This window comes from Adiantum capillus-veneris, chromosome 15, assembly GCF_014529385.1.
Source record: "Adiantum capillus-veneris isolate H3 chromosome 15, ASM1452938v2, whole genome shotgun sequence".
NCBI classification, from domain to species: Eukaryota; Viridiplantae; Streptophyta; class Polypodiopsida; order Polypodiales; family Pteridaceae; genus Adiantum; species Adiantum capillus-veneris.
Window position 1 is genome coordinate 67,409,723 of NC_140945.1, and position 144,179 is coordinate 67,553,901.

A 144,179-nucleotide genomic window follows, 5' to 3' on the forward strand; every position below is an offset into this window, starting at 1 on the left:
ATAGTATGTTGAACTAGCCCCTTATTCACTTGGCTCTTCGTAATACACAGGCACCAGCACTAAGGCTTGTTCCTCTAGTTCCTCTATAGTGGGTGCATATCTATTGTCCAGTGGTCTCATTCCTGGTAGAGGTGGTTTTTGCCCCAAAAGCCCTGACATGGCTTGGTTTCTACCCCCTTTTATGGTCATGTCTGGTGTTGCAAACTGTTCAAGTCACGCTTGAAATGATAGTGGCAATGCTTGTGAGTTTTGAGGGTTAGTCAATGGTTGTTTATTTGATTTCATTGTGGTGTCGTAATCATCTAAGAAGGAATTTGTAGACTTGCTTGGGGTTTCTATGGGATTTTGCTTCCCTACCAAATCTTGTGCCATCAGTTCTAGCATAATCACTCTCCCTACATTGGCTTGTATTCTTGTTCATACTTATCGACAAAAATAAGATGGTTTCCCATTATCAACTCATATGAAAACAAGTACAGGACTTTGTCCATGCTTAAATCGTTCACATGGGGCTCCATGCACTAGTAGTAAGAGGTGACTCTTTCTTCCTCATGCTTGTAAATCCAAATATTTTATTGAATCGTTGCCATTCTCTCCACTCTCTTGTCATGAATGTAGCAGGCTCCAAAAAGAGCAAGTTTAGGAGGTATTTCTTGAGTCTCTGTAACCATCTTCCCTTTTGCTACAATGTCTCCATATTGATTGTAATTTTTGGGTCTTTGACAATGACGTAGTGGTTTCCTTCTTCATCGCAAAGCCTATCACCATTGTTGGTTACCATAAACACTGCTAATTCTCTCGCTGGCTGTTCTACAATACAAATGCATTGACGTCCTCAAACATCAGTATACATCAAGGCACCATGGTCATTGGTTCCTTTAAGAAAAGTTGCAGTGTATTTTGGCATGTTTAAGGGTTTTTGAGAGGTTCTACCCCCCATGGTCCCTTGCTATTGGAAACCTCCCAGTTGTTGGTTAGCCATCCACTGATATGATCCTTCAAAAGAAGTGTCAGTATGATTGCCCTCTTCTATGATTGGTTCTAGTGGATCTATCCTTGCTTGGTTTACACTCTCTTTTGGCGACACTAATCTAACTAGATCTCTGGTGTCATGCCAAGGGTAGGACCAGGCATGACCAAGGGCCAGGATGGACATGCAATCTAAGTGGTCCCTATGTTTAGCAAGCTAAGGGCCTATATAGGGCATCGTTGGGTGGTGATGAGCATGCTCCATTCCCCTCACTCTTATACTAGTATCAGATCTCAGGGGGAAGAACTATGGAGGAAGGGGGAAGATGGCCTTGCATGGCTTGTTGCATCTCTCTCTCTCTCTCTCTCTCTCTCTCTCTCTCTCTCTCTCTCTCTCTCTCTCTCTCTCTCTCTCTCTCTCTCTCTCTCTCTCTCTCTCTCTCTCTCTCTCTCTCTCTCTCTCTCTCTCTCTCTCTCTCTCTCTCTCTCTCTCTCTCTCTCTTATGGAGGGCATGGTCCTCAAGATTGGGGGGCTTTTGCATGCTTTGCATGGGAGGGAAGAAGAAGCCACAGCTCGACTGCATGTGCAAGGTCCCTAAGCAAAGGTCAGGGTCGAGGATCTCACGTGTGCAGAGGCTCTTCGAGCGAACAGGGGGTCGATATCAACCTGCATCAAACCACAGGGAAAGCATCTTAGCGGGATTGCGCTGAGGAGGGGACCCTTTTTTGTCGCGGGCCTGCAAGCCGAGAAGCATCACAATGTGCTACTCCTTATTCTCGCTCTCTGTAGAGCAGGCAGTTGCGTTGATATGGCCTTGGTCTTCTTTTCTGATTTGAACACCCAAGGCCAAGGGCTTTAGGGAAACAATTTTAAAAGGCAAGGGAGGGAGACCACGGGCCAACCCCCCCCCCCCCCCCCCCCCCCCCTCATTCAATCGCCCTTACCTTTGGTAACTCGGCAAGTTGTCATGTTGGAGGAAGCAACCGATAATGCAGTAGCATAATTTTAGTGATCTTGAGCCAATTGTAGCATGCACAAGATTTCAAGGCATGGTCACCTCGGCATGGATTCAAGCATGCAAGTGAGTGATGCTGCAAAGAGAAATTCTTCATGCATGCCAAGCAAGTGATGATGTCAATCAACTCTTTGTTGCCTTTAAAGGAGGCACAAGGTGCAAGGCACATCATGATTGACTAAGCTCTTGGCATTTCCACCTCCAAGAAGAATCACAATATTTAGCAAGTTTTTCAATGGATACCAATTTGGAATTGACATAGCAAGCAAAGGGCAAGGCCTAACAAGAATACCATGCACGACAAGGTCATAGTTTCCAAGATTTTCGACGAAATTCAATACATGTTAAAGGTTGTTTGGCATATTGGAGAGGATTCATTGTGCATCTGATAGCATTTCAAGAGATCGAGCAACGTTAAGAATCCATGCAAAGTGTTGTTAGTAAGCGCATTGCATGTTCTAGTCTCCATTGTCTCGATTGAATTTGAATCATCCTCGAGGTCATTCATATACACGGGGTCATCTCCTATTCCTATGTTTGTTTTGGAACTTGGCTTTGAATTTCCCGTATTCTGCGACCTCTTCCTTCGTGTCTTCTTTCTCTTTGCTTGGATAACTGACGCGGTATCTCTCTCTTCCAGGATATGGCCTGGCCCTTGAAGCATGGACCGTGTAATCGCATAAGCGGGTGCGACGGGTGGTATTGGCGACGTCACACTAGCAATTTCGACCAAATTTAGGGGTGTGATTTTAGGCGCATTTGGGTTATAGGGGCATTGGGCAATCAAGTGATCTATGCCACAACGATTACATGTGAGTATTGGCATTGCAGACGTGCTCCCTTGATTCATTTGCATCTGTGCAGCATTCTTTTGCAGCCTAATAGGGCACTCCGCTGCCCGATGTGGTCCACCACACTCGTAGCATTGAAGAGGTGGCCTCCTAGCCTGGGTGTTGATATTTTGACCTCTGGATGCGAGAGCATCAGCTTGATAAACCGGCTTGACTTGCCCCCAACAATCTTCCATGTAGTATATAGGACACTCTTCCAATGTATCAAGTCCGTAGGCAATACTAGTGTCTATTTCCTCCTCACAGCCATCTGCATAAGCATTAGATGGCTCGCAACCCACTTGGTTCATAGGGGCGACTCTTGGATGCGGGGGCTGCGGTCCTAGCATAGGAGGTGGTAGCGGTGTAGCTTGTACAACATTTTGAGATCTAGGGACCATGTGTTGCGGTAGTTGCTCAACAGGTGGAGCAGGCATCAATACAGGAGCTCGAGGTGCATCCGTCCAGGCTACAGGTGGTCTATTTGCCATCATACGTTTGATCATTAAACAATCCTTAGCTTGGTGACCATACCTACCACATGCGTTGCAAGTTCCATTAAATTTTACTCTAAACGTAGGGCACTCACTAGTGCTATGTCGACCTAAGAAAATGGAACACCATTGTTGCTCCCTTCTTGGATAGATGTGACTATTTTGAGGGGGTCGATTATCCTTAAGAGACTCTTGGATTGCCTTGGTGAGGTCTGTCAAGAATGTCTCAAATACCTTTGGCTCATTGGCAATGGGCTTTGCAGTCATGGGTTCATACTCAATGGCTTGTGAGCTAGTGGATCTCGTGTCAGTGGACACCCTCATGCCTGGTATCATCAAGTTGTCCTCTAATTGGATTGCATTGGCAGTGACATCTTCCTAGGTTGTGATACCTCTAATCACTAGTCCATTATAGATTCCTTCATTCCTCAACCCTCGAATGAATCGATCAAGCAGTTGGTTATTGTTGAAGTGCTCATTTACAGGGCAGCGAGAATTTAAGTGCTTTAGACGACTAATGAAGTCCCTTACTAACTCTCCTTCCTTAAGTTCAGCTTTCTGGAGCTGAGAGGCTACACCCCAAAGCACACCTTCTCGTATGTACTCCTTTAGAAACAACCTTCGAAGGGTAGGGTAGATTGTTTTCTCGTCCACCCTTAGGGTTCTATACCAATCTCCAGCCTTCCCACTTAATGTCAAGCTTAAGGCATTGCACTTATGTAGTTCGTTGCGTTCCCCTAAGGAATCACATACTTGTTCAAACACTTCAATGTGTTTTCTAGCATCTTCGTCCCAATTGAATTTTTGCGTGAGTTTGCAATTTGTACTTCCTTACTTCTAGGCTATCTATCAGATGCATGACGCATATTCTCCGCGATAGATCAACCTATGGTTTGAGCAAACGCTGCCAAGTCACCTATGTGAGGAGGCAGGGCCGGTGGAGGTACTCTTGGAATCATATGTGGGAGAGGGACGGGTACCGGTCTTGGCATATGTGTGGATGATGCAGGATATGGAACATAACCGGGCATAGGTCCACTCGGATAAGGGCTAGGGAGCGGCACTCGAGGAGCATAAGAAAGTGGTACAATTGGAGGTGTGGGGACCATGTGTGCATAAGGGGCTAGAGGCACATACGGTCGAGGCCCCATATTAGGTACTACAACACTAGGTAGTGGCACTGCGCTAACCGTAGATGTCATCGGTACATTCTCTGTCAGGCCTATCCCTGGAGTGAGCACTGTGTTTTCCTTAATAGAGGGTTGAGCCAAGTTAGGGAAGCTAAAGTTTTCGCTCGGAGGCTCAGATTGCATAGAGACCCCAGGTGAAATGACGTAAGATGGGTCCATGGGACTCATTAGAGGAGTCTCCATTTGTGATAGAGTAGGCTGTTGAGCCTTGCTCGTATCCAAAAATCTCATGGGGCCAGTTGAGAGTATATTTACCCCTCGGTTTTGCCTTTCCGATTGAATAATGCCATGGATAACATTATGGATAATTTTCTGTTGATCTTCGATGCTCGTGGCACTAGAGGTGGATTGTACAATCTCTATCCATCCTACATGGTAGGCGTGGCTAGAGTGTAGATCCGTCAACACCTCAGTGTGGAGGTCGTATGTCCAATGATCATTAATGAACAATCCTTCTAGAGTCGACGTGTTAACGGTTTCTTGTGAGGTAGAAGCAATGTTGCTCCCCGTGGTTTTACTTGTCACCAACGGTACTCTAGAGGGAACTTCTGAAGGAGGCAGCTCAACAGGGCCTTCTTGGTAAGAAGTTGGCAGGATATCCACATGGACACTCTTTGGTGGTGTGGGGTCCACGTGCGATGTGAAAGGAGAGTCCACTTCCCCACCCCCTTCGTGTGCTTCATTTGCATCAGGTTCCAAGCGAGTAGCTCTACCTAATGTTTCCATGAAACGGCTAAACATACTAGTACTAGGCTGTGGAGCTTCAGGAGGTGCATGGCCTTCTCTCTCAGTGTTTTGGGTAGGATATGCTTCCATGATTTCTGGGTCGGAGGAGGAATCACTAGCGGCTATTTTAGGGTCTTGGGTGGTGCTACCTTGTGTCCCCGCTGAGGGTCTAGAGCCTATCGTGGATGGGTAATGGGTGTCCGTATGAACAGAGGCACCCTCAATATGCTCGTGTTCTAGCACCCGCCCAGAGCGTAAGTGCATGTGCTTTTGATACCCTAAGGTGTCAAAAAGCTGCTCTAGGAGGCCTTGTGACTAGTTTTTTGCGTGTTTTTTGTTTGTTTTTTTGCTAGATTTTTTAGAGCGTATCGTGGAATGGGCCGTGTGATATCTCGAAACGAGCGTATCGCTAGGAGGGATGCGCTGTGCTTTACAGCCCACCGTTTGGTTCTATTTTGCTCCAGAAAAGCCCAAAACAGTCTTTTCCTAGCTAGGGAACTAGGCTCCAAATAGCAAGTCTAAGGGTGCAAGTGGGAAGAGAAGGGAGGAGAGTGGAGGACTTGTCCCACATGCTCTCATTCCCTCTTGAGGGAGTAGGGTATATATATAAGAGTGAGTTTAGTATATATCAAAGGACTGAGGCCTGGGCCTGGGCTTGGGCTTGGGCTTGGGGAAATGATCCCGATCCCGATCTAACTTTTATACAAACCAACCCGTCCGTTTTTATAACTCACGTTTTTATTTTTCGAAAATTTAACCTCCCCCTCCCTCACGTTTTAATTTTTTGAAAAAAAAAATTCTTTTTGAAAAAAAAAAAATTCTTCTGCAAAACCAGGAAACACAGAAAATACAGAAAATTCAGAAGAAAAAAAAAACAACAAATAAAAAATGTAGAAAAACTAGAAAAACCAGGAAACACAGAAAATGCAAAAAAATGCAAAACCAGGAAACACACAAAATGCAGAAAATTCTGTTTTTTTAACCAGGAAACACAGAAAATGCAGAAAATTGAAAATTGCCAGAACTGTGCAGTGCAAACCAGAAAATGCAAAAAATGCAAAAACGCAAGAAATGCTAACTGTGTAAGCTGAAATCTGAACTTAATAGAACTAGCAAAACAAACCTTAACAGAACACAGAAAACAGAAATCTCCACACAACTACACACCCTCATTCCCTACCTTTCCTATGATAGAAATTGCACCACAAGAAAGCATAAAGTGCTTAACCGAGCTTAGTGTAGGGCATTTCCCCGGCAGCGGCGCCAAAAATGTGCGCTCCTTGCCGCACTGTCGAAGCAAAGGACTTGCCGATACACCGTGTGTGAGCCACAAATGGCTCCACGCACACAACAAGCCTAAACTAGCAAGCTCAAGAGAGCAAAGGGTGTGTCACTCAACGCTCTACGCTCACCTTCGTGGTGGATTCCTCGCCGCGATGAAGAAGAAGCTGCAGTCGTGCCGCACTCAACCGCTTCGCCGTCGTCGTGCCTTCGTAATGCTCGATCGCACACACACTCTCCCTCTCTCTCTCTCTCTCACATACACACACACACACAAGGAGGTGAAGAAGAAGAAGATGGAGATGGAGATGGAGCAAGAGCACTCTTCTATTGCACAAATGAGAGAATGAGTGAATTTTAGGTTTAGTTGGCTTTTATATGAGCTCACCCCATTCACACTTGGGCGCCCATGCTTAGCCAACTAACCCTAGCATGTTCGTGTTAGAGTGCGCCTCTCATCGCGATCACTCTACCTTTCCCTATTGGACCGACAAGCCCGGTGCCTGACTGTACTTAACTAAATAATACGGTTACGGTGTCCGTCGTAGGCGATAGGGTGTCCGTGAGCCACGAGGGTTAACACTTATATATCGGGTTTTCTTGGAAGATTATGAACTCGGCAGAACGACAAGTAGCCCTGCAGTGCTTAGAAATGGTACTATCGGATATGGGGCTTCATGGTGGCAATGTGAAAATACAGCGGGATGAAAAGAGATCAACTGCTGAGAAGGATGTCCCATGCAAACCATCCATCGGTGGGGTGAAGGCACGGAGGTTTTTATCTAAACCGCAAGGTACAAGAGATCTGAAGCTAACAAAACATGGAAAAATATATAACACATCTTATGTTAGCAACGTAGAGTATCAGAGCTGGAAAAAGCTACATATTGCAGTCAAAGACCAAGAACCAACTACTCGTAACGCGAAGGCTGAGGTTTGGCGATCAATAGACATCCTATTTTTGATGTGCGACAAAGATGACTAGTCACAAGGTGATATGAACAAGTTCAAGGAGAATCTCAACCTTCTGAAAAAATCATTCAAGATAGCATGGACAGACACCCAGATTACTCACTACATGGTATTATCGTGTATTTCATTCTCTCTTATGTGAAAATATGTGAGTGTAAAACATTCTAACTAATCTGTTTTCATATCCAGCACATCATCTTCAATCATTTACCATATTTTATACAAAAGTATGGGAACCCGGCAATATGGAATACCCAAGGGATGGAAAAGTCTCATTACATGGCGAGAAATGCTTATTTCAGGCACACACGACATGGTGGCTCTCGAATCAAGGCTAACAGTTTGAGAGAACTATTTGAATGGTTCTATCGTAGAATCATTCATCGAATGCAGGCAAAAGAAGTCTTGGAAAATTCAGAAATAGCACAAGCCATCAGACATTTACAACAACAAAAAGTTAAAAGATCAATGGCATACAAAAACTCGGGAGCTCGTGAAAGTCAACGAAGGTGGAGAGAGACAATGGTGTATGTGAATCACAAGTGGAGAAAGATACTCTGAGTGGATGACATTGTACAAAATTTATGTAATACATGATCTTATACAATTGCTACTTCAAGTGTATCAAGATTTTGAAGGTTCAATTTTGTTTTTTGGCACGTCACCCTTGTAACGAATCATGAGATGTTTGCCATACTCTAAAAGTTCATCTGGGTTTTGTCTACCAAGAGCTAGTGCCATTGCTGTGTAGGTGTAGTAATACGCTGCCCGACCACCTATATAGCCCGGGCAGTAACCAAAACAATCTCTAGCAAACACTTTGTCCACAAGAATGACTTTATCTGCACTTTTGGGCAGCACGGGTCCACCCAAGAAGCGTGATAGTGTCTTGAATGTGTAAGTTGCTATTGAACCCTCTTGTGACATGGAATTGTGAAAAACTACTATCGGCAACTCCCAAAGCTTTGAAAGGTACTGCGCTAGGGCCGCATCCCTTCCACGATACTCTCGAGTCCGCCGCCGAAGGAAGTCATCCTTGTCAGCAATCCAAGACTGCACATATCATGTCAGAAGTGACACAGAGAGAGAGAGAGAGAGAGAGAGAGAGAGAGAGAGACAGAGAGAGAGAGAGACAGAGAGAGAGAGAGAGAGAGAGAGAGTTACCATGAAGCTCTCATCCTGCAGAAAGAGGTTTTCCTGCCACAGGTCTACAAATGTAGTTGACCCCTGACCTGAATGGTTAAACCAATCCTCCACTTCTTTGTTACTTGTTGATGGTCTTAGGCTTTGTCTTATTGCCTGGAAGGTGGCTTCATCAGGTAGTGTCTCCTTGTATTTTTCAGCTTTCTCAAAGCATCTTCGGAGGCATTCCATTGGATTGCTGGATGTTTCCATTGCCTCATCATCACTACTATCCTCTGAAACAAATCCACTCCTCTCCTCTTGGACTCTGGAAATAATAGCCAGGGAGAAATCCTCCCTTAAATAAAAGATTCTTTGCACATCATGTAAGAAGATATAGGTCCTGTCTCCAATCCTGAAGTCAGGCATAGTAGGAAACATCATCTGAGCATGTTTCTCAGTGAAGTTACTCACATCCAATGGAAGTTTGATTTCTGTGGTTTTCACAGAGAGAATCTTACTTCTTTGTACTTCAATTGCCTCAACCTCAAGGTCGACTGTATCTTCAACCTCCTTGACTTCTTGTATATGAGTTGTCTCCTCGCATTCTTCATCTAGTGTTGCATCGTGCTCCTCTAACATCTCATCAGGATTCTGCATGAGGAATCCAAACAGGCTGTTCAGGTAAATCATAAAGCCAAAGGCTTCCTGAATGAGTTTGCATTCTTTTTGGTGCAAAGGGCAGGTTGAATGTCAGCAAGAAGGTGGTAATTCCCTATACTTCTTCAGTCCCTGTCCCTTTCCACCACAGTCATTTAAATGCACAAGAGTCATAGTGGGCAGAACAACCCTCCCTACCTGCACCATCACTTCAAACTTATCTCTGTAGGACTGCAAGAAATTATTGTGCTGAGCTAACAGGTCTTCAATGTCAAACTTTGGGTTAAACATAGAATGACCAAACTTGTCCCTAGCACCACAAGATGCTGCAAAATCAAACAGCCTCTCATCAGCTGCAGATGGGTCTTCCAGAGAAGACACATCCTCTTTGGCTTTACCTTTAGTTGCATAGGGACTACTTTCTGGCACATCTGCATCATCTGAGAAGTCTATATTCCTCTTTCTTGTATTTTTCTTGACAAGTACTGTACAGGGTGAGGGAGCCTTGTAGGGTGAGGGATCCTCTTGGCCTAGTGACCTCTCTGATTGATCTTCACCAATTGACTCTTCTTTAGATATGTCCTGACAAAAGTCAACAGTTCTTTTGGCAGAAACATTAAGCAACTGAGCCTGAAAAGGTTGAAATCCTGGCACAAGCTCTGGGTCTGGTTTCAGCCTCTTCTGCCTACTGGACCTTAATCCTATTCATCAGAAAACATGACAACTCTCTCTCTCTCTCTCTCTCTCTCTCTCTCTCTCTCTCTCTCTCTCTCTCTCCAAAGAACATTAAAAAAATACACATAGACTCTCTCTCTCTCTCTCTCTCTCTCTCTCTCTCTCTCTCTCTCTCTCTCTCTCTCTCTCTCTGTGTGTGTGTGTGTGTGTGTGTGTGTGTGTGTGTGTGTGTGTGTGTGTGTGTGTGTGTGTGTGTCTCTTTGTACTAAAGGCGCGCAAGGACGACAACATACTTTTTGCAACTCTCTACGCGCCCCTTAAGTACAATTGAGAGAGAGAGAGAGAGAGAGAGAGAGAGAGAGAGAGAGAGAGAGAGAGATAAAGAGAGAGAGAGAGAGAGAGAGTCATAACTATACTATAGGCGCGCGGAGAGAGCTGCAGCCAGTGTTTGGTTGGCTCTGCGCACTGTTAGTAACGGGGACAGAGAGGGGAGGGAGAGAGAGAGAGAGTGTGTGTATGTCTCTATGTGTGTGTCTGTGTGTGTGTGTGTGTGTGTGTGTGTGTGTGTGTGTGTGTGTGTGTGTGTGTGTGTGTGTGTGTGTGTGTGTGTGTGTGTCTGTGTGTGTGTGTGTGTGTGTGTGTGTCTCTGTCTATGGAAGTATGTGTTGAGGTGTGTGTGTGTTGAACAACAGTATGGGTTTTTCTTTGTTTACACACACACACACACAATTTGTACCAACTGTTGGAAATACAGAGAGAAAGAGTGAGGGATCCCCTTTCGTTGGTGGGGTTTGCAGAAACTCCAAGGGAGGTGTCTCATCCATTGCTTTTTGTCTGTCAAACTGACTCTGTCTCTCTCCCTCTCTCTCTCTGAGAGTAAGGAGTCCCTCTCTCTATCTCTCTCTCAATCTGTCTCTCTCTCTTTCTATGGTTCTCTCTCTCTCTCTGTCTCTCTATCACTCTCTGGCAGTAATGAGGCTCTCTCTCTCTCGCTCTCTCTCTCTCTCTCTCTCTCTCTCTCTCTCTCTCTCTCTCTTTCTATTGTTCTCTCTCTTTCTCTCTCTCAAAATCACACTTATAATGGATACACACGGCGGCGCCCCACGTGTTACTATAAAATAGAGTATAATTGCATGTTGTCGCACGTGCGGTCATTATTGAGACCGTATACTTTTGTACGTCATATATAGAGGTCATGAGAGAGAAAAACCACACCTCATGAAAGAGAGCGAGTGAAAGAGAGAGAGAGAGAGAGAGAGAGAGAGAGAGAGAGAGAGAGAGAGAGAGAGAGAGAGAGAGAGAGAAAGAGCCATCGTCTGTGTCTCCGATAGCAAGCCGACCCATCTTAGACATAACGAAGGTCTGCGTCCTCAGGAGGTTTGGCCCTCTCTCTCTCTCCCTCTGCTTCTGAAATTTCCCTCTGCCTTTGCCTCTATCTCTCTCTCTCTGTTTCTGTCACAGTATATTGCATATCTAGCTCTGTCTTAACAAACAACACACACATACAGTCACAAACACAACACACACACACACACAGAGAGACACACACTCACAAACACACAGACACACAAATAAAACATACACACACACACATACAGACACAAACACAGAAACAAACAACACACACATACAGTCACAAACACAACACACACACACACACACACACACACACACACACAGACACACACTCACAAACACACAGACACACAAATAAAACATACACACACACACATACAGACACACACACAGAAACATACAAATATAACATACACACAGAGACACAAATATAACATACACACCAAAACACACACACTCACAAACCCAGAGACACACAAATCTAACATACACACTCATACACACACAGATACGGACAAATATAACATACACACAAACACACAGAGACACAAATATAACATACACACACAGAGACACACACACACATACAGAGACACACACACACTCACAAACACACACACACACAAATATAACTTACACACACACACAAATACAGACACACACACACAAATACAGACACACACACACACACACACACACACACAGCCTCTCTCTCTCTCTCTCTCTCTCTCTCTCTCTCTCTCTCTCTCTCTCTCTCTCTCTCTCTCTCTCTCTCTCTCTCTCTCTCTCTCTCTCTCTCTCTCTCTCTACTAAAGGCACGCGTAGAGAGGCATAACCTGTGTGCATGTCTCTATGCGCGCCGTTAGTACTGTGCATCGACCAGTGTATGTGTGAGTGTTATAGAGAGAGGATGTAAGGCGGGGGAAAGAGAGAGAGAGAGAGAGAGAGAGAGTGTGTGAGTCTTTCTTTTACCTTATACTAACGGCGTGCGGAGGTGTTTTTTGAGGTCAAAACATGCTCCACGTGCGCCTTTAGTAATGGGAGTCTCTCACTCTCTCTCTATTTAAATATGCTAAGCTATAGAAAGAGAGAGAGAGAGAGAGAGAGAGAGAGAGAGAGAGAGAGAGAGAGAGAGAGAGAGAGAGAAGAGAGAGAGAGAGAGAAGAGAGAGAGAGAGAGAGAGAGAGAGAGAGAGAGAGAGAGAGAGAGAGAGAGACTCCTCTTTTTGTATACAGTGAAATGGCTAGAACAAAAGCCACTGCAAGGAAGGCAGGCAAGGGACAAGGATTAGCAGCTAAGGCAAGTAGCAGATCTGAAACCCCAAAGAAAAGACCTGGAAAACCCAATAAAATTCTGAAAGGTCCAATGGTGAAGAAGTTACAAACTTGCATGGGACTTTTCAGAGAAATCAGAAAGGCACAGAAATGTGTAGATTTATAGATACCAAAGCTGCCCTTTCGAGGGATGGTGAGGTCCATATGTGAAGAAGCTACCTGGGGCACCAAAAGGTGGAAGGTGGTGGCATTAATGGCTCTACAAGAAGCAGCAAAGGACTTCCTACTGGAGTACTTCAGTGACATCACCATTGTTGCAGCCCATGCCCACAGGGTTACTATAATGGACAAAGATAGTGAGACACTGAAAAGAATAAGGTGGAGGTATGACAAACTACTGGTTCCCAATGTCTGCAGGGATAAGAAAATGAGGGAAATTTTGTTATACCCCCCTGAGCTAGTGCCACAACTCACAGTTGTAGATGTCACACATGATGTGAATACAAGGGCAAGGGCAGAGACTATTGCTCGCCAAACAGAGGACATGAGGGAAGCAGAGCTTAAGGAGAAAGCAAAAGTAGCAGTGGAGTCCCAGAGGCAAACAGAATGCAATGTGACCCTGTCCATAGAGGCAAGCAATCAAGAAACTCTACTTTCAATGAAGGATGGTTTGCTTGCAGAGATACCATTTGTAGATGGAGCCAGAAAGCTAGCTCTGGAAAAAGTGGACATTAATTTATTGCAGAATGCAGATGCTCAGATTTCAGACACAATTATCTATGCTTGTCTTAAGTAAGTGTTACTATCTTGCTAGCTTTGAAAACTCAGATAATAGGTTTTCTAACTCAGGTAAACTCTCTGCAGCCTGATCAAAAGTCAACTCCCACTGCACACCCACACAGAGGTGTTTCTTCTTTATCCACAAATGTCAGTGATTATTAGACAAAAGAACAATCCATCTGGGACCTTTGAGAGTTGGTTTCTCCATTGTGCTATGCTAGAAGTTACTGTCATCATCTTTCCATATGAGAACAACCATCACTGGAGTCTCATATGCTTTGATGTTGACCAACCAGTAGTGTGGGTGTTCAATTCAATAAAAGGAACCCACCCTGAAATTAGGTTGTAAGTGTTTTGTATCAAAAAGTGTTTCTTATAGATATCCATGTAAATTTGAAGCCTCATGCTAACATCTTGACGCTACTTTGTGCAGTTGTATAAAGAGGTTGTTGCTTGCCTATGGCAAGCTATGTGGAAGGTATGAACTATACAAGGCCCCAATCAAAGATATACCTGTCCCAAATCAAACCGATGGAAATTCTTGCGGCTGGAGATGTCTTCTCCATGCAGAATATGTCCTTCAAAGCTACTTTGCATTAAAACCTTTCATGACTAAGGTAACCATTTGGCAATGCATTCAGTCAGTTTTGGTTTAGTTTATAAAAGAATTCTCACCATGTGGTCTTTCAATTTTGCAGAGTGCTTTAAAAAACTACACATATGATTATTTGCAAAGATACCGGGTAAGTTTAATACAACACCTGCTTACTATGTCTAGCCCCAGAGAGCTTGAAGATAGCGGCTTGGATTACCGCACTATTGATATGACAATACATGACGTGCCACCACGACAAACCCCTGCATCCGATACAGTGGAATCACAACGGGCCGAGGGGGTCATATCAGCAGAAGATGAAAGAGTCAAGGATGAGGAAAGGTCAAATGAGCATATGGAAGGTGCTAGTGTACAACCAGAGGAGACAATGAAAGAGCCAAGTCAGCCAGTGGAGGAGCCAAAAGAGCCTATGGATGAAACCCAAGATGAGGAAAGTAGGCCTATAGATGAGCAAAAGGATATGGATGAGGAAAGCAGGCCTAGGGATGAGCAAACTGATATGGATCAGGCAAGGATGTATGAGGCAAGCCGGTCAACCGAGGGAGAGGAAAAGACCTTGGAGGAAACCTTGAATGAGGCAGAAAGAGCCATGGGGGAGACCCCTGATGAAGATGTGAATGATGACTATGAAGATGTGAATGATGAAGCTAAAGCAGAGGAGAGCAACAACGACATCAACACTACAGAGACCCAGTATGGACCCTTGCTACCTGTAGATACGGTTGTTCCGGTAATGTCTATTCAAGTATGGCAAAATATGTTCAGCTTCTAACTACTTATATGTACTTGTCAACTTTTAGAGAGGTTGATTATCTTGGACGTCAATGGATTGCTGTTGATGCGCGTGCCTCTCGGTGACACAGAACCCTTTGAGGATTTGCAAACATTTCGGATGGGAACTTGTCAAGTCGTGGTTCGTCCAGGAACCAAGGAATTTATTCAGTTTCTTCTTCCGCGCTTCAGAGTTGCCATATGGTCTTCAATGCAAAGGCAAAACTTGTCGCCACTAGTTACAATAGTTTGCAGTGTATGCGGTGCTCACACGTCAGATTTTGCCTTTTTGTATGATCAAAGAAAATGCGTTACCGTTGAGGGCCACTACCACCCTAAAAAACCACGCTTACCTCTTTTGTACAAACCGTTTAGCCAAATCGGTGTACCCTTTGATGCAACTAATACACTACCGATTGATGATACTCCTGAAAAGGGAGAACTAAATCCGTCGGGAACAACTATCTCACCACCTTCTTTCGAGGGGCATTCCTTCGATTTTTACCTTGAAGACATTCTGATTCCATACTTACAGAAATTGTATCTCAGTCCATTGTTCACGGACGAGTTTGTACTTTCTAATGAATTAAGATTACTCTTCTATCATGTCTTTGTCTTGTCTAACATTGAGAGAGAGAGAGAGAGAGAGAGAGAGAGAGAGAGAGAGAGAGAGAGATTTGACATGGTAAAGAAATGTATTTCAAGCACACTTTTTCACAGGGCACAATTGACAAATGAGCTCAATAAACTTCATGTATTGAAAGTCATTTGTATACACTTGGGTTCACAAGAATATCTGCTACATTGACACTACTTCAACCCGACCATCCAACTCTTTGCACAAAATATCTTTTTCCCTTCGCCGCATCACCTTACGGCCAGCTAGGAAAAAGGAAAAATCTGATAGGTCCCTGTCCATTGACTCTTCAATTATGTCATGCCGCAAATGCTGAAGACTGCATAGCTCCCTTATTGTAACCACCAATAGTAGGCCATGCTCTTTATCAATCACTTCCACATCCACAGCAGGATTATCTTCCAAACCTGTAGAAACCTGGTCCATAGGAATGTACTTACCATTGAGCATTTGTGATCGCATATACCAAAACGAGAGTAACATTGATTGGCTTGCAATCATGTACTTGACAACTAGAGTATCAAGCGCGACCACGCACCGTAAACCAATCTCTTCCTTTACATACCATCCTCTGTCAAGAAGTTTGTCACAGGATGACTGCTGAAATGACTTGCACATGAACATAGTTTTCGTAACACGGATGTTGTAGCTATGAAACAACTCTATGAAGAGTGCAACAGGACAAAAGTTTGCAATTCTAACCATTTTGGTGGGAATAGATCTATGTAGAGACCTCTGTATATCCTTGTAGAGCTTACTTCATATTTCCTCCACCATTGTTTCCTCGGGAACTGGCCAGTCCACATTGTTCCAATCGGTTGCTAGAGGCACTTTCACCAACATGCCATTCTTATTCCCTGAGCTGAGTTGGTAGAAGTGGTCATAAAAAAATATTCCCTCATCAGCCAGGCTTTTGCTGCTCCTCCCTGAATACTGTAGAGAACCAATGTGGGCATGACCAACATGGAAGAGGCCTATTATGCACTCCACAGGCTCCCATTGCTCATAAGAAGAGGGATAAACATCTGCAATATATATAAGAAGAGTTAAACTAAGAGTATCAATAAGTAAAAATGACAAATCTAATGTAATTGAGCTGTGAAGAATGGATACATTGCTCATAAGAAGCGGGAGAAACGTTGCAAAATATATAAGAAAAGTTATAATGAGAGTATCAGTAAGTTCACATGTCAAGAGTACTTACAATTGCAACGTGGTTGATGTATATCTGATACATTTCCACCGTTTTCTATCACCTTTGGATGGGTAAACACATGCTGAACAAGAACTTCCTTTACAGATCTTTTGCCGATTTCAACTTTGAAATCCAACACTCTGGCCTTCCATGCTGAGCGGTAAACGTTGATACCGCTAGACCTCTTGGGTCTTCTTGGTTGCATGAGGACCCATGAACCTTTGTTTATCCTTTGTCCAACCCATTGGCTCTCTGCACTTATTGAAGTTGATATTGTAATTGAGGATATGCTACTACTTGGCCTTCTAGGCAAAGTACAGTTGTTGGTTGTTGGTGTGAGAGACAGTAAACACCTGGAGCTTCTTGGGCGAGAAGACGTGGAAGCCATAGCTCTCAGAGAAAAGCTTTAGTGGAGGGAGATTCACTTTGAAAGCATTCTAATGGAGGGAAAGTGTTTTAGAATTCCAATATCTTGTGCGGGCTTAATGGTCACCCTCCAGTACGTTAATGACCATAAGAGAATATCAAAAGTGGGACCACATGCAAGCACCTAAAAGCTCGGTCAAAGGAAGGAAATTACGATGCTACAATCCTAGATTCGTGAAAGTTTTATGCTATTTTCCTATTTTTTAAGTCTTTCCACATACTTTCCTACGTAACGTAGCCTTCGTGCTCATTGGACGCGCTCTATTTTTCTCTCTCTTCATATGGCCCTCCAAATGACCTTTGAAATTTCCTAATGAGCATGCTCCAGTCCGCTCAGTCTTATATCTGGCCACTCTCCGTTCTCTTTGAATACACCCTCCGATCTCAAATTCATCGAATTATTTACACAAACAGCTATCAACCCAAAGCTCTTACCTTAGTAGTCTGCTTGCAGTTTCTCCTTTGTCTTGATTTGCTTTCTAACACTTTTTCAACTTGGTAGAGTACTTTGCAATTTCAACGGATCACCAACTTGCAAGGTCCTTGGTTATGGCTATCTGTACAAAACTTTGACTCTGCAATTCTTTGTCAAATCAGTAATCCTCACTACTATTGTATATAAATACAAGACCCTTATATGAGTTCCAAGACCTGATCTGATAAGACATGTGGAATGCTAGGATCACATGAAAGACTTCTGGAGCAGCAAATCCTCAATCTGAGCCCTAAAACTGACCTATAGACATCATACGGATATGATGTCTAAATTCTCAAAATTGAATTAAACATGAACCATGCACTCTCCTTGATGTTCTTAGTACAAATCTAGTCTTACTTTGAAGTTTTAACCCTCTAGGTAGGTCAATCTCTCCTATGTAGTTCTTGGTCATTTCCAGCTTCTCCTAGAGGTTAACTAGGCCAAAAATGATCCAAATTGGGTGAAAATTGGTCCTTAAGCCTGCTTTGGGGCGTTAAGCACCTTGGTGATCTCCGATGTTATATCAAGTCACTAAATATGCCCTTGAGACAGCATACGCATATGATGTCTATCTGGCCAAAATGAGGTGAATTTCACTCCAGAGGTCCTACACCACACAAGCAACTCACTGCCACTTACAAAATGCAATTTCAACAACTATTGTGCTAGATATGGTCAAATTAAGCATTCACTTTGTCTAAATCCATCTCTTGGTCTCTACCAGCCTTAAGTTGCTTTGGCCTATTTACTCCTTAGATGCTCTTAAACACAATGGCTCACAAAAATGTGCCTTTTAACCCAAAATTTGGCCTCTTAGACACATACGCATATGATGTTTAGGTTATCAGTATGAATTTTTGTTTCTTTCCTAGGTGCCCCTTGATGTGTATAGCATGCACGTGTATCCAGTCAAAATTTAGATATCAAAATTGCACCTTATCACCACATTTACCAAGGAACTTCTCGAAAAGAGTAAAACTCTCTCAATACTCAGTTTATATGCTTAAATGAGATGAAACTTGGTGTATGTGCTATATACAATATGCTGTCTATGGGTATCAAGTCAAAAGTTTAGTTTGACTTTTATGGTCTTATAACTATAAATCAATCATTTTACACACTTTAGGGCCATAGGGTGTCAACAAAAAGCTTCTACAAGGGCACCTATTCCATGCTATGGCCCTAGGGTCATAGGATCTTTCCTTAGAGTAGAGGGCACCCCGTGGCCCTAGGGGCATAGGTTGCCAATTAATAAGCACAAGAGCCATAGGTTACCTTCTATTCTAATGAGAGATCATATGGCCCTAGGGACATAGTGTGCCAATGTATAATCTCAAGTTCTATAGGTTTCCCTCTATTCTAATGAGAGATCCTATGGCCCTAAGGGCATAGGGCTACCATGGTGCCCCTGTAGGTGCCCTTGAATGGTCTAAATACTCATGGAGAGATTTTTACATTGACACCCTATGACTCTAGGACCATAAATTCTCCTCTATTCAATTGAGAGAAACATATGACCATTGGGCCATAGGGCTTCCATGGTGAGATGATATTTCCTCTATTCTATTGAGAGAAACCTATGACCTGAGGCCCATAGGCTGCATGGTGCCATGGTTCCATCTAGAGATTTTTCATTGGCACCCTAGGGCTATAAGGCCATAGGGTGTCCTCTAATTTAGTGAGAGAACCTATGTCCATGGTGCCTATGTAGGTTCCCTTCAGTGGCCTAAATGTCTCTAGAGATTTTACATTGGCACAATATGGCTAGAGGGCAATAGTGCAACCAATGTGTCTCTCTTGTTGCCCTTGAGTGTTGTAGATTCCCATCTAGTGCTTGTTTGTTGATACCTTATGGACCTAAGGGTACATGGTGACCAATATGCTAGGGAGAAATCTTATGCTTCTAGGGCCATAGGGCAACCAAGATACCCATGTAGCTACCCTTGGGGGCCTAGGTATCCCTATAGAGATTTTATTTAGGTACCTTGCTAGAGCTTCTTTCTTGGCACCCTATGGCCCTTGGGCCAATTGGTGTGTTCGTGATAGCTATGATATTGTACTATTAGCTTTTAAATAAACTTTATAAGTTATCAATTGTCTCCCTCTTCCACACTATTATTCTCCCTTTACCATTCTATTATCTCACTCACTACTTGTCCTCCTATAGCATCACACTCTATCCATCCTCCTACAATGTCGCCCTCTACTCATCCTCCTACAACATCACCCTCTACCCATTACAAGCATGCCATAGCCATGAATGTTTTTATTCTTTTTTCTTTTTTTTGGAGTTTTTTGTTTTTCTTGTTTTTTGTTTTAGAGAGAGGTGAATTTGAACGTAATTAGAAAAGAGCAAGTTTAATGATCTTACATGTGAGCATATTTAAATTGGGATTTTGAATTAATGAGCACAAGCAAGGAAGCTCGATGAAGGGAGGGGTAGGGAGTCCAAAAGAGTTGCCTCAACAAGGGAAGTTGGGGGAAATTTTACATGTAGACAAAGAGAGATTTGTGCACCACTCTATGGACACAGATTTGTGCAAGGAGAAGAAAGGAGAGGGGGTGCAAGGAGAGCGCAGTGGCAATGGCAGCATTAGTGATTTGTGCATCGGAGGTGGTGGCAATGGTCGCATAAAAATCTGTGCTAAGGGACATTTTCATTGCAAAAATCATAGATCTGTGCAAAGAGAATAGTAGCATTGGGACCACAACACTAACAACAATGTTGATGGCCGAGGTGGCTCTATGTGTGTGTAGGAAGTGAGAGAGGAAAACGGACCTCTATGCAAAAGAATCTATGAAAATGGGAGACAGAGAGAGAGAGAGAGAGAGAGAGAGAGAGAGAGAGAGAGAGAGAGAGAGAGATAGATTGATTGAATTATCATCCACGGAGGTCAAATATGACCCATGGGACCAAAAACAAAACATTACAACCACTTCTTCTAAGTCAGGGCAATCGATACATATCAGTTAGGGACTGAGGGTCCATCAAAAGAAAAAGCAAAGCCTAATGGGGCCGGTTTAGGAGTTCGAAACTCCTGGATGATAGCCTTCCCTCTGCGGTATACTACCCACTTGTCTTGGGCTCGTGCTTCACGCACTTTTTTTAGCTCTTCACCTTTGTGCTTGACTTGTGTCGGGGTGAGTTCTTCAGCGATCCAAAACCCAGTGTCTTTAAGGAGATGCGATTGCTGGAGTAGTCGGAGACGTTCCTCCTTGTCTTTGAACTCAAGAATGGCATGTCCACTAGGTGTGCGCTTGGTGTTGAACTTGTTGACGATACATTCTACCGCATCTTAGTCGACATGGACCGGTTTAAGAGTCTCATTGAGGAGGTCGATTAATTTGCAGAAGTCTTGTTTGCACTCGTCCCATGCTTGGGGTAGCCCTCCAATGCAAAGCTTGAGGGCATTCTCTTCTTGAAGCTGACGTTCCCACAGTTCTGTCTTCACACAAGTTTCCACTTTGACGAGTGTGATCGTGTGAGCTTGAGTGACTTTTTCTTTGACTTCCTTCACCTTGTTTGTTGTGAGGCCGAGCATGGAATTAAATCGTGCCTCGAGTGTGCTAAGACGTGCTTTGAGGTCGCAGTTTTCTTCCATGACCATCTCGAGGGCAACTTGCAATTGTCCAATGTGATATGTCTTGCTCGGGGCTGCTAGGACAGAGGCGGCAGGGTTGGCCCGTGCTCTCCCTGATGTTTTTGGGATGTTGGTTGCCATCTTCTCACTTGCTGGAGAGAACATTCTCTCCAAATGCCATCGTCGAGAGAGAGAGAGAGAGAGAGAGAGAGAGAGAGAGAGAGAGAGAGAGAGAGAGAGAGAGAGAGAGAGAGAGAGAGAGAGAGAGAGAGAGAGAGAGAGAGAGAGAGAGAGAGAGAGAGAGAGAGAGAACGATAAGGTTAGTTTAGGATTTTAAATTAAAATTTTGAATTTAGGGGTATTCAAACGCTTCGGCCACTGCATGTGAAATCTATAGAGTTTTAGGCATTTTCTCATGATGGGATGTAGCTCATTAGCTTGGAATTTATGAGAGCTTTCCAAAAAAAAAAAACATCGGTGCAAGATTCTATCGGTGTCCATATCTTGACACTCCGAGTTGAAAAAATACTCATGAAGTAAATTCGGACCACCCTAGGACCAAAACCTGCATAGTAGAAAAAGCACTAAAAATAGAAAAAACTAAAAAGTTATGGCTCAAAAAATGTGCGCTGTTTTTTGCACAATATCAATGAAGGGGCTTGAATACCATATTAGCAAAGTTTAGGGCAACCCTAAAATTTTAACATTTTAAAAATTTCTAAATTTTTTTAAATTTTTTTATCTAAGAATACATTTGCAAGTCGATTGGGTTTTATGTACACTTGAATGTGTGGCATCGGAATGCATTCAAACATGTAACATAAATGTATCTTTATTGCAAAAAATATGCATCTCTTTAAAAAATTATGGGTATATATGTACAATAATGTTGCACATCTATTCTTTAAATGTGTGTATTCTTTAATTATCTCACTTGCGACATAGACGTTGTCGGAAAGTATGCGGTCTAGCTGGGAAGGTGTAGAACCTCTAGCTGTGAGAGTTCATGATGAGAGTCACAAACCCTTTGCAAGAAAGCGTTTGTGGAGAATCACCAACCCTCTTTCTAAGGGTGACAGAGAATCTAAGAGCGTTCGTGATAGCAAAGTCACAAACCCTCTTTCCTATCGTGCTTGGAAATTGCTTGTTTTCGTAGTCGAGAGTATGATGAGAGGATCATCAAATCACATTCAATTTCACTTAAAAAGACCATTGAAAAACACTAATGTTTCAGACATGAAACCTCGATGCTCATACAAGCACAATTCTCAATCAAAACCCAAACCTCTTTCATGGTATCATATAGCCTCGCCCCCAATTACGTAGTCGTAACATCAAACAGCTGAAAGGAATACACAAGCTTCCACCTTCATGGCGACCATTTTCTGAATTTGTAGAGATTTAAGAGCTTCAAAAGTGAAGCCTACACACCATTTTGATAAGGGGAAACCCTAATTCACTCCCTCACTAGCTCAGATACAAGATTTCAAAGAGGCGGGACTGCCCTACACATAGAATGAGCAACCATGGAAGCAATTATATAGTAGAGAAAAATTGCTGGTTTCTTCTGTAAAAAGCCCCCTTCTCTCTCTTCTGCACGGCATTATGAGCTAATGTGTCAATGTTTGGGCCATTTTGCCACTTTTGACCAAAAACTAGGCCATTTTCAGCTCATTTTTTACCCAAAAAATGCCATTTTTGATGCGAAAGATCCCAAACGGAGTCAGAAAAATCCCTAAATTTGTGGGATCACTCCCATAAGCATAAAAATCATAGATAAGCATGATTTTTCATCCATATACCATTTTGGGTCACTTTCCATGCAATTCTGAAACGGCGCCTGTTAGCTGCTATTTTTGGCAGTTTTTGCCCGCATCAGTCTTTGTAGACGAAATGAGTGTGCCACCATGAAACACTTGGACTATGTACATTGTCAAACCAATTTAAGCATCTTATCAAGTGGAAAAGCATGCAAATCGGCCACATCCAGGGCCACGACTCCCCGGATAGGTATGTACATGATAATGACTGCAGTAGACGCTTCAACATATATCACAATATGTACATGATTGCTTTTATTTGCAGACACCGAGAACTGTCGAGAGTGAGGTGAATGTTTTATTTCACACTATGTACGTGCCACGGAACGACAACGTATATGCATATTCAAAGATGCAACTGTTATGTACCTCCATACGTGCTAGTGGGTACTCACTTGTATCTTTTACACCTTTTTAAAAACATTTTACAAATTTTCCATGAACATAATCATATTTTCATCGAACCAAGTAATGGTTTTTTTCTAGTTGAGCTATGTGTGAGGGCTCTGGCATCTCTTCTGGAACCAAACACGGAATTTGTCCCTTCGAAGCATATGCATTCCCGTCAAACCCCCTCTCATAGGTATTGTCTAAATCTTCTCGGTATGAAACTTTCTGGACCATACTCTGATCAGAAGATGCTTCTATAGGTTGAAAAATCCTTAACATGGCCCTGTTTTCCTGGGGTAAAGGAGGTTGATTCCCATATGTATGATCCAGGCGTAAATCACACATGCGACACAAATATACAATTAATGGACAAAAATGTGCGCATATTTGCACATGTAACATGAGTACGTCGACCTAGGTCCATAGGGTCTCTGTCTGACAAAGAGCATTTTGGTGCCCTTCTTGGCCCCCTATGGACCTTGGGTCATGGTTATGTGCTCGTTATGTGATGCCCCTTTGTTTCACCTACATAGAACACCCTATGGCCATTGGGTCATAGGGTGTGACTTTGAAATTATTATGGGGTTATGTGGTGCCCTTCATTACACCTATATAGAGCACCTTATGGCCCTAAGGCCATTGGATGCATAGATACCCTCCCTGAGGCAGAAATTAATGACCCTAGGACCATAGAGTGTCATGTTATGCATATTGGAAGTTTGGAGTCCTTTCTGCCAAATACAAATATGTCACAAGGCACCTGTATGATGGAAAGTGTTTTCCCCAATCACCAATGGAATGTTAGGCTTAGGGTTCGAGAGATGGCAATTATGGTTAGGTTATGCCGAATGCAAGATCATAGAGATAAAGTATAGAAACAATGATAATAGCTCAAAGTGCAAAGCTTCGTTAGAAACTAGCCTCTTAAATAGTCTTAGTGTTTTACAACCATTTTCTAGATAGGTTGCATCCTTTTTCTATTGGACCATGTCATCATTTATCTTTTCCTAGGTGGCTAGAGGGATTTCTCATATGGTGTCACAAGTTGGGATTACCCTAACAATCATCCCCTTAAGACAAAATTAGGGTTTTACAAAGATTTCATGTGTTTTGGTTCATGGATTTATGTCATGGAATACTCCTAAGCTAGCATGGTTCATCTACGTGATACATCATGGTGGTTCTCACTAGATTTAACACTTCACAATTCTCAATGAGATACATCATTGCAATTCTTAGTGGATTTAGTGGACATGGTTCAATGTCTCATGATACATCATAGCGGTTCTCTACCGAATTCATCGATATGGTTAACAAGTGAGACTTATGTTCACTAGTAGTCCTAGGTAGTACAAATTTGTTCAATCATTTTTTTTAGGAGATTGTCATGTGTGTTCTCTTCAAAATTGTCTTCATTTTGATGTCATTGGTGTTTATTGTTATTGTTGTTGTTTGCATCTTTATGTTGTTCTCATCATCTATCGTAGACTTGATGGTTTCATGTTGATCTTTATCATATGTCTTCATCATGTTGTGATCTTCATGTTGATCTTCATTGGTCCAAAATGTCAAGGGTACACTCTTCATGGTTGATGGTGCATATCACACATACAATTTAAGTGTGATGCTCAAGTGTGTGTGCTCATGATAGCGGACAGTCTTCTTCTTTGAAGAGTTGTAGCATACATAACATGATGTGTTTTTTTATTTCTTTTCTTTGATTGTTGTAGGATGTGCTGATAGCAAGTGATACCAATATAGAGAGGGTCGCTCATAGTCAATGCATGGCCAGTGTCTTCTCTCTTCCCATCTTTGTGATGTGAGTGCATACTTGAATATCCTTTTCTCAATTCTGAATTTACAATATCCATAGGATATAGCATACATTACATGTGTATTGCACAAAAAACACAATCACCAATATGTGACCAAGTGTTGTCGTGGGAATGAGGGCCAAAAATGCCTGATTTTTGAAGCTAAAAGGACAAAATCCAGTGTGAATAAGGCTTGAACAATGGATGAGAAGCCTTGGAATCATATGGTAGGCTAGTTGTTGCAGGATGAGGGCGAGCCTCAGACATGGAAAGCTCGTGGGTAGCAAAGCCATCCAAATTGAGCAAGTGCTTTTACTGTAGCAATTGATGGGTACCAATCGATGGGTGGTCACCGCATGGGAGGATGTGTAGGTATGATTATTGTGGTGAGTAAGGTGTTGATTGACTTCAATGCACCCGATGAATTTGAGGAGTTTGGGCAATAGCTTAATGATCGAGCGATCTAATCTGCTGCAAACACAAGTGGAAATGGGTTGTGAGGCTAGTGATTGGGCAAGATAAGTGCTCAGGAGCAAGGCTCTAGTTGAAGGCGAGACTAGTGGAGCTATTGAGTGAAGATGGACACTCCCATCTATGCCTTCTTCTTGATGTCTGTGAGGTTATATGCACGTAGGTAGCACAAATACTCAAAAATTGTTGTGGTTGGACAAGAGTTGTTGGCAGGGGTGACTGATGTCGGTAGGGTATTGAGGCAAGGATGAATGAACACCAATATTAGAGGGAAAGAAGCAAACAGGTGGTGATGAGCCAAGATGCATGATCCACTGATGTGAGATGAGGCACACAGTGAATATGGCTTAGGTGGGGCGACACATGCAAACAAACAAAAAACTCACCCCCTTTTATGAGTGACCTTGTAAAAATAAGAGATTCCCACCTCAATCTTTATTAAAACAATGAGCTCCAAAAGAAAAAGGGCCATGAGATTTAAAAGCCTTAGGTGAGCATTGAAAGCCACACACACACATACACACACTTAGGCTTCAACCTACTAAAAATTACATATAAATAATGCTCTATTTTTGTAAGCAATACAATATGTGCATGAAGTCTCATTAGAGCAAGTGGAAATCAATGGATTACACTCAACACATTCAATGGCATAAAATGGTAACCATCGTTTTGCAACATTTTTCAGCCTACTCAACGTCCTCTTCCTCATATGTGTATATATTTTTCTACGCTATTAAGCTATCTATAGTAAATTCCCCCTCTTCGTTTAACCTTTGTGGCGACACATACGTTGTACTCTTCCCAATGTCACCTTAGTCATATATTTATATTACCACCCTTTTCTTTTTTGCTTTGTAAATAAAAGTAAGCATACAATAACCAACTATCTACCCCCAAACTTGCTTACCTCTTGTGAATTAGTAATATATCCATATTCCATCCCATATAGATAAATTACCATGGAAAATCAACTCTCCACTTGTCTTTACCAAAGATTATGGTCCATCTCTACAAGTCTTCTATGCCCCCTACATAGGTGGCCCAATATCTCTTAAGAATATACATATAGTTTTTCTCCTTTTAAAAAGACTCAAATTGTATATTCTTTTCACAAGAAAATAATATTGGGCCCTCCTCTATTTGTTTAAGCATCATACCCTTTTGAAAAAGCATGATTCCCCTTGAATGCATACAAGCAAAGGGCCCATACAAGAAGACTTGGAAGCAAAAGGTTCCATAGCCTAGTGTGGACCTTCCAAACCGAATTCCTTGGTGCATGGGCATGAAGAATAGTCCAAATTCATATCAAACATGTTGAGAAGGTCAAATTTGCCTTTTGAAGCATGTCATTCCGAGCTACAGGTAAAAAGTTATGGTCAAAATAGTGTAAATCTGTCAGATTCACAGCAAAAGGGAACTGTAAATCAAGTAAATCAAGAGGGTGAGATCTTATTTTTCCCCTACTCATCTTCTAGAAGAGAAATGAGTTTTCAAGGTCACTTGCATGTGATGGGACCAACCTAAAGATGCTTTCTAAATGCCAAGACAGACAAGTTGAGATACCCCGCAGGAGCCACCCGTAGGGCCTCATGGTAGGGCCCACCTACATTATGCACCCCTATGGAGCCTTCACGGTCTAAAATGATATTTTTGGTGAATAAATAGTCCCTTTTATGTCCAATATTCAATGAGTGGTCAAAGGACACTTAATTAGGGTTAATCACTCACCCTAATTAAGTGTAGCATAATCCCACTCCTACACAACTATAAATAGCCCCCCTTTGGAGAGACTCAAGGACACACACCTATATTTTCAACTTATGTTGTTTCTTGATCAATAGTAGAGAAAACCCCAACTCTCCCTCTTTCACATCCTCCCTCCTAACCCTCCTCTTTGGAGGAAGTGCAACTCTATCCTCCACTCTTTCTATTCTACAATCTCTTACTCCATTAACCCAATAAATCATTTGTAGCACCTCAATAACTTGTAAATACATCATGATATCTCTCATGGTTATGTTAATGATCATTAAATCATCTTCAAAACTTTCAAGTGTCGCAATTCGTGATGGTTAGTCAGCGTCTATCCTCCCCTTAAAAGGTGTGCGAGAAATCAAGTAAGTGTTCTATTCTCAATTTACCATTGGTTTGTTTCTCCACACTTATTCAATTGGTCTAAAGAAATTTCTCACTCCAACTCTCTTTTGCTTCATTACATATGCATGTGGCTACCTCTCATGGTGATTTTATTTGTGTCACAGCATTGCATAGATGGAGATGAGCTCTCTATGCAAAGTGTGTTAGTTTGATGTAAGTGATTCTCTTGTGTGTTTGAGAGGCAAGTCTTATGCGCATGATTTCTTTTATGAGTGCTTGAGAGAGGAGGAGTTTGGATGTATTATGGGTATTCTTATGGGGAGAAGGTGAATGCTATTCCACAAATTGCATATTTCATTTGATGCACGGCATTGGGTTGCATAATCGTTGATGGTGTTCAAGTGTCCCAAGTGTATATAGAGTAAGGGGGTTTTCAAAGTGTGTTGCTTGAGTGGTGAGTGCAAGTGTTATTTTGATGGATTTCCTTCTCCACTCCCAAAAGAAGGTGGTGCCCCAAGTAGTGTGCGTACCTCTTTACGAACATTTTTTGAGGGTAGGCCCATTGGTTTGGGTTTAGAGGCCCCATTTCAAAAAGCTCGCCCTCATAAAGTAGTGCCCCCACTGAGGAACATATTTCCAAGTTACCTTCAATTTTTTTAGCAATGAACAATGGAGTTCCCATCTATCCATTTCATTTTGCACAACACATTAGAGTAAATGTTCACATAGATAGAAAAGTCTTCTTCCAGCAACGCATTGTTTTTATGTTTGGTGCAGAAAAACTTAGAGAAATACTGGCATGACCCAATTCAATTATACTTCCAATCATCAATTATGAAACTTCTTTTGATGTTCACATTTTCATTTTGTTTTAAAGGCAGGAACAAGGAGTGGTGAAGGGGTGCTCAAGGGCCATATGAAGGAACGAGGTCTTCAAACCAACAACGAGGAGTAGCACATGAATCACGATCAAAACAATGAACCTTTTAGGCCTATTGCTCGGCAATCCATTCATATAATCATTGCAACTAAGTTTAGGTTTCAATCTATCATAAGGAAGATATTTGGATCCACTCGCCTCAATAAAATCAATGCTTCAATTAATCTACCTATGATAAAGTACGAATTAACAATGGATGTGTACATCTTCATTTTAATGTAATTAGATTTATAGTGTCAACAATCTTATGCGGCCCGTAAGAGAAAAGTTTCTTTAAAAAAAAAAAAAATCAAAAAGTCCAAACAAAATGTCAAGTTCTTTTCCCACGTTCTATGCAAGAAGTGGGGAAGATGCGCAAGAGTTTCTTGACAACTTGGAGATGGCACATCTCATATCTGGGAGAGATGAAGAGGAAGTAAAGCTACGAGCCTTCCCGTTGGTTCTAAAAGCAGAAGCTAAAGCATGGTATGAGACCTTGCAACCCCAAATCAAGTCCAGCTGGGAGAGACTGTGAGCAAGCTTCCTCTCCAAGTTCGGACAAGGTGATACTTCTGAAGGACTACGGAAATGTCTTATTGGACATAAGCAGGTATCACTTGAAGACTATCCCTCTTATGAAGCAACCTTTGTCAATCTATGGGGTAGGTGGGAGGCTACATTAGAAAATTATGGTGGTGCACCTAACTTTCTAAAAAAAGAGAGATTCATGGTTGGCTTGTATCCACTTTTAAAGGCTAAAGTAGAGCTAAAATTCCCATCCACCTTCGAAGAAGCACGTGAGGTAGCCATCATCAAGTTTAGAAAACTACACTTCCAAGCACATAGAGCAAGGGGTTTGAATGAAGTGAGTGAGAGGGAGTCTTCACAAACCATGGAAGCACCAATTAGGGCCCCTCTTGCACAATCTTCACAAATAGGAGATAACTCTCAACAAGAGGTTTTACAAAGGCTAACACAACAGCTTGAGAACCTCACTCTGAATCTAGTACAGGTCCTACCTCAACAACGACAACCAAGAGAAGGGAATCGCAATCAGCGAAGACAAGCTCAAGAGTTGAGATGTTGGAATTGCAATGAAATGGGCCATGGAATGTACAATTGTCCACATCCAAGGCGACTTCCGGGAGACATATATCCCCCTAGACTGCCTCCTCTCACTGTGCAGCAAGAACTAGCTCAAGTCCCACAAATCCTTCGTCGACCCCCACCACCAGCAAATATACCTCCCGTCCCACATGAGGAGGAAGAAAGAGGAGGCAACATCATCAAGCTAGAAGAGGTAATAGATGAGCATACTCTAAACTTTGATGTTATGCCGGCAGAAAAACGCACAAGAGCACATGATAAGGATGAAGACATGAGAAGTGAAGGAACAAATTCAGCCAGAAGGGACAAGAAAAAGAAGTCAAAGAGGGAAGAAGCTGAAAGTAGCAGGAAGAAAAGATCAAGGCGAAGGGAAATTGGTATCAACAACTTCCCATTGGGAAACGAGCTAGACCCCTACAACATCGTGGAGGATTTACAAACCCAAAAGCCAAACATTTCATGGCCTCAACTTCTACACCTATCATCCAAAGTAAGAAGGCAATGGCCAAAGTTGGTAAGTACAAGAATTCCAAAAAGAAAGAAAATCTTTCCATTAAGGTTGTGGCCTCAAAGCTACAAAAAGATGTGGAACCCATTGTGGATGCTTACATAAGGGGTAAAAAGGTGTCTAATGTATATGTTGATGGTGGAGCTCAAATGTGTGTGATCACCGAAAAATCAATGAACAGGTTAGGGCTTCAAATTACAAAGTCCTCTAATTGTCAAGCTAGGCTAGCCAACAACTCAAGTGTGAAGTGTTTGGGGATCATTAAAAATGTAAAAGTCTCTGTATGTAACATAGATGCACGAGTGGATATGTATGTCATGCCAGCTAAGGGGGAGGGCTATCCCATCATCCTAGGGAGGCCTTGGCTCATTGCTGTGAATGCAGATCAAAAATTGGGAAGTGGTCGTTTGATTCTTAAGAAGGGTCAACTGGTGGTGTATGATTGGCGAGAAGGAAAGCAACTAGATATCAACTATGAAACCACGGCAGATGAAGAGAGCGAGGAGGAGAGTCCTTACTCAAGTGATGAGGAAGCATCAACCAGTGAAGAGGAGTCTTCTTTGGAGGTAATGGGAATTGTATTCAACGCCAACACCCAAGATGTTTCTGTAGAAGAAAAGCCAACAGACAATCACACACGAGGGGATGAAAGATGCCACCACCTTAAAGAAGGATTTGAGAAGATTCTTGCAAAAGATCTTACTTGTGAGGAGAAGAGGTCCTACATCAATATGTTAAGGAGGTATCCCAATTTTTTTATCACTGACTACTCACAAATAAGAGGTGTAGATGTAATAGAGCATCGAATTGAATTGAAACCAGGGACCAAACCCGTGGCTCAAAAGTTAAGGCGACTAGGATCTGTGCAACAAAGGGCTCTCCTACAAGAATTAAATCGACTCTTGAAGGCTGGCTTCATCTATCCAGTATCCAACTCCGAATGGGTATCACCTATTGTAGTCACTCCAAAGAAGAATGGTAAGTGGAGGGTTTGCGTGGATTACAAACCCCTCAACGCTACGACAAAGAGGGACCACTTCCCTCTCCCTTTCCAAGATGAAATTTTGAATGAAGTAGCAGGTCACGAATGCTACACTATGTGTGATGGGTATTCAGGATATTTTCAAATTAGAATAGCAGAAGAGGACCAACCAAAAACCACCTTCATCACACCTTGGGGATGATTTGCATTCAGAGTAATACCTTTTGGGCTCACCAATGCTCCTAGCACCTTCATGAGATTCACAATATTTGTATTTCAGCCATTCTTTGGAAAATCTATAAGAGTCTTTATGGATGATTTCTGTATTTATAGTTGTCGATCACTTCACTGCCAAAAGGTTGAAGACGGGCTTAAGAGGCTCCATCAATTTGGGGGACAACTCAACCCAGAGAAGTGTCATATCGGTGAATCTCAGGTGGTTTTGCTAGGCCATGTGGTTTCTTCACAAGGAATTCAAGTGGATCCCTCTAAAGTAGAGGCTCTTTTGTCATTATCTCCACCAACAACAACTAAGGAGCTAATGACCTTCAACCACAAAGTGAGGTACATGTCTCGCTTCATCCATCTCCTAGCAGAAGCGATCGCCGCTTTGCATAGGTTGGCAAGCCAATCTACATTTGAATGGGGGAGGGAACATGCAAAATGTTTTGAGGAAGTGAAGGGCATTCTTAGCTCTCTCCCAATCCTAATGCCACCAGATCCAAAGGAGACCTACTATGTCACTCCAAGTGTAGGTTTCGAAGCAATTGGTGTTGTTTTGATGCAAAAAGATCCTAAAACATCATACATGAGGCCGATCTATTTTGCAAGCAAGGTGATGACTCCGGCTGAGAAGGGATACACTGAAATGGAGAAAGTGGTCTTTGCAATCTTGTTTGCGGTAAGGAAGTTTCGATCGTATCTTCTCCCTGTGCCATTTGTTTTTCTCACCTTAGAGCACAATCTACCATATGTAGTACAACACATGAGCCTCTCATCTAGAATAGCAAAGTGGGTACTTGAACTCCAAGAATTTGAATACACTTTCCTTGTAGAAGATAGCACAAGAGCAGGACTTGCAGACATTCTCACCTACAAAGTGAGAGAAAGGGAAGGATCACGACTACAAAGAGAGGAAGGCTCAAAACAGTTCAAAGTGAAGGAGATTGATAATGCCCATACTTTATGCTTTGACAGAGCTTATCAACGCCAACAAGACAAAGCAGCAGGGGGGATCATCATTTTGAACCCACAAAAGGAGGTAATAGTTAGAAAAGGTATCACTCTACCCAATGTTCACTCTAACAATGAGGCTGATTATGCTGCTCTAACCCTTGGGTTAGAAGAATGCAAAGAATTAGGCATACAAAGACTTATTTTAAAAGGCGATTCTTTGCTAGTGGTCAGGCAAATCCAAGGGACTTGGAGGTGCAAGAATCGTACATTGTTTGAGTGGCTTAGTAGTGTAAGAGCTTCGATGAAGGGTTTTAAAGCAACACAGGTACAACACATTGTGAGAACTCATAACAAGGAAGCATACTTACTCGCAAATGAAAAGCTTCAAATGGTGGTAGGAGGTGTGAAACTATATGAACCCAAATATCAAGGTCAAGAGGATCTAAAATACATTATCTTCTTTCTACAAGCAGGTGAGTGTCCCAAACACTTAGACAAGGTGAAAAGACATAGACTAGTTAAGAAGGCCACACCTTACCAGTTGATCGGGGATGATTTATATCACAAAGGGAAAGATTTGGAATTGAGGAGAGTACCAGGTGTGCAAGAGATAGAGAAAATTCTTCTTTCATGTCATGATGATGTCTATGGTGGTCACTTTTCTCAAGATATTACAAGTAAGAAGATTTTACAAGCAGGGTTTATTTGGCCGAGCTTACATCGTGATGTCCAATATTGGTGTAAGGTATGCAAGTCATGCCAAATTGTTGGGGATAGACGACTAAAATATGAGCCTCGAGTCCCAATAATATCTTATGGCCCTTTTGAAAAGTGGGGTGTGGATGCAATAGGTCCCCTACCTCGTACTTCTACAGGGAATGTTTTCATCATCATGGGTGTTGACTACATGACACGATGGGTGGAAGCAACAAGCACAACCCGAATCACAGCTGAAGAGGTATCAAAGTTTATTTTTTGACCATATTTGTAGTAGGTTTGGAACACCCCTAGAAATCTTATCAAATCGAGGCCCGGGTTTTAGGGCTGACCTTCTAAAAGATCTCTTGAGGAGGTTAAAAGTGAAACACCTGCATTTCACACCCTACTATCCTCAATGCAATGGATTGGTGGAAAAACTGAATGGAATGATATGTAAGATCATTTCTAAGCAGGTTGTGGACCGGCCTAATGATTGGGATCGCCATTTGACGGCTGCTCTTTGGGCGTATAGGACATCTTTCAAGGTATCTACCCAATTCACCCCTTTTCATCTAGTTTATGGACAGGAGGCACTTCTCCCCATTGAGGTAGAGCTCTCAATCTTGCGCGTTCTTGCAAGAGTGGCAAAAAAACCAAAAGAGGTTCTACATGAAAGGATCTTAGATCTCCAACGACTTGAGCTAGATAGAGAAGAGTCCATTGATCACTACATCACCAAAGCGACAAGCCAAAGGGACAAAATCAACAAGAATCTCAAGGGGAAAGGATTGAAGGAAGGTATGTTGGTTCTTCACTATGATAACCGAATTGATACTCGACTTGACAAAAAGTTTTTGCAAAGATGGGAGGGACCTTTCATGATAAAAACAAAGTTTGGGAATGGAAGTTACAGTTTAGCCGATTTATCAGGAAAACTCCACACGACCATAGTCAATGGATGGAGATTAAAGCCCTACTTTCAATGTATCAATCCATTGATAGGAAGTCATCTACCTACATCGTCTAAGCTCCAAATTGGCATGGCTCCCTTCGGCTTGGCAAATGCTCCACCTATTTTTAAAGCTTTGATGTGCAAAGAAGAACCAGCCTTGGAATCTGAACATACCCAAGGCAACCCTCCCATCTCCGATTTATGGGATTGAGGTAATGAAAAGCAGGTCTAATGGAGTAAAGAGTGCATGTCGCTCCTCCTATTAAAAAAAAAAAGAGAGAGAAAAAAAGAAAAGAAAGAAAAGAGAAAGAAACAACACCGTCCTCCTAGAGATATGAATATCTCTAGGCTTGGGGGAGGGCTAATATGAATGGCATAAAATGGTAACCATCTTTTTGCAACATTTTTCAGCCTACTCAATGTCCTCTTCCTCATATGTGTATATATTTTTCTACGCTTTTAAGTTATCTATAGTAAATTCCCCCTCTTTGTTTAACCTTTGTGGTGACACATACATTGTACTCTTCCCAAAAATAACACCTTAGTCATATATTTATATTACCACCCTTTTCTTTTTTGCTTTGTAAATAAAAGTAAGCATACAATAACCAACTATCTACCCCCAAACTTTCTTACCTCTTGTGAATTAGTAATATATCCATCTTCCATCCCATATAGATAAATTACCATGGAAAATCAACTCTCCACTTGTCTTTACCAAAGATTATGGTCCATCTCTACAAGTCTTCTATGCCCCCTACATAGGTGGCCCAATATCTCTTAAGAATATAGATATAGTTTTTCTCCTTTTAAAAAGACTCAAATTGTATATTCTTTTCACAAGCAAATAATATTGGGCCCTCCTCTATTTGTTTAAGCATCATACCCTTTTGAAAAAGCATGATTCCCCTTGGATGCATACAAGCAAAGGGCCTATACAAGAAGATTTGGAAGCAAAAGGTTCCCTAGCCTAGTGTGGACCTTCCAAACCAAATTCCTTGGTGCATGCGCGTGAAGAATAGTCCAAATTCATATCAAACATGTTGAGAAGGTCAAATTTGCCTTTTGAAGCATGTCATTCCGAGCTACAGGTAAAAAGTTATGGTCAAAATAGTGTAAATCTGTCAGCTTCGCAGCAAAAGGGAACTGTAAATCAAGTGAATCAAGAGGGTGAGATCTTATTTTTCCCCTACTCATCTTCTAGAAGAGAAATGAGTGTTCAAGGTCACTTGCATGTGATGGGACCAACCTAAAGATGCTTTCTAAATGCCAAGACAGACAAGTTGAGATACCCCGCAGGAGCCACCCGTAGGGCCTCATGGTAGGGCCCACCTACATTATGCACCCCTATGGAGCCTTCACGGTCTAAAATGATATTTTTGGTGAATAAATAGTCCCTTTTATGTCCAATATTCAATGAGTGGTCAAAGGAAACTTAATTAGGGTTAATCACTCACCCTAATTAAGTGTAGCATAATCCCACTCCTACACAACTATAAATAGCCCCCCTTTGGAGAGACTCAAGGACACACACCTATATTTTCAACTTATGTTGTTTCTTGATCAATAGAAGAGAAAATCCCAACTCTCCCTCTTTCACATCCTCCCTCCTAACCCTCCTCTTTGGAGGAAGTGCAACTCTATCCTCCACTCTTTCTATTCTACAATCTCTTACTCCATTAACCCAATAAATCATTTGTAGCACCTCAATAACTTGTAAATACATCATCATATCTCTCATGGTTATGTTAATGATCATTAAATCATCTTCAAAACTTTCAAGTGTCGCAATTCGTGATGGTTAGCCAGCGTCTATCCTCCCCTTAAAAGGTGTGCGAGAAATCAAGTAAGTGTTCTATTCTCAATTTACCATTGGTTTGTTTCTCCACACTTATTCAATTGGTCTAAATAAATTTCTCACTCCAACTCTCTTTTGCTTCATTACATATGCATGTGGCTACCTCTCATGGTGATTTTATTTGTGTCACAGCATTGCATAGATGGAGATGAGCTTTCTATGCAAAGTGTGTTAGTTTGATGTAAGTGATTCTCTTGTGTGTTTGAGAGGCAAGTCTTATGCGCATGATTTTTTTTATGAGTGCTTGAGAGAGGAGGAGTTTGGATGTATTATGGGTATTCTTATGGGGAGAAGGTGAATGCTAATCCACAAATTGCATATTTCATTTGATGCACGGCATTGGGTTGCATAATCGTTGATGGTGTTCAAGTGTCCCAAGTGTATATAGAGTAAGGGGGTTTTCAAAGTGTGTTGCTTGAGTGGGTGAGTGCAAGTGTTATTTTGATGGGTTTCCTTCTCCACTCCCAAAAGAAGGTGGTGCCCCAAGTAGTGTGCGTACCTCTTTACGAACATTTTGTGAGGGTAGGCCCATTGGTTTGGGTTTAGAGGCCCCATTTCAAAAAGCTTGCCCTCAACACGTTTCTCACACACAGAAGCGATGCAATGATTTGAAGCTTGCAAAGTGAAAATTGCACAAAATTAATCACTAAATGAAATTAAGAAATACAAATTCAATGAAACACACACATTAATTGTGATATAAAATGCAAGTGCAATCTTCTCCTTGCCTAATCATCAAAGGGTAGTGGAGCATGCTCATACCCAAATGGTGATTAGGGAGCATTAGGCATGCTAGTGCAACAAAAATTAGTTGGCCTGGGTATATCTCACCGTCGGCTCTCATACCAGTGACTTGATGGGAAGCATTTCATTAGGTTGTGGAGGATGGAGCCTTATCTTGGCCATGGTGTTAGGGTTAGGGCTGGAGATTAGGGTTAGATTATGCCAAGTTCAAGAGCATAGAGTGTATAGACACGATGATGATAGCTCAAAGTGCAATGATTCATTGTAAAATAGCCTCTTACATAGGCTTAGTGCTTTACAATCATTGGCTAGATAGGTTGCATTCTTTTGTTATTGGACTATCTCATCATTTATTTATTCCTAGGGCTTTCCCATATGCTGCCACAAGTTGGGCTTACCCTAACACTATATGTACTCAACATGGAACAGTGTGTCTTATCATCAATATCTACCAATGATCACATTGAGATCGGGTAATTGTCACTCCTCATTTGCTTAGCCTGCAAGGCCTCTTCTATAAGTTCAAGTACTCCTATTTATGTTTGAGCTGATTGTGTTTTCCATAATGTGCCAATGGGCATGGGTCTATGATTCCCACAAGCTCAACCATATGCAACATGTGTCAAAAAGTAGTCAGGCCCAACACAAACATTGTAACCACTACTTGCTTCTCTAGCAGCATGACCTTGTCTACATTCCATCTGATAGCCATGCCTCCTAGATATATTGAAAATGAATTCAATTCAAAAGGAGGAAATTTAGCTTTGTTCTTGGAGAAGTTGGAATGAAAGCAAAGGAAATTTGGATAGCTCAAATTCTCCAAGTACTATCCAAGAGGGGAATTCTTTCTTACGTCTCCCTTGCCTCGTCCACAAGGACAAGGAATGAGCTTATCATCATAGACAACAAGCTATAAGAAATTAAATCCAAGTTTTGGAACATAAACATGAAACTCATCATATATGCAGTACTAATAGGAAAGAAAAGAAGTGCATAGAAGTATACCTTTTGATTTTCATCTTCTTTGACTAATGCAGTACTAATAGGAAAGAAAAGAAGTGCATAGAAGTATACCTTTTGATTTTCATCTTCTTTGACTAATGCATCATTGCATAAGTCAATTGTTCTCTTGCTTATAGAGGATGAGGAGGGTACCAATGATGTTGATGGAGCACATCTCCCCAGGTTAATGATTCCAAGCCTTTCCTATGCCGCCGTGAACTTTGCCTCCATTAGGAGCATCATGGCACATGTAGCTACATTCTTGTATACCATTGCTAGTGCCTTTACTAGTTCAGCAAACTCACCTGTTGTTACATGAGAATAGCATACTTGTCATCAACAAGGTTCATCATACTACCATCCTCTTGTATATTTTGAGCAACTATAGCAAGGTAGTAGTCCTCTCACAAGTCAAGCAGTTCCATAATATCATTAAGCATTACATAATGATGATCATTGATGGGGACAATAGAGAGGATATTTGTTGGAAAATCTCTCTTTGGAAGCTAATTCAGTGGCCTAAGAACATACATTTTCTTAAACCATAAATCAAGGAAGTATACTTTACACTTATTAATTTGAAGGATCGGTTCTCTCCACTTAACAAGCAGTGCAAAAAGCACTGGCCGGAGTCAAGATGAGAGAAAATCATGAAGAATAGTTGGTGCCCACATTGGTTGCATGAGATGAAGGTTTTCTTATGGAATATTTTATGGGGATCCCTGTCGATTGGGGTCAAGATGTTTACCAAGGTAATTTGTCCAAATAGATGCTTGCAATGTAGAATAGCTGGCGCAGACCAGGCTTCACCTATTCAAGGAGTGCCCAACAATTTGTGGCCTAGAAAGAAAAAATTGCAAATCGATCCAAAAGACTTGGAAAACAGGACTCTTCAAGAATGATCTCTTCTTAGGAGGCAAGGTGTTCGAGAGCCAAGGGATGCTTAACAATGAAATCATGAGATTTGGTTATTGTAAACATATTTGGAAGAAAAGGAATTGTCATATCTTTGACAACACTATGGGAGCAGCCAAGTTCATAGAGATAATACAAGAAAGTAGGGGATTGAGCATCTCCATTGGAAAATGGATGAACTTTGATGAGTGGAACAGAGCCTTGAGCACCACAAGGGCTGATTTGCATGGGTAAAAGCGTGGGCTCATTCATTGTTAGGGGGTGGGTCCCCTATCAGCCGATATAACTTTGACCCTAGAAGTTTCCATGGCTCGTAGCAAGAATTTGTAATTGTTTGTCTTTGGTAGTATAATCCACTCACAATTTTGAGTTTTGCAAGAGAGAGAGAGAGAGAGAGAGAGAGAGAGAGAGAGAGAGAGAGAGAGAGAGAGAGAGAGAGAGAGAGAGAGAGAGAGAGAGAGAGAGAGAGATTCAACTCTCCAGTTGTGTGAGTTATTACCCACAAAAGAAAAGGAACTACAATGTTTTTTATAGACAAGACATAAGTGAACATACTTATCCCAATGTGGTATTTACATATTATATTCAATGTTTACAAGTGATACAAGGCTATTACCCATGATAATAGATTTTTCACTTTTATAGAGCCGATAAACATATTGTGCACACTTTTTCTTTTTTACAATGCTCACACGCACACTTTTTATCTTAAAGCTTGCAAAAAATTGTTAATTGATGCCCAAGCAAACTTAAATAGAGTAATTTTTCTTGTACAACACACTAGAGGACCCATAGAGGGAGGTGCTTATCCCTTCCAAATATAAGCCATGAAACATAGTCAAGCAAGGGCCACGTACCATCGGGCAAGAGCCATGCATAGGCATCACCATGGCGACAAGGGATTTGAACCTACAACCCATAAGCTAAGAGGCCAATGCCTCTACCATTAGACCAACTCTTTGGGGAGAAAATATAGTAATTTTTTCTAAGAATCATCTCGCACTCATGAGCAGGATTTGAAGGGCTCCCTATCCTCTCAAAAGACAAGTACCGGGGAGTAGTAGCCTTTCCTACAGAAGGGGATAATTTCATTTTTGAGTTTAATGACAGAATATTACAAAAAGTACAAGTCAATTTATAATGAAGCAACATATTTGGTGAAGAATGTAAGGCCCTTGTCACACACGGGCGATGGATAGGGCAAAAAACATGGGCGCAGAGGCTATGGGTTGCAAACGCTCATAGAGAGGAACCAATGCAATCTTTTTTTTTATTCAATGGGTTGCAGTGGAGCATTTGAGGACATCTCCCATTCCACACATGTTCCCTTTTCCTATTGTGCCTTGCAACCAAGAAGGAAGCCAAGCTTCCTTCCTTGCTCGAGGCCAGTCTTGCATAACAGAAAGGGCCAGGCCTCCTTCAGCCAGCCTCACATGTATCCTATGCATCATGCCCATTGTCCTCTAGCCATCCTCTTGATCTTGTGTTCTTGCTCAGTTGTATCCCCCCCCCCCCCCCCTTTCCGTGCGCTAGTTTTACTTGGCTCCCTCCCTCCATCATTAGGCACAAAAACATGGTCTGGCAAAATGCCACTGGCTTGCCCTTGCAGACACTGTGGAGAGAAAATATCTACACACGTGCAAACAAAATGGAGAGGGAGAATATTTCCCCCATTCCTTTCTCCCATCAAAGCCCAAGTGGATCTTTTGAGATTCCACTTAAAAGAAAGGTGCTCGTGTAGGTGGGTCTTTCTCGTCCTTACCAACGAATCAATCCTCTACAAGTTCACTCATGTGAGTATGTGTGTATGTACCTAAAAGTGTTTCTGTGTGTGTTTATATACAATTATATGCATGTGTGTGTGTCTATGTTTATACATCTCCCCTTGACACATATCACATTCTCTCTATCTCTCCCTTGTTGTCATCCCTCACCACCCCCAACTCTGACAGAGAGAGAGGGAGAGAGAGAGAGAGAGAGAGAGAGAGAGAGTTATCGTTCCAAATAACAAACAATAGCATCAAACAATAACAACTATAGAGGGTCAAAGCACGTAACAAACAATCGGTGGCAAGTACTCATTATTCAAAATCTCTTCTCCCTCGCTTGCTCTAACCGGCTTCTTGTGAAAACTTCTCTTATTGTTCTCTCTCTCAAGTGTGATAGATTGGTTATATTTCCAGTTCCCTCTACCAGGTTCAGTATTGGGAGCAAGCTATATCGAGTTTATGGGCAATGGGGTTTTCGACCCTCAACGCTACAATGTTGCACTTGAGGAGACTATATAATGCCGGACACAAAGAAGAAGCTAGAAGCTAAACAAGACAAGAGAGAGAGAGAGAGAGAGAGAAGAGATTTTATAATCATCCTCGGAGGTCAAACATGACCTATGGGAACAAAGTTACATATGACGTTGTGAGCGAGATGAAAACACACACAACGCCTCTATAATGACCCGACACACACTCTTGGAATGATATACACACACACTATGGGGCACCACTCGGCTTACACAACCCACCTGGCCGAGACAGGGAACACACCTATGGAGTGGGAGGAGAGAGAATACCCATTTACCCACTCCACACAGAGAGACACACACACACACACAGACCCAAAAAACTCATCTCCAAAGAGGAGAATTTTTTACGTTAGATTCAATAGAGCTTGGGCCAACACCAATGGGGCAAATAGCTCACACAATATGGGTAAAATATGCCAGATACAATCACAAATTGGAGCAGAAGCTTCGCTCATAGGAGAAACTCACACAGCCAAAACAGCAGAAAAACAGTGAGGAATTAGGAAAAATGGACAGCACCATCGCGTCCGAAACGGCCCAAAACCCTAGTCTCTAATGTCAAAGTGCTCAAATCTGACCTCGGATGAACAGTTTACGGCCAAAACAGGCTCCAAAAATCCCAAAAACATAGTTGCGGCTGTTCCTCCTCTTCTCTCCACGTTTTTTCTGGTCTTCTCTCATATTTTTCAGTTCCCACACTTAGCTTTATTACTTGGGCACCCTTGGCCTTTTAGTTGACCTCAAACGGACCCCGAACAGGCCAAAAAGTGGCCTCGCAGTGCATAGTTGTCACCCTTTTGCATCATCCGCACACCTGACACTCAGCTTGTTTCAATAATGCATCCCTCCACCACGTGAAGTGTCCCCAAAAGATGGTCCTCATGATGACCTTTCTGCATAATTACCACAAGAAAACACCCACGTCATGTCCGTACTCATCCACGTGCAACTATTGACCCCATTCGACCTCCTGACGCCACTAGATGCCATCTGACGCACCTGCTTACCTCATGTCGGCGGCCCGCGGATAGCTTCCTCCAGAATTTTTACGCGCTATCAACTCCTCATTATTATATAAAAACACACTGGTACTGGTAATAGTGAAAATCGATGCACTATGTACACCATGTCCTACATGTACACATGTGGGCCCCACGTAACCATCTGGCTATGGAAAATGGGCAATCCTTTATTCGATGCACCATGCATGTGTATGTACATATGCGCAATCCCTTGCTCCAAAAAACTCCTGACATAATTTCTCCATCCCCTAGACTACTAGAGCATTCATGCTCAGCAGCAACAACACTAGTAGATGCTCATTCCACCTGGATCCCACACAAAAACACTTGGCATTCCTTGCATCAAAAGCTTAATCAAGGTTCCACCTAGTTCCCAAGGAAAACCTGTAGAGATTCCATAAATCTAATTTTCATCAAGAAAACCATCAATTACTTTGGCATAGACCTGCATGTGCAAATATATCTCCTTCTCCATAGCTGAGAGGTCTCCACTGATCATTTGTGTCATCAATTCCTGCTTCCTTTACAATTCAACCTTGGTTTGCATCAGCCCTTCAATCACTTCATAAGGCCCTTCACTTTCATCTTCAACCTCATTTGCAAATGCGACTAAACCAGACTCATGGCTTTCTTTGTCCATCAAAAGAAATGCAACATCAGCATCCTCATCACTGCTGGTAGTGCTATCACTGTCCTCATCAGTCACTGTGGAATAGTCTTCATCACTAGTCTCATCCTCATCTTCATAAAGTTCCTCCAATCGTTTCCTTGCGTCCACATTATAAAGCTTCTTGGCACATGTCTTTCCATAGAGGCTAATTATACCACGTTGTGAGCGGGATGGAAACACACAGAACGCCTCTATAACAACCTGACACACACTCTTGGGAAGATAGACACACACACTATGGGGCACCACTTGGCTTACACAACACACCTGGCCGAGACAGGGAACACACCTATGGAGTGAGAGGAGAGAGACTATCCGCTTACCCACTCCACACAGACACACACACACACACACACACACACACACACACACACACACCCAAAAAATTCAGCTCAAAAGAGGATAACTTATGATAGTTAGATACAAGTGAGGTTGGGCCAACACCAAGGGGGCAAATAGCTCACACAGTATGGGTAAAATAAGCCAAATACAATCACAAACTGGAGTAGAAGATTCGCTCATAGGAGAAACTTACACAGCCAAAACAGCAAAAAAACACTGAGGAATTTGGCAAAATGAATAGCGCCATCGCGTCTAGAACGGCCCAAAGCTTCAGTCTACAATGTCAAAGTGCTCAAATCCGACCTCACATGAGCAGTTTACGGCCAAAACAGGCTCCAAAAACCCCAAAAACACAGTTGCGGTTGTTCCTCCTCTCTTCTCCATGTTTTTTCTGGTCTTCTCTCGGTTTTTTCAGTTCCCACACTTAGATTTATTACTTGGGCACCCTTGGCCTTTTAGATGACCTCAAACGGACCCCGAACAGGCCAAAAACTGACCTCGCAGTGCATAATTGTCACCTTTTTGCATCATCCGCACACCTGGCACTCATTTCTTTTCAATAATGCATCCCGCCACCACGTGGAGTGGCCCCAAAAATATGGTCCTCATGATGACTTTTCTGCATAATTATCATAAGAAAACACCCACATTGTGTCCGTACTCATCCACGTGCAAATATTGACCCCATTCGACCTCCTGACGCCACTAGATGCCATCTGACGCACCTGCTTACCTCATGTCGTCGGCCTGCGGATAGCTTCCTCGAGAATTTTTACGCGCTACCAACTCCTCCTTATTGTAGAAAAAACACACTGGTACTGGTGATAGTGAAAATCGATGCACTATGTACATGCTGTCCTACCTGTACACATGTGGGCCCCACGTAACCACCTGGCTCTGGAAAATGGGCAATTCTTTATTTGATGCACCATGCATGTGTATGTACATATGTGCAATCCCTTGCTCCAAAAAACTCCTGACATAATTTTCCCATCCCTTAGCCTGCTAGATCATTCATGATCAGCAGCAGCAAAAAGCGATATGAGACTCGCAACGTCACAAGTCTCCTCATCCTTCACCAACACTGCTTGATCCATAGACAACTCATCTTGCTCGACCATCATTAACCTGGCATGATACAATTTAAGACGCAATCCATTTACCCTTGACTTATGTAGAACCCCATCCAGGTTAGCCAACTAATATGTACCATTCGGGAAACACTCCACTACCTTGAAAGGGCCTTCCCACTTAATTTGAAACTTCTTTTGGAAGGTGTTGTCTAGCTTACTATTTTAGCGCAAAACCAATTCATGCTTCTTGATACCCTTACTTTTGACCTTTTCATTTATCTTTGCTAAAGCCCTATCCTGCATCTGCCCATAATGTTCCAATGCACTCATCCTATCCAGCTGAACCTCTTGTAACTGTAAGAGCCTCTCTTTGAATGCATCACTAGGCGGCCCAAGCAACTTCTCTAACATCTTGACCGCAGGCAACTCTACCTCCACAGGCAATAGTGCTTCCTTTCCATATACCAGATGAAATGGAGTAAACCCTGTACCTGTCTTCACAGAAGTATGGTAAGCCCATAATGCACTAGGCAATTCCAAATCCCAATTCTTTCCTTGGTGCTCTGTCACTTTCGAAAGAATTTGCACCAACTCACCATTGAATCTTTCATTTAAGCCATTACACTGCGGGTAATAAGGAGTGGTATGTTGGTGCCTAATCTTCATCTTCGCGCATAAAAAGTCTAGCAATTTAGCTCTAAATCCTGGCCCCTTATCCAAAAGTAGCTCCAATGGCACCCCAAACTTGAAACATATTTCATCGTACACAAATTTTTCCACATCCTTTGCAGTGATCTGTTTCACTGCTATAGCCTTTGCCCATCTAGAGAGATAGTCCACTGTAGTCAAAATATAGCTTTTGCCCCTGCTTGTGATAGGTAATGGGCCTATTGCATCAATCCCCCACTTTTCAAACACATTGAGGCTGTCCGGGGCGGGCAACAAGCGAGGCGACCTCTAAACACCCCTCAAGGCTCCCGTGCTGCTCAATTGGGACTGGGGCAACCACAAGCACAACACAACAACAAACCCACAGCCAAACCCAAACAAGATAGGGGCACCACCTAGTTATGGTATGCGAACTAGGATGCAAGAGAGATTTCGGCACAACCAAGAAGATGCACCACACAACACACACAAGCAACCTCACACCAAGACACACATGAAATGGACCAGAGAGAGCTAGAGCAAAGGGAAGAGAGAGAGGAAAGGATCTTGCGTAATACCTTATTTGTGACTTGCAAATGGAGATGGTTCGTTATGATGCTATCGTAGAACTTGTATAAAACTCACTCTATGCTTAGTGATTGCTAAACATTGCCAACACACACACACACACTGTCTTAGGGTGTGGGAGACCTCTCACCACAATACCCTCTTACAATGGACACAAAATTGGCAATTAAAACACACTAAAATACTTTCCAAAGCAAGATCAAACGATAGACCTCAAAATACACAAGTCACCTTGAATTCACAAAACTGTATTTCACAAATGGAAGGACGAAGATTTGAACGTCAAATCACGCCTTTGATGCACCAAACCTCAATTTATTGATGATGAAGGAGCATATACAATAGTGGTTTTGAGATTTGTGGAACTCACGCTCTCTCACTTGCAATGTGTAGCTTGAAGGCTTCTCTCACACCAAGAGTGAAGCTCACAAGTGGTTGCTACACCTAAGTCTCTCCTCACGCATAGAGTGTTGGGGTGCTATGTGAGATGTTGGAGGTTGTTTTACAAGAAGGAGAGGGGTCTATTTATAGGTTGGAGACCCCTCATAAAGATTATTGGAAATCCTAATTTACAAGCTAACAAATCAGGATTATGATTTTTTTGAATATCAAAACATTGCGGGCCTTCTTTGTCTGCTTGAGTCATGGGTGTGGGCTCAAAAGAGAGCATTATTGATGGTAGATAAGGTGAAAGTAAGTAAGGAGAGAGAGAGAGAGAGAGAGAGCGAGAGAGAGAGAGTGTGTTACTATACACATGTCTTGAGGTGAGGTGTCTTTTATGGTTAGGTCAATGCTATTTTATGTTAGTATGTTAGTCGTTAGTAATCACTAGAAAGTTAATGTTACATTTACAATGGGTAGAGTGAGTTGATTTGATGAAGGAAGAGGGGTGAATTAAAAGAGAATCATTGAGATGGTGAAGCTTTGAAGAAGCTTGAACTCACCCTTGTGTAGATTGTGGAAAAAATGACCGCTGGTCTTCTTCTTCGCTTCTTTACGCCGCCGCCACGGTTGACCACCACGATGAAAAGAGGATTTGTTGATGAAATATCCTCAATTTGCAGAAGTTATCATGGTTAAGATGCTGAATTTTAGATATTTTTAGGAGAGGTAAATGAAATTGTAACATAGAAGCAATAGAGAGAGACATGGAGAGGGTGTATGTATGTAGAGGTTCATAAAAGAACTATAGGGATGAGAGAGAAGGGTAATGGTGAAGAGGGTGGGAGAAGCCATGGAAATTGTAGGTTTGAGTGAGGGAAGGAGAGGGAGGGATGTGTAAGAGTGAGTAGGTGTGTGGAAGGGTGAGAGAAGACTAAGGGCTACTTGTGAGAAAAGTGGGCAGACTGGGGTCCACTCAAAAAATCATAGCTCACCGCTGGTAGCTCCAAAAATCATGAAAAAATTTGAGGTGATTATTCAGAGCGTGGGCTACATTTTCTCTTTTGACCACCGCTCCAAATTCGGAGTGGAGATAGGTGCCACAATTCTCACCAAAAAGCCTGTTTTTTATGCCTGCAAAAGTCTTTTAGTGGCCCCCTCCTTTGTTGAATTTGTACAATGCATCCAAGAGTGAGCCCCTCCTTTGTCATATTATAATACAAAGCATCCAAGTTGCCCTTGACCCATGCATGGAGGAGGATTATTGGTGAATTAAGAAATATATACATGGTGGGACTAGTGTATGGACTATTCATGGACTTTAGCTCAATGAGCACATGGTGTTAGAATAATGAGTAAAAATAATAATAAAAATATGGAGGAGTTATGGATATGGAAAGATATTGGAATCATATGATATGGTCCCTCCTTGAATTATTTTGAGTGAAAGAGGAAAAGGTATGCAAGTAAATAATATAATAAAAGTAACCAATGAGTAGAAATCAATTTTTTGTTTTCACGAGGGTGAGGGTGAAAATGTGGGAGTGATTTGTATAAAGGAAAAATATGAGGTTAGAGTATGTACATATTGACAAAAAATATAATTATGGTGTAAGAGGATGAAAGAAGGTGTACATAGGTTTAATAAAACACACACCTAAGTAGAATATTTAAATAAAATACCAAAATAATTATAAAAAATCCCTATAATTAGGCCATATATACAATGAAATATTTACACACAAAGAGGCCATAATATACTATTATTTTTATTTTTTTTTAGCTCAACTAGCCCAGTGACTAGCTAGCTGAGGGTTTTTAAGAAGATATGGGAAAAGCCCCCTAACTCACACACGCCTATGCACAGTGAAATGGTAGGGATAGCCATAGCGTTTGGGTGAATTTGGTAGGGTGGAGTAACTTACTATGGCAATTATGGAGAGCCGAAAAACGGCTATCAACATCAAACGCCATAATGGTTTTTCGTAGCTCTAGCTTCAACACTCTCTTCCCAAATGCTTGACACCTATTGCAAGACCTACACCAATGGTGAACATCCTTGTGCAAACTAGGCCATACATACCCCTCTTGCAAGATCTTATGCAAGGTTATCTTTAGAGAAAAATGGCCGCCACATGCGCCTTCATGATTATCTTCCAACACTCTGTAAAGCTCCTCCCTCCAAGGTACACGTCTCAACACGAGATCAGCCCCTTTCATGTATAAGACATCACCAATCAATTTGTACATGTATGCTCTACGCACAAAACCATACTTCTTAGACTTCTGAATCTCCTTTGGAATGATTCCTGTTAGCAAAAACTCCTCTTCTTGAGCCAAACTTTCCCGGCCATGATAAAGAGGTAAAGTGGTCCTCAACACAAATAACTGCCCAATCATGCTTTGAGCTGCTTCATGTGCTTCTCCATTTAGAGAACGTTCAATGTGTCTGATGCTCCATGCTTCAAACTTTTTTAACAGCCCTTTAATTCTTAAACACATTTCCTTCAATGAGTTGTTCTTGCTCTTCCGCACACCCAGCACTTGCTTCACCACTAACAAGGCATCACCGTTTATGCTCAACCTTCGAACCCCATGCTTCAAACAAATGTGTAATCCGGCTTCCAGAGTAGCATATTCAGCCTCATTGTTACTATGAGCATCCAATTTGAACCCTCTCTTGCATACTAGCTTTCCCTCTGGATCATAAAGTGCTATAGCCCCTGAAGCTGCATCATGGCTCTTTCTGTATGAACCATCAAAGAACAACACATGTGCATTGCTGATCTGTGACACTTATTCAACTACCTTTCTCACCACCTCTTCCTTAACAATAAGGGGATTCTCCTTGTAGGTCAACAAATCAACTAGGGTAGCCCTTGTACTGTCTTCCACTAGAAAAGAGGACTCAAACTCTTGCAGCTCAATTACCCATTTCTTCACCACATTTGACATGTTAGTGCCATTAATTAATTGTGGCAAAAAGGCATAACTCGTCAAGAAAACAAAAGGTCATGGTAGCAAGTAATGACGAAATTATCGACAAGAAAATATTACACTGGCCATCACTAGCTCTACTTCCGAGAATTTTCTCTCCGTGCTACCAACTTCACCCGGCTTGCACAATACACTGGCCTCATATAATGGCTGCCCTTCCCCTTTTGCAATAGCATGGCTCCAATGGCATCATCCCCTACTGATGGATTTACATAAAAAACTTTCTCCCAATCAGGAGCCTGCATGGCTGACAACCCCCCTAACACCTCTTTCACCTCTTGAAACACTTCTAAGAACACACTTGTCATCCCATTGCAATGGATCATGCTTTGCCACTTGCTGTAATGGATAAAGGAGCTGCGAAGACAATGGAATAAACCGTGCCATGTACTTCACTTTGTGTATAAAAGTTGCCAATTGCTTCGTACTCGTAGGAGATGGAAGAAGAATAATAGACTTAACCTTGTCTGGATCAGCCTCAATGCCATTTTCTGACACCATATGGCCCAATAACTTCACCCTTGGCTGTGCTAGATGACATTTCTTTGTATTTAGTTGTCCTCCACATTCATCATATTGAGCCAATACCATCTGCAGCTTCTGATGGTGTTCAGCCCTATTGCTGTATACACAGAAGTCATCCATAAAAGCTTTAACACAATTGCCAATGAATGGTTCCAATACCCAATTTGCTCTCTCTTAATAGAAAGATAGTCCATTTGACAACCCAAATGGCAATACCATGTAGCAATAGCAGCCCCATGGTGTAATAAAAGTTGTCTTTGTTCGGCCTTTAAGAGCAATCTTCAATTGAAAATAGCCTGAAAAACCATCACATACACTGTATCTCTCATAACCTGCCACAGAATCCAAGATCTGATCGATGAATGGAAGAGGATATGGGTTCTTCTTAGTGGCTGCATTTAAGGGTTTAAAATCTACACAAATCCTCCACTTCCCATCCTTCTTTGGACTCACTACTACTGGACTCACCCATTTTGTGGTCTCCACAGGGACTATGAACCCTGCCTTCAATAACTTGTCCACCTCTTCCCGCAAGGCTTCCATTTCCTCTTGACCCATCCTTCTTAGCCTTTGCCGCACTGGCTGAGCACCCTCTTTTAACTCTATATGCATCTCTTCTCCTTTAAACCCTCTGATCTCTTCATATGAAGTAATGAACAAATCAGGAAAACTAGCTAGCATGTGCAAATATATTTCCTTCTCCATAGCTGAGAGGTCTCCACTGATCATTTGTGTCATCAATTCCTACTTCTTTGACAACTCAACCTTGGTCTGCATCAGCCCTTCAATCACTTCATAAGGCCCTTCGTTTTCATCTTCAACCTCATTTGCAAATGCAAGTGAACCAGACTCCTGGACTCCTTTGTCCATCAAAAGAAATGCAACATCAGCATCCTCATCACTGCTGGTAGTGCTATCATTGTCCTCATCTGTCACCGTGGAATAGTCTTCATCACTAGACTCATCCTCATCTTCATAAAGATCCTCCAATTGTTTCCTTGTGTCCATATTATAAAGCTTCTTGGCCCTTGTCTTTCCATAGAGGCTAATCGTACCATGTCTCCAATCTTGAACAGCTCCCACTGCACGTAACCCTGACACCCCAGTCCACTGTAAGACCCATCTTCTCAACGCATGAGTGTGTTATCACACATATTTGGGCTCCACCATCAACATAACCTTGTCCTAGATTTTTTCTTTTATTCCACACATCTACTTTTGGGCAAATGTCTGGTAGCTCATCCATCGCCAACACCTTTACTGAACCTCTCTCTGGCTCTTTCTCCATTGGGTTAACCATCCTCTTCCACTGTCGCTTTAGCTTAGGCACCATCTCTATAAGCTGCCCAAAAGTAACATATGCCTTCCTGCTTGTCAAATCCTCCTTCAAATCATAGCTTAATTGCCCATCCCCTAGTGGAAAATCTGAAACATGAAACATGCGACGAGCCCTTCTTTTCCTCTTGGCCTTGACATCCTCACCTTCATGGCTCTTTCCCTTCTTCTTACTAGGAACTGGGGCACTTCTTCCTTCCTTGTCCTCTGTGGTCCTCTTCCCAATAGGCATCACTAATGTATCCTCTAGCTTTGATGCCTTCTCCAACGTGACTACACTTATCAGTTTTGTCTTTCCCTTTTCCTCCTGGGTTAATCCACTGGTTCCTTCATCTCCCTTAATTTCAATGCCATAATCATTTGACCTAGTTAGCACCTGTCTTGGCAATGGATACATGTCTCCATCCATCCTTGGTGGCTTATCACATTGCGGGTTGATGTGGCCAATTTTGAACAGCTCCCACTGCACATAACCATGGTCTACCAAGTATAATAGGATATGCTTCCAACCCCGCTCGCATCACATGAAAATCAACCACTGCCTTTGCATCATACGCCTCCACTTCTAAGCTCTTTACAACACCCAAACATTTTACTTTTTGATGGTTTGCCAATCTGATCCAGAAGCTTGACACCCCAGTCGCTGTAAGACCCATCTTCTCAACGCATGAATGTGTTATGACACATATTTGGGCTCCACCATCAACATAACCTTGTCCTAGATTTTTTCTTTTATTCCACACATCTACTTTTGGGCAAATGTCTGGTAGCTCATCCATCGCCAACACCTTTACTGAACCTCTCTCTGGCTCTTTCTCCATTGGGTTAACCATCCTCTTCCACTGTCGCTTTAGCTTAGGCACCATCTCTATAAGCTGCCCAAAAGTAACATTGCCTTCCTGCTTGTCAAATCCTCCTTCAAATCATAGCTTAATTGCCCATCCCCTAGTGGAAAACCTGAAACATGAAACATGCGACGAGCCCTTCTTTTCCTCTTGGCCTTGACATCCTCACCTTCATGGCTCTTTCCCTTCTTCTTACTAGGAACTGGGGCACTTCTTCCTTCCTTGTCCTCTGTGGTCCTCTTCCCAATAGGCATCACTAATGTATCCTCTAGCTTTGATGCCTTCTCCAACGTGACTACACTTATCAGTTTTGTCTTTCCCTTTTCCTCCTGGGTTAATCCACTGGTTCCTTCATCTCCCTTCATTTCAATGCCATAATCATTTGACCTAGTTAGCACCTGTCTTGGCAATGGATACATGTCTCCACCCATCCTTGGTGGCTTATCACATTGCGGGTTGATGTGGCCAATTTTGAACAGCTCCCACTGCACATAACCATGGTCTACCAAGTATAATAGGATATGCTTCCAACCCCGCTCGCATCACATGCAAATCAACCACTGCCTTTGCATCATACGCCTCCACTTCTAAGCTCTTTACAACACCCAAACATTTTACTTTTTGATGGTTTGCCAATCTGATCCGGAAGCTTGACACCCCAGTCGTTGTAAGACCCATCTTCTCAACGCATGAATGTGTTATGACACATATTTGGGCTCCACCATCAACATAACCTTGTCCTAGATTTTTTCTTTTATTCCACACATCTACTTTTGGGCAAATGTCTGGTAGCTCATCCATTGCCAACACCATTACTGAACCTCTCTGTGGCTCTTTCTCCATTGGGTTAACCATCCTCTTCCACTGTCGCTTTAGCTTAAGCACCATCTCTATAAGCTGCCCAAAAGTAACATATGCCTTCCTGCTTGTCAAATCCTCCTTCAAATCATAGCTTAATTGCCCATCCCCTAGTGGAAAATCTGAAACATGAAACTTGCGACGAGCCCTTCTTTTCCTCTTGGCCTTGACATCCTCACCTTCATGGCTCTTTCCCTTCTTCTTACTAGGACCTGGGGCACTTCTTCCTTCCTTGTCCTCTATGGTCCTCTTCCCAATAGGCATCACTAATGTATCCACTATCTTTGATGCCTTCTCCAAGGTGACTACACTGATCACTTTTGTCTTTCCCTTTTCCTCCTGGGTTAATCCACTAGTTCCTTCATCTCCCTTAATTTCAATGCCATAATCATTTGACCTAGTTAGCACCTCTCTTGGCAATGGATACATGTCTCCCCCCATCCTTGTGGCTTATCACATTGTGGGCTGATGTGGCCCAACTCTCCACAATTATAACACGTGGGCGTCTGCCTCCAGAACCTACCATTGCTTTTTCCAACACCATTCCTGGGTCTTTCTTCACCTCCTGGCTGATTTGCAAACCTCCCTCGACCTCGATTATTTCCCACTTGACCTAGCATATTTAGGCTGAGATTCTTCATTAAATCTGTACCACTTGCCTCATGTCCTTCCTTAGCCCATCATCTTGCACTGCTGTAGTGACCACTGCTGGCATAACCTGAGGAGTAACAGAAACCACTGGTTCATGCTGAACCCCTGGCATGCGACCTTGCGAAGAATCTATAGGCTGAAATTCAGGCCTCATGGGCAAAGACTCTACCCCTAACTGGCTGATTTTCCTCAGCTTCCACTCTTTGTTCCTTGCCACCTCTAGTGCCTCTTCATATATCCTAGCCTTCTTTAGCTCCACTCTCCAATGTATATTCTCCCAAAGACCATCCAAGAATCTGTCCTTCTTCATCATGTCACGCGGGGGTACTTGCGGTGCACATCCGCTCTCAAGCCAATGAGAACTTACGTATGTACGCATCTACTGGCTCACCTTCCTTTTGCACCAAACCTTGTACTTCTTGCCACACTTTGTCGGGATCTTCTATCTTCACAAACTCCACTTCCAATCCATGCCTTAGATTGTCCCAACTCAATCTTACAGGTGGATCCGCTGCACGTAACTCCTCTTCAAATGCTTTGGACCAAACTCGTGCATCACTCTTCAAACAAATTTGGACAAGACGTAACATCTACGCAGGGTCATGAATCTGGTTGCTAATGCATGCAACCTCCATCTTTTCCAAAAAGTCTTCTACATCTTCATCACTTCTTCCATGAAACTCCGGATAAGAGAAAGCCATGGCTACCCAAGTTACGATGCTTTGAGAATCCCTTCGAACACACGTGCAAGAACCCAAAACTTTTGATTGACTCAATTCCCAGAAACTTCAATGGAGCTCAACTTTAGATAAGGACAAACACATGCACATCAAATGATTTTTCATAGTTGATCATCGGAATTACAACAGGCAAAGGACATTCTAGGATCTCTCTTAATCTTCTTGGCCCGAACATAAAGACTATGTGCTGCTGGAAAAAAATCTTCCTGGACACATGAACATTTATCTAGATTCTCTAAGTTAAATGAAAAGGAGTGAATTGAGGTCCATTTTGATCATCCATTAAAGCCAACCATGAAGCTCCCAAGAAAGCACACCTGACTTATCCTTTGATTTTGCCAGCATTTCAGCAGCATAACAGCATAAATGGCTCAAAGACCAAAAGACTAGCCATCATAACTTGGAAAATTTTTGACAGAATTTCCCCAGAAGTAGAGCAGTGAGAACCCAAAACATAGACTGTATATGTATGCATAAACTGCCAACAATAGAACCCAAGCATCAATTAGGAATCACTAGTACATAGCCTATGGCGAGGTCACGAAAAGGGTGCTCCAGCTACCTGTATCACCGAAAGGATCTCCACATTTGAGAATCCCCCACCTCAATAAAACCTCACGCTATCGACCCTCACACGAAGGCTAATGCAAATCGCGTATAGTCAAGTCTCAGAAATGACTATCTTCTAGACCAAGTCTCAGAAATGGCTGGGACTGCCAAATAAAACCAAATATGGCTCCACAAAGGCGTACAATGGCAGTTTCCACAAGTAACGTACAATCCAGCAGGCAAACAATACGCTCAAACAGACGCCAAATGATGCATACCCACAACAACTATAAGTGACACCATTGCTAGTATATCACTGTACTCCAGCTACCTGTACCTGTGTGAATCACTTGTACCTGTACCTGTCCTTGAAACCTGTAACCTGTAGTCTGCAACCTGTAATCCCGAATCTCGAAGCTTGAATCTCGAAGCATAACGTACTCGAAGAAGATCCTCCGTGGGGGCACCAAAAGAATGTGAGCGGGATGGAAACACACAGAACGCCTCTATAACGACCCAACACACACTCTTTGGAAGATACACACACACACTATGGCGCACCCACTCGGCTTACACAACACACTTGGCCGAGACAGGGAACACACCTATTGAGTGAGAGGAGAGAGACTATCCGTTGCCCACTCCACACAGAGACACACACACACACACACACACACACACAAAAATTTCAGCTCAAAAGAGGAGAAATTCTGATATTTAGATACAAATGAGGTTGGGCCAACACCAAGGGGGCAAATAGCTCACATAGTATGGGTAAAATAAGCCAGATACAATCATAAACTGGAGCAGAAGATTCGCTCATAGGAGAAACTTACACAGCCAAAACAGCAGAAAAACAGTGAGGAATTTGGAAAAATGAACAACGCCATCGCGTCCGAAACGGCCCAAAACTTCAGTCTACAATGTCAAAGTGCTCAAATCCGACCTCACATGAGCAGTTTACGGCCAAAACAAGCTCCAAAAACCCCAAAAACATAGTTGCGGTTGTTCCTCCTCCCTTCTCCACGTTTTTTCTGGTCTTCTCTCGGTTTTTTCAGTTCCCACACTTAGCTTTATTACTTGGGCACCCTTGGCCTTTTAGATGACCTCAAACGGACCCCGAACAGGCCAAAAACTGACCTCGCAATGCATAGTTGTCACCTTTTTGCATCATCCGCACACCTGGCACTCATTTCTTTTCAATTATTCATCCCGCCACCACGTGGAGTGGCCCCAAAAATATGGTCCTCATGATGAATTTTCTGCATAATTATCATAAGAAAACACCCACGTTGTGTCCGTACTCATCCACGTGCAAATATTGACCCCGTTCTACCTCCTGACGCCACTAGATGCCATCTGACGCACCTACTTACCTCATGTCGGCGGCCCGCGGATAGCTTCCTCAAGAAGTTTTACCCGCTAGCAACTCCTCCTTATTGCAGAAAAAACACACTAGTACTGGTGATAGTGAAAATCGATGCACTATGTACATGCACTCCTACCTGTACACATGTGGGCCCCACGTAACCACCTCGTTCTGGAAAATGCGCAATTCTTTATTTGATGCACCATGCATGTGTATGTACATATGCGCAATCCCTTGATCCAAAAAACTCCTGACAACGTCGCCAATTTTGAACAGCTCCCACTGCACATAACCATGGTCTACCAAGTATAATAGGATATGCTCCCAACCCCGCTGGCATCACATGAAAATCAACCACTGCCTTTGCATCATACGCCTCCACTTCTAAGCTCTTTACAACACCCAAACATTTTACTTTTTGATTGTTTGTCAATCTAATCAGGAATCCTGACACCCCAGTCACTGTAAGACCCATCTTCTCAACGCATGAATGTGTTATGACACATATTTGGGCTCCACCAACAACATAACCTTGTCCTAGATTTTTTCTTTTATGCCACACATCTACTATTGGGCAAATGTCTGGTAGCTCATCCATTGCCAACACCTTTACTGAACCTCTCTCTGGATCTTTCTCCATTGGGTTAACCATCCTCTTCCACTGTCGCCTTAGCTTAGGCACCATCTCTATAAGCTGCCCAAAAGTAACATATGCCTTCCTGCTTGTCAAATCCTCCTTCAAATCACAGCTTAATTGCCCATCCCCTAGTGGAAAATCTGAAACATGAAACTTGCGACGAGCCCTTGTTTTCCTCTTGGCCTTGACATCCTCGCCTTTATGGCTCTTTCCCTTCTTCTTACTAGGACCTGAGGGACTTCTTCCTTCCTTGTCCTCTGTGGTCCTCTTCCCAATAGGCATCATTCATGTATCCTCTAGCTTTGATGCCTTCTCCAAGGTGACTACACTGATCACTTTTGTCTTTCCCTTTTCCTCCTGGGTTAATCCACTAGTTCCTTCATCTCCCTTAATTTCAATGCCATAATCATTTGACCTAGTTAGCACTTGTCTTGGCAATGGATACATGTCTCCCCCCATCCTTGGTGGCTTATCACATTGTGGGCTGATGTGGCCCAACTCTCCGCAATTATAACACGTTGGCGTCTGCCTCCAGAACCTACTATTGCTTTGTCCAACACCATTCCTAGGTCTTTCTTCACCTCCTAGCTGATTTGCAAACCTCCCTCGACCTCGATTATTTCCCACAATACCTAGCAGGTTTAGGCTGAGATTCTTCATTAAATCTACCAGTTGCCTCATGTCTTGCATTAGCCCATCATCTTGCACTGCTGTAGTGACCACTACTGGCATAACGTGAGGAGTAACAAAAAACACTGGTTCATGATGAACCCCTGGCATGCGACCTGGCAAAGAATCCATAGACTGAAATTCAGACCTCATGGGCAAAGACTCTACTCCTAATTGGATCATTTTCCTCAGCTTCCACTCTTTGTTCCTTGCTACCTCTAGTGCATCTTCATATGTTCTAGGCTTCTTTATCTCCACTCTCCAACGTATATTCTCCCAAAGACCAGCCAAGAACCTGTCCTTCTTCATCATGTCAGGTGGAGGTATCTGTGGTGCAAGGCCTTGCACATCCGCTCCCATGCCAATGAAAACTTACGTATGTACGCATCTGCTGGCTCACCTTCCTTTTTCACTAAAGCCTGTACTTCTTGAAACACTTTGTCTGGATCTTCTGTCTTCACAAACTCCACTTCCAATCCATGCCTTAGATTGTCCCAACTGAATCTTACAGGTGGATTAGCCCCACGCAACTCTTCTTCAAATGCTTTGGACCAAACTCGTACATCACTCTTCAAACAAATTTGGAGAAGACGTAACATATGCGCAGGGTCATGAATCTGGTTGCTAATGCAGGCAACCTCCATCTTTTCCAAAAAGTCTTCCACATCTTCATCACTTCTTCCATGAAACTCCGGATAAGAGAAATCCATGGCTACCCAAGTTACGATGCTTTAAGAACCCCTTCGAACGCACGTGCAAGAACCCAAAAGTTTTCACTACCCAATCCCTAGAAACTTCAATGGAGCTCAGCTTTAGATAAGGACAAACACATGCACATCAAATGAGTTTTCATAGTTAATCATTGGAATTACAACAGGCAAAGGACATTCCAGGATCTCTCGTAATCTTCTTGGCCCGAACATAAATACTATGCGCTACTGGAAAAAAATCTTCCTGGACACATGAACATTTATCTGGATTCTCTGAGTTAAGTGAAAAGGAGTGAATTGAGGTCCATTTTGATCATCCATTAAATCCAACCATGAAGCTCCCAAGAAGGCACACCTGTCTTATCCTCTGATTTTGCCAAAATTTCAGCAGCGTAACAGCATAAATGGCTTAAAAGACCAAAAGACCAGCCATCATAACTTGGAAACTTTTTTACAGAATTTCCCCAGAAGTAGAGCAGTGAGAACCCAGAACATAGACTGTATATGTATGCATAAACTGCCAACAATAGAACCCAAGCATCAATTAGGAATCACTAGTACATAGCCTATGGCGAGGTCACGAAAAGGGTGCTCCAGCTACCTGTATCACCGAAAGGATCTCCACATTTGAGAATCCCCTAGCTCAATAAAACCTCACGCTATCGACCCTCACATGAAGGCTAATGCAAATCACGTATAGTCAAGTCTCAGAAATGGCTGGGACTGCCAAATAAAACCAAGTATGGCTCCACAAAGGCGTACAATGGCAGTTTCCACAAGTAACGTACAATACCAGTAGACAATGCGCTCAAACAGATGCCAAATGATGCATACCCACAACAACTAGAAGTGACACCACTGCTAGTATATCATTGTACTCTAGCTACCTGTACCTGTGTGAATCACGTGTACATGTCCCTGTCCCTGTAGCCTGTAACCTGTAACATGTAATCCCGAATCTCGAAGCTTTAAGCTCGAAGCAGAAGGTACTCAAAGAAGATCCTCTGTGGGGGCGCCAAAAGAATGTGAGCGGGATGAAAACACACACAACGCCTCTATAATGACCCGACACACACTCTTGGAATGATATACACGCACACTATGGGGCACCACTCGGCTTACACAACCCACCTGGCCGAGATAGGGAACACACCTATGGAGTGGGAGGAGAGAGACTACCCATTTACCCACTCCACACAGAGACACACACACACACACACACATCCAAAAACCTCAGCTCAAAAGAGGAGAATTTCTGATGTTAGATTCAATAGATCTTGGGCCAACACCAATGGGGCAAATAGCTCACACGATATGGGTAAAATATGCCAGATACAATCACAAATTGGAGCAGAAGCTTCGCTCATAGGAGAAACTCACACAACCAAAACAGCAGAAAAACAGTGAGGAATTAGGCAAAATGGACATCACCATCGCGTCCGAAACGGCCCAAAACCCTAGTCTCTAATGTCAAAGTGCTCAAATCTGACCTCGGATGAACAGTTTACGGCCAAAACAGGCTCCAAAAACCCCAAAAACACAGTTGCGGCTGTTCCTCCTCTTCTCTCCACGTTTTTTCTGGTCTTCTCTCATATTTTTCAGTTCCCACACTTAGCTTTATTACTTGGGCACCCTTGGCCTTTTAGTTGACCTCAAACGGACCCCGAACAGGCCAAAAAGTGGCCTCGCAGTGCATAGTTGTCACCCTTTTGCATCATCCGCACACCTGACACTCAGCTTGTTTCAATAATGCATCCCTCCACCACGTGAAGTGTCCCCAAAAGATGGTCCTCATGATGACCTTTCTGCATAATTACCACAAGAAAACACCCACGTCATGTCCGTACTCATCCACGTGCAACTATTGACCCCATTCGACCTCCTGACGCCACTAGATGCCATCTGACGCACCTGCTTACCTCATGTCGGCGGCCCGCGGATAGCTTCCTCCAGAATTTTTACGCGCTATCAACTCCTCATTATTATATAAAAACACACTGGTGCTGGTAATAGTGAAAATCGATGCACTATGTACACCATGTCCTACATGTACACATGTGGGCCCCACGTAACCATCTGGCTATGGAAAATGGGCAATCCTTTATTCGATGCACCATGCATGTGTATGTACATATGCGCAATCCCTTGCTCCAAAAAACTCCTGACAACGTAGTATGTGTGCGATTGATGAGTGATTCTCGATGATCCAGAATCGTGGTGATGAGTTGCCTATATTTAACCTTGGCTCTGTTTGACTTGCCTACCTAAATCCCGAGTTGGCTAAGGTCAGGATTTCTCTCTCTCTCTCTCTCTCTCTCTCTCTCTCTCTCTCTCTCTCTCTCTCTCTCTCTCTCTCTCTCTCTCTCTCTCTCTCTCTCTCTCTCTCTCTCTCTCTCTCCCCCCCCCTCCCTCTCTCCTCCAAGCCATGGACCATTCATGTCCTTGCACCCTTTGGGCATCCTTGGCCCTTCATGAGGTCAATCACTACCCTTTTAGCCACGTGGTGTGGCCATAATAGAGTTGAATAGAATCCACAATCAGATTGTTGCTCCAAATAACAAACAACAGCATCAAACATTAACAACTATAGAGGGCCAAAGTACGCAACAAACAATCACTGGCAAGTTTTCATTATTCAAAATATATTCTCCTCCCTTGCTCTAATCGGCTCCTTTTAAAAAACTCTCCTATTGTTCTCTCTATCAAGTGTGATAGGTTGGTTATATTTTCAGTTTCCTCTACTAGCTTCAGGACTAGGAGCAAGCCCATTCATGTGTCACCCTCATAGCTATACCGAGTGTATGGGGGCAATGGGGTGTTCGACCTTCAATGTTGCAATGTTGCACTCAAAAAGACTATATAATGTAGGACACGAAGAAGAATCCAGAGGCCGAACATGCAGAGAGAGAGAGAGAGAGAGCTTGGAGGTCAAATATGAGCTATGGGACCAAATTTACATGTGATGTAGTATGTATGCAGTTGATGAGTGATTCTTGATGCTCCAAAATTGTAGTGATGAGTTGGGCCGATATTTAACCTTGGCTCTCTTTGAGTTGCCTACCTAAATTTTGAGTTGGCTAAGGCCAGAGTCTCTCTCTCTCTCTCTCTCTCTCTCTCTCTCTCTCTCTCTCTCTCTCTCTCTCTCTCTCTCTCTCTCTCTCTCTCTCTCTCTCTCTCTCTCTCTCTCTCTCTCTCTCTCTCTCTCTCTCTCTCTCTCTCTGAGCATGTTCACCCTCCTCCAAGCCCCTGGCCATCCCTGCCTGTTTATGTCCCTGCACCCTCCGGGAATCCTTAGCTCATGAGGTTGTCAATCACCTCCCATTTCAGCCACATGGAATGCCTAAATATTTGATAGATTAGAATAGATACCGCAGTTAGATTACCATTTGAAATAACAAACATCATCAAACAATAACAACTATAGAAGTTCAAATTACACAACAAACAATCGGTGCCAAGTTCTCATGTTTCAAAACCTCTTATGCCTCAGCTTCTTTTAAAAATTTCTCTTATTGTTCTTCTCTCTCTCAAGTGTGATAGGCTGGTTATAGTTTCAATTTTCTCTTTAGCAGGTCCAAGTTCAAGACTCATCGTAGAGATCTTTGAGTCTCGCTCCTACAATGTTACAACATATCATCTCTTCTTTGTCGCTCAAAGCTTGAGATAATTATCAGAATCTCTGCCAACGTGATAGAGAGTCGCGTGATTAGCAATCAAACCAAATTGGGCCAAATTTTAAAACTGCCACAAGGAGATATTTAGCTCCGCTAATGTCAAGCAATGGTGGGTATCTAGTTAGGAAGGTTGTGTGCTCCCTCCACCCTCGTGATGGTCTAACTTGTGTGTGTATGAGATGTTGTTGTTCAACCTCTCCCATGAATGAAAACATGGGCTTGATCAACCATCTGAAGTGTTTAATTCATTTTGCTAGTTAAATGAGATCTCTAGTTGTGCACGTTCACCTGCTACTAGCTCATCCAATCTTCATAGTCCATTGTTTATCCTTGTCTCTCTCTGATATTCCTCTCTCTCTCTCTCTCTCTCTCTCTCTCTCTCTCTCTCTCTCTCTCTCTCTCTCTCTCTCTCTCTCTCTCTCTCTCTCTCTCTCTCTCTCTCTCTCTCTCTCTCTCTCTCTCTCTCTCTCTCTCTCTCTCTCTCTCTCTCTCGCAACATGTTTGCCTTCCTCTAAGACATGGGCCATCCTTGCCCACTTGTGTCCCTGCACCCTATGGGAATCCTTGGCTCTTCATGAGGTCAATCACCTCCCATTTTAGCCACGTGGTGTGCCTGATTGTGACTTCCATAATAGAGTAGAATAGATTCTACAATCAGATTATTGCTCCAAATAACAAACAACAGCTTCAAACATTAACAACTAGAGAGGGCCAAAGTACGCAAACAAAGAATCGGTGGCAAGTTGTTTATTATTCAAAATGTCTTCTTCCTTGCTTGCTCTAACCAACATTTTTTAAAAACTTCTATTATTGTTCTCACTCTCAAGTGTCATAGGTTGGTTATATTTTAAGTTCCCTCTACCAACTTCAGGATTAGGAGCAAGCCCATTCATGCATCATCCTCATAGCTATATTGAGTGAATGGGAAATGGGGTGTTCAACCTTCAATGCTGCAATGTTGCACTTGAGGAGACTCTATAATGTAAGGCACAAAGAAGAAGCCAGAGGTCGAACAAGCCGAGAGAGAGAGAGAGAGAGAGAGAGAGAGAGAGAGAGAGTAATCATTATCGTCCTTGGAGATCAAATATGGCCTATGTGACCAAAGTTACATGTGATTTAGTATGTTTGTGCTTGATGAGTGATTCTTTGTCATAAAATCTAATATCTAACCAACCCAAATGACTTTCTCATATTAAACTGATCACTTAATGTGGGAGAATAAACGGGAACAAGGGTCAAGATATAGATGTTCTTATAGATCTTTTTCAACACGGGGCCAATGGTAAAGGGGCCCAAATGAGAAATGGTCTATCAAAGAGCAAGGCTAACCAATGGAGCAAAAGACCTTAGGGTTGGCTTCATTAAAGCCTCCAAAGGTAAGTGTTAAAAGACTTAAGACATAGTCTTTAATTTTTTAACTTTAGGCAATTAAGGTCCAAGCAGGCAAGGGGGCAGCTTGCTTAAGCAAGGGTTGTGCTTAAGCAGGGGGGTTGCTTGCTTACCAAGTTCAACGAACTTGCTACAAAGAAGGGGGGGAGCCCTACAAAGGAGGTATATGAGTAGCATGTATGCACCTCACCAAGGGCCCATACTCTCATGAGAGGAAAGGGGCCACATGTCAGGTGTAGAGGCACACTGCTCAAGCAAGAAAGGGCTGTGCTTAAGCAAGGGGGGTGCTAGCTTAACCTCACAAGAGGGAAAGAAGGACATTTTCCAAGAGACTACACAACTTGCCCCAAAGGGAGCCAAGCTCTCATTGGCTAGAGGGCTACATGGCCCAGTGATCTTCAAGGGAAGCCTAGGAAAGGGGGTAGACCAAGCTACCTCTCTCTCTCTCATTTTTTAGCATCCCACGAGCTCTCTCTCTCTCTCTCTCTCATTCTTCTCTTCACACACTCTTGTGAAGCAAGAACTTCATCTCCTCCTTCTCCAAGCTTGAGAAGTTGAGTGCCTACTACAGTAAGCTCTTGGCTATGGATGCAAATCCACACAAGAGAATGCTTATGCTTGCTTATCAATCTATCTAATCTCCATTATCACTATGCTAAGCTATGCTACAAGAGCTATGAGTGATTATGTGCAAGGAGGTATTGCTTTCTCGTAGAGATACTTCTACTTCTCTCTTCTTCCTCACTCCCTGCCAGCTCTCCTCACCTTTCATGGTGCTAGAGGTCTTGGGATTGAGGATGGGCATTTTTCAAGTTCATGCTAATCATGTTTATTTTTGTTGTTATGCTAATGCTTGGTGAGTGAAGCTTGCCATCTTCACCTCATCAAGAAGGTATCAAGGAACACAATCAGTTGTATTATAAACAAGTCTTCCATCATGCAAGAAGCTATAATACAAATGCCTATTGGAGGGGGGACTACCGGCTCCAACTACTCCAGGCCTCTATTGGTGTCACTTTCTCTAAACTCTCACTCTCTTTTACAAGTATTGTTCATGCCCAAGGAAATGCTCAATATTTTATTCACTTTCCGCTCCAACTCAAGTTAAAAGGCTGATTCCATTACATTGGTATCAAAGCATTTGGTTTCTCTTTTCTTGCTTAAGAAGAGAGGTCCTTAAGTAGCCTATTATTGGTTGATATTGTTAATTATATTAGGGTAAGTGGAGCTAGGATCTATTATCGATTTTGTTGAGCCCACTATGTGGGATATGGTGCACACCTTGGGAGCTTTAGACTTAATAATGGAGTCTTTTTAGACTTTCCTACGACTCTACCATTATTGAGCCATAAGAAGTCCGAAAGGAGCTAGCCCTCGGCAACTCTCCTATGTTAGACTTACACCACTACTCTCTATAATTAACCACTTTGAGCCGTGGGTGTAGATACTTAAGAGCCAATATTCAAAGGCTAAGAGGAGTGGCAACTAAAGTTTTGAGTTGCCAAAGCATACACTAAGTATATACATAAATTTTGTTAACATGGCTGACCATAATCAAGAGAGTAGAATGAGTATTGATAGCTTTGACTTTGCACATGAAGGTGCTAAGGATTATGCCCCCATGTTTGTGAATTATCTTATCACTAGGTTGCAACAAGCTATGAGCAACCTTGCTTTGCAATCCGAAGTTACTCAATAACTTCGTGCTTATGGAATTTCCCTTCCTCTCCATGAGGAGAGAGAGCTTAGGAGGTCTCATGAAGAGACCCCCAAAAGAATACTCCCTCTCATACGAGAAGAGGAATCCAAAGAGCAAGAAAGCAATGAAAATCTAAGTTCCTCTGAAGATATGGCTCCACGAAAACAGCGGTCTAGACGAACGCCCACTCCTCCCAAGAGGAAAAGATCAACACATAGACCTTCTCCTCGTCACTCCAAAAGGTAAGAGAGGAAACAAAGGAAGAAAAGGGCTAGGAAGAGGTCACCCTCTTCTCCTTCTTCTTCACCTTTCTCCTCTTCCAATGAAAGTTATGGCTATTCTCCTGGAGAATACAAGAGGGGAGGACATCGCAAATCATTCCCTACATGGCGAAGGCCACAAAAGCTAAAGAAGTTCAAGGAGGGAGGAAAGAGTATCTCTTTTCTCACCTATGATGGCACATTTGGTGCTAGCGACAAAGAATTCTCCTTCATCCAACAATTTGATGCAGCCTTTGGAGACGAGGGTTTTACGGAGTCCTCCAAGCTACTCCATGTAGCTATGCACTTTCAAAAATCAGCTCGTCAATGGTGGGCTAGCCTTCGTGGCAACGGCGAAGCCCTAGGGACATGGAAAACTCTACGAGTTTCCATCATGAAGAAATTCCTTGCAAGTGATACAAAGGACAAAGTGCTTACCAAATGGCGTAGCTTAAAGCTTCTCTCTCATGAGTCTATCCACAAGTATGTAGACAAGTTTTAGGATTTACATTTCAAGGCTACTGTCTTTCAAAAGATAGACTTTGCCGAGCAAAGATAGCAATTATGTGCGGGATTACCTAAAGAGATGGCCGAATACATCAACTCTCAACGGCATGGTTCTATTAGCGAAGTAATCCATCACACCATTGTTGCTTCACCCATTAATTTTCATCAAGGGGCTCAACTGAATGGCAAGCCCATGGAAAACAAAGACAAAAATTATGCAAAGGGGAAGACCAATGCTCAAAATTCTTCCCAAGGCACTTCCAACAACAACAACAATTGGTCCAAGGAGAAGGGAGTTTACAAAGGTAAAAACAAACTCTCTCCTGAAGATCTTAAAATTGTTTGCAAGTACCATAAGTGTTTCAAGTGTGGGGAGAAAGGACATGGATATCGTTCTTGCCCCAAAAAGAATGCTCGCAATGAGACTCCTAGGGCTTCCAACATCGAAGCTCCAAAAGAGGACGCTCATTGCAAAGGATCATCACTTTACTATGCTTGGAGAAAGATAAGAGATCATGATGCCTTTATCTTTTTTGACCCTAGCTCTACTCACAACTTCATATCAACGGAGTTGGCCACCAAGTTGGGCATTCAAGCTTTCGAGATGGGAGATATGGTAACGGCTGACGCAGCTTTCAATGGACAGCAAGCCTATGTTATTCCCTTGATTGGGAAGTTGAGGCTTCATGTCCAAAGCTATGTCGACAAAGAATACTTCTTCATCTCTCCTCTCCAACATGAGGATGCTATCCTAGGGACGCCATGGTTTGATCGCATGGCTGCCAATATGAAGTTCCCTGAAAGGAGAATCTACTTCACCTACAAGGGAAATAATATGTATATAGATACTAGTGAGCGTGGTCGCACTATTCCACTTGTAAATCCTCCTGCTTTTGATAAGTCAATGAAGAGCTCAGTTTTTGCGTACATGATTTTTGTCAAAGAGTCTCTAAAAAATCCTAATGTTTCATCAAATGTAAATGGTAGGAATCAAGAAGAGTTAGACTTGTCTAATTTTCTAAAAGGATTCCAAGATGTGTTCATCGATGATATCCCTATGGACTTACCTCCAAAACGAGGGGATGATGACCATCATATTGAACTCCTTCCAGGAAGCTCACCACCTAACAAGCCTCCTTATCGAGTCTCTCAAGCTCAACAAGAGGAGATCATGAGGCAAGTACAAGAATTGGTAGACAAAGGGATGGTGAGGCCTAGTTCCTCTCCCTTTTGTTGTCCAGTCCTTTTAGTGCAAAAGAAGGATGATACATACCGTATGTGTGTGGACTATCAAGCACTAAACCATATCACTATCAAAATCAGATTTCCCGTGTCTCAGGTAGAAGGTCTGTTTGATAAGCTACAAGGCTCTACCTACTTCAGTAGGATTGACCTTTAGAGTGGCCATCATCAAATAAGGATAGTGGATGAAGATATCCTAAAGACCGTGTTTTGCACAATATTTGGTCTTTATGAATATCTAGTCATGCCTTTCGGCTTGACTAATGCACCAGCTACATTCAATTGTCTAATGGAGAAAATTTTTAGACCTTATCGTAAATTCACTGGAGTGTTCTTTGATGATATCATCATCTACTCCAAGTCTTTGGAGGAACATAAGCAACATCTCCAAGTGAATTTTCAAGCATTGAGGGAGAACAAGCTTTTCCTCAACCAAAAGAAAAGAGAATTTTTCCTTTAAGAGACTCAATACCTAGGTAATATTATCTCTCAAGATGGTATCCGTATGGATCCATCAAAGTTAGAGGTAATAAAAGCATGGCCTAGCCCAAAGAACCTACATGAGCTAAGAAGCTTTATTGGTATGTGCGCATACTATAGACGCTTCATAGCAAAATTCTCTCGAGTAGCAGGACCAGTACACGACTTAACTAAGAAGAACGTTAAGTCTGTATGGATTGCTAAGGAGCAAAATGCTTTTGATAAGCTCAAAGAGAAGCTTACTTCCCAACCAGTCCTCGTGCTTCCGGATCACTCAAAGCGATTTGAGGTCCAATGTGATGCTTGTGGTGATTGCCTTGGAGACGTTTTGCTTCAAGAAGGGCATGCCATAGCATATGAGAGCCAAAGGTTCAATACTGATGAACGAGTCTTGGGCATTTACGAGAAAGAGCTTTTAGCTGTTCTACATGTCCTAGACACATGGAATCACTACCTATTGGGGACTCCATTTATTCTACGAACCGACCACCAAAGTCTCAAGTATTTCATGACGCAAACCAAGCTATCTGACAAACAAATGAGGTGGGAAAATTTTCTTTCGCAATTTAATTTTCATATTTCTCACATTGCCGGTAAGCACAATCAAGTGGCCGATGCACATTCACGACGACCAAAAGTTAATGCGGTGTCTATAGCTACTCACAATTATCTATCTTCTATGATAGATGAGTATGCTACTGACCCTGACTTTAGAGACATAATATCAGCCCTTGATTTGGGAAAGAAAGGGGATCCATTCACCTTATAGCATGGTTATCTTCTCCACAGAAATAGGCTATGTGTTACACATTCCCTTTGTGAGAAAGTTATGTATGAATCCCATGCTCCTCCATATGCGGGGCATATGAATCCCATGCTCCTCCATATGTGGGACATAGAGGTATTCAACCTACTCTTCAAGGAGTACAGACATACTTTTATTGGCCTACCATGAAAGTGGACATACAAGAGTATGTTTCGAATTGTGTAGTATGCCAAAAGACCAAGTATGATAGAGGGAAGCAACCTAGATTACTCCAACCATTGCCTATTCCAAATTCACCATGGGAGAGTATATCCATGGATTTCATCTTTGGATTACCCAAGTCTATCCATGGGAATATGGGAATATGGACAATATTCAAAAGGTTTAGCAAGCAAGCACACTTTATTCATGTCAAAAAGACTATTAAGGCACACCAAATGGCAACTCTCCTAATATCTCAGATTTCCATGCACCATGGATTACACATATCCATCATGTCACATAGAGATCCTAGAATGACCAGTAATTTTTGGAAGGGTCTCTTTGAAAATCTAGGAACAAGATTGAATTTCTCTTCGGCCTATCACCCACAAACGGATGGCCAAAGTGAGATACCTAATCTTACAATACTCGATCTACTCAAGACTTATGTTACCGAAGTAGATCAACGCTCACAATGGGAAAAGTACTTACCTCTTGTAGAGTATGCTTACAATAAAACTATACATACTTCTATGGAAAAATCACCGTTTGAGATCATTGAGGAAAGACCTAAAAGTCCCTTGCTACTAAAAGTACATGGGAAGATATTCACCACCGATGAGTATAGCCGTGAGCTACAAGAATCTTTTCAAAAGATTAAAGAGGCTATATCCATCTCTCAACAAAGGAAAAAAGCTGCTGCTCACAAGCAAAGAAGGGCCTTAACATTCAACGAAAATGATTGGATCTTACTCAAGTTTCCTAAGGTTCAATTAAGGCAAACGACGGGAAAAATCCTACGGGCCATCAAAAATATTACGCTAAACTAGCAAAAAGATACTATGGTCCTTTCCAAATCTTGAAGCCCTTTAATGAGACGGCCTATCAACTCAAGTTTCCCAACCATTGACTCATACACAATGCCTTTCATGTAAGCCTACTTAAGTCCTATAAAGGAGAGCCACCAAGTGAACCAATTATTGAAAACCCTTCCGAAGTTGAAGACCAAGAAGCGGTGCTACAACCCAAAGCTATCCTTCGGCATGAAGACAAGGTACTAAGACATGGTAAGATTATCCGATGGTATCTTATTAAATTCAAAAATTATCCTTTTGAAGGTGCTAGATGGATGCAAGGGATAGAGCTTAAGGATAGTATGAACCTTGTCAACGCTTACAATGCTACAATTAGAATAAGAAAATGTACAAATTTCTTTTTAATGATCCATGTTTTTGTCTTATAAGACTAGTTCTTTTTTTTTGTGTGCACAAATTTAAATAGTATGCATGCTTAGAATCATGTTTGTGATGATGACGTCTCTCAAACACCAAGTAGAATTTGTCATTCTACTTTGGGAGAATGAAATGGACTAAAGAGCAGACATGGTTGCGACAGCTATATCTCCCAAGCACCAAATGGATTAGTCATTCATCTTGGAAAGATGCCGTAGGGTAAAAAGGGATCCTCTATCCGGTAAGTAAAATTGACTAATGACTACGATTTTATCTATTCTACCTCATAGTCGAGGACGACTATGATTTCAAGAGAGAGGTAATGTCATAAAATCTAATATCTAACCAACCCAAATAATTTTTTCATATTAAACTGATCACTTAAGGTAGGAGGATAAATGGGAACAAGGGTTAAGATACACATGTGCTTATAGATCTATTTCAACACGGGGCCAATGCTAAAGGGGCCAAAATGAGAAATTGTCTATCAGAGAGCAAGGTTAACCAATGGAGCAAAAGACCTTAGGGTTGGCTTCATTAAAGCCTCCAAAGGTAAGTGTTAAAAGCCTTAAGACATAGTCTTTAATTTGTAAATTCTAGGCAATTAAGGTCCAAGCAGGCAAGGGAGAAACTTGCTTAAGCAAGGGCTGTGCTTAAGCAGGGGGCCTGCCTGCTTACCAAGTTCAAAGAACTTTCTACAAAGAAGGGGGCGGCCCCTACAAAGGAGGGATATGAGTAGCATGTATGCATCTCACCAAGGGCCCATACTCCCATGAGAGGAAAGGGGCTACATGTCAGGTGAAGAGGCACACTGCTCAAGCAGGCAAGGGTTGTGCTTAAGCAAGGGGGGTGCTAGCTTAACCTCACAAGAGAGAAAGAAGGACACTTGTCAAGAGACTACATAACTTTCCGCAAAGGGAGACAAGCTCTCATTGGCTAGAGGGCTACATGGCCCAATGAGATTCAAGGGAAGCCTAGGAAAGGGGGTCGACCAAGCTACCTCTCTCTCTCTCTCATTTTTGAGCATCCCACGAGCTCTCTCTCTCTTATTCTTCTCTTCAAACACTCTTGTAAAGTAAGAACTTCATCTCCTCCTTTTCCAAGCTTGAGAAGTTGAGTGCCTACTACAATAAGCTCTTGGCTATGGATGCAAATCCACACAAGAGAATGCTTATGTTTGCTTATCAATCTCTCTAATCTCCATTATCACTCTGCTAAGCTATTGTTGGCGGATATGCCGCGACGGACCTCAGCATAGCGAGAACTCACCTAACATATAATTTCAACTGAGGATGAAACTCGACCCACAAGCGCGTTGTCGAGAAATTTGCGGTCTTGCCTGGAAAGCACCGGGCTTATGGCTGTGAGAGTTTGTGAGAGAACTCAACAAAAACTATATGAAGGAGTTAAACCATAGATGCCATGAAGACTAGGGTTTGGAAAGAAGTGCAATCAAAGAAGACTCACTCTTTCTCTCTTGCACTCACACACACAAAGAAAGAACACAAAAGAGAATGTCAAAACAATACGAAAATGAAAACATCAAGGCTATGGTCATATCGTATCATGGGTAATATGAAAGGGTTAATAGATGAGTTAATGGCATTCAATCTTGACTGACCAAATAGGTTACGAATTGTTCTTTGGAATTGTAGTTTTGTGCTTACCATAATATATATATTTTGTTTAGTATTGGGATTAATTGTGTGTACAAATCCTCTTGGTTCATAGCAAGATAACTACGCTTACGTCAAAAGAAAAGTTATAGTCTATGAGAGGTAGTATGATGGGATCCGGTGATAGAAGTATTTCATTAAGCCTTTCTGGGCCAAAGAGAAACACTATACGTTGTTGAAAGTGTATTTTTTGACTAATCCATACGTTAATTCTAATAGATCGTACAGAGTGAAAGCGATAGAAATGATTATCATGTGGGTTATTCATCTAGGATAGTATGTGAGAAATGTAGATATGAGAGAAGTGAAGAGATGAGAAGTTTCCCTCCCAAGCCCTATTCTTGTCCGTAGGCAATAAGGATACTGCGGGGAGAGATGTACCTGTAGAAAAGAGAACCTAGAATTTGCAGAGAGGATGAATTACTAAGAATGAGAGAGATAGGTTTGGTTAAGGAGATGAGATTAGATACATATACATATATATATATATATATATATATATATATATATATATATATATATATGTTTAATTAGAGATGAAAAAGAAAACAATAAGAAATCAAGAAAACATCAATGTAGAACACATCTTACTTGACAAACCCTTCGGCACCATTATTGATGGAGAGAGAAGAAGAGTAGATAATTCCACTTTGATTGATACACCAAGCGCAAGACCTTCTTTGATTAGAGTTGATCTTCCAAGGTTAGCTTGTTGCAAGAATGGCTAGTCTCCCTCTAGGAGAAAGTGTAGGCTTGGGCTTATGTTAATGGCTAAGTACAATTAGGCATTACTACTCACTCCCTCAAGAATTCCTCTCATCAATGGCTTGAATGCTTGAGTTCTTCTTTCAAGGAAGAAGAGGTCCCCTTTTATAGGTGAAGGGAACCCCCAAGGGTTTACACAAGAAGAGAGGAGCCAGTGTGAATAGGAATTGGAAAAGTTGGAAATGAGTTGTCCCTGCATGATGTGGGCAGACTGGGGTCCAGTATTTTGATCATATCTCCTCAATCGTGGCTCCAAATAAAAAAGTAAAAATATGGGCAGAAACTTCAGCTCATCAGCTACGATTTTCATTTTAAAATCATTTTCCAATTCGGATTGGAACCTTGTGTAAAAAATTCATCAAAATAGGGTCCATTTCTGGCAGCAAAAGTCTTCCCGTGGTCCCCTTAGCCTAGACTTTCATTTAATTCCAAAGGACACCTCATGCCATATGAAAGCATGACATTGCTCCTTGACAAAGTTTTGTAATCATGCTTGCAATAATGCATTAAAGTAAGTGTATCTTTGAAATCATGCCACCTAGTGTCCCACTAGGATTTGATTCCCTCCTAGTAGCTATTTAAAAAGAAATATAAGAAAAGTATAAAAAATACATAGAATATATATATATTGGAGTTTACCCTAGATATAGAATCTAGCTAGGGTGTGAGATGATAATGAGATAGTAGAAATAAAGAATCAATGCTTTTTGCCCCAAGTTAAAGAGGCGGAGCTATTGAGATTTTCCCATAGTATTTTCTGATGGTAAAGTAAGGATAGGTTACCCTTGAGAAAAATAATAGGATGAGATAGAAGGCTTATTATTATACTTAAATATGCATATGTACATTATAGGAAAGATAATTATGTATCTAAAAAGTTACAAGATAGATCTTGTAGCATGCGTTCCCACTATTTACGTGTCACAACACAACATCCACCCCCTCTAAACCTGCACATCCTCCGGTATGTGCCACATTATTTCTTTGTAAGATCAACCCTCTTGTACATCTTCCTTGCTTTCTCCTTCACTGGATGATTCCAAATCTTTATCTTCACTTTGATCTTTACCTGTGGTTTGCTCTTCTTCCTCATCAACATCTTCTGGATCATTGTATCCTCTTCTCTTAAACATTTTGATCCTTTTTCCTGCAATGGGAATCTTTACTTCTGTACCATCTAGTTCAGACAAGCTGTTATAAGTAGAATTTTCATGCACATGCTTTACAACATATGTTCCAAACCATCTTTTTGAAAACTTACGCATGACTGTGTGCTGGTTATCAAGGCTACTATCATACACCAAAACCCAGTCACCTTTGTCAATTGCTTTTCTCCTGAGTCGATGTCGCTTATCAAAGTATTCCTTGCATTTTTGAGTCGTTCTTTTGCAGCTTCAATGTCTCCAGGTCTTCTCTCTAGCTGCCTTATACGCAGTGCAAGGAGATCTTCCCTGCTAAGCCCCTCTTGCCAAGGTAGTACATTCCATGTGGGAATTGTATCTTCAATCGGCATCACTGGCTTTTGACCATACATTAGCTCCGCAGGCATGTAGCCAGTTACTGAGCTATGTGTTGTACGATCAGCCCATAAATCATATGGTAACAGTTTTGGCCACTCACCAACTCTTCCTTCGCAAGCCTTGGCCAAAGCTTTGATGATAGGAGGATGCCCTCTTTCACTCTTTCCATTGCCTTCAGGGTTGTAAGTTGTAGTAAGAGAAAGCTTGATTCCTAATCTAGAAAAGAACTCCCTTGCTTCGTCGGCATCCAGTTCACCTCTATCTGCAGTGATTTTTCCCACACAACCATAACGGCAAATCACCTCATCAAGAAGGAATTTGCACACAGCTTCTGTGGTTTTAGCTCTTAATGCTCTTCCTTCAACCTGGTTAGTTAGGTCCTCTCGTGCAAGAACCAAGTATCTCATCTGCCAGAGTCCTACTAGAGGCATTGTGACTAGATCCACAACCCATTTATAGTGCATGGCTAGTGGATATGTAGGGTGCAATCCATCACAATGTTGGACATTTGAATACATTTGACAAGTTACACATGACTCTACAAATTGAGATACATCTTTATACATACCCTTCCACCAGTCTTTTTCTTTCAACTTGGAGAAGGTTGCCCATACACCCCTGTGTCCAGCCCATAGACTCTCATGAAACTCTTGCATGAGCTTTACTTGAGTCTCTTTTTTACATATAACCCTTTGCGGTGTAGCACCCTTTTGTTTAGAATTCTTCCACAAGTAACCATCCCTCAAAAAGTACCCATATGCTTTCCTGCATATCCTCTTGAATTCTTGTTACGACCAATCATCCTGTTTTGTTAGAGTACTCAAGTAGCTTCCAATAAGAAGCCAATCACCTTCATAAAGCTCTTTCAAGAATGATTCAAGTAGATTAGTCATGCAGACATTGTTACCTTTGACATGAGAGATAGAATAGAAATTTGTGTCTACATTATCTCCCTTGTCAATCATTTGTGGCTCATCTTCATACCTTGCCCTTGATAGCATATCTGCCAGTGTATTGTCTTTACCTGCAATGTGCTTAAACTCAGGATTTAAGGACTTAATGTAGGCAATCCACCGCAACATAGCAATGTCTGGAGTTGAGCAGCTTGTAATCATCCCAAGAAGTGGTAGACAATCTATTTCTATAACCACACATGCACCAATTAGGTACTCTTTCCCACTTTTCAAGGCTCTAACCATACCCCATAACTCTCTCTTTATCTGTGGATAGTTTCTTTGGTGAGCACTTAGCACCTTTGCTCCAAATCTTACCACATACCTGTGTCCTTCTTTGTCATCTTGCCCTATTGCCCATCCAATCCCTGTAGGACTGGTGTCTACTGTCACAATTACTGGCCTTTGACACTCATAGTCTACCTTTCTCAAAGTTGTTGCTGACTGGAGCAACTCCTTTAGCTTTTTCATGGATTTTACATGTGCTTCTGTCCATTTAAACTTCTGATTCTTTCTAAGCAGCTGATAAAGAGGATCATCTACATGTGCATAATGTGGAATCCAAATAACATAGAAAACACATGCTCCCAGAAACCTTCTAACCTCAGTGATGCTAGTGCACATTTCTTTCATTCTTTGGATGGCATCTACCTTTGTTGGAAAAGGTTTCCTACCATATGGCCCGCACATGTGCCCCACAATAAGCACTTCATTGACACCAAACATAGACTTTTTCCCTGACAATGTAAGATTCACTTCTTCCAGCCTAGACAAAATTTTATCACAAACATTTATGTGATTTACCACAAACTTGCGACATCCCTTGAGATCCAAATCTTCATCTTTGTCACTTTCTTCACATCCTTTGATAGGCAAATCATCAATGAAAGGCATTGTGATTTGAGGAATAAAGTCACGTAAGACCTTATTCATCCCATTCATCATATGTGCAACCGAGTTGGTTGCTCCCTGTGGCAAGGTACACATCCTTACCAAACCCAAAGGTGTCCTCATGGTTGTCAAGTCTCTGCTTTCAATTGCAAGCTGAAATTGATCATACCCTGAGTAGAGATCCCCCATTGAGTAGATTGCCCTCCCTGCAAATGCCTCTGCAAACTCATCCACAATTGGACCTGTACCTACATTTCTAATTGTCACCTTGTTCACTGGTCGCATATCTTGGATGAAGCATAGAGAACCATTCTTCTTCGGAACTGTGAACCACTTGTTTGAGTATGGAGCACAAGAAGGCTCCAAGATTCCCATTTTGATTTTCTCATTAAGTAGCTCTACTAACTTTGGGAAATGAGCCTTTGGAACCAAAATAGGCCGCAGATTCCAAGGCACATGAGGTATTGTGAAAATTACCATAGGAGCTACAATAGAAGGATCAACACATCCTATCTCATGTGGCTCAAATGCAAAAGCCTTACCACTTGAATCACTTCGTCTCCTCCTGTGTTAGAAACTCCTCGCAACCAATATGCAACTCTTGAAAAGACTCCTTTGTGAAGGTATGCCCGATCTTTTTAGGATTCCTCAAACTTGGTTGTAAAGAAGCCTGCTCAATCTTTTCCCTGTTGTTGGGTGGTAAGGGTGAAGCTACTAGTTTCACCTTCTTTGCTACACTCTTGTATTTAGTTTCAACATGGACTTCTGGGCCAACTGTTTGGCTTTCTTTAAAGGCTTCTATTACTTGATACATTTCCATAGAGCAAACTTCCACAACTTCATTTTCAAGATGCAAATTAGACCCCATTATAGCATCAAGCTCACCCATAGTATCTACAAAAGAAACTTGTTCACACAAACCCAAAACATTTTTAGTAGGCTCTAGCAACCCACTCTTTTTCATGCCTATTTGTACATTATGCACATATTGCCTCTCACATCTCTTCAAATCTTCAAGTTTTGTAAAACATACTAATCCATTCTTTGTTACCAAGGAGCTCGTTGAAAATGCTTCACCTATTTCTGGATCAGGCGAGACCCTTTTTCTTTCTGTACCACTGCAATCCCGCTTTACACTGGTACTTGGCCAAAACCCATCATTTCTCTATGATCATGAAACTCTTTGCTCACATTTGGTAGAGGATGTTCTCTGAGGTTGTCACAATTTCTTTCATGGTTCACACAAACTGTGAGAAATTGGACAGCTCGTTTACCATCTTTGCTACATATCCTAGCATATGCTGAACCATCATCCATTACCTTTGTTTCCATTCGAACTTCCACGATGTAGGGTTGTCCAAGGATGAGATGATATGAAGATGTATCCTATACAAAGAAGTTTTGGTCAATCTTTACATCACCTATTGTAACCTTCACACCTGGACATGCTGCATACAATTCACCGGATGAATTGTTTGCCATCCAGCCATGATCTGTGTCTATCGGCCATTTGCACTTGTTGTAGAGACTCTTTGACATTATGTTTATTTTTGAACCATGGTCAATCAAGGCAACAAATGGCTCTTCAAGATCACCTACCTTGACCAAAGTTTTTGTAGTAGCCCTTGCCCAATGACTTCGTGAATATTTTCAACTTCTTCATCGTCATTTGAGAAATGCACTTGCTTCACTCTCCCACTAGATTGGTAGCATCCTACCACAGCTCCATCATTCTCCTTATTTTGCAGTTGCATCCCTTGTGTCTTTGAGGTTTCCCCTTCAACCTGTGGACGAGAAACTTCAGTAAGGGTTTGCCTCTTCCTCTTGATGATGTCAATGATCTCCTCATGGAATTCACGCTTTGCAATGCCAAGAACTTCTCCCAGAGTAAACTCAATCTTGCTATTCAAGATCCTTTCCTCCAAGACTTTCTTTAAATCTGTAGCAACCTCAATATCAAATTGTAGTTTATAAGTTGGGCCTTTTGTCTTACCTTTCGTTGGCTCTTTCTTCTTTTCTGTTGTAGACTCCTCCATGAGTACTTCAGGTGGAGATGCTCCTTGTGTTGAGGGTGTTGGAGAAGGCATTGAGTCACTTCTTCCCCCACTTCTAGAAGCTTTTTTTGATGGTCCTTCATCAGCATTCTCACGTCTGCGCTTCTCTTCTACAATTTCCTCATTTTGTTGGCATTTTGTAATGTAGGCATGCACTGACAATGAGTCCACTGGATCATTCCATCCTGTTTCTAGACGTATGCAATCACCTGCTTCATGTAGAATCTCTTTTGTAAGCTTTCCCTTTTTAGCTAATTGCATGACATTTGGCCAAATTTGACCATGATGGTCACTCACCTCTTCATCACAAAAATGTTCAATATTTACTCCATAAGTAGCTGCCTCAACTGAAGAGGTGGCATGCTTAGTTGCCATATATTCAACTAAGGTTTGCATTCCCTCCTTCCCAAAGTTAGTTCTCAAGGGTAGACCTGTCTCTCTTAAGTGGATTTTACCATCCTTAAAAAAGACAACATCTTTTGACAAAGCATCACTAAAATCATCACAATCCCTTCTTACATGGTCTGTACTATCACACCAAATACATCTATTAACAAACCCTTCTTTGGGCTGTTGTCTTTGCCTAGGAAGTGGCCCCGATGGTTGGCCTTTTTCTTCAAGCTTTGAAAACTTCACCTTCAAGTCACGCATTCCCTTCACAAGCTCATCTAGCATGGACTCATCAAACTTAGGATCGATAAAAGTAGGCTTTACCATTTTGTCAGAAGTTGAGGTGGAAGGACTTGTAGTGTTTACTACCATCTTGTCCCTTCTTCTTTGTCGTTTGGCAAGCAGTGAGACAGCACCTTCAACCTCATTCCAGTCGGTCTTTAGTCCTTGCTCAGCATCTTTATCTTCAAGAAGAAGCTCCAAATTTTCTTGAAACTCTTTACCTGCAGCTTGTAAGAAAAGATATGTCTTCTCTGCATCTAGTGTGGCCCTTTCTGTCCTGGTGACTTGTGCATAGCGCCGCTCAAATTCCCTAAGTCGCTCTATTATTGATAGTCCTTGCTTTGGCTTGACTACCCATTCTAAGAATGTCCTTTTGGTCACTCTCTCAGAGTCCTCCATGAAATATTCCTCCTTTAAAGCTACTTTGAGTTCTTTCCAATTTCTCCCATGCCCATCTTTAATTACCCTAACATGCTCCCTAATTTCTGGAGCAACAACTAGCTCAAAGCTTTGAATCATCTCACCTTCTGACACCCGATGCAGCTCCATCTCCTTCACATACTCGCGTAAGTACTTGGTTACATCTTTGCCATTGAATTGATCCATTTTGTTGACGACCGCTTGTATGGCCTTTGTTGCTGAAATCTCCCTTCTTTCAGTGGCATGTTGTTGTTGCATGAACATTGCAAATGCTTGAAACATTTGCATTGTTGCTGGGTCAAAATGCATACCCTTTTGCTCAACATGATCACCCATGGTTACCCACAAACTCTCACCCTAGCAGATTCCGTTGGGTTCACCAAAAATATGTCAAGAAATTTGCGGTCTTGCCAGGAAAGCACCGGGCTTATGGCTGTGAGAGTTTGTGAGAGAACTCAACAAAAACTATATGAAGGAGTTAAACCATAGATGCCATGAAGACTAGGGTTTGGAAAGAAGTGCAATCAAAGAAGACTCACTCTTTCTCTCTTGCACTCACACACACAAAGAAAGAACACAAAAGAGAATGTCAAAACAATACGAAAATGAAAACATCAAGGCTATGGTCATATCGTATCATGGGTAATATGAAAGGGTTAATAGATGAGTTAATGGCATTCAATCTTGACTGACCAAATAGGTTACGAATTGTTCTTTGGAATTGTAGTTTTGTGCTTACCATAATATATATATTTTGTTTAGTATTGGGATTAATTGTGTGTACAAATCCTCTTGGTTCATAGCAAGATAACTACGCTTACGTCAAAAGAAAAGTTATAGTCTATGAGAGGTAGTATGATGGGATCCGGTGATAGAAGTATTTCATTAAGCCTTTCTGGGCCAAAGAGAAACACTATACGTTGTTGAAAGTGTATTTTTTGACTAATCCATACGTTAATTCTAATAGATCGTACAGAGTGAAAGCGATAGAAATGATTATCATGTGGGTTATTCATCTAGGATAGTATGTGAGAAATGTAGATATGAGAGAAGTGAAGAGATGAGAAGTTTCCCTCCCAAGCCCTATTCTTGTCCGTAGGCAATAAGGATACTGCGGGGAGAGATGTACCTGTAGAAAAGAGAACCTAGAATTTGCAGAGAGGATGAATTACTAAGAATGAGAGAGATAGGTTTGGTTAAGGAGATGAGATTAGATACATATACATATATATATATATATATATATATATATCGAATTAGAGATGAAAAAGAAAACAATAAGAAATCAAGAAAACATCAATGTAGAACACATCTTACTTGACAAACCCTTCGGCACCATTATTGATGGAGAGAGAAGAAGAGTGGATAATTCCACTTTGATTGATACACCAAGCGCAAGACCTTCTTTGATTAGAGTTGATCTTCCAAGGTTAGCTTGTTGCAAGAATGGCTAGTCTCCCTCTGGGAGAAAGTGTAGGCTTGGGCTTATGTTAATGGCTAAGTACAATTAGGCATTACTACTCACTCCCTCAAGAATTCCTCTCATCAATGGCTTGAATGCTTGAGTTCTTCTTTCAAGGAAGAAGAGGTCCCCTTTTATAGGTGAAGGGAACCCCCAAGGGTTTACACAAGAAGAGAGGAGCCAGTGTGAATAGGAATTGGAAAAGTTGGAAATGAGTTGTCCCTGCATGATGTGGGTAGACTGGGGTCCAGTATTTTGATCATATCTCCTCAATCGTGGCTCCAAATAAAAAAGTAAAAATATGGACAGAAACTTCAGCTCATTAGCTACGATTGTCATTTTAAAATCATTTTCCAATTCGGATTGGAACCTTGTGTAAAAAATTCATCAAAATAGGGTCCATTTCTGGCAGCAAAAGTCTTCCCGTGGTCCCCTTAGCCTAAACTTTCATTTAATTCCAAAGGACACCTCATGCCATATGAAAGCATGACATTGCTCCTTGACAAAGTTTTGTAATCATGCTTGCAATAATGCATTAAAGTAAGTGTATCTTTGAAATCATGCCACCTAGTGTCCCACTAGGATTTGATTCCCTCCTAGTAGCTATTTAAAAAGAAATATAAGAAAAGTATAAAAAATACATAGAATATATATATATTGGAGTTTACCCTAGATATAGAATCTAGCTAGGGTGTGAGATGATAATGAGATAGTAGAAATAAAGAATCAATGCTTTTTGCCCCAAGTTAAAGAGGCGGAGCTATTGAGATTTTCCCATAGTATTTTTTGATGGTAAAGTAAGGATAGGTTACCCTTGAGAAAAATAATAGGATGAGATAGAAGGCTTATTATTATACTTAAATATGCATATGTACATTATAGGAAAGATAATTATGTATCTAAAAAGTTACAAGATAGATCTTGTAGCATGCGTTCCCACTATGTACGTGTCACAGCACGACAGCGTGGAAGCAAGCAAAGGGTGTCAACCTCTACTCGACCGACTAATGACTACTTCCTACAGAGATATCAAATCTACATGCCATTGGTTCTGTGAATGTGAGAGTCTCCTATAATGCTACTGCAAGCCAAAAGCCCATCAAACGATCTCGAAACTTCACGAAACTGAAGGGAAGCCCTACACACACTAGAAGGCCGCTATTCCTAAGGTCTCTTACCACAAATCCTAACCCAATACCCTCCGTGTAGAAAACCCGTAGGATGTCTGGGTCGGATTTTACAGGTCACTGTTTCTAAAATCTAACATGCCTAATGTGTAGCTCTACTCGCTCTGATCGTGTGGATATGCTAAATGCAAAAACAGACAATGTTTACTCACAAAACTCCAAAAGTAGCTCATGGGTGAATCTGCCAAAACACAGACGAACGCGCGTGATGTAAGCATCAACGCGTAGCTCTCCTCGTGGGCAACACGTTGTTGCTCTTCGTTTGCAATTTCGACCACCGTAGCTCTTGTAGCGCACACACACACTCTCTCACTCTCTCACAGTCTCCCAGTCCATCTTCATCTTCATCACTTCATCAACATCTTCATATGGAATCTTTAGAGAATCTTTGAGGAATCTTCATGGAATCTTTGTGGAAGCGTTGTTGAAAGGTTGGCCTGTCAACACTCTCCCCCTCCAAATTCTTGTCGTCCCCGACAAGACCCTTTGTCTGCAGTGGCCTTGACGAGTGCTTCATGTTTTGGTGTTGGTTGAAGCTTTTGTTGTTGCAGTTGCTTCTACTAGATGCTTTGTATGTTGTAGAGTTACCTTTTTCTTGTACATGTAGTGTAGTTGAAGCCATAGCTCTCCCCCTCCGATTGGTTGTTGTATTGTGAATAGGTTGAGTGAGGTTTGTTGTTGCATCAAGTCTTTATCTTGGCAGCTCTGTATTTTTTGTTCTTAGGGTTTCATCCTGCATGTGTACCTGTAAACTTGAAGCCTTTTTTGAACTTTTCTTGGGCCGCTCCCCTTCGATTTTCTAGTTGATGAGCATGTAGTTGTTTGGGGATGTCGTTGGTCTGCTTTTCTTTGTTTATATAAAAAATAAAATGTGGCGTATATTACAAAATGAAGGTCTTGGATACCTAGATAGGACTAAAGGGAAAAACCCAGTGGGAAAAAATGCCTTTAGTCACAATTAAATGTAAGGCTATATGTACTTATGTTTTGATGTAACCGAATTTTGTTGAGTTAAAGTACTTATGTCTGTATGGCTACTATTATTGACTGGATATACATTATATAAGTGTTAGTAGCTTGAAGTAAGAGTCGTTGTTATTGAGAAAATGCTTATGAAACCTGTTATCGCTTCGTCATCGTCATTTTGTTGTGTAAGTGCATGGGTGGAACACAAATCGTGTCAAATGCAAATGTCCAATGATGGGACATTATATATGCTTGCACAGATAGATGCATGGGAAACAATATGTTGTGTGAGAAGAGTTTGAATGGGTGCTTCCAGGAGTGAACATAGCTATAGAAGCAAAAACATATTTGACTTCAAGAGCTGCCATTACTCACAAGAAGGGTTGTTGATGCTCGAGGTTTTTTCACTCTCCTCACTGTGTACATGAGCGTGAGTGTTTTTTGGATTACTCCGCCTATCCACCAAATAAAATTGTTAGACTTTGACTCTTCTACTCACCTATCCAGCATGAGCGACTCAATTTTACAGTATGCTCAACTCTTCCAGCTTGAGCTATAATCTAAATATCTAGACTCATAGACCACAAATAATATTAAGACATGAAGCTTGGGTCTGACGCTTGCTCATTTAGTGGCTCAGCTGCCCGACTCTTGACTCTTATGCCATGATTTTTATGGCGACTTGACTTACTCTTGGGAGCTTTTGACCAAGAATAGGTTTTGAAATTCAAAACTCCCATCCTCGAAGAGAGGATTTTTAAAGGACCATACTAGCAATATTGGTTTCTTTTGCCATACCTGGGTGACCTTGGTTGTCAAAATTTCTTTTTGTTGTTGTTGGTCCCTTGGTTGAGAAGATTGGCTCGCTCCATTCTCCGTAACACTTTGTCTATCATGTCTTGACATTTCTTGAGAGCTGGAGATGACTTCAATCTTCTTTCTTTTGGCACCCATTTGTATCTACATCGTGTGATTAGAGTGTCTTTGCAGATATCCTTTGCCTTGACTGTGACATTGTCCTTGATTTTGCCTTCCGTGAAATTGCGATTATTTTCAAGCTGAAGTCGTCTGATTGAAGAATGTTTACCTGGCATCTTTGGTAGCCAGATTCTTCGATTTCCTTGATAGTAACCTTGTGCTTGAATAATTGTAGATAGCACTTCCCATGATGTTTTTGATGTCGTATTGAGATGTACAAGAGTGCCATTTTTGGGATTCTTTACCAATGAAGTCCTATGATGTTGTGAAGGCCAGTTTGATTTGAAATTTCCTATGTACTTGTGGTGACGGGCCTTGTTGGTTGGTCTCCTTTGGCGAGAGGAATATGAGCCTTGTTTTGCTGTTGCGGTCACTTTTTGAAGCCTTTATTTACTGCATAAGCTGAGATTTTTGGTTTTGGTAACTAAATTTCCTTGTGACCTTCATAATAGCCTTGCTGTTCCAGTCTGTATTGGGAGGCTATCCAACCCATGTGTGTACCTTCCATGTGTTGGCTACGATCATCTACCCATATTGGGTCCTTGACTTTGATTTCTTCAGCTTTGATGTAGACCTTTGAAGATTTTTTTCGACGATGATCTCGCAGTGTAGGGTATTTTGGTTGAAAAACTTTCTTTGGAGTCTACCTTGGGCGTGGAAGCGTATTGACCGTTGATGTAGAAGCATTATCTTGGACCTGAGTGGGTTGGACTGAAGACTATGATTGAAGAGGATGTGTGTGTTGGTAGGACATTTGTGTGCTAACTTTAGCTTTTCCTTTGTCAGCAGCAGCAACCGATAATCTTGGAGCGGTCGTAGGCTGGCTTTCTTGAGAGCTAGTCGTGATGACCATTGTTGAAAACCCAGGTTCTTCTTCAACTGTCTTTGCCCATTTCTTGGACAAAATTAAATGTGTGCTCATTTTTTATGAATCCACCACTATGAATTTGTCTTTAATGACCTTTGACTGTAGTTTAAGGGTGGCTTCTGCAATCCCCAAACTTGTGACCTTGATTCCATGTGATATGGAAACCTTTACCTGAATTTCATACAACTCCGGCTTATCTAGAAGTAACCATAGCCCATAAAACATGACATTCGTCGCGGCAGTGGAATCTATCTCTGCTGTGAAATTGGACTTCATTTTCTCATGCACATCCAACGAGAATTTAATCTTCTTGTTGGCTACCAGGTAAGTGATGTCCTCTTTGCTTTTGGTACTTGTCTTGGACTTTTGTGCCTTGGAAGCTTTGTCATCCTCTTGTATGATGAACTTCTTTGTCATTTGACTGGTTGTAGCATGTCCCAAGTGCTTACTATCTTCTCATCTATAGCTTTGGGGAAGGTCTATAGCCTGAGCTGCTTGTTGGTCTTCATTGCTAGTTTCTGACTGTGACGCCTTGATTCTTGATTTCAGAAGCTCTCTGTCACTATTTACTTTTTCTAGCACTTGAAGGTCATTCAATGGTGACTTTTCTTCTTGGAAATCTTTTGAAGCTTGTGTAGCAGGATGTTGAGGTTGACTCTCTTTTTTTGATGCAACGGTCGCCGTGACCTTTGGTTCACATTGCTCCATGGGTTCTTGTAGAGTCTCTGTTTGAAAATATTCATTCATATCCTGCATTGCTTATCCTTGGTAGTCAATCTTGGAGTCGGTCATTTCCTGTCCTTCAGTGGGTTCTAAGACTTCAGCTACATCGTCTTTTAGCTTCTGCCGGTCTTTGATTTCTTTAACCACCACTGTAGATTCCAAAGTAGAGGAATTTCCTTGTGGAATTTCAACTTCATTCGTTGAATTTTCTTGCCTACCTTCCACTTGTGACGTGGCACTAAGATTTGATGTTACCTCTACCACCTCTTCTTGGGTTGACTTACCATCTTCAGAATCTTGGCTTCTTTTGCTCTCGAACCTTGAACTGTGAGCTTCATCTTCATCACCTTGTGGATGCTTTGACTTGTCCTCACTGAGGTTCTTTAAGCGATCTTGAATCAGCTGATTCAATTGATCTTTTTTGAAAGCCTGATTCTCTATGATAATGTCGTTGACACCCTTGACTTCAAGCAACTGTGTCTTGAGCCTATCTTTTGTGCTCTGTGACAAGATCTGCTTCTTTTCCGGAGATCTCGTTGGGAATTCTTGCTTTCGTTCCCTTGTTGTCACTGTCTGAACTTTTCTTTTGGCTTGTTGCTTCTTCTTTTCCAAGTAGAGCTTTGTTGGGCAGTCCTTCACTAAATGACCAATGGCACATTGGTTGCAATATGTCACTATCTCAACATGTGCACCCTTTGGACAAGGCAGCTCTCCATAATACTGCTTATAATGGTTTCCTGTGGTATCGAGATACAGATATGACTTCTTCTTTGCATGCATGACCTGTAGATTACACTGACTTAGGTGTATCCACTTGCTTCGTCTCTTTATCCTCCATCGTCTTGTCCTTGAGAAGCTGAAAATAGCTTCCATTATTTCTTGCATACAAGATCAAATCAATATCCATGCTTTCTAGCAGCCGTAATGCTAATTCTTCCATTAATGTATGGTCTTTGACTTGGGGCTTTTGCATAGCCTTAGGGCTATGTTTCCGAGTTGATTTTGGCGAGGTTTGCACCGAGGGTGAAGATCGAACCGAATCTTTGTTTTCCGTTTCCTTGGATGGTGCTTTTGGACGGGGTCCAAGTATGTGACATGCAGGTTGCCCATAAATGTTAAACTCATCCATATTTTTCACATCGGCTATTTCATAGTGCCTACCGTATTTGTCGACCACAACAACATCTTGACCTGACCTTCCACATTTGGCATTGTGAATTTTCGGTGGTCTCTTATCCGGCTCGGCATCTTCCAATGCTTCTTGAAATTCCACTTGGGCTCCTGGAAAGGACACTGCTTCTTGTAGAACTAGACTTCTTAATCCCACTCTTGAAGAGATAGGGTCTCTTTGTTGAGTTTGAATTTCCCCCATCTGAGAGGGTTCCATATCTGATGTTGGCATCTATTTAATGCCTAATGATATGACTTGTTGTTCTCTGTTAAGTAGCTCTTGAGACCGAGCTAGTTCTTTTTGAAGTTGTGCTATCTTCATAGCTGGTACTTCCGGCGTATTCCCTGTTTGTGCAATTTGGTGTGTTTGTGCTTTGTCTTGTACTGGTGCGTCGCAGGAGACTTGTGCCGTGTCTTTCCATGTTGTGCCCTGTGTTGTGCCACTCATTTGTGCAGTGAGACAGCCGTAGTTGTTAACTCTTCTAGCTACATATCAAGAGGTAAAGCCATGACTAGATGATAAACATTACCACCTTCAGATTTGTAGTTCCCTCTTGATCCAAATACTTCAGCTGCAAAATATTGGTTACTCTCTGCAGGAACTTCATGATTTGTGGCAGACGAGTCTCCTATGATGCTACTGCAAGCCAAAAGCCCATCAAACGATCTCTAAACTTCATGAAACTCAAGGGAAGTCCTACACACACTAGAAGGCCGCTATCCCTAAGGTCTCTGACCACAAATCCTAACCCAATACCCTTCGTGCAAAAAACGCATAGGATGTCTGGTCGGATTTTATAGGTCACTGTTTCTAAAATCTAACATGCCTAATGTGTAGCTCTACTCGCTCTAATCGCGTGGATATGTTGAAATGCAAAAACGGACAACGTTTACTCACCGAGACTCCAAAAGTAGCTCGCGGGTGAATCTGCCAAAACACAGACGAACGCGCGTGATGTAAGCATCAACGCATAGCTCTCCTCGTGGGTAGCACGCTACTGCTCTCCGTTTGCGATTCCGACCACCGTAGCTCTTGTAGCACACACGCACTCTCTCTCTCACTCTTGTAGTCTCCCAGTCGACACAGAAGATAAGATTATTAGAAGTCTCCTTACAAAGCTTTAGGTTTTGGTTTATATACTAAACCTTAGAAAACCTAATGTTCGGCCAAAATGACCTGATTTGTCCCTAGGGTTCTATAGAACTTAATTACAACACCGTGAGCTGGCTTTGCTCATCCCCCAACAAGCATCTACGGCCAAAATACAATTACCGACTTAAATTATGAAGTTCCTGAAAAAATTACAAAAGTGGCCGTTATGGCTCAAAATGATAGTAACGGGATATTCGATGATGTCCATGAGCTTGTATCTTCACATTACAGCATCCATCTTCATCTTCATCACTTCATCAGTATCTTCATATGGAATCTTTAGAGAATCTTTGAGGAATCTTCATGGAATCTTTGTGGAAGCTTTGTTGAAAGGTTGGCATGTCAACAGTGATGCTACAAGAGCTATGAGTGATTATGTGCAAGGGGGTATTTCTTTCTCGTAGAGATATTTCTACTTCTCTCTTCTTCCTCACTCCCTGCCAGCTCTCCTCACATTTCATGGTGTTTGAGGTCTTGGGATTGAGGCTGGGCATTTTTCAAGTTCATACTAATCATGTTTATTGTTGTTATGCTAATGCTTGGTGAGTGAAGCTTTCCATCTTCACCTCATCAAGAAGGTCTCAAGGAACACGATCAGTTGTATTGTAAACAAGTCTTATGTCATGAAAGAATCTATCATACAAATGCCCATTGGAGGAGGGACCGGGTCCAACTAATCCGGTCCTCTATTGCTGTCAATTTCTCTAAACTCTCACTCTCTTTTACAAGTATTGTGCATGCCATGTTAATGAAGTAATGTGTTAGTGTTGCTCTGTCCATCCAAGCACTTTCTTTCTCACTCTGCATCTACACACAAAGGAATGCTCAAGGAAATGCTCAATATGTTATTTACTTTCCGCTCCAACTCAAGTTAAAAGGAATGTAATGGAATTAGCCTTTTAATTTGAGTTGGAGTGGAAAGTGAACAACATATTGAGCATTCCTTTGTGTGTAGATGTAGAGTGAGAAAGAAAGTGCTTGGATGGAGAGAGCAACACTAAGACATTACTTCATTAAAATCCATGAACAGTACTTGTAAAAGAGAGTGAGAGTTTAGAGAAATTGACACCAATAGAGAACCGGATTAGTTCGAGCCGATCCCCCCTCCAATAGGCATTTGTATTATAGATTCTTCCATGACAAAATACTTGTTTACAATACAACGGATTGTGTTCCTTGAAACCTTCTTGATGAGGTGAAGATGGAAAGCTTCACTGACCAAGCATTAGCATAACAACAACAATAAACATGATTAGCATGAGCTTGAAAAATGCCCAACCTCAAACACCATGAAAGGTGAGGAGAGCTAGCAGGGAGTGAGGAAGAAGAGAGAAGTAGAAGTATCTCTACAAGAAAGCAATACCCCCTTGCACATAATCACTCATAGCTCTTGTAGCATAGCTTAGCATAGTGATAATTGAGATTAGAGAGATTGATAAGCAAGCATAAGCATTCTCTTGTGTGGATTTGCATCCATAGCCAAGAGCTTATTGTAGTAGGCACTCAACTTCTCAAGCTTGGAGAAGGAGGAGATGAAGTTCTTGCTTCACAAGTGTCTGTGAAGAGAAGAATGAGAGAGAGAGAGAGAGAGAGAGAGAGAGAGAGAGAGAGAGAGAACTCGTGGGATGCTCAAAAATGAGAGAGAGAGAGAGAGAGAGAGAGAGAGGTAGCTTGGTCGAACCCCTTTCCTAGGCTTCTCTTGAAGCTCATAGGGCCATGTAGCCCTCTAGCCAATAAGAGCTTGGCTCCCTTTGGGGCAATTTTTGTAGTCTCTTGACAAGTGTGCTTCTTTCCCTCTTGTGAGGTTAAGCTAGCACCCCTCTTGCTTAAGCACAACCCTTGCCTGCTTGAGCAGTGTGCCTCTACACCTGACATGTGGCCCCTTTCCTCTCATGAGAGTATGGGCCCTTGGTGAGGTGCATACATGCTACTCATATCTCTCATTTGTAGGGCTCGCCCCCTTCTTTGTAGCAAGTTCTTTGAACTTGGTAAGCAGGCAGCCCCCTGCCTAAGCACAACCCTTGCTTAAGCAAGTTGCCCCCTTGCCTGCTTGGACCTTAATTGCCTAAAGTTTAAAAATTAAAGACTATGTCTTAAGTTTTTTAACACTTACCTTTGGAGGCTTTAATGAAGCCAACCCTAAGGTCTTTTGCTCCATTGGTTAGCTTTGTCTCTTTGATAGACTCTTTCTCATTTGGGCCCCTTTACCATTGGCCCCGTGTTGAAATAGATCTATAAGCACGTCTGTATCTTAGCCCTTGTTCTCGTTTATTCTCCCACACTAAGTGATCAGTTTAATATGAGAAGATCATTTGGGTTGGTTAGATATTAGATTTTATGACATTCTTGATGCTCCAAAATTTGGTGATGAGAGTGGAAATGGAGAGCACACATTGTGGTTGGGAGAGGAAAGTTTGTAGGTCTACGTCATAACTAGAAATGGGAGGGAGTCAAGTTTGGATGTGATCAAAATTTGAGCACTCTAGTAGTGTGCGGTACTTAGACTCTCGAACTTGCAGTGAGCATAATGTGCACAATTGATTTGACTCTTCTTCATTGCCCCAATGCTCTATCTAGCATTGAAAAGGGAGTGGGAGCTAAGCCGAATGACTGCAATAGTGTGTATTGCTGACAAGGGGATAGGCTCAAGAATGTAAGGGTGAGTACTATTTCCTTTTCAGCAAAGAACATGGTTTTGTTATTGGGGACAATATGGGTGTGGTGTAATGTATGAATCATGACCCATCGGATTTATCCCAAGCCATAATACATCGGTGTTGTACAAAAGTTTCATTCACTTGGGAGTCTATTGATGCATCATGTAGCAAGTGAATTGCATCCCATCTCCCAAACCACTTCTTTATGGCTTGCATCCATCCAGTGCTCAAGATCTTGCTTTTATACCTCTTTTGAATTTTTTTGCTTGCTTTCCATGCAATTGTAGAAAGTCAATGGGAGGGGTTTTGACACTTCTTTATCATGTACTCCACAACCCTTTCCATGCACACAGCCTCATTTGGAAGAAATCTCGACTCAAGAAGTAGGAGCATATATGGTGTTTGTGTCTTAGCTTGGAGAAAGTTTGTAAGAAAATGCTTTTTGACATTCTCAAATTCTTTCTAAGTAGACTTTGAGATGCTCCCTCCCCACACTTCAACTCCACAAAGAAGAACTGGTGCCACCAATGGTACTTCTTGAGAGATATTTCATGTATTATGCATGTTCTCAAAGGCATTGTATGCTCTCTTGTCAGCTTCCAAACGATGCACATTCATTCCACTTGTGATCTCAGGGGGTTTCACTTAAATATTATGTGGCTATCACGTGAGTGCAGCAAAAGGGGTGAAGAGACTTTGTCATAAGAGACCCAATCATTATAGTCCAATAGTTATGATTTACATTCTTTACATCCCCTCCTTTATAGAAAGGCTTGACTCAATTAGTGCTCCAATCACAAGGCATACCATGTTGAAAGTGCAAAGTTGAACATATCACACATCCACTCATGTATAAAATATCATGTCCATTTAATCATTTCCAACTTTATACCTTGAAGATCTCCCCCTTTGCAAGTGGCAAACTTTTCGAGACTGTCGTACATATCCTCAATAGTAAAGAAAGAGGGCATGGGAGTGATCCATAAAATGGAATCTTTCCAACATTTGGTTGCTCATATAGTTTCCTACAATGTTTGTACATATCCAAGAGACTCAAGTTAACAAAACTCTCAACCCGCTTACCCCTCAAGTTTCTCCAAAATCTTCATGCACATGCACATGTCTTTCCTTGGACTTGAAGGAATTGATACTTGACTTCCCATGTTCTTCTCTTCTTTTGAATCAATGCCTTGTATGTATACAAATGACTTTGATAGTTTTCTTTGTCCGTAGTTGCATCATTCTTTATCAAAGACTTTCAAGCATCTTGTCCGTAGTTGCATCTAGCTTTATCAAAGACTTTCAAGCATCTTGACATTCTTTATCAAACTACCTTTTGCATGATCTATCTTTGTTGATATCATGGACATGCTTTATGGCAAAGCATTCTTCGGCACAAGAACAAATAATTGCCTTAAAAGCTTTCCATTTAGTTTCCAATGGTACGTCATATTGAAGCATAGTCATCCATAACTTTTGCTAAAATATTTCGATATACATTGATGCATGTTTGAAATCCAGACAAAGAGATAACTTCTCTTCCCTTTGGCTAAGATTATCATGCCTTAGTTGTTTCTCCACATGTAAGGTCAATACATAAGGTCCAATGGCCTTACTCCATGGTCCATTGGCCAAGCATAAAACTCTTTATGAAATACATAGTGGCTTTAGGGAGTAGCATATAGTCAATCACACTATATCCATTGTTATTTCTACATGTAAATTCATCGGTTCCACTCTACAAGGATACACCATTGGCAATGAGCATATCCATGTGATTGCACATGTGTAAAAGTAACTTTCCATAGTGACTTGGCTCTTTCTTATCCATTGAAGTATGATCAGACAAGTGAACTTCCTCCACCTCTCTTGAAATGTATGGCATATCAAATTGTAATCATGTTGCGTGAGCATTCATGTCACAAAAGACTATAACATCAACTCTGCCTTTAAAATAAGCAATTTCCTCCTCTAAATAAAAAAATGGTTTATCGTTTTCCATGCAAGCATAAAAGGAGGAATCATGATGAGGAATGTAGCCACCACTACAACCATACATAATGTTTGTGCTTGTCATCTTTCACAATTGATACAAAATATTTCAATCCTTTCTTAATCATACATGCTACCCCTCCTTGCCCTCTTCATTGCTTGAGATTCTTTGACACATCAATGAGTATACATTGTAATCCTCCAACCCGTTAATCCTTTGTGTATAATGATCCCAAGTCTCAACAAGAAGTACAACATTAGCTTTGCTTGTTAGTTCATCTTTGCCAACCCCGCATTCCATGGGTATCCATTCCAAAAGCATGCTTTCAATTGTGACTCGGCCTCATAGGTCGTGCATTCCTATTTACTCGAGGGACTTGTCTCCTCGTTGGGGCAGATTTTCTTCATGAGAGATCTCCTTGTTTTAATTATTCTTCTCCTCATATGCCTTGCGATGTATATTTTGCTACTTAATAGTGCAATCTTCACATACAAAACATCTTGTATCCCTCAAATAGATCCAACTATTATCAAGGATAATATTTTGCTTGATCCGATACGGCATGGTGCATACAATTGGCCATTCTCTTGAGCAAGGAACTCCTAGATTACCCACTCTATGTGCTCCATAAACCATAACTCCTAACATGCCAAACTAGGTTTTGAAGAAATCTTCAATAACAATGGCAAGAGAAAGAGATTTTCTTTGCTTGGGCCATATCTTGCATGAGAGAGGAATTAGGAACCACATTGTTACCACATACATCAGCCCAAGACTTATTTGTGTATACATTTTTCATGTCACATACATCCCGGATCATGGTGTCAAATTTCTCCTCTTTCAATGCATGGTAATACTCCACTTTTCTCATGCACTCCTTCAAAGAATTCAAGTTTACAAGAGAGCATTTACATTCCTTGACTTTCTCTTCAAGTTGCATCAAACATTTTGTTTTATCTCAAGTGTCCTCTTGAGATTCTCATTCTCAACAATAAGAACCCTTAGCGTGCCATTCTCCATTGTAAGTGCCCGTAAGTCTTGGCCTTTCTTGTTTGTGGTCTCTTGCAACAAATACTAAGTATGCCATAATCATGGTTTTCGATGTTGTTGGTTGAGTGATTGCGTTGTTATCTCCACACTTAGGACATTTTGGATCATTTTCTACAATTGTTATGGACCTTGTTGAAGAAGACAAACCCTTGCTAGTGTCAGAAGACCAAGAGATGAGAGTCAACTTTCCCAAAACTGTTCACTTCAAAAATGCTACTACAGAAAAACCTTCCATAACTTTGAAAATTTTTTGTTTTTACATCAATGCATAGAAGGTGTTCTACTCTTCAAATGAGGCTATAGATGACCCAAATCAGAGTTTGCATGAAGAAGTTATGATCAAAAGAGTGAAATGTTGTCTACTAGGTCAAAAACAACTATGGTAGAGAGAGAGAGAGAGAGAGAGAGGATTACTAGAAAACTTGTGGTTGCCTCCATGCTAAGTCCCTCTGTCTATAATCAATTGTAACTGGTCATGATAGCATTAAAGGAGTCAACTCAATCCTCTCTCTCTCTCTCTCTCTCTCTCTCTCTCTCTCTCTCTCTCTCTCTCTCTCTCTCTCTCTCTCTCTCTCTCTCTCTCTCTCTCTCTCTCTCTCTCTCTCTCTCTCTCTCTCTCTCTCTACGTGTTCGCCCTTCTTCAGGCCTTGGTCCATCCTTGCTTGGTATCTCGGTACCCTCCGGGCCTCCTCGACTCCCAACATTGTCCACCACCTCCCCTTTTAACCACGTGGCTTGCCTGAATTGCGGCTTCCATAATAGAGTAGAATAGATTCCACAGTTAGGTTATCGTTCCACAAAAAAAACAACAACAACAAATAATAACAACTATAGAGGGTCAAAGTACACAACAAACAATCGGTGGCAAGTTCTCATTTTTCAAAATCTCTTCTGCCTTGCCCACTCTAATCGGTTTTTTTTAAGGAACTTTTATTGTTCTTATTCTCTCTCCCAAGTGTGATAAGTTGGTTATAGTTTTAGTTTCCTCTTTAGCAGGTTCAAGTTCAAGACTCATCGCAGAGATCTTTGAGTCTCGCAACTACGACATTAAAAACATATCTTCTCTTCTTTCTCTGTTAGAGCTTGAGATAATTATCACACTCTCCATGAATGTGACAAAGAGTCTCGTGATCACCAAACCGGACCAACTTGGGCTAAATTTAAAAATACCCCAAGGAGCTATTTAGCTCTACTAATGTCAAGTTGTGGTGGGTATCCTATTGGGAAGGTTGTGTGCTCCCCCACCCTCATGAGGGTCTAACCCGTGTGCGTATGAACCGTTGTTGTTCAACTTCTCCCTTGAATGAAAACTTGGGCTGATCAACCATCTCAAGTGTTTAATTCATTATGCTAGTTAATGAGAAGTTCTCTGGTTGTGCACATTCACTTGCTACTAGCTCAGCCACTCTTCATAGTCCGATATTTACCCTTGGTCCTCTCTAAGTTACCTACCTCAATCTCGAGTCAGCTAAGACCATGAGAGATTCATTCCCAACCCCCCACCCTCTCTCTCTCTCTCTCTCTCTCTCTCTCTCTCTCTCTCTCTCTCTCTCTCTCTCTCTCTCTCTCTCTCTCTCTCTCAACATGTTTTGTCATAATATTCAATATCTAATTCTCCTAAATGATTTTCTCATGTTAAACTGATCATTTAATATGGGGAAGTGCCAGGGGAGAAAAAGCTAGAATATTGGTTAAGCTAGCAGACCGGCCACAGTAGGGATCCAAAGGAGGGAAAATAGGGATCCAAAGGGGGGGACATCTGCAAAACAGCCATGTGCAACAATGGTCTTAAAAGACCCTAAGGTTCAGTCCATTAATACTTCCAAAATGCTAAGGTTCCAAAATTCAAAGGTTGTGTCCAAAGGTCAAGCATGGGGGGAATTGGATGCTTTGTGTGTGTCCCAAAAGTCTTTATCAATCCCTACAAAGGAGGGGGCGAGCCCTTGGAGTAGGGGATGAGAGATAAACTCACACACACACACACACACACACACACACAAAAGCTCCATTTACACAAAGGGAATGAGGGACACATGTCAGCTCCCTAGCCCAGATGCCCACAAGGTATACCCAATTCCTATTGGATGGCCTTGGAGGTGGACCAATGAGAATTAGGCTAGAGTAAATCTAGTTTAATTAATTTAAAAACACTTAATAAAAGAACCAATGAGAATTAAGCTCTCTAGAAGACTATTGGACAGTCTCCCAAGGGGACCAATGAGCATTCAGTAGCCCAATGGCTTGCCTGATTCCTATTGGCCAGGAGGCAAAGGGGTCCAATGAGAGTTTAGTTGCATTTATTAATTACATAAAGCTCTCACAAAAGGCTAAAGGGGGACACATGTTAGAAGGCTATCACTTATACTGCTTATTTATCATTGGCTAGCTCTAGGGAGGTCCAATGAGAATGTAGCATGAGCAAATAGCAAGAGGGGTCGACCAAGAGAGAGAGGGGGCTGATTTTTGCAAGGCATTATCACACACACACTCACACCATCTCATGTGTGAAGAAAAGAAGACTCTCTCTCCTTCTCAAGCTTTAATGGAAAGCTTACCACCTACTCCAAGCTTGTGAGAAGGGAGGCCTACACCAACAACTCTTGGCTTTGTGATGCAAATCCAACCAAGAGCCAAGCTTCAATGCATGCTCATCTCCTCTGCCATGCTAATTACTAAGCTAAGCTATGCTTATATGAGTGATTATGTGAGGAGATGTACATCTTTCTCGTAAGAATACTCCTTCCTCTCAATCTACTCTCATACCCCCCTAGCTGTCACCATCTTCGAAGGTGTGTGAGGTATTGGGTGTGAGACCGGAGAGAATTGATGTTGTGTTTGATAAGTGTTTTGCTTAGTGCATGAAGCTTTCATCTTCATTTCACTAGCTAGTCTTGAAGGAACACAAAGAATTGTATTGTACAATGTCTCTCGTGATGGGAGAAATCATAATACAAAGCCTTTTGGAGGGAGGACCGGCTCCATGTAAATCCGGTCCTCAACTGTTGTCAATAGCTTAATTCATCTCTCTTTTGAAAGTATTGTTCATGCTATCTAACTAGGTGTTATGCTTTTTGTTGCTCTCTCCACCCAAGCACTCTTGTAATTCTCATTAGGAATCTATTCTAATGAAATGCCCACTATGTTCATGCTAATTTCCGCTACACACAAGTTTTTAGGCCATTAAATGTTACATTGGTATCAGAGCACAAGGTTTCTCTTTTTTTGCTCAAGAAGGGAGGTCCTCAAGCTAGCTATAAATGGTTGGTATTATTAATTGCCTGTGAGTAAGTAGAATAGGGATTTTTCAGCCTTGCAGTGCGCTCTCCATCACCTCCAAAACGGAGAAGACCATTGCACCCTTCTCCACACCATAATTCAAAGAGGGATGACAAAAGGCAAGAGAAGAAAAAGGCAAGAAAGAGGACACCCTCTTCTCCATTTTCTTCATCCTCTTCCTCTTATGAAAGTGATGGTGAAGATGATGAAGATCAATACAAGAAAAAGGCAACAAAGAGGTCACCCTCTTCTCCACCTTCCTCAAATTCTTCACCTTCTGAAGAAAGTGTTGGTGCAACCTTTGAACCATCAAAAAGAAGAGGCCATAGGAAATCCTATGCCACATGGAAGAGGTCGTCCAAGATCAAGAAATTCAAAGAGGGAGGGAAGAGAATCTCTTTCCTTACCTATGATGGCACCTTTGGTGCTACGGACAAAGTCTTGGCCTTTATCCAACAATTTGATGCGGCGTTCAAAGATGAGGGCTTCACGGAGTCCTCTAAGCTACGCCATGTAGCTATGCACTTTCAAAAGTCCGCCAGGAAATGGTGGTAGCCTACGAGCCAGCGGCGGTGAAGCTCCGCGAGCATGGAAAGCTTTACTCGGGGGGTTCATTATGTGTAAACCTACCATATCACGTGCGTTCAAGACATGTTTGTAAAACCCCTTATCTGTGAACTTTGTTAGGAATATAATGTACCCTTTTCTTTTAAAATTTGTTGTTTTTTTAAAATTTGAAAAAATAATGCCCTTCTGTATATATATTTCTGTAAGTTTGAAGAACTTTAAATACCCTTCTGTTGAACTCATGTGATAGGTTACATTTTTATTAGGTGACCTCCCCGGGAAGCTTTAAGAGCTTCCATTATGAAGCAATTTTTGGCCACCGATGCCAAAGACAAAGTACTCACCGAATGGCAAAGCTTAAAGCTCTCTCCCTATGAATCCATCCACAAATATGTAGACAAGTTTTGGGACCTACAACTCAAGCCACTATCTTCAAAAAGTTGGATTTTGGAGAGAAAAAGCAACAATTTTGTACGGGCTTAACCGAAGAAATGGCGGAGTATGTCAACTCCCAAAGGCCACGTACCATATCGGCGGTAATACACCATACTATGGTGGCCTCTCAAATCAATTTCCAAACGGGGGCTAAAAGAAATAATAAGCCCACGGAAAACAAGGGTTCCAATGAGCCTAAGGGGAAGGACAATGTCCAAAAGTCTCCTAAGGGCAACTCCAACAAAGCTAAAGAGAAGGGAGTTTACAAAGGTAAAAACAAACTCTCTCCTGAAGAGCTTGAGCGTTATCGCAAGGATAACCGGTGTTTCAAGTGCGACAAACAAGGGCATGCGTATCGCGCTTGTCCCCAAAAGAACACCTGCCATGATTCTCCTAGAGCTACCTTGGTTGAAATACAAGAGGAGGAGACTCACCAAACTCACCACAAAGCATCTCCTCTATGCCATGCTTGGGGAAAGGTAAGAGAACATGATGCTTTTATTCTCTTTGACCCTAGTTCTACTCACAATTTTATATCTATAGAGTTGGACACCAAGCTAGGCATACAAACCTACGAGATGGGAGATGTTCTACCCGGCAGACAGTGCTTTCAAGGGGCAAGAAGCTTCATTCACTCCCTTAATCGGGAAATTGATGCTCTATGCCCAAAGCTATGTGGACAAAGAGGACTTCTTTATCTCTCCTCTCAAGCATGAGGATGTAATCCTAGGGGTACCATGGTTTGATCGCCTGGCTGCCAATGTTAAGTTCCCTGAAAGGAGAATCTCCTTTAAGTTCAGGGAAAAAGACATGTATATAGATGCTAAGGAAATGGGTAACACTATCCCCAATGTGCATACACGAGCAAGTTTTAACAAGTCAATAAAGAGCTCTATTTCCGTGTACATGATTTTTGTTAAAGATTCTCAAAATGAACCTAATGCTTTAGCAAAAGAAAATAAAAGAAACCAAACGGAATTGGAGTTATCCAATTTTCTCAAGGGGTTTCAAGATGTTTTTATTGACGACATCCCTTGTGAGCTACCTCCTAAACGAGGTAATGATGACCATACTTTGTGTATAAAGGTTGCCAATTGCTTCATACTCATAGGTGATGGAAGAAGAATAATAGACTTCACCTTATCTGGATCAGCCTCAATGCCATTTTCTGACACCATATGGCCCAATAACTTCACCCTTGGCTGTGCTAGATGACATTTCTTTGGATTTAGTTGTCCTCCACATTCATCATATCGAGCCAATACCATCTGTAGCTTCTCATGGTGATCAGTCCTACTGCTATAGACACAGAAGTCATCCATAAAAGCTTTAACACAACTACCAATAAATGGTTCCAACACCCAATTTGCTCTCTCTTGATAGAAGGAAGGTCCATTTGACAACCCAAAAGGCAATACTGTGTAGCAATAGCAGCCCCATGGCGTAATAAAAGTTGTCTTTGTGCGGTCTTTAAGAGCAATCTTCAATTGAAAATAGCCTGAAAAACCATCACACACATTGTACCTCTCATAACCTGCCACTGAATCTAAGATCTGATCGATGAATGGAAGAGGATATGGGTTCTTCTTAGTGGCTGCGTTTAAGGGTTTAAAATCTACACAAATCCTCCACTTCCCATCCTTCTTTGGATTGACTACTACTGGACTCACCCATTCTGTGGTCTCCACAGGGACTATGAACCCTGCCTTCAACAACTTGTCCACCTCTTCCCGCAAGGCTTCCATTTTCTCTTGACCCATCCTTCTTAGCCTTTGCCGCACTGGCTTAGCACCTTCTTTCAGCTCTATATGCATCTCTTCACCCTTGAACCCTCTGATCTCTTCATATGAAGTAATGAACAAATCAGGAAAACTAGCCAGCATATGCAAAAATATATCCTTCTCCATAGCTGAGAGGTCTCCACTAATCATTTGCGTCATTAATTCCTGCTTCTTTGACAACTCAACCTTGGTTTGCATCAGCCCTTCAATCACTTCATAAGGCCCTTCACTTTCATCTTCAACCTCATTCGCAAATGCAACTAAACCAATCTCCTGGATTTCTTTGTCCATCAAAAGAAATGCAACATCAGCATCCTCATCACTGCTGGTAGTGCTATCACTGTCCTCATCTGTCACCGTGGAAGAGTCTTCATCACTAGACTCATCCTCATCTTCATAAAGCTCCTCTAATCGTTTCCTTGTGTCCATATTATAAAGCTTCTTGGTACCTGTCTTTCCATAGAGGCTAATCGTACCATGTCGCCAATCTTGAACAGCTCCCACTAAACGTAACCATGGTCTGCCCAGTATAATAGGATATGCTCCCAACCCTGCTGGCATCACATGAAAATCAACCACTGCCTTTGCATCATATGCCTCCACTTCTAAGCTCTTTACAACACCCAAGCATTTTACTTTTTGATGGTTTGCCAATCTGATCCGAAACCCTGACACCCCAGCCACTATGAGACCCATCTTCTCAACGCATGAGTGTGTTATGACGCATATTTGGGCTCCGCCATCCACATAACCTTGTCCCAAATTTTTCCTTTTATGCCACACATCTACTATTGGACAAATGTCTGGTAGCTCGCCCATTGCCAACACCTTTACTGAACCTCTCTCTAGCTCTTTCTCCATTGGGTTAACCATCCTCTTCCACTGTCGCTTTAGCTTAGGCACCATCTCTATAAGCTGCCCAAAAGTAACATCTGCCTTCCTGCTCGTCAGATCCTCCTTTAAGTCATAGCTTAATTGCCCATCCCCTAGTGGAAAATCTGAAACATGAAACTTTCGACGAGCTCTCCTTTTCCTCTTGGCCTTGACATCCTCGCCTTCATGGCTCTTTCCTTTCTTCTTACTAGGACCTGGGGCACTTCTTCCTTCCTTATCCTCTGTGGTCCTCTTCCCAATAGGCATCACTAATGTATCCTCTAGCTTTGATGCCTTCTCCAAGGTGACTACACTTAGCACTTTTGTCTTTCCCTTTTCCTCTTGGGTCAGTCCATTGGTTCCTTCGTCTCCCTTAATTTCGATGCCATAATCATTTGACCTAGTTAGCACCTGTCTTGGCAATGGATACATGTCTCCCCCCATCCTTGGTGGCTTATCACATTGCGGGCTGATGTGACCCAACTCTCCACAATTATAACATGTGGGCGTCTGCCTCCAAAATCTACCATTGCTTTGTCCAACACCATTCCTAGGCCTTTCTTCACCTCTTGGCTGATTTGCAAACCTCCCTCGACCTCGATTATTTCCCACTTGACCTAGCATGTTTAGGCTGAGATTCTTCATCAAATCTACCACTTGCCTCATGTCTTGCCTTAGCCCATCATCTTGCACTGATATAGTGACCATTGTTGGCATAACCTGAGTAGTAACAGGAACCACTGGTTCGTGATGAACCCCTGACATGCGACCTTGTAAAGACTCTATAGGCTGAAATTCAGACCTCATGGGCAAAGACTCCACCCCTAACTGGCTCATTTTCCTCAACTTCCACTCTTTGTTCCTTGCTACCTCTAGTGCATCCTCATATGTCCTAGGCTTCTTTAGCTCCACTCTCCAACGTATATTCTCCCAAAGGCCAGCCAAGAACCTGTCCTTCTTCATCATGTCAGGCGGGGGTACCTGTGGTGCTAAAGCCTTGCACATTCGCTCCCATGCCAATGAAAACTTACGTATGTACGCATCTACTGGCTCACCTTCCTTTTGCACCAAAGCCTGTACTTCTTGCCACACTTTGTCAGGATCTTCTATCTTCACAAACTCCACTTCCAACCCATATCGTAGATTGTCCCAACTCAACCTTACAGGTGGATCATCCACACGCAACTCCTCTTCAAATGCTTTAGACCAAACTCGTGCATCACTCTTCAAACAAATTTGGAGAAGGCGTAACATCTGCGCAGGGTCATGAATCTGGTTGCTAATGCAGGCAACCTCCATCTTTTCTAGAAAGTCCTCCACATCTTCATCACTTCTTCCATGAAACTCCGGATAAGAGAAAGCCATGGCTACCCAAATTATGATGCTTTGAGAACCCCTTCGAACACACGTGCAAGAACCCAAAACTTTTCACTGCCCAATCCCCAGAAACTTCAATGGAGCTCAGCTTTAGATAAGGACAAACACATGCACATCAAATGAGTTTTCATAGTTAATCATCGAAATGACAACAGGCAAAGGACATTCCAGGATCTCTCTCAATCTTCTTGGCCCAAACATAAAGACTATGCGCTGCTGGAAAAAGATCTTCCTGGACACATGAACATTAATCTGAATTCTTTGAGTTAAATAAGGAGGAGTGAAATGAGGGCCATTTTGATCATCCATTAAAGCCAACCATGAAGCTCCCAAGAAGGCACACCTGACTCAACCTCTGATTTTGCCAAAATTTCAGCAGCATAACAGCATAAATGGCTCAAAAGACCAAGAAACCAGCCATCACAACTTGGAAAAATTTTGGCAGAGTTTCCCCAGAAGTAGAGCAGTAGGAACCCAAAATATAGACTGTATATGTATGCATAAACTGTCAACAATAGAACTCGAGCATCAAGTAGGACTCACTAGTACATAGCCTATGGCGAGGTCACAAAAAGGGTGCTCCAGCTACCTGTATCACCGAAAGGATCTCTACATTTGAGAATCCCCCAGCTCAATAAAAACCTCACGCTATCGACCCTCACACGAACGCTAATGCAAATCGCGTATAGTCAAGTCTCAGAAATGACTATCTTCCAGACCAAGTCTCAGAAATGGCTGGGACTGCCAAATACAACCAAGTATGGCTCCACAAATGCGTACAATGGAAATTTCCACAAGTAACGTACAATCCAGCAGACAATGCGCTCAAATAGGCGCCAAGTGATGCATTCCCACAACAACTGCAAGTGACATCACTGCTAGTATATCACTGTACTCCAGCTATCTATACCTGTGTGAATCACCTGTACCTGTACCTTTCCCTATAACCTGTAACCTGTAACCTGTAATCTGCAACCTGCAACCTGTAATCCCGAATCTCGAAGCTTGAAGCTCGAAGCAGAAGGTACTCGAAGAAGATCCTCCGTGGGGGCGCCAAAAGAATGTGAGCGGGATGAAAACACACACAGCGCCTCTATAACGACCCGACACACACTCTTGGGAAGATACACACACACACTATGGGGCACCACTCGGCTTACACAACACACCTGGCCGAGACAAGGAACACACCTCTGGAGTGAGAGGAGAGAGACTATCCAGTTGTCCACTCCACACACACACACACACACCCAAAAACTCAGCTCAAAAAAGGAGAATTTCTGATGTTTAGATACAAATGAGCTTGGGCCAACACCAATGGGGCAAACAGCTCACAGAATATGGGTAAAAGATACCAGATACAATCACAAACTGGAGCAGAAACTTCGCTCATAGGAGAAACTTACACAGAAAAACAGCAGAAAAAGAGTGAGGAATTTGGAAAAATGGACAGCGCCATCGCGTCCGGAATGGCCCAAAACCCCAGTCTACAATGTCAAAGTGCTCAAATCCGACTTCGGATGAGCAGTTTACGGCCAAAACAGGCTCCAAAAACCCAAAAAACACACCTGCGGCTGTTACTCCTCTCTTCTCCACGTTTTTTTCTGGTCTTTTCTCTCTTTTTTCAGTTCCCACACTTAGCTTTATTAGTTGGGCACCCTTGGCCTTTTAGATGACCTCAAACGGACCCCAAACAGGCCAAAAACTGACCTCGCAGTGCATAGTTGTCACCTTTTTGCATCATTCGCACACCTGGCAATCAGCTTTTTTCCAATAATGCATCTCGCCACCACGTGAAGTGGCCCCAAAAAGTGGTCCTAATGATGACCTTTCTGCATAATTCTCACAAGCAAACACCCACGTTGTGTCCGTTCTCATCCGCGTGCAAATATTGACCTCGTTCGCCCTCCTGACGCCACTAGATGCCATCTGACGCACCTACTGACCTCACGTCGTCGGCCCGCGGATAGCTTCCTCGAGAAGTTTTACGCGCTACCAAATCCTCCTTATTGTAGAAAAAACACAGTGGTATTGGTAATAGTGAAAATCGATGCACTATGTACACCCTGTCCTACCTGTACACATGTGGGCCCCACGTAACCACCTGGCTAAGGAAAATGGGCAATCCTTTATTTGATGCACCATGCCTGTATATGTACATATGCGCAATCCCTTGCTCCAAAAAACTCCTGACAACGTTACTAACTCACTACGTGAGAAGTAATGTATGAATCTCATGCTCCTCCTTATGCGGGGCATAGAGGGATTCAGTCTACCCTAAAGGGAATTGAAACATATTTCTATTGGCCCACCATGAAAGTGAACATACAACAGTATGTTTCTAAATGTGTGGTATGCCAAAAGACAAAATTTGATAGAGGGAAGCAACCTGGATTGCTTCAACCCTTGCCAATCCCTAATTCACCATGGGAGAGCATATCCATGGATTTTATCTTTGGATTGCCTAAGTCTATCCATGGGAATACGGGAATATGGACGATAGTAGACAGGTTCAGTAAACAAGCTCATTTTATACCTGTCAAAAAGACTATCAAAGCCCATCAAATGGCAACCCTCTTCATTTCACAAATTTTCAAGTACCATGGCTTGCCAATGTCCATAGTGTCGGATAGAGATCCTAGAATGACCAGTAATTTTTGGAAGGGTCTCTTTGAGAATTTAGGGACAAGGCTAAACTTCTCTTCGGCCTATCATCCACAAACGGATGGCCAAAGTGAAATAGCTAACCTAACAATTCTCGATCTACTAAAAGCCTATGTAACGGAAGTAGATCAAAGATCCCAATGGGAGAAGTACTTAGCCTTAGTGGAGTATGCTTACAATAACAATGTACATACTTCCACAGGAAAAGAACCTTTCGAGGTAATTGAGGGAAGATCAAAAAGTCCCTTGCTACTTAAGGTACATGGGAAGATCTTCGCTGTCTACAGATGAGTATAGCCGAGACCTACAAGAATCTTTTCAAAAGATTAAGGATGCTATCTCTATCTCACAACAAAGGCAAAAGGCTACTGCTGACAAGCACAGAAGATCCCAATCCTTTAAAGAAAATGATTGGGTCTTATTAAAATTTCCCAAGGCTCGATTAAGGCACACGATTGGCAAGAATCCTTCGAGACACCAAAAGTACTACGCTAAACTAGCAAAAAGGTACTATGGTCCCTTCCAGATTCTTAGGCCAATCAATGAGATGGCCTATCAACTCAAGTTGCCCAATCATTGGCTCATACACAATGCTTTCCATGTGAGCCTATTAAAGCCTTATAAAGGAGAGCCACCTCGAGAACCAAGAAGAGGTGTTGTAGCCCGAGTCCATTCTCCGACATGAAGACAAGGTACTAAGAGGCGGTAAGACTATCCGACAATATCTTATTAAGTTTAAGAATTATCCTTTTGAAGATGCTAGATGGATGCAAGGCATACAATTAAAGGATAACCTAAACCTTGTAAATGCTTACAATGCTTCCCAAGAGTAAGCAAATGTACAAATTGTAAAAATGAACAAAGTTTTTGTCTTATAAGACTCTCTTTTTCTTTATTGTGCACAAAAATGAAGTAGTATGCATGCTTAGATCAAGTTTGTGGAGACGACGTCTCCCAAACACCAAGTAGAGTTTGTCACTCTACTAAGGAAGATTGATAGGACTAATGTGCAGACATTCTTGCGGCAGCCTCAGGCTTTCAAGCGCCAAATGGACTAGTCATCCGTTGTGGAATGATGTCGTAGGGTAACATAGGGATCCTCTACCCGCTAAGAAAAGGACTCATGAATATGCTTTATCTCCTCTACACCATAGTCGAGGACGACTATGATTTCAAGAGAGAGGTAATGTCATAATAATCAACATCTAGTTCTCCTAAATGATTTTCTCATGTTAAACTGATCATTTAATATGGGGAAGTGCCAGCGGAGAAAAATCTAGAATATTGGTTAAGCTAGCAGACTGGCCACAGTAGGGATCCAAAGGAGGGAAAATAGGGATCCAAAGGGGGGGCCATCTGCAAAACAGACATGTGCAACAATGGGCTTAAAAGACCCTAAGGTTCAGTCCATTAAGCCTTCCAAAATGCTAAGGTTCCAAAATTCAAAGGTTGTGTCCTTTAATGGAAAGCTTACCACCTACTCCAAGCTTGTGAGAAGGGAGGCCTACGCCAACAACTCTTGGCTTTGTGATGCAAATCCAACCAAGAGCCAAGCTTCAATGCATGCTCATCTCCTCTGCCATGCTAATTACTAAGCTAAGCTATGCTAATATGAGTGATTATGTGAGGAGATGTACATCTTTCTTGTAAGAATACTCCTTCTTCCTCTCAATCTACTCTCATACCCCGCTAGCTCTCACCATCTTCGAAGGTGTGTGAGGTCTTGGGTCTGAGACCTGAGAGAATTGATGTTGTGTTTTATAAGTGTTTTGCTTAGTACATGAAGCTTTCATCTTCATTGCACTAGCTAGTCTTGAAGGAACACAAAGAATTGTACTGTACAATGTCTCTCTTGATGGGAGAAACCATACTACAAAGCCTTTTGGAGGGGGGACCGACTCCATGTAAATCCGCTCCTCAACTATTGTCATTAGCTTAATTTCTCTCTCTTTTGAAAGTATTGTTCATGCTATGTAACTAGGTGTTTTGCTTTTTGTTGCTCTCTCCACCCAAGCACTCTTGTAATTCTCATTAGGAATCTATTCTAATGAAATGCCCACTATGTTCATGCTAATTTCCGCTACACACAAGTTTTTAGGCTATTAAATGTTACATGTTTTCCCTCCACCAAGCCCTAAGCCATCCCAATTGTTTGTGTCCTTGCAACCTCCAAGTGTCCTCGGCTCATGACATTGTCAATCCCTCCCCTTTTAGCCACGTGGTGTGCCTTATTTGAGGCTTCCATAATATAGTAGAATAGATTTCATAGTCAAATTACCATTCAAAATAACAAAACAACATCAAATAATCACATCTAGTTTTCATTTTTCAAAATCTCTTCAACCTAGCTCGCTCTAATCAACTTCTTTGAAAAAAAATCTCTTATTCTTCCTCTCTCTGTCAAGTGTGATAGGTTGGTTATATTCTCAGTTCCCTCTTTTTAACAAGTTCAAGTTCAAGACTCATTGCATAGATCTTTGAGTCTCGCTCCTACGATGTTAAAAACTTATCTCTCGTGGCTTGAGATAATTACGAGACTCTCTGCCGATGTGGTGGATTCTTGTGTGAACGAAAACCGGACCAAGATGGGCCAAATTTTAAAAATTCCTTGAGGAGCTATTTGGCTCTGCTAATGTCAAGTTGTGGTGGATATCCTATTGAGAAGGTTGTGTGCTCCCTAACCCTTGCAAGGGTCTAATGCATGTATGTATTAGCCGTTGTTGTTCAACCTCTCCTGTGAATGAAAACCTAGGCATGTGCAACAATCTCAAGTGATTAATTCATTTTTGAGTTAAATGAGCACTTCTCTAGTTCTGCATGTTAGTACAACCAAAGTTGGTTGATGCTGAAAGATATGCTATGTAGGGCTAGAGATGTTGATGACAAGAGTGGGATAAAGTGCTAAAGCTGGTATGTAAGGCCTAGGAAGGCAACGTGTGGCAAAAATGTAGGTATAATGTGGTTTTTTTAGGCCATAAAAGCTTCAAAAAAGGCCAAATTGGAGTGCAAGTCCATGTGTTCCAAGTGATGGATTAATGATTTGAAATGTAGTATTCGAGGTGCGCTAGAAGCCGGTCCAGACGGCTTGTCAAATGGAGCTCCCATGCCAAAGTTATGATGGTTTCAATCTGGAAGGTTTAGCAGATCTTGGACAGATATGATAGACGAGGATAGGTGGCTAGAGTAAGTTTCAGCATATAAACTTGAAGCTCTCATGTTGTGGAGCATGTCAATCCTTCCGGATCGAGAAAGGTTGAAAGGTTGTAGGGGGCTAGTTATGGGCCCACTTGATCGCATTGGAAAGTGTGTCAACTGGGAGATTTTGGCCTTGACAAGGTTCTCGAGTGCGGTACGCACAATATGGAGTTGGATGGTTTGGCTGCTCATTAGTTGGATTCCCAAAAACCAAGTTATGGTTATCCGAGCCTATCACAAATTTTTGTTTACTATATTTTGTTGGTTTTCCTTGCTTCTAGAGGTTTACAATAAAAGAAAGAGTGAGAACAACCTCTTGGGAAAATTCAAAAAATGATTTGATGGGAATTTTTTCTTGACTAGTTCACCGGAGGTGAAAGGTAGAGGGAGAACCTAGTGGTAAAGGGAAGGGAAAATATGTAAATGTGAAAAGAAAAGATATGATGTGGTTGTGGAGCCATGCACCCATGATTCAAGGGTCATGAGTGGCTCATATCGTCATGGCTTTGGAGCCATATGATGATTCAAACAGATGGGACCCAAGTGGAAGACCTGGTAAAGGAAGGAAACAGACACATGATTTTGCTGGATTTTTAAAAAATACTTCCACTCCGATCCAAGAAAAGTTGTCTTCATCAAAGTTGTAGCTGATGAGCTGGAGATTCTGACCATATTTTTTTTATAATTTTTGCATCTTCGGTCTAGGAGATATGGCCAAAATGGCGGGCGCCAGTTTTTTCAACTCTGGTGGAGACCACCCCCTCTACCTTTACACACACACCCTTCATTTTCCACATTGAGACCTTCTCTAAAAATCATCCATTAGTCTTCTCACCCTCCCCTCCTTCCTCCTCTCTCTCAAGCTCAAAAAACCATCACAAATTCCTCTTCTAATCACCTCTCAAATCATGCTTAATCTTGTTGTAATTCATAAGTTCTCATTCAACCCCTTTCTATTATTACTAGATATGCATTGATTTTATGTAGATTCTTTACATTTTAAAATAAGGAAGCTCTTGGACTCAAGCTATGGAAGAAGGAGTGAAGACAACACAAGTGATGATGGAGCCAATTAGTTGCAAATTGGTCAACAAATCACTTGGAAGGAGCTTCTTCATTGGTTGAATGTCCCTAATCAAGCTTCATTTGTACAAATTGCACTTGGATCTTAACCTCACTCCTAATCACTCTCTTTCCTATATAAAGAGGCCCCCCCCTTTGTAATTTCAAGTATCCCTCAACCCCATTGAGTCTTTGTATCACTCATCATGAGCCCATAAAGCTCATTCATTCACTCTATTCTTGCACATTCTAGAGTGCAAATTGTTTTATGCTAGTAACCTCCCATCCTCTTACTTATGTTAATTAAGAGAGATCTTTTATGTATGTGTGAGAGTACTTGATGTGATTTTGGTTAATTCTTGAGTTGTTGTTTAGTAATCTATATGTTATTTGTGTTGGGAGTGCTTGAAGTTATCCATTCCTTGTACACACACTAAGGTTAATGCTTCATTCATAGTGATAGTTCTCTCTCTCTCTCTCTCTCTCTCTCTCTCTCTCTCTCTCTCTCTCTCTCTCTCTCTCTCTCTCTCTCTCTCTCTCTCTCTCTCTCTCTCTCTCTGTGTAGCGGTCCTAGTCCACGCTTCCAAGACTAGGTGGTGCCCTCATCTCATTTCCCTTGTGGTGCAATGGATTTTGTTTTGGTGTAGAGGCTGCCATTCCAAATTTCCTTCGTCAATGTCAATGGGAAGTCGGTGGCAGATGCTAGAGAGAGAGTGTCAGATAATTTTAACTCATTTTTGTGGCATCGATTGTCGAGCTCATGAAGGTCAAAGTGCGGCATGGATGAGGTGGACTAAAGCCAACATGGTGGAGATCCCATGGATTTTACACGTTGGGCATCGGGTTTGTGAGCACCAAATAACAAGGGATTAGATGTGATGGAAGAATTTTTTTCACTTGGGAAATTTTTGGGGGGGGTTTTGAGTTTTTTGAGCCTGAGCTACCTGCGGCTACCATGTGGTAGGGCCAATGAGCCCATATGCAAACAATGTGGCCAATTTGGGGGGTATATTAGCTGGAGCGTGCACCTTATGTCAGCATCAAAGGGGTGTGGAGAGCTAGTGATCTTGGTGGCTATATGGTGGAAGCCCTGCAGGCGTTGTCGTGGGCAGCGTGTGTCAGGGAGATGGTGGTGTGGTAGAGCATGGTGCCTTCCAATGCTACTGCAGCAATGGTCATCATCCAATTGGTAGTGGGGTTGCAGTTGATGATGTGGCAGCTACTCGGGGTCGTTCCCATGTTGTTCAATGCCACAAACACTTTTAGGGAAGAGAGAGAGCACCCATAGTCAATGTCACGGCACCGTGACATCCCAAGGGAGGGTCTAGAGATGGTTCACATGCGACTAAGGAATGGAAAGTAAATGAGTTATCTTCAACATGCAAAGGTTGCTAAATTAAGTGCCACACTTGGATGTAATCTCGATGTAATGCAAAAAATGCAGCTCATGTTGGATTGCACGAGCCGGATACCCCAGTTTTTTCTATTTTAAGCTTTTTTAATCTCTTATAAAAGGGTGCTCTCATGACTTTAACCATCTGGATTGTTGAACATGGTGAAGAAAAGGAAAAGGAGCAGGAGGAGAATTGCTCTACACAAGTTATGGTGGTTTTGTAATCATTTTTGCAAGGAGAAGCTCGCTATAACCCCCCTTTTTGCGTTGATTCACCGCTCCCTCCTCTTTCTCTCGGCTCGTGTGCTTTGTCTCAAGATGTCGGTGCAGTTGTGTGTAGTCTCGAACCGTAATTGTGGTCTTCAAAGTGTGTGTGTGTGTGTGTGTGTGTGTGTGTGTGTGTGTGTGTGTGTGTGTGTGTGTGTGTGTGTGTGTGTGTGTGTGTGTGTGTGTGTGTGTATCAGTTCTAAATATATACAAATATATACGCAAACGAACTTTAGTTCATAGACCAATAATTCTAGGAAAATACAATGGATTTGTACAATAATATACTTGCATTTGAAAATAAATTATGTACAAGGTAGTGAAGATAACAAGTAAAACAAGGGAAACAGTCATCCCATACTATGGCGTGAAGGTCCTTCAAGGTAAGCGAACTGCCACTAGTCATCTACCACATAGAACAGAATGTTTTTATCAAAGAAGGTAGCCCTCACTTGCATCCATAGCCACAAGATAACAATTCGTTAGCACGTGAATGTACACTGGTGATGCTGGGTATCCCAGTTGTTATCCATGTCACAATGAAAAAACAAACAGTTCTTCTATATGTAACATGTTGTTTGTTTTTGTTTTTGTTTTTTTTAATTAAAACAAAGACATAATAAGAATCCCCTTTTTTGGCAAATTAATCCAGGAGAGTGAGCTTCCTCTAAAAGCTAATATATATTGAGTTAGTTCCAAAAAAAAAATTAAAAGCCTAACCTTTAGCCCTATTATCATCTAAATCTCTTCCAATGTCATAGTCAACATATTCTTTCCAAAAGTGAGTACAACACATAGTTGCAAAATATACTCATAACAACCGATTTCCACCAACATATACCCAACCATAGCAAGTTTGTTCATTTTTTGATATAAAACCGAGAAAACGGACAAATAAACAATTGCTTTTTTTTTGTGTAGTCTAGCCTTGCCATTCTCCGAAATCATGCTCACCAGGGAAGGTCATTTAAAAGGCTACAACTAGCCCAGCCAGTACCAGCTAGAAAAACCAGAGACCAGCACCCACTCGTTCTTGGAGTGCCCCACAACCAAAGTTTTAATCACCAAGTATGGTCCAATCTCAGTAGTCGGGAAGGTCTACAAACATGGGATAGGCAATCAGCCAAAACCCTCAGCCAAAACCAGGTGACAGAGACCATCACAGGCTAAGTAAAAGGACCAGCACATACTAGAAAGTACACAATATATGTCGGTAATTCATTAAAGTCTACACATTATGCTAGAGACATAATTTCTATACTCTTTCGCACATCATCATACATGTATGGAGTCACTCCCCTATGTATTGATAAAGTAAGTGAAGGTAAGTTTTAGAATAGCCCTGTTTAGGATTTTTTAAGGTTGGTGACCCAACCATTTAAAGGCAAGATGAATTAATATTAACAAGCTACACACTTTGAGAGGTGATCAATCTGGCCATAAACATCAGTAGGCAGAACAGCATTCTGTTTCTTCTTTTAATCGACTCCCCAATATTCAAATGCTCATAAAAATTTCAACCAATTTTTCCATATCTGGCTATCCCACATTAACCAACTAGTGAATTAGTTTCGAGATTTGGCATCTCTCAGCATCAGAAAAAAGTCCCATACTTTCTTCAAGTAAACCAGCTAGAATCAAATCCACAGAACAATAGATTTTTCAAAAAATTCTTCTAATTAACAAATTATCAAATTTAGCATCTTCTTTTTAGCCAAATCTTTCAGCTTATACTGTTTTTAAAGCTTCCAGATAGCCGAAACAATAATTACCTAGTAGACTAGGAGATGAAGCAAACCAATAGGCCAGGTCATAATGTCAGGCTACATAATATCCAAGCGCATACGTGCTAGAAATAACAGAACCATGCCAACTCTTATTTATGAGTAACCCATTTAGGTAAGATCTGAGTCAATCTCAGTAAGACCTACAAGGAAGGTCTAATTCTCGGGAACAGTAACCCAGCCAAAGAAACACATGGAGACATTCCTTCGCTTAGTAAAAATGACCTTTATGCATGAGTAGAAAACTTACCATTAGTATTTTAATCAAAGTCTACATAGTAAGCTAGAGAAACCATTTTAAATTGTTCCATATAACATCATGCAGGTATGCACCCATACTCCCATGTACAGATCGAAGGTCAAAATCCAAATAGCCATGCTTAGGACTTCATACAATTGGTGACCCATCACTTTAAGGTAAAATGCATTCAGCATCCTAAGTTACATCTTGTGAGTAAAAAATCGATCAAAAACATGTCTGCAAAAAAAGTTTTCAAGCTTCAAGCATCTTAATAGAAACTCCACTTTATATGGATAAGAACAGCATCAACAACCTCAGCAAATTTTATCCAATCTGGCTATACCATAGTAATCAACCAGAGACACCATATTTAAGTCTCGACCTCTGGCAGCAATTAGATACAGTCAAAGCAAACCAATTTCATCAAGTATACCAGTCAAACCCACTTCTCAAGCCATAGATTTAAGCCAAACTTTCCAGCATATATTGTTTTCAAGGCTTCAAGAAAGTCAAAAAAAAGTTAACCAGTCGACTAGGTGATGAAGCCAACCTGTACGGTAGGCCAAGTCATAATACCTGGCTTAACACTAGAATGGTAACCTAACAGGACATAAAAGTGTCCTTTCAGGGTTTTGGAAAAAAATTCCAAAACCATAGTAGATCCACTCATTTTGAAAAATCCTTTCATGAGCTTATCTGAGCTTATAATTCAATAACTACTACGTATGGAAAAAATGAGAAACTTGTAATTTTTCTCATCCCTTGGTCACTACAAGCCTCCAAAGTTGATGGACCAGTGCATTTTGCCCAAAATAGCAATTTTTTACCGCTGATTGCATATAAATAAGAGTGGAGATTTTTGTAGGACATGAGATAAAATGCCTCGTTAACTTCAATGGGTTGGTGACCAAAACATATGGTTGCTTTTACCTCACTAATTTTTTTTGGGCAAAAAAGATAGGTACACAAAAAGTTGCATTTTTTCCATTCTGCGGACCTATCATCAAAGTTTCTATAGTCACGCTCAATACAGATACTATATACATGTTTTCTTAGTTTCCTTTGGGCCTCTGGATTCAAAAGGAGCCATGGAGCTTGTCAAAAGGATAATGGATCTCTTACAATTGGAACCTTGGGGGCAATGATAAAGTGCTAAATACAGCAAACATGAAAAAACTAGGTTTAGCATTATGACCTCTAGAAACCCATAGAAACTAATCAATATCTAGCCAAGTTTGTAGTCTATGATTAGATATGGTTACTACCTACAAAATACACACAATTGGTCTAAGAAACTAGAAATATTGAGAAAGTTATACTTGCTACTCTAAAATGTATCGTATTCTTCAGCAATCAAAAAACTCAACCATCATCATATACTATGCTATATAGCATATTAGGTCCCCCAAAACTCAAGGAAGATTAGCTTTATGTTATACATTACACTTACACAATCAAAATTGAATTTGGATATCAAGAAAGCCACCAAAAAAATATTAAAAGTGCTAATTTTGGCCAAAACACAGGATTATGCAATTCTGGTAAATTGGTCATAACTTTCAATTTTAACACCTAGCTCTCCCTATAAGCATCAAAACATGTTGAGAACTATGAAGGCCTAACCTCTAGCCATCTAAACCTCACAAACATGAAGTTTAGAGTGGTATAGTTGCCAAAAATTGAAAAAAAGCCAAAAACAGGACCCGTTTTTTCACACAGTTTACGTTCAAAAATGTTGTGCAAGAGTAAGGTTAATGGTGAGATCGATACTCAAAAAAAAAAATGCTAAGTTTTTTTCAGCTCATAAGGCAAATTTGTGGATATATAGCACCTAAACATTTTCATACTCTTCAAATAATTCAAGCAAAATGGTCAACATGACACAAAAGTGTCCAAGGACATAAAAGTGTCCTGTTACCATTCTAGTGTTAATAAAATGGGAATAATATCCACACTCGTACAAGCTAGAAAGACCAGAGTTTTGTCAACTCTTTTTCATGAGTAACACATGTTAAGTAAGTCTTGAGTAAATCTTAGTAAGACTTATACGGAAGCTCTACTTCCCAGGAACAGTTACTCAGCCAAAGACAAAAACAAAAAACATCGAGACATTCATCGGCTTAGTGAAAAGGTCCTTCATACATAATGATGTGTATATACTATACCATCAGTATTTCATTCACAGTCTACATAGTAAGCCGGGGAACCATTTTATATTTTTTCACACAACATCATGCATGTAAGCAACAATACCCCTATGCTTTGACCGAAGATAGTAGGTAAAGGGAAAATTCAAAATAGCCAAGGCTTAGGACTTCCTAAAGTTGGTGACCAAACCTATTAAGGTAATATGCTCCCTAAAAAATGTCTGCAAGTGGAATGCTTTCAAGTTTCAAGATTTTTAATAAAAAAACCCAGAAAACCCATTTTATATGGACATGAAATGCAGAAACAATATCAGCAAAACTTTCTCCAATTTTGGTTATACCATATTAACCAACCCGAGACATCACTTTTTTGTCTCGAGATCTGGCAGCCAATAGCCAAAGTTAAGGTTCCCAAATTTCTTCAAGTAAAACAATTAAACATATTTTTCATAACCCTAGACATAGTTGAAAAAACTGTCAAATTAACCAGCTTTTCAATTACTGCAATTCATCTATTTGAATCACCTTCCACAAATTAGCAAAAACTGTCCAGCTCACAACTTTGTTAAGGCTTCAAGAGAACATCAATTTAAGATAACATGTAGACTTGATGACGATGATTCCATCACTACCTTCTCAGTTTTTTTTGGCATGATGAAGTCACCACAGCAAACCAGATTTGAACGCACAATATGGTTATAGAACACGATGCCAAGTGAGCATAAGTACTCACCTTCTGAGGTATTTATAGGTGATGATGCCACTTTTTAGTAGAAGGGCCCCGAAATCAGCCAGATATTCCTGCCATCAAGGTCGGCGTTCAAGACCTCCTATCCCGGGATATACACAGCACGAGATCCGGATGCGAGATGTCAGCGCAGAGATCAAACCGCTCAGTATTTGCTTGCTACCACTCTCACACTATGCAGAATAAGACGTGCAACAGTCACTTACAGAGAACGGTTTACAAAGGTTTTTATCAGATGCTACCTAATAGAAGTATCAAGCATTAGGGTGAACAAAGGACAATCTAACCCAATGTGAAATGAGGATTAAACAATAGTATCAAGGAAATAACAACAAAAAAACCTTTATTCTGAGCTATATGTGCTTGATTAAAAACGTTAGTAGATAGCAAGGTATTCTTGCCTGCTTTTGAAAGGTTGATACTCGGTCGACATATTTACTTACACACTACTGCTCCCAGCATTGGGTGGATAAAAACCATCACTAACTCATATTACCGATATTTCACATGAGACTATAGTCAGAGAGCAATTTAAATTGGACAAATGACCAGAGTAGACAAATTGCCAATCCCTACGAAGTGAGATAATGTGAGGAAGTCAATTATTTTGGGAATTTCAAACCAATAACCATTGGGTTCAGGTATCAATGTAGGTCTATAAAAGACGGGCATTTTTTTGAAAAAGATGAGTGCACAAAATCTACCTTGAGTAGCTTTTTGAGAGTTTTACAACCACCATCTAATATTGTCATCACGTGTGTCATACATATTTATATGCTATGACTTTTAATGAAGATCAGGTTTTAGCTATATCCATTTGCACATCTTCAGCAGTCAAGTGAGTCTACTAAGAGAACTACACTACTCTGTTATGTGAACATCATTTATTTCTGCAATTAGGAACATCTGTTACTCAGACAAAGTGGTGGACATATAAGGACAGAGTGACGTGGGTGACTCTTTGGGGTCGAGAGCATTTTAGGAACAATATTCGTCTAGAGATGGTGGTGAAGCCATGGGCATAGGGGCACAATACTATTATGTAGAACATTTAATGAAGCGAGGTTTTTCAGAACGATTATATCTGTTAGTGCAGTTTCTTCCACCACAAAAGATTTTTTTGCACCGTAGTTATGGACAGCCACTCTGAGGGTGTTTTAACAGCACACCATGCACCATGGAGTATGGTGTGGTCTTGGCAACCCGTATCTTACCTTTGGCCGAGCGTCCAAACACCTGTTATTACTATGACAGCTGTTTGTGCGACCATGTAATGGATGGTTTACTAGATATATAAAGGTGAGGAAAGGAAGGGGTTTTACTTATAAAAATCATGCGTTTTTAGTCTACTTTAAGTGGCAAAGTAAGAGAAAAGATACATGTGTGTGTGTGTGTGTGTGTGTGTGTGTGTGTGTGTGTGTGTGTGTGTGTGTGTGTGTGTGTGTGTGTGTGTGTGTGTGTGTGTGTGTGTGTGCGCGCGCGCGCGTGCGCCCACCCATTCCCAGGCAACATATTCTAAGAGGTAGTAGACCCATAGAATATGGGCTTACTACCTCAAGAAATGTTTTTATAATTTTGAACCATTTAATACTCTTATTCTGGTTCAAGAAGACTAATTAAATTATGTAGGTCAAACTTAAGGCTGGACCAGTTGTGCTTTTTTAATGAATTACAGATACAAGCAACAGGGTCTTAACCCATTATTAATGAATTTGGTAACAATAGTAATGATTTCTTCATATGCTATAAAGCTGTCTAACGAGGCATACATAATAAGAAAAAGCATGCTTAGACAGGTGTGTAATGAGTTTTTGAAGGGTCTATTGCTTTTCCTTTTTGTAAATTCAGAGGATATGAGATTGAGATTTTCTCTTTTCCAAAAGAAACGAGTATAAAAATCACCCATGAATGGGGGGGTTAGAGTAATCTCAATATTCAGGAAGTGAGTCTTGGAAATGACCCATTATTCATGCCATATTACTCTATCTGAGAACTTCGGTTCAATGTTAAGACAAGGTGGATAAATATCTTTAAGTGAATCCATGAACATTGGATTGTTAAGGCTACACAAGTCATCCATAAACCTAAATGAATGACGAAAGTGTGTGAGTGACAAAGTATTGGCTGGGTTACTTAACATTTTTAAGAGCCATTGGTATTCGAAGTGACAAAGATAGAGATTACACGTAATCAGAGAGCACAAAAATCCCATTGGGATCCCTATTATTTGTTTGTAGCAGGTAGCTCCCACTTGGATACAACAATTATTAAGGAGCTAAGAGACATATTTATATAAATCATCCTCTTTGAAGATGAAAGGTGTGGACTTTTTAGACTTTTTTACCCAACCTTCATGCATTTTTATTGAGATACATGTATATCCTAATTTCACTCTGTGAGAAAAGGCCAACTTTATAAGAGTAGATAGAGTATTAAAAAGACCATCAGGTCCTTTTAGAGGAATATTCTCATAACACTGTGTTATGTCTGCAGTAAAGATAGAAAAAATGTTTTCTGGGAGGCTAATAGTAAACTCAGCCGCGTTTTTTATGATCCAAAAAGGGCAACAATCTATATTTCTGAAATGTTTAAGATCATTACTCTTGATGGTGCAAATTGCTTCAATTTCAGGCAGAATACAATTTAAGCAGCACGTGATGTCACTCGTAATCACGGAAAAAAGACTATTGGATGCGTCAGAAATCCATCTAAAAAATTTATGTTTATGATTTTTATATGTTGTGAAGAGTACATGAATTTCCAGAGAGTTAGGACAATACCCTAGTCCTGATAGCTCATTATTTAAAAGTGTAGCAGTACTAAGCGAAGAGGTATCAATTTTTTAAAAATCCAAACCGTTGAGCCTGGAATATGCAGACTCATCAAAAATGGAATTCTTTATTTTAGGAGTAAGCCAGGTAGTATCAATACTAGCCATACTTGCGGCATAAGACTGATCTTTTTCCAAAAACGTTCTTTGAGAGTTGAGGTAAGTAGAATGTAAGCATCCGCCTCCATTTGGAGTTTTAAGGCCAAGTCGGCCAGGCATTCAAGTAGAGCCAATAAGGCAAGCTAAGGATTTAGTGGAAAAGGAGGAATATAATTCAAGCCTTTACTCAAGAGGTTCCTAATAGAAGTATCCGATATGATTTCAACGTTAGACATACATACATGTGAGCCAAAGTTAGTGAAAGTCTTACAAAACTTTGGAAATAGGTGACAAGAGAAAATAGGAACCTCATCAAAAAGGAGGAACCTCTTTGAATAAAATAGATTCTTGATAGGTGGCAAGAATTTCCATCCAAACATCACTTCCTTTAGTAACATGTCTAAAACACTTTGTAAAGATAGCTTGGGGAGTAAAGAAATCCAAAATCTTGCTGGTAAACAAGCAATGTGAAAATATTCTATTACAAGCTTCTTCCTTCGGAGGTAGGTAAAGTCTGCCAAGCGTTCCTCTGTACCTGCACAATACATATCCAAAAGATTTCTAATTGGTAGGTTTCTTCCCCGGCCTCTAACATAACTTCTACCTCTCCCTCTCCCGAAAACAGAATCACTCGAGGAGGGAGTCAAGAAAGAGGTGTAAGATGCAGACGGAGAGACAAGAGTGTTGGGGCATTTTGAGACTTGAGTTTCATCATCATCAATATTAGGCTTGATTTGCCCAACCATGCTTTTGGTTCCTTTATATCCTCCATATGTGGTTAGCAGTGTGCCACACTCATCAGAACCAAGCTCTGGGAGGGTATCACACATAATTGATCTGTACTAAATAAAGGTGATTTGAGCTAAGACCGGCTCCTTAGCTTGTCCACCAAGCCATGAGCAAAAGAGGGAGAGATGAAACTCTTCTGCTTTGTCAGGAAAGATACTTGGCAGATTGTTGAGGGCATACCAAATGGCATGGTCAAACCAAATGATGCTTGACTCGCAAGCAGCTTTAGGATCTAAAAATCTGCATGCACACTTAAGGTAAGGTCTGAACACATTCCATACTGTTTCAGTGTAATAATCAGCATTATTTTTACTGAAGGTCATCACACCTTTGGTTCTTGCATATAGACCTATATTCGAACTGCATTTTTTGTCATCAAAGAAATTCATATTGAACGGAGCTTTAACCAGATCACCTTTATCCAGGAGTTGAATTCCTTTAAGAACTTGAAGTTTGCATTCTTCAATAGTGGCAGGTGCCAGGTTGGCAAGGAAGACCCAAGTTTTCATAGAAATTGGTGCAAGAAACCCTTTATTTGGGAATAGCCAAAATTTGTGCTCTACACCCAAGGATTCTTCTTCAATCTATCGTGATGGTAAAAAAGAAAAGGCCCTAGATACTTTCGGCACCATATCTAACAAGGAAGCTTCACTAAGTGAACAAAGGTCCTTCTGAAATTCTTGTACCGCTTCCAAAGCAGCAGCATCTCTACAAAAGAGGCTGTTAGGTGGAGGGACTATAGGAGTAGAAGGAGCAGTAATAAAGATGGGACTAAGCCCGCAAAAGTTTTTGAGGAGATTGGATAGTTCAGAACCCTTAGACGAGAAGGAAGCTAAGTCCGCAAATACCAGCCAAATTAGAGGTAAATTCCATAAGTAGGTTGATACCATCAGATTTATTCTTAACAAGGAGAGCAAGAACCTTCATCCATTGGTCAAAAGAAATAAGCTGGACAAGAGACATACTAGAATCCTTCGAGGCATCAAATATTAAGGTTGAAGCCTCGCTATCTTGAATACACTTCAACACAAGTAACAAAGCAAAGGAAAGGTGTTCCATAGGAAGCATGAGCCCTTGGGAAAGGGAAACAATCTGCATAGATTTCAAGAACGGTAGTTAGATTACATCATTTTGGAAGAGATGAGTAGACCTGAAAATCTTATACAGAGTGTAACTGTTTTTTGAATTTTACAGCCCTATGTAGATAAGGCTGAATCCTAAGAGAGATATAAGGAAAGATGCTTTCTATTTCTTTAGCAAGTCGTAATTTCTCCAAAATCAGAGCTCTTTTATCAGGGTCAGAATAGACCTTTATTCTTGCAGCAGTGAGCTTTCCAGTAACCTGGTAGACAGAAGTAATAAACTAGTGAGATGACAAGAATAAAAGGGGAAATTCTAGAACGTGAGAATATAGAGTGGAATGGTCATGCTAGCAACCTTTCACCAGCCAGGTCAAAGGGAACCATTGAGACTGTGTGATAGAACCCCTACCTATTAGCATATAATAAATTATATAGTAATAGGCGCTTATAGCTAGAACTATGGTCTGAGAGAGAAAAACGCATAAGTCAATCTTTCTTATGCGTTTATTGTGTGTGTAGCAGTTCTAAATATATACAAATATATACGCAAACAAACTTTACCAGTTCACAGACCAATAATTCTAGGAAAATACAATGGATTTCTACAATAATTTATTTGCATTTGAAAATAAATTTTGTACAAGGTAGTGAAGATAACAAGTAAAACATGGGAAACAGTCATCCCAGACTCTGTCGTGAAGTTGCTTCAAGGTAAGCGAACTGCCACCAGTCATCTACCACATAGAACAGAATGTTTTTATCAAAGAAGGTAGCCCTCACCTACATCCATATCCACAAGAAACAATTCGTTAGCACGTGACTGTACACAGGTGATGTTGGGCATCTCAGTTGTTATTGATGTCACAATTAAAAAACAAACAATTCTTCTATATGTAAATGTTGTTTGTTTTTTTTTTTTAAATAAAACAAAGTCCTTATAAGAATCCCCTTTTTTTTGGCAAATTAATCCAGGAGAGTGAGCTTCCTCTAAAAGCTAATATATATTGATTTAGTTCCATAATTTTTTTTTAAAGCCTAACCTTTAGCCATATTATCATCTGAATCTCTTTCAATGTCATAGTCGACATATTCTTCCCAAAAGCCAGTACAACACATAGTTGCAAAATATACTCATAACAACCGATTTCCACCAACATATACCCAACTAGTTTGTTCATTTTTTGATGAAAAACCCAAAAATGGACAAATAAACAATTCCTTTTTTATTGTGTAGTCTAGCCTTGCCATTCTCCGAAGTCATGCTCACCAGGGAAGGTCATTTAAAAGGCTACAACTAGCTCAGCCAGTACCAGCTAGAAAAATCAGAGACCAACACCCACTCTTTCCCAGAGTGCCCCACAACCAAAGTTTTAATCACCAAGTATGGTCCAATCTCAGTCACACCAGTCAGGAAGGTCTACAAACACGGGATAGGCAATCATCCAAAACCAGGTGACAAAGACCATCACAGGCTATGTAAAAGGACCAACACATACTAGCAAGTATGCAATATATCATCAGTAATTCATTAAAGTCTACACATTATGCTAGAGACATAATTTCTATACTCTTCCGCACATCATCATGCATGTATGGAGTCACCCCCCTATGTACTGATAAAGTAAGTGAAGGTAAGTTTTAGAAATAGCCATGTTTAGGATTTTTTAAGGTTGGTGACCCAACCCATTTAAAGGCAAGATGCATCAGTATTAACAAGTTACACACTTTGAGAGGTGATGAATCTGGCCATAAACATCAGCAGGCAGAACAGCATTCTACTATTTTCTTTTAATCAACTCCCCAATATTCAGATGCTCATAAAAATTTCAACTAATTTTCCCATATCTGGTTGTCCCACATTAACCAACTGGTGAATTATTTTCGAGATTTGGCATCTATCAACATCAGAAAAAAGTCCCATACATTCTTCAAGTAAACCAGCTAGAATCAAATCCACAGAACAATAGAGTTATTGTTTTTTTTTTAATTATGTCTTATTAACAAATTATCAAATTTAAGCATCTTCTTTTTAGCCAAATCTTTCAGCTTATACTGTTTTTAAAGCTTCCAGATAGCCGAAACAATAATTACCCATTAGACTAGGAGATGAAGCAAACCAGTAGGCCAGGTCATAATGTCAGCCTACATAATATCCAAGCCCGTACAAGCCAGAAAGAACAGAACCATGCAAACTCTTATTTATGAGAAACCCATTTAAGTAAGATCTGAGTCAATCTCAGTAAGACCTACAAGGAAGTTCTAATTCTTGGGAACAGTAACCCAGCCAACAATACACACCGAGACATTCCTCGGCTTAGTAAAAATGACCTTTATGCATGAGTAGAAATTTTACCATCAGTATTTTAATCAAAGTCTACATAGTAAGCTGGAGAAAACATTTTAAATTTTTCCATGTAACATCATGCAGGTATGACCCATAATCCCATGTACAGATCGAAGGTCAAAATCCAAATAGCCATGCTTAGGACTTCATACAGTTGGTGACCCATCACTTTAAGGCAAAATGCATTCAGCATCCTAAGTTACATCTTAAGTAAAAAACCTGGCAAAAACATGTCTACAAAAAAAGTTTTCAAGTCTCAAGCATCTTAACAGAAACTCCACTTTATATGGATAAGAAGAGCATCAACAACCTCAGCAAATTTTATCCAATCTGGCTATACCATAGTAATCAACCAGAGACACCATAATTAAGTCTCGAGCTCTGGCAGCAATTAGCTACAGTCAAAGTAAACCAATTTCATCAAGTATACCAGTCAAACCCACTTCTCAAGCCATAGATTTAAGCCAAACTTTCCAGCATATATTGTTCTCAAGGCTTCAAGAAAGTCAAAAAAAAGTTAACCAGTCGATTAGGGGATGAAGCCTACTTGTACGGTAGGCCAGGTCATAACACCTGGCTTAATAAAATCCACACTCGTACAAGCCAAAAAGACCAGAGTTTTCCCGACTCTTTTTCATGAGTAACACATATTAAGTAGGTCTTGAGTCAATCTTAGTAAGACTTATACGGAAGGTCTACTTCCCAGGATCAGTTACTCAGCCAAAGACAAAAAACAAAAAACATTGAGACATTCATCGGCTTAGTGAAAAGGTCCTTCATACATAATAATGTGTATATACTATGCCATCAGTATTTCATTCACAGTGTACATAGTAAGCCGGAGAACCATTTTATATTTTTCTACACAACATCATGCATGTAAGCAACAATACCCCTATGCTTTGACTGAAGATAGTAGGTAAAGGGAAAATTCAAAATAGCCAAGATTAGGACTTCCTAAAGTTGGTGACCAAACCTATCAAGGTAATATGCTCCCTAAAAAATGTCTACAAGTGGAATGCTTTCAAGCTTCAAGCTTTTTAATAGAAAACCATTTTATACGGACATGAAATGCACAAACAATATCAGCAAAATTTTCTTCAATTTTGGTTGTACCATATTAACCAACCCGAGACATCACTTTTTTGTCTCCAGATATAGCAGCCAATAGCCAAAGTTAAGGTTCCCAAATTTCTTCAAGTAAAACAGTTAAACATATTTCTCATAACCCTTAGACATAGTTGAAAAAACTGTAAAATTAACCAGCTTTTTAATTACTATAATTCATCTATTTGAATCACCTTCCACAAATTAGCAAAAACTGTCCAGCTCACAACTTTATTAATGCTTCAAGAGAACATCAAATTAAGAGAACCTGTAGACTTGATGACGATGATTCCATCACTACTTTCTCAGTTTTTTTGGCATAATGAAGTCACCACAGCAAACCAGATTTGAACGCACAATAGTGGTTACAGAACACGATGCCAAGTGAGCATAAGTACTCACCTTCTCAGGTATTTATAGGTGATGATGCCACTTTTTAGCAGAAGGGCCCCGAAATCAGCCAGGTATTCCTGCCATCGAGGTCGGCTTTCCAGACCTCCTATCCCCGGATTATACACAGCACGAGATCCGGATGCGAGATGTCAGCCCAGAGATCAATTCACTCAGTATTTGCTTGCCAGTACTCTCACGCTATGCAGAAGAAGACGTGCGACAGTCACTTACAGAGAACGCTTTGCAGAGCTTTTTATCATATGCTACCTAATAGAAGTATCAAGCGTTAGGGTGAACAAAGGACAATCTAACCCAATGTGAAATGAGGATTAAACAATAGTATCAAGGAAATAACAACAAAAAAACCTTTATTATGAGCTATATGTGCTTTATTAAAAAAGTTAGTAGATAGCAAGTTATTCTTGCCTGCTTTCGAAAGGTCGATACTCAGTCGACATAATTACTTACACACTACTACTCCCAGCACTGGGTGGATAAAAACCATCAGTAACTCATATTACGATATTTCACATGAGACTATAGTCAGAGAGCAATTTAAATTGGACAAATTACGAGAGTAGACAAACTGCCAATCCCTACGAAGTGAGATAATGTGAGGAAGTAAATTATTTTGGGAATTTCAAACCAATAACCATTGGGTTCAGGTATCAATGTAGGCCTATAAATAACGGGCATTTTTTTGAGAAAGATGAGTGCACAAAATCTACCTTGAGTAGCTTTTTGAGAGTTTTACAACCACCATCTAATATTGTCATCACGTGTGTCATACATATTTATATGCTATGACTTCTACTGAAGATCAGGTTTTAGCTATATCCATTGCACATCTTCAGCAGTCAAGTGAGTCTACTAAGAGAACTACACTACTCTGTTATGAACGTCATTTATTTCCTCAATTAGGAACATCTGTTACTCAGATGAAGTGGTGGACACATAAGGACAGAGTGACGTGGGTGACTCTTTGGGGTCGAGATCATTTTAGGAACAATATTCGTCTAGCGATGGTGGCTGAAGGCATGGGCATAGGGGCACAATACTATTATGTAGAACATTCAATGAAGCGAGGTTTTTCAGAACAATTATAGCTGCTAGCGCAGTTTCTTTCACCACAAAAGATTTTTTTTGTATTATGGACAGCCACTCCAAGGGTATTTTAACAGCACGCCACGCACCATGGAGTATGGTGTGGTCTTGGCAACCCGTATCTTACCTCTGGTCGAGCGTCCAAACACCTGTTATTACTGTGACAGCTGTTTGTGAGACCATGTAATGGATGGCTTACTAGATATGTAAAGGTGAGGAAAGGAAGGGGTTTTACTTATAAAAATCAAGCTTTTTTAGTCTATTTTAAGTGGCGATGTAAGAGAAAAGACACATGTGTGTGTGTGTGTGTGTGTTTGTGTGTGTGTGTGTGTGTGTGTGTGTGTGTGTGTGTGTGTGTGTGTGTGTGTGTGTGTGTGTGTGTGTGTGTGTGTGTGTGTGTGTGAGAGAGAGAGAGAGAGAGAGAGGATTGTGTGTGTTTGCAGTGTGGAACAAGGGTTGTGTGTGTGGTATGTGTTGGAGCTTTTTGAGAAGCATACGTGTGTGTTGATGTATATATCAAAACGAGGGTGTGCAAGTGATTTTGTGTTGATTTTGAAGATGAAAACTAGTGGGTTAGGGTTTCTTTGTTTGCCCTTGGATGTACAGAGGAATATATTGCGTGTTCCAGGTGTGTATCCCCTTCCTCCTTTCCAAGGTTCACTTGCTACTGGCTCTGCAGGCGTCATAGTTTGACATTTAACCTTGGCTCTCTCTAAGTTGCCTACCTCAATCCATGAGTGGGCTGAGGCCTGGTCTCTCTCTCTCTCTCTCTCTCTCTCTCTCTCTCTCTCTCTCTCTCTCTCTCTCTCTCTCTCTCTCTCTCTCTCTCTCTCTCTCTCTCTCTCTCTCTCTCTCTATGTGTGTGTGTGTGTGTGGGGGGGGGGGGGGGGGGGGGGGGGGGGGGGGGGGGGGGGGGGGGGGGGGGGGGGGGGGGACGGGTGTCTAACCTCACTCCTATCTTATTGTAGATTTAGCGAGAACCACGGTTAAATTGTCAATCCATGGAACGAAGTTGACTCGACTACAGCATAGAGGCTACAAGAGGTTGTCAATCTCTCATAAAAACAAAAAAAAACTCGCATCTAACTCAAGCTACACTCAAGTGACTAAAATCACCAAAAGCCAATCGCTCATCGACAAACAAATCACATCCGTTACAGCATCAAATGACATCCAAACGTAATGAAACTTCTAGGACATGTTTATAAGACCTAAGCACACATGCTTATGATCTCAAATCCCACTTTAGGTCAAGTGAAAAAATTGCAATTATTAACAGCAGTGAATTTTTGACCTAGTCGTTTTTTACCCAGAATGCACCTAAATGCTTAGCAATGATGCCCCAATACCCCGCCTATGCTTAGTTTTTTATTTGAAGTGTAAATTTCTACTTATGATGAAATTAGGCCGTGGGTCGGCGACGGCAAAAGCTACGAAATACCGTGAAGTGTTTATGTCAATGCGTAGAGCTCTTACCTGCGGTTGCAATGCAACTGTCATAAAATCTAATATCTAATATCTAATATCTAACCAACCCATATGATTTTCTCATATTAAACTGATCACTTAATGTGGGAGAATAAACGGGAACAAGTGTTAAGATATAGACATGTGCTTATAGATCTATCTCAACACGAGGCCAATGGTAAACGGGCCCAAATGAGAGATGGTCTATCAAAGAGCAAGGCTAACCAATGGAGCATAATACCTTAGGGTTAGCTTCATTGAAGACCTCCAATAATGTGTGTAAAAGTCCTTTGACCTTAGGTAATCTAGGGCTGAGCTTGAGGCGGGAACCCGACCTAGCTCGAAGTGCTAGTCCTGCTTGTCATGCTTCGAGCTGGTCCTCAAGCACTTCGAGCTGGGTCGAAGTGCTTGAGGACCAGCTTGATGACTGAGGTGCTTGAGGTGCTTTATGATTGAGGTGCTTGAGATGCTTGAGGTGCTTGATGATTGAGATGCTTGAGGTGCTTCAGATGGTAGGGCTGCACTTGAGGTGAGAACCCAGCCCAAGCTTAAAGTGCTTAAGGGCCAAGCTTTTGGTGGGAACTGGGCCTATGCATGAGGGGCTTGAGGTGTCAAAAAGTCAAATATTCAATCCCTACAAGGAGGGGGCGAGCCCTACATGAGGGGGGATGAGAGAGAGGTTGAGAGCCTACATCAACACTCTTGGCTATGGAGTGCAAATCCAACCAAGAGCCATGCTTCAATGCTTAAGCTTGCCATCTCCTTCTTCTTCATTACTATGCTATTATGTATGCTAGCAAGAAGAGTTATGATAAGTGAGGAACTAATTCTTTCTCCTATGAAATGTTTCTTCTTCCTCTTCCCTACCCTCATTCCCTGTTAGCTCTCTCCACCTTCGAAGGTGTTTGAGGTCTTGGGACTGAGGCTTCAGATAGTTAAAGCTTTATTCAAGTTTATGTTATGCTTGTGATGCATGAAGCTTTCCATCTTCATTGCATCACCTAGGTTACAAGGAACACAAAGATTGTATTGTAACAAGTCTCTCTTAATGGGAGAAATCATACTACAAATGCCTGTTGGAGGGGGGACCGGCTCCACATAAATCCGGTCCTCAACTATTGTCATGTTCTCTAAATTCTCTCTCTTGCAAAAGTATTGTTCATGCCAAGTTAACTAATTGCTATGATTATGCTTCTATCTTCAATTATGTTCACCCGCTATGCTCACAAAGTCATTTCTCAAAAGCACTCTCATTAATTTCCGCTACCCTCAAGTTAAATAAGCCAATTCCATTACATTGATATCAGAGCATTTGGTTTCTCTTTTCTTGCTTAAGAAGAGAGGTCCTTAAGTAGCCTATAAATGGTTGATGTTGTTAACTATATTAAAGTAAGTGGAACTGGGATCTATTATCGGTTTTGTTGAGCCCACTATGTGAGGAATGGTGCACACCTCGGGAGCTTTGGACTTAATAATGGAGTCTTTTTAGACTTGCCTACGGCTTTACCAATATTGAGCCATAAGAAGTCTGAAAGGAGCTAGCCCTCAGCAACTCTACTATGTTAGACCTACTCCTCTACTCTCTATAATTAACCACTTCGAGCCGTGGGTGTAGATACTTAAGAGCCGATTTTCAAAGGCTAAGAGGGGAGTGGCAACTAAGGTTTTGAATTGCCAAAGCATACACTAAATACATACATAAATTTTGTTAACATGGCTGACAATAATCAAGAGAGTAGAATGAACATTGATAGCTTTGATTTTGCACATGAAGGTGCTAATGACGATGCTCCCATGTTTGTGAATTATCTCGTCACTAGGTTGCAGCAAGCTATGGGCAACCCTGCTTTGCAAGCCGAAGTTACTCAACAACTTCGTGCTTATGGAATTTCCCTTCCTCTCCAAGAGGAGAGAGAGATAATGAGGCCTCTTGAAGAGACCCCCAAAAGAAGACTCTCTCCCATTCGAGAGGAGGAATCCAAAGAGCAAGAAAGAAATGAAAGTTTAAGTTCCTTTGAAGATGTGGCTCCACGAAGACGGCGGTCTAGACGATCGCCCACTCCTCCGAAGAGGAAAAGATCAACACATAGTCCTGCTCCTCATCACTCTGAAAGGCAAGAGAGGAAACAAAGGAAGAAAAGGGCTAGGAAGAAATCACTCTCTTCTCCTTCTTCTTCATCTTCCTCCTCTTCTGACGAAAGTTATGGCTATTCTCCTAGAGAATACAAGAGGGGAGTACATCTCAAATCATTTCCTGCATGGTGAAGGTCACAAAAGCTACAGAAGTTCAAGGAGGGAGGAAAGAGTATCTCTTTTCTCACCTATGATGGCACCTTTGGTGCTACCGACAAAGCGTTGGCCTTCATCCAGCAATTTGATGCGGCCTTTGGAGACGAGGGCTTCACAGATTCCTCCAAGCTACGCCATGTAGCTATGCACTTCCAAAAATCAGCTCGTCAATGGTGGGCTAGCCTTCATGGCAATGGTGAATCCCCAAAGACATGGAAAACCCTACGAGTTTCCATCATGAAGCAATTCCTTGCAAGCAATGCAAAGGACAAAGTGCTTACCGAATGTCGCATCTTGAAGCTTCTCTTCCATGAGTCTATCCACAAATATGTAGACAAGTTTTGGGATTTACATCTCAAGGCTACTGTCTTTCAAAAGATAGACTTTGCCAAGCAAAGGCAGCAATTTTGTGCGGGATTACCTGAAAAGATGGCCGAATACATTAACTCTCAACGGCCTAGTACTATTAGCGAAGTAATCCATCACACCATGGTTTCTTCACGCATCAATTTCCATCAAGGGGCTAGACGTAATGTCAAGCCCATGGAGAACAAAGGCAAAAATGAAGCAAAGGGGAAAACCAATGTTCAAAATTCTTCCCAAGGCACTTCCAACAACAACAACAATAATCGGTCCAAGGAGAAGGGAGTTTACAAAGGTAAAAACAAACTCTCTCTTGAAGAGCTTGAAGCTTTTTGCAAGGACCATAAGTGTTTCAAGTGTAGGGAGCAAGGACATGGCTATCATTCTTGCCCCAAGAAGAATACTTGCAATGATACTCCTAGGGCTTCCACCATCAAAGCTCCAAAAGAGGATGCTCATTGCAAAGGCTCATCACTCTCCTATGCTTGGGGAAAGGTAAGAGAGCATGATGCATTCATCTTGTTTGACCCTAACTCTACTCACAACTTCATATCAATGGAGTTGGCCACCAAGTTGGGCATTCAAACTTTCGAGATGGCAGATATGGTAACCGCTGACACAGCTTTCAAGGGACAAAAAGCCTCTGTTACTCCCTTGATTGCGAAGTTGAGGCTTCATGTCCAAAGCTATGTCGACAAAGAAGACTTTTCCATCTCTCCTCTCCAACATGAGGATGTTATCTTAGGGGCACCATGGTTTGATCGCATGGCTGCCAATATGAAGTTCCCTGAAAGGAGAATTTACTTCACTTATAGGGGAAAGAATATGTATATAGATGCTAGTGAGCGTGGTCGCACTATTCCACTTGTAAATTCTCCTAGTTTTGATAAATCAATGAAGAGCTCAGTTTCTGCGTATATGATTTTTGTCAAAGAGTCTCCAAAAGATCCTAATGTTTCATCAAAAGTAACTGGTAGAAATCAAGAAGAGTTAGAATTCTCTAATTTTCTAAAAGGATCCCAAGATGTGTTCATCGATGATATCCCTATGGACTTAACCTCCAAAACAAGGAGATGATGACCATCGCATTGAGCTCCTTCCTGGAAGCTCACCACCTAACAAGCCTCCTTATTGAGTCTCAGAAGCTCAACAAGAGGAGATCATGAGGCAAGTACAAGAGCTGGTAGACAAAGGGATGGTAAGGCCTAGTTACTTTCCCTTTTGTTCTCCAGTCCTTTCAGTGCAAAAGAAAGATGGTACATACCACATGTGTGTGGACTATCGAGCATTAAACCATATCACTATCAAAAACAGATTTCTCGTGCCTCGGGTAGAAGATCTATTTGATAAGCTACAAGGCTCTACCTACTTCAGTAGGATTGACCTTAAGAGTGGCTATCATCAAATAAGGATATTGGATGAAGATACCTTAAAGACCGCGTTTTGCACAACGTTTGGTCTTTATGAATATCTAGTCATGCCTTTTGGTTTGACTAATGCACCAGCTACATTCAATCATCTGATGGAGAAAAATTTTAGACCATACCGCAAATTCACTGGAGTGTTCTTTGATGATATCATCATCTACTTCAAGTCTTTGGAGGAACATAAGCAACATCTCCAAGTGATTTTTCAAGCATTGAGGGAGAATAAGCTTTTTCTCAACCAAAAGAAAAGTGAATTTTTCCTTCAAGAGTTTCAATACTTAGGTCATATTTTCTCTCAGGATGGTATCCATATGGATCCATCGAAGTTAGAGGTAATAAAATCATGGCCTAACCCAAGGAATCTACATGATCTAAGAATCTTTATTGGTATGTGTGCATATTATAGACGCTTCATAGCAAAATTCTCTCGAGTAGCAGGACCACTACACTACTTAACTAAGAAGAACGTTAAGTATGTATGGAGTGCTAAAAGGAGCAAAATTCTCTTGATAAGCTCAAAGAGATACTTACTTCCCAAACAGTGCTCGTAGTTCCGGATCTCTCAAAACCATTTGAGGTCCAATGTGATGCTTGTGGTGATTGCGTTGGAGCAGTTTTTCTTCAAGAAGGGCATGCCATAGCATATGAGAGCCGAAGGCTCAATACTGATGAACGAGTCTTGGGCATTTATGAGAAATAGCTTTTAGCTGTTCTATATGCCCTAGACACATGGAAGCACTACTTATTGGGGACTCCATTCATTCTACAAACCGACCACCAAAGTCTCAAGTATTTCATGACGCAAACCAAGCTTTCCGACAAACAAATGAGGTGGGGAAAAAAAAATTCGCAATTTAATTTTCATATTGCTCACATTGCTGTAAGCACAATCAAGTGGCCAATGCACTTTCATGACAACCAAAAGTTAATGCGGTATCTATAACTACTCACAATGATCTATCTTCTATGATAGATGAATATGCTACCGACCCTGACTATAGAGACATAATGTCAGCCCTTGCTTTGGGGAAGAAAGAGGAACCTTTCACCTTGTAGGATGGTTATCTTCTCCACGGAAATAGGCTATGTGTTACGCATTCCTTTCGTGATAAAGTTATGTATGAATCCCATGCTCCTCCATATGTGGGGCATGGAGGTATTCAACCTACTCTCTGAGGAGTACAGACATACTTCTAATTGCCTACCATGAAAGTGGACATACAAGAGTATGTTTCAAAATGTGTAGTATGCCAAAAGACCAAGTATGATAGAGGGAAGCAACCTGGATTACTCAAGCCATTGCCTATCCCAAATTCACCATGGGAGAGTGTATCCATGGATTTCATCTTTGGATTACCCAAGCCTATCCATGGGAATACGAGAATATGGACAATAGTAGACAAGTTTATCAAACAAGCACATTTTATTCCTATCAAAAAGACTATTAAGGCACATCAAATGGCAACTCTCTTCATATCTCAGATTTTCAAGCACCATGGATTACCCACATCCATTGTGTCAGATAGAGATCCTAGAATGACCAGTAATTTCTCTTTGAAAATCTAGAAACAAGATTGAATTTCTCTTTGGCCTATCACCCACAAGTGGATGGCCAAAGTGAGATAGCTAATCTTACGATACTCGATCTACTCAACACTTATGTTACCAAAGTAGATCAACGATCACAATGGGAAAAGTACTTACCTCTTGTAGAGTATACCTACAATAATATTGTACATACTTCTATGGGAAAAGCACCTTTTGAGGTCACTGAGGGAAGACCTAAAAGTCCCTTGCTACTCAAAGTACATGGGAAGATCTTCGCTGCGGATGAGCTACAAGAATCTTTTCAAAAGATTAAGGAGGCTATATCCATCTCTCAACAAAGGCTACTGTTGGTAAGCACAGAAGAGCCTTAATGTTCAAAGAAAATGATTGGGTCTTACTCAAGTTTCCTAAGTCTCAATTAAGGCAAACGACGGACAAAAATCCTACGGGCCATCAAAAGTATTATGCTAAACTAGCAAAAAGATACTATGGTCCTTTCCAAATCTTGAAGCCCATGAGACGGCTTATCAACTCAAGTTGCCCAACCATTGGCTCATACACAATTCCTTTCATGTAAGCCTACTTAAGCCCTACAAAGTAGAGCCACCAACTCAACCAATTATTGAAGACCCTCTCGAAGTTGAAGACCAAGAAGAGGTGCCACAACCCGAAGTTGTCCTTCGGCATGAAGACAAGGTACTACGACATGGTAATATTATCCGATGGTATCTTATTAAGTTCAAAAATTATCCTTTCAAAGATGCTAGATGGATGCACGGAATACAACTTAAGGATAGTATGAACCTTGTCAATCCTTACAATGCTACATTACAGTAAGCAAATGTACAAACTTCTTTTAAATGACTCATGTTTTTCTCTGATAAGACTAGCCCGCTTTTCAATTGTGCACAAATTTAACTAATATGCATGCTTAGAATCATGTTTGTGATGACGACGTCTCTCAAACACTAAGTAGAATTTTTCACTCTACTTTGGGAGAATGAAATGGACTAAAGAGCACACATGCTTGCGGCAGCTATGTCTCCCAAGCACCAAATGGATTAGTCATCCATCTTGGAAAGATATCGTAGGGTAAAAAGGGATCCTCTACCCGCTAAGTAAAATTGACTAATGAATAAGGTTTTATCTCTTCTATCTCATAGTTGAGGACGACAATGATTTCAAGAGAGAGGTAATGTCATAAAATCTAATATCTAATATCTAACCAACCCAAATGATTTTCTCATATTAAACTGATCACTTAATGTGGGAGAATAAACGGGAACAAGTGTTAAGATATAGACATGTGCTTATAGATCTATCTCAACACGGGGCCAATGGTAAAGGGGCCCAAATGAGAGATGTTCTATCAAAGAGCAAGGCTAACCAATGGAGCATACCTTAGGGTTAGCTTCATTGAAGACCTCAAATAATGTGTGTAAAAGTCCTTTGACCTTAGATAAGCTTGATGCGGGAACCCGACCCAGCTCGAGGTGCTAGTCCTACTTGTCATGCTTGATGACTGAGGTGCTTGAGGTGCTTGATGATTGAGGTGCTTGAGATGCTTGAGGTGCTTGATGATTGAGATGCTTAAGGTGCTTCACATGCTTGAGATGCTAGGGTTGCACTTGAGGTGAGAACCCAGCCCAAGCTTAAAGTGCTTAAGGGCCAAGCTTGTGGTGGGAACTGGGCCTATGCATGAGGGGCTTGAGGTGTCAAAAAGTCAAATATTCAATCCCTACAAGGAGGGGGCGAGCCCTACATGAGGGGGGATGAGAGAGAACACCCACACACTCACACAAGGCATGCATGGTACAAAGAAAGCAGAAGGGACACTTGTCAAGTTCCTCCTCATGTTGCCCTCATGGTGTGCCTGAAGCCTATTGGTTTGCCACCCAAGGGGTCCAATGATAATTTAGGATATTTAATTAATTGATTTTGCATTTATCAAGTCCTCTCTCTCAAAGGGGAAAGGGGGACACTCATCTCAAAGCTACCCTTGCTGCTTGTAATGCTTGCTGCTTGTGATTGGCTAGGCCTGGAGGGGTCCAAAGAGCTTCAAGCATGAGCTACAAAGGGGGGTCGACCCAAGAGCTTCAAGCATGCGCTACAAAGGGGGGTCGACCCAAGAAAGCTATGAGGTTGCTTAGAAGGTATACTCACCCACACACACTCACAAACACTCTCATTGTGTGCTATGCAAAGTGCAAGAGATCCCTCTCCTTCTCCAAGCAAGTAGAGGTTGAGAGCCTACACCAACACTCTTGGATATGGAGTGAAAATCCAACCAAGAGCCATGCCTCAATGCTTAAGCTTTCCATCTCCTTCTTCTTCATTACTATGCTATTATGTATGCTAGCAAGAAAGTTATGATAAGTGAGGAACTAATTCTTTCTCCTATTAAATGTTTCTTCTTCCTCTTCCCTACCCTCATTCCCTGCTAGCTCTCTCCACCTTCGAAGGTGTTTGAGGTCTTGGGACTGAGTCTTGGGATAGTTAAAGCTTTGTTCAATTTTATGTTATGATTGTGATGCATGAATCTTTCCATCTTCATTGCATCACCTAGGTTACAAGGAACACAAAGATTGTATTGTAACAAGTCTCTCTTAATGGGAGAAATCATAATACAAATGCCTATTGGAGGGGGGACCGGCTCCACATAAATCTGGTCCTCAACTGTTGTCATGTTCTCTAAATTCTCTCTCTTGCAAAAGTATTGCTCATGCCAAGTTAACTAATTGCTATGATTATGTTGCTATCTTCAATTATGTTCACCCACTATGCTCACAAAGTCATTTCTCAAAAGCACTCTCATTAGTTTCCACTACTCTCAAGTTAAATAGGCCAATTCCATTACAGCAACAAACACGACTGCAATGTGACAACTAGGGAGGGAGTAGGAAGCGTGAGAAGGAGAGAAGTGAGCGCCGTTAGCTCACGCTGTGTATTTCATTATCCAAAACTTGAAATTAACTTACGAAAATTGTCTTTTATACCTTAGCCAAGGTTTTTGGTGGTCAAAACTAATAATCTGGGAGCTCTAACTAAAGATGGGTAGTGAAAAGTTGATACAATCTGGAAGCTTGCAGCCCCGGCTCATATATTACAAAGTTTATCCGAAAAATAGGAGTTACAATATTCCCAATTTATCAAAATATTAAGTGTTTTTACAATGAGAGCTCCCAAAAATGGTATCCGAGTTAACTTGCTACTAATATTCCCCCCTCCTTGCCTGTGTCATCCCTTGACATAGCTTTATGGGCTGAAATAGTCTTCGAGTTGACGACTGGCGATGCGGTCTTTAACCACATTTAGAGCCTTTTCATATCTGATCTTTCTCTCTTTATCTGGCACCTGCAAAAACTGCATAGTGACTGTTTTTAAGCTCAACAGCAGCGTAGCCTACAAATCTCGAAGTCAGGTTGCTGATCACTGGCCCAAATATCTTCGTTCGCCAAGTGAAGAACCCTGTGTAGAACGCTTCCTCAAATGCCAACATATTGTCAAAAGGTAAGAACATACGTCGGGCGTAGAAGCCGTAGAGGACTTCTTCGGAAGGTTGACCAGTGAGATCGTAACATAAACCTTTATTACCCTCAAGGAATGACATCCACAGGGTGCCTGCTTACTCTGGCTCATGAAATACTTCGATACAGGTGAGCAGCATTCGGCAGACTTTACATAGCATCACACCTGATAGATCCGGAAGACTTTTGAAGAATGTCACGGATCCCGTTAGGGTTTTCACCATGTATTCTTATGTCGGAGGTCCCTTTTCTGGAGCAGGCACTCTTGGGTAGTTAAGCCAGGTTGGCCGCTGCTTTGTTATTGCCTCATGTGCTTTCTAGGTCCTTACTCTTGGTACGGACAAAAAGTGGGATCCTTTTGAAGTGCTGGAGGTGCTCTTGTGAATAGAATCAGATACCTTGGATTCTTGTTCGACCAGCTCAGCCTCCACTTTGGGTGGTCTTCATCTACGCCTTCTACTTGCATGTCTTTGTAAAGCCTCTCTTTGACTTGGAGCAACTCTACCTTTATCAAAGGATATGACAGGGATTGTTGATGCCATTGTGCATTGATTTGATTGGGAGTGAGTTGAGTAACATTGACAGAGTGAATAACTCTCAACTCCCAATGCATCACTGCTTTCCACTGCTCATCCACCTCCTGGGTAATCTTCTCTTTGAGTGCATCTTCCTCAGCTTTTGACAGCTAGACCATTGGCACTGTATAAGCTTATGTTAATTGTACATGGAATTCCTCCTCGCCACCTAGCCCTTTTGCTGGCTGTGTCTCCATTTTAGTGAAAGAAATTGAGGGAATATCTATCTGTGGCTGTTCTGACGTTCCTGCTTCTTCTTGCGTTTTTGGCCATCCATCTCTCAGCAGCAGCTGGTTGACTCTTTTAAGCTCGGTTGTTTCTTTTAGCAGCTCTTCTTCTCATTCCACCCTCATTAAAGCCAGGTCTCTGCATTGAGACTACTCTAGTTGTAGCTCTAGCTCAAGGTCTCTGTTCTTTTTCTCTAATGCTTTGTACACTTCATTTGTCCCTTTGATCGAGTCTACTGCGGGATTTTTCGTATTTGCCGCAAAAAAGTTGCTTGATCATTTATTCTCTACTCTAAGTATTGTAGGGAGGTGTTCGCGACATCTAACTGCACTTGAATCTTCTGAACTAACAGGTTGTAGTTAGAATTTCGTTGGTAACTTCTGTTAGTTGTTCATCTTTGGCTTTGCAAGCATTTGACAACTTCGTAAGAAGTTTACCTAATTCCTCTATCTCCTTTTGTTGTTTATCCCTTGCTAGCTGATGTTGTTTAGCTTCAGCTTTCAATACCATCACTTTCTTTTGTAGATCGGTCATGACATTTAATCTGTCTAGCCTTTGTGTTGCAGCTAAGTGCTACTGATCAGAGTCTTTTCGTCATATCCTGCATTTGCCTTGCATATTCGTTGACTTACAGGATTACCTCATCATTTGATTGCCAATCTTCATTTCTTGCTAGCTGCCTAGATGTCTCAGTAGTCTCTTGTGTCTCTCTCGGCTGCATCGTGGTGGCTGGTTGTTCTTGTCCTTGAGGCTGTGGTTGGCCTTCGTGTACTTTATCATCTTGAGGCTTCATAGATGCCTTGGCCGTTTCGTGCTGTGTAGAGGTAGAAGGTGTTTCTCTATTCCATGTTCCTGTGTTCACTCAAACCTTGTGATATCCTCTGGTGCAGGACTCGCTGCCCTTTCCGGCTCTGGTTCTTGTTCTTTGTGTTGCTCTTGTGTAGAGGCTGCCTGTTGTGCAGATTCTGCTACTTCTTTTTGTTCATGCTCTGTTTCTTTTGTGGGCTCAGTTTTTGTGGTTCTATCTGCTGCTGATGATGGTGGTGGGCTTGGTATGGGGTGATCATGCTACTTTGGAGCAGGTGAAGAAGGTCGGGGAGACATGTCACTTTGTTCATGCTGTGCTTCTCCTTGTGCAGTTGCTTCCTCTGCTTGTTTTTGTTGCTCCGTCGCCTCTTTAGCTTTTTGTTTTGCTTCTTGGGCTTCTTTCAGCTTCAAAGATTCTGCCTCCTGATACATTCTTTCCAATAACTGTGTGGGGTCTTCGGTGTGTTTCCTAGCATGGTGCTTTGTTCTTGGTCCTTTCAGTTCAATGGGTACCCACTTTGCAGGGTCCTTGCCTTGAGCTTGGAAGCTGCATTTGTAGGAGTGCTTTTCTCTCTCAAACCTGGCCCGTTTCTGTTGCGGCTCCTCCTGATGTGCTGCCACTACTTTTCTTTTCATTTCCTTGATACGTGCCCTTCTTTCCTCATTATAGGAGCTTTCACTACTATGCCGTTCTGGCAAGCTCTTAGAAGATTCTTCATCAGACTTGTATGTTCTTTTGGTAGATCTTGTGGCTCGACGGGAAGGTTGTGCTGAACAATCCAAGTGTTTTGATCTGGGGCAGGTGGCAAGTTGTCTGCCATGCCGATAGCATGGTAGGCAATTCTTGTGAGATTCTCTAGTGCTCCCACATATGTTATTTTACCTTCTTTCTTTGTCCCTTTCAGTCTGGACAACACGTATTTCACGTGGTCGATTGGTTGCCTGGTTGTCAACTTGAGAACTTGTGTAAAAGTGGTTGCAACCGCATGATTGGGTGTTGTGTACCTTGGTGGTCTCTTGGCGAGGAAATGGAAGTGCTGACGATACATTCTTGCAGGTTCTTCCACCTATTTCTGGATGAGATCGACAAATGTCGCAGCGACGGTTTCCTTGGTGAAGGTTTCTGTCATCTTTCTATCTCTTGCCCTCATGGTCATTCCCTCTGTCAGCAATTTGAGAGCTTCAGTGACTATCTCTTTTGCAATCACCACTTCGACTTTGTTCCCTTGCTGGTTAGAGATTTGGGCGGTTCCATCTTCTTTGATTGTGGACAAGAGCTCATAAGCTTTTTGGAAATCCACTCCTCATGGCTCTTGCTCGTAAAACTCTCTGAGCCCAAGCCTTTAGTTGGCTTCTTTTGTCTCGGGCTTTGCGGCGACATCATAGACTTCTTTTGGTAGAAGTTGTAGTTCTACTTGATGTCCTTCTTTGCTCTTGAATCTGCCTGTGAACACTGTGGTGTTATGCTCTTCAAGCTGTTCTTTCAACAGGTAGGTTGCTTTGGCAGTCTTGACTAAATTGGGGTCCAGTTGGTATGGTGGTAGCTCTTGCAGCTTCTCCTTTTGTGAGAGCTTCTTCTTGGCCTTCTCTGCAGGTTGCATGGATCCCCTCATGTCTCGTGTGAGACGGCGCTGAAAACAGGTGACTGTGGACTCCGAAAAATATGCACGAAGAGGGTCGAAAGGCTCTCTCTCCAAAGGCAACAAGTGGAAATGAGGTGATTTTAGCCTACCTTGGGTATCTATACCCGGACTTCCCTGAACCATTTTTCCCCAGATTCCCATGTTAGTCCTACTAGGCTGTGAAATCTATGTTAGACTCAAAAATTTCCCCAATCAGATTCCTGTAGCTTATTCTGTAAGAATTCTGCAAAAATAGATCCGACCGCCTAATTTAGGCTTCCCGCTTCCATGTGCCAATTTGATTGAAATTTTTTGTGCTTGTCCACCTTGTCTTTCTTATTATCGCCATGTCTTCAGTTTTTCCATTTGAGCTCCTTTGCTATTTATTATTAATTTTTGACCTGTTTATTGGAAAAATCAAAGAAAATAACAAAATGTGCTAAAAAAGCAAAGTGAAAATCCAATAATTAAGAAAATCCATTGAAAAATATAGCTTTATTGCTTTTTGTTGGATTTCTCTATTTTTAAGTCTCAATATCAAGAAAAATGATGAAAAATAACCAAAAAGGACTAGTTTTTAATGATTTTCTGATAGTATATACACTATTTACACTCTTCGGGGAGATATTATCGGTAAAATTTTCCCTGTTAATGATTTAGAAGCGCATTATTAGGTAATTTTGCAAAAAATCACACGTTAACATCAAACTTTTTCCTCCCTCTTCAAACATTGCCCTTAATTACTTAGTATTGTTCCACCCCTCCTAGATGGTGTACTCCGGGACGCCTGTGTGCATGGGTGGAACAATCGTTTCTATGCATAGCCTTGGTTGGCTCTACCATGCTTGGAAGATCAATGCAGTTCAAACCATTATATTGTGCAAGAGTTGGGTCTCGAGTAATTAACTCAAGGGTTTCTGATGTCGAGGCTTTCTGATGTTGTCTTCCAAAGAGAAAATCTTGTAACATGTGTGCTCTTTGCTTGATTGTACCATCAGGATGCTTTAGCAATATTATTTCCTAAGCTTTTGGTATCAATAATGACTGTTGTTGAGCTTTGACCTGCCATTGATATCTTGATTTGTCTTAGTCAAAATGGTGTGGTTGAGGTTTCTAAGACTTAACTCTCCATTGCTTGATTGGTTTTCTAGTTTGCGGAGAAGATAAGTGCTCTTTTTTCTTCCAAATCCATTTTGTGTTAGGTTCCTTTCTTGAAGATGCTCGTCTCTGTGTTTTGACCTTTGGAACCGTCTTTAGTATTGTCGAATGATATTTTGGGCACCCAGATTTGAATCGGCTTGTCCTTAAGCTGTGCTTTTGGTACCCAAATTTTCCTGACTCCTTGCATGCTACTTGTAGCATTTACTTGTCGATAGGATGGAGAAGATTGATTACTTCGTGGTTTGCTTTGCTGGTAATTGCCTTTCCATTCCTCCTTGCTTGGTGCAATTGGAACAATGAGTTGTGTGCCTTTAGGTGATAGCTTGAGTAGATTGGTATCCGAATCTGGTACTGACTTGTATGTCCGTATCCATGGAATTCCAAGAATCATTGTCTCATTCATGTGTTCATCTGGTAAGCATATAAATTGATGAGAACATGAACATCCGTGTACTATCACATTCAAGTTGACTAATCCCAATGTTGGTGTTGGGTTCGTGTTGCATCCTTTGATAGTCGCTATTCCTATTTCCAGAGACTGACTTGTTGCCTTCTTGTACGTGGAATAACTGACTACATTTACTCTAGCTCCTGTATCAACCAATGCATTTGTCCTATGATTGTTGAGTAGTCTTTGATACGAAGGTCCATTCCATCTAACCATTCATCATCTATTGCCACTACATCTTTCTGCAATTCCCATTGTCGGACATCTATCTCCAGTGTGTTGATGGGAATAGGTATTTGTTGATTCTTGAGAGCAGCTTTCCTTTTGAGTACTCGAAGCCGAGCTTCCTCCTGGGCTTCATCAATAACCTGTTGTCGTTTTATCTTCCTTTGCTTGGCTGCATGCATTCTTTCTAGTAATTCATTGGTTAGTGGCAAATTGTACTTCTTTAAACGAACATCCACAAATCCAATTAGCCATTGGTTCACCATCTAGAGTGGACAACTTAACTGCTCCACTTGGAGATACATCTTCGATGATAAACGGTTTTTTTTTCCTTTTTTTTAAACTTAGGAATGTGTTGCTTAACGGAATAGAATAAAACTCGGTCCCCTTTTTTTGAAGATTTTTGTAATTATATGGGAATCCAGAAATTGTTTTTGTTTTCACTTTTGTGTATAGCTATGAGCTACCGCTGTCAGTCTTTGCTCATCTAGCTTCTCTAAATTTTCAAGTCTCTCTAACAATTCATGATTAGTCACTCAAGATCCTTAGCTACCCTTAGTGTCAGCAATAGAAACTCTATTGGCAATATGGCATCAAGACCATAAACAAGGTTAAAGGGTGTAGCATTTAAAGCTGTTTTAAATGAAACTCGATAAGCCCATAGAGCTGCATGGAGATTCATTTCCCAATCTGTCCTTCCTAAACTAATCACTTTAGTCAATACCGAGCTAAGATTTTATTTGTATGCCCAGCTTGTCCGTTTGCTTGTGGGTGATAGGGGCTGATTTATTATGGATGAACATAAATTCATTAAGAAAATACTCGATTACCTCATTAAGGAAATGAGTTCCCCTATCACTGACAATTTCTATTGGCAGTCCATATCTCGTGAATACATACTCATATAACAATGCGCCAGTGGTTCTGGCATCATTCTTTTGAGTTGCTTTAGCCTCGGACCATTTAGTCAAATAGTCCGTAGCTACAATGATATATTGAGTCTGGGTTCTATAAGCAGGTGGCTCTATTGGCCCAACAAAGTCTATACTCCATTTTGCGAAAGCTCTAGCTCCCATCATTGGTCTTAAGGGCATGCTATCTACTCTTGTTGGAATTTTTGCTCGTTGACAAGCATCACATCTTCGAACATATTCTTTGGCATCTGCAAAAAGTGTTGGCCACCATATGTCCTCCATTAAGATTGCTCTTGTGGTGGTCTCACTAGAAAAGTGACCTCCAACTAATCCAGCATGTGCTTCTTCTATAATCGGAATATATTCGTCTTAGTTTGCACAAAAACGCAAATGTTGATCCTTACTCTCCGATACAATTGGTTTCCAATAAGAGCATAGTCTCTTGCTTCAATTTCAATTTCTCTTTGATGGTGTTTACTCATATCCTCAGGAAATGTTCGACTCGAGAAGTAAGTAACTAGATAGTTACTCCACTTAGGAACAGGCGACATTTGGAACAATGTTACATGAGGTATGGGTGTTTGTTTTTGACATTGAGGACAATCCTTTACAAAAGAGCGAACATCACTCCTCATAGTTGGCCAAAATACTCCAAGTCTCAAGATCCTTTGCATAGTTTGGTCTTCCGCAAAGTGAAGTCCTACTATGGAAATATGTGCTTGACTTAGGTATTGGGTTTTCTCTTCAAGATTAATACATAAGAGAAATATTCCATCTCGGTTTCTTTTGTATAGCCTACCAGCTAGTAATTGATACGTAGCCCATTGCTCGATTAATCTGATTGTAATAGGAAGTGGTATTTGCGAATCCACTTGAGCTATGGTCATCAATGATACCATATTTTTCGACCATTGAGATATCATTTACAGGGAAAACAAATATGCATCTGGTAGATCATCGTCTACTTCCTTAGGTGGTTCTCCTGAAACAATCCTAGACAAATGATCTGGTCTTTGATGAGTGGTGCCCTTTTTTACAACTACAGTGAAATCAAATTCTAGAAGAATGATGAACCATCTCACTATTCTTCATGTGTTGCATGGCTTGTTGACCAAGTATAATAAGGCTTGGTGGTCCACAAAGAACACAAATTTGTTTGCTAATAGGTAATGTCTATACTTTTTTACGATATAGATCATTCCTAATCCTTCCCTTTTTGTGGTGGTATAGTTTTTTTCCGCCATGTTCAACTATTAGCTAGCACAAGAAATAGGAAAATCAATTTTCTCGTCTCCTGGTTGAGCTAGTATACACCCGATGGAAAAATTGGAAGCATCTACATGTATGTGGAATATCTTATTCCAATCTGGTGCTTTCAATATTAGAGCTGAAGTGAGAGCTTGCTTAAGCTTCATGAAGGATTCTTCACACTCATCAGTCCATTCAAAGTGTGTAATCAAGCTATACATGGGTTTTGCAATTATAGCGTACATGTAAATGAATCGTCTGTAATATCCACAATGTCCCATGAAGGCTTGAACCCCCTTGATTGTTGTTGGTCTAGGCAAATAGGCAATAACATCAATCTTACCCATAACAGTAGCTATGCCATTTTCTGACACTATATGTCCAATAATTTTCCTTGTCTACCCATGAATGTGCACTTTTTCAAGATTTAAGCAAATCCTATAAAGTCTACATTTTTCGAATACCTTTTTGAGGTGTTCAAAATGATCAGCCCGGATTGATGAATGTACGCATAGATCGTCCATATATACTTCCAAGAATTTCCTAAGATATTCTTTAAAAGCATGGTTCATCAATATTTGAAAGGTGGCAGGAGCATTAGTTAACACAAAAGGCATAACCCAATAGGCAAAAATACCCCATTTCGTTGCAAAAGCAGTTTTATGATGATCTTTTCGGTCAACCAAAAGTTGTGAGAGATACCCCTCCCCATGGTCTATGATCAGAATATAGAATTTACACTTTTATACAACTTCAATATACATCAGAGTTGCGAAATCATTTGTATAGGGGAGGAGTTCTCAGCACCCGACCAAGCATGGAGTTTAGGCCATGAGCCGGACTGCATCCATAGGTACCTAGCGACTAGTGCTACCCCTGAATGGGTGCTATGAATAAAAGCGTACTCAAGAAAAAATATAACATTGTGGAGGGTGAATATATGTGTACATTGCATGGCGGGAAGAGAGAGAGAGAGAGAGAGAATATAGTGGAGGGTGAATTAGAGTGCACAGAGACATGAGAAATTGACAACAGAGAATCTTTAAATGTCCATCTAAATGGAACAGGAAACCATATATTAATGCATTGACAAAATCTGGGTATACCATAACATCAAAAAATTTATGACAAAATAACTAGCAGAGCACCGGACCCTGTGAGGGATCGACCGGTCCACCCATCCACTTCCGCTCTACTACGGACAAAGAGAATTTCACTTCGCCGAGAGCGAGTCAGAACACCTCCAGCCTACCTGAGCCAGACATAGGTGAGGCCGCTTCGCCTCCCTCCATGAACCCGAGCTCTGAAAGGATCCCAAATACCAGCAGGTGGTAGGGTATCAACACCAACCATACCAGTTTAGGTGCCATGCCTCTTCGATGCCCACCATCGCGTGTTTAGGCCAAGCCAAGGCAAGATCCCCGAGCATTATCCGTATAGATGAGCCTAACAAATACGGATTGGTCGTGCCTCACCCAAGTAGGGTGGACAGCTCACCGTGTAGATGAGCCTAACAAAAAGAAGAAGACCTAGGAAACACCCCCGATCCAGCAAAGCCCCAGGTCAGCGACCCTTTAGTCTAAGGCTAAGCGATGTAGGTGATCCTAGTCTTGTAGCGATGCTGCCATGAGAAACACATGAGTCCAATCACAAGAGAACTTCCTAGATGCACAAACAAATCCTTTTCCAAACAGTTAGACTGTACAGGGTCTCTACCCTTACACGTCTACCATAAACCATCTTGATCACTTCACGATCCAATCCAAAACCCATAAATCATAAACCATAATCCAATCACATCACACGGGTGAGCTCTCCACCCTACTTGGGTGATGCACGACCAATCCTGCATAACCACTTTAGAACATAACATGGCTGCAAAAATTTCAGCAACATAACTCAATCCAGAAAAAAAACCATAAGCCACACCGGCTTCCACCATAAAATATCAACCATAATCCATGAGGGAATCTCAGCCCTTAACCATAAATCATAATCACACTGAACCAACTCCCACACTTGGAGTTTGACATATCCCCTACAATCAATCAAAGTCTACACACATGTGACCCTTAAGATGTGATTCTTTCATGCATAAAAAAGTGTCCGACCAGCGACTAGTCATGATATAAAAATCCAACTTTTACAACATCCAACCATGCAAAGTTGATGCACCACATCCACACTTCACCACTCTAGCACATAGAGCTAGTTTTGACCTAGAAAGGTGGAAAGAAATCATAACCATGCATATGAGGTATCCTTATCAATCCATGAGTTCCCATACATCATATGATGACATTCCAACACCATAATCCTGATGCAACACTACTCCGACCTTTAGGTCAACCATAAACTATAACTTCACACTATAAACTTTTTTGACATTTTTGGGAGCATGCAAAACATGCAAATGAAAGTGTTTGACCTCAAACCAATGCATCAAGTTCATCTCTATAATGTAAACTATCACTCCATCACGTCACTTTGACCATATGATACTCACACAACAAACGCTAACCTCCAAAAAAGTCACTTTATTCCTATCTGCCTATGCAGTGTCAAGAAGTCCGCGGTCTTGCCAGGAAGGCACCGGGCCTCTTGCTGTGAGAGTTTGTGAGGAAACTCAAGGGTTATGAGAAGGAGCTAAGATGTAGATAACATAGCTTCTAGAGCTAAAGAAGAAATGTATCCAAAGAAGCCGCTCACTTTCCCTTACAAACACACACATGATGGAGAGAACTCAT

General features: G+C 41.5%; 1 pseudogene; it reads left to right on the plus strand.

Moving 5' to 3' along the window:
- The first annotated feature begins 28,891 nt into the window (after nucleotides 1–28,891).
- LOC147440824 (uncharacterized) lies at nucleotides 28,892–108,872 on the plus strand (annotated as a pseudogene).
- The last annotated feature ends 35,307 nt before the right edge of the window (nucleotides 108,873–144,179 follow it).